Genomic DNA, 132,519 nt, shown 5'->3' with positions numbered 1-132,519 from the left:
GAATCATACAGATTACGGACATTATTAATAGCTGTAGGCTTATTTATTACTTTATGATTATACATATTTGTATATTATTATGTTATTAATAAAATATATTTATAATTTATTAAACCTAAACTTAATACATTGGGAAATCATTACCTGCTTACGGCAGTAGTAGGGATTAGTGGGTGAGTTCTGGCTCACTGAGCCAGGCCAACAGTCCCTCCCCCTTTTTTCCCTTGTTGAGGCCCTGCAACCTTGCCTTGAACCCAAACTAATGTCACTGTAGCTCTAATCTAACCTAATCTATTTTTATTGCTTTTAAAATATTTCAATTATCTACTTTTGCAAAGTTAAATGTTGTAATCTCTATTTCGCAAAATGGAATTTTAATGTGACTTTAATGTATGTGCAGTCTACTTAGTAATTGGGTTTAAAGATATAAAAACACACATTTTATTTCCTATCCTAAGTATCCTATCCTAAGTTTATTCAAATAATATTCTGAACATATATAGTAACATCATTACTTATTCTGTGTACAGTGGAGAAAACGAATGAAATCATGCAATTTGATTTTGCTATTTTTAAATAAAGAGTAACCAAACAGTATTTTCCACAGTTGTTGGTAATGATCTTTTCCTTTATTTGATCCATGTACGCTCTCCTTGGTCTTCCCCTCTTCCTGTTTGCTTCAACTTTCCCTTCTATGATATTTTTGATGAATTCGTCGTGTCGTATCAGGTGCCCAAGCATCCTTCCTCTTCTATTGTCTATAGTTCTTAACAAACTCCTCCTCTCTCCTACTATGCGTAAAACCTCTTCGTTAGTTTTCTTTTCAGTCCAACGTCGTGTCGTATCGGGCTGTCAAAGAGAAGGCGGAGGACCGCCAAACATGGAAATTGCTCCACCGACAAGAGTCATACTCTTAAATATATGATGATGATGATGTTGGTAATGATACCATCTCTTACAATTTCTCTTCATGAACATTTTATGATACCTAACCTTCTAGTTTTCGCCCGAATTAATCAAAAAATTCACCAACACCATTTACACCAACCAAATAGAAAACGGGTCCGTGTCCGAATTCGCGATCTCGAGTCCGGGTCCGCGTCCGGGTCCAGGTTCAGGTAGAAGTCGAATTCAAAATATTGCTTGTTTTGCCAGTGGGGTAACTTGCTTAACAATCAATTAGAAAAAGACAAGTCGTCGAGGAGTTCCGTTCTGATCACCATCAGCAATACCACTTTATCAAATGCCACTGTTCTTAATGTAAATCCTTGTTTGCCTGATGAAAATACAAAAGTCACTATACAATGCCATTCAGATTTGTAGAGTTCCCTCGATTCCTTATGTATCCCATCATTAGAACTTGAGCTTGACGAAAATGTGACTTAAAAACCTAACGTGCTTAACAAACATAACGAAGAGGACAAATCCCCAAACATGAGCTATGCGTCGTTGAAGAGTTCCATTCTGATCATCATCAGCAGTTTCACTTCATCAAATGTCACAATTTTGAATGTAAAAGCTTGGTTTGTTTATAAAAACACCAGTATCACTATATGTTAGGGTGGTTCAAAAAACATTTTTTTTCCTAAGGGGCACCCCCTTATTTAGTTACACTTATTATGTTGATAAAATACACCAAGTTTCGTAATTTATCTCAACTACAAGGGGGTGCTTCACCACGTTGAAATTTTGTATGTTGTTTGAAACCCAAAAAAAAGAGTATTATTCAGAATTTTATTTAAATATCTGGTTTCACACTATTTGCACATGTGATGTATAAGTTTTGAAGTAGAAAAACATTTTCTTTCAAAATAATATCTTTTAAGTCACACTTTCAAATAATGTGAAAACTACTACTTACATAAAAATCTAAAAAATAGTAACTTATTTTTTTTGGATTTCATTATTATTATTATGAGCCTATATTGTCCCACTGCTGGGCAAAGGCCTCCCTCTTATTTCTCCACGTATCCCTATCACCTGAAGTCTCCCACCAGTCTCTCTCATAGGTGTCAAGCTCGTCCCGCCATCTCCGACGAGGTCTGCCGTGACGCCTTACAGTCCGTGGGACCCAGCGGGTGGCTGTTTTCGCCCACAGATCATCCGGCATACGGCAGACGTGTCCCGCCCAGTCCCATTTAAGCTTGGCGGCAGTTTCAGCTACGTCAGTGATTCGCGTTTTGGAGCGTAGTATTGTATTTTTAATGCGATCGGTCAATTTCACGCTCAAAATACTACGCTCCATGGCCCGCTGACAAACCTTGAGTTTGGATTTTTGAACTTTTGTCAAAGACCAAGTCTGCGCTCCGTAGGTAAGGACGGGGAGAATGCACATGTCCATGAGTTTTCTTTTTAGCGGTATAGGAAGGTTTCCCTTCATGTACTCCTTCATAGACCAAAAGCTCTTCCAGGCATTCTCGGTCCGTCTTGCGACTTCTTTGTCTTGCCGTGCCTGGAAGGAGACTATTTGGCCAAGGTATATATACTCATGGACATATTCTATTTCTCTCCCATCTATTCCTATTCTTATTGGTGCACTATTGGTCATGAGCTTAGTCTTTGACATGTTCATCACTAATCCAACCTCAAGGCTTGCCCTGCTTAGGTCCTGTAGCATGTCGCAGAGGTCGGTAGCTGAAGATGAGAAGAGGACTATGTCGTCGGCGAAACGCAGATTGGTTAACTGCCTTCCGTCGACGCCAATGCCCCTCTGTTCCCATCCTGCTGCCAGCTTCCGGAATACTTGCTCAAGGGTACTGTTAAACAATTTGGGGGACGGAGGATCGCCTTGCTTGACGCCCTTGCTTATGTTAAAGGAGGGTCCGGGAGACTGCAGTTTGATACTGGCGGTGCTAGAGGCATAGATATTGCGGATAAGGTGAACATACGTGGATTCTATGCCTTGGTCTTGTAGTGCATCAAATATGGATGTGTGGGTTATACTGTCAAAAGCTTTCCTGTAATCTATAAAGGCTAAATAAAGAGGGAGGTCAAATTCGTGATACTTTTCAATAATCTGATTTAGGGTTTGTAGATGGTCTGTGGTAGAAAGTCCTGGTCGGAACCCGGCCTGTTCTGGAGGTTGGTTGCTGTCTAATTTACCAGCAATTCTACGTTCGATTACTTTAATAAAGGCTTTATAGAGGTGTGAAATAAGGTTAATGGGTCTATAATTATTGATGTCCGATTTATCGCCTTTCTTTGGATTTCATACAATTTGAAAAATTTCTAAGTGTTTGAGCACCCCCTTGTAGTTAAGATAAGATTACAAACTTGGTGTATTTTTTCAACATAATAAATGTAACAAAATAAGGGGGTGCCGCTTCTTCTAGCTAGAGTTTGAATTTTTCCCATACAAACGTGAACCACCCTACTACTATATGCAGCACAACATCCTGAGTGGCGCAGGCTGGTGCATGACAAAGTGCGAGATTTCGAGAAGCAACGTAAAGTTGACCTCGACACTAAACGCGATGATCTGAAAGCGCGCCAGCCTGCATTCACTACCACTATGTGGCTGGTGTTCTCACGTGCCCTCAATGTGCGCGGAGGTTCACCTCCAAGATCGGCTATGTCAGCCATATTCGGGCGCACGAGCGCCGAGCTAACTAGGAGTCGAAGTGGTCGCCATGGTCGAAATCGGCCGGAAGGATCATCATCATCATTTCATTCACCTAGAAGATTTGAAGAGTGCCCTCGATTCCTCATAAATCTCACCATCAGAACTGGGTTTTGACAAAGACGGAACCAATCTGTATGTATATACTTACAAGTTACAACTCAACTAAAAAAAGAATTTTCAAAATCGACCCCGAAATGACGGAGATATCTAACATTAAAAAAAACCGAATTAATACCTCCTTTTTAGGGTTCCGTAGCCAAATTGCAAAAAACGGAACTCTTATAGATTCGTCATGTCTGTCTGTGCGTCTGTCCGTCCGTATGTCACAGCCACTTTTTTCCGAAACTATAAGAACTGTTGAAACATGGTAAGTAGATGTATTCTGTGAAACGCATTAAGATTTTAACACAAAAATAGAAAAAAAACAATAAATTTTGGGGGTCCCCCATACTTTGAACTGAAACTTAAAATTTCTTTTTCATTAAACCCATACGTGTGGGGTATCTATGGATAGGTCTTCAAAACAAAAATGATATTGAGGTTTGTAATATAATTTTTTTCTATACTGAATAGTTTGCGCGAGAGACACTTCCAAAGTGGTATTGTGTGCACCCCCCCCCCCCCCTTGAACTTCTAAAGTAAGAGAATGACAAAACTAAAAAATATATATGGTGTACATTATCATGCAAACTTCCACCGAAAATTGGTTTGAACGAGATCTAGTAGGTAGTTTTTTTTTAATCGTCATAATCGTAAACCGCAATTTTGTTATGTTACTTGCTGCTACGGAACCCTTCATGGGCGAGTCCGACTCACACTTGGCCACTTTTTGGGTTTGCTTTATTATTGTTTTTGTATTATTGAAGTGAAAACTTCTTTAGCCGCGCTGAGCACTTTTTAAGGTAGGGAAAAAATGATAAACTCGAGACAGCGTAACGCGTAACACGCTGACGTCATGGGTGACGGACAATGTTCATCATCATTGAGATGATGATGATGAACATAGGCCTCCCCCTTGGACCTCCATTCGTACCGGTTGGAAGCGACCTGCATCCAGCGTCTTCCGGCGGCCTTAACAAGGTCGTCCGTCCATCTTGTGGGTGGACGCCCTACGCTGCGCTTGCTAGTCCGTGGTCTCCACTCGAGCACTTTTCGACCCCATCGGCCATCTTCTCTGCGCGCAATGTGGCCTGCCCATTGCCACTTCAGCTTGCTAATCCGGTGGGCTATGTCGGTAACTTTAGTTCGTCTACGGATCTCCTCATTTCTGATTCGATCACGCAGAGAAACTCCGAGCATAGCCCTCTCCATAGCTCGTTGAGCGACTTTGAATTTTGAGATGAGGCCGATAGTGAAAAACTACGTTTCGGAGCCGTAAGGCATCACTGATAACACACATTGATTAAAGACTTTCGTCTTGAGGCACTGAGGTATGTCGGACAAAAAGACATTACGTAGTTTCCCGAACGCTGCCCAACCGAGTTGGATTCGGCGGTTAACCTCCTCGAAGTTGGACCTACCTAATTGGACTACTTGTCCTAGGTAGATGTACGAGTCAACAACTTCGAGTACCGAGTTCCCAACAGATACTGGGATGGGCACAACATTGGCATTTGACATAAGTTTAGTTTAGTGGAACAAACATGTCCGGGGGGCTCACTTGAAGGCGAGGCTTTGTTTTCAGGAATGGTGTGCACACGGTAAACCTAAATCCGGCCGCTTATATGAGGAAATGTGCAGTTCCAGGAAAGAATTCAAAGCCAAACTGAAGTTTTGTCAAAACAACAAAGACCAAATTAGAATGGATATAATTGCCTCACACCATAAGTCAAAAAACTTCGTTCAGTTCTGGAAATCCACTAATAAAGTAAATCCTCGAGTGAGCCCACCGGCTAGTGTTGAGGGTATTAGTGGGCCCAGTGACGTTGCCAACCTTTTTATGAATCACTTCAAAGTGGAACCAATGTCAGCTGTCGGGGGTGGACAGGTGCTCGATGCTGAGAACCGCGGGCCTGGTGACAGCCTGATCAGAATTACGCCAGCAGAAGTGTCTAAGGTAATCCGACAGATGACGAGAGGTAAATCGCCCGGGCACGACGGCCTCAGTATCGAGCATCTGCAATATGCAGGCGTGCATCTCCCTAGAGTTCTGGCCATGTTTTATACATTCTGCTTACGCCACAACTACTTGCCGGATGACCTCATGAAGACTATAGTCGTACCTATCATAAAAAATAAGACAGGTGATGCCTCCGACAAGTCCAATTATAGGCCAATTTCTCTGGCTACTATCTTGGCGAAAGTACTGGACAGTGTGCTTAACACGTATATGAACAAGCATATTAACCTCCATGACGCCCAGTTCGGTTTCCGACCGGGACTATCCACTGAGTCAGCAGTTCTATGTCTCAAGCACACTGTTCGGTATTATACTGAGAGGAGCACGCCGGTATACGCATGCTTTTTGGACTTGTCGAAGGCATTTGACCTGGTGTCATACCAAGTGTTGTGGAACAAGTTAAGCGTGAGCTCGAGTTTACCAACTGAAATCATAAAAATTTTCAAATATTGGTATGACAACCAATCAAATATGGTTCGATGGGCGGGGGGATACTCTGATGTCTATAAAATGCAGTGCGGAGTCAGACAGGGAGGGTTAACTTCGCCCACTTTATTCAACATGTACATTAACAGCTTGATTGAGGAGCTCAGCAGCGCAGGTGTCGGATGTTCGGTGGATGATTGTTTTGTTAACAACATAAGCTACGCAGACGACATGGTGCTGCTGAGTCCCTCAGTCAACGGCCTTCGGATTCTGCTGGATATATGTGAAAGATATGCGGTGGCCCACGGTCTAAAATATAATGTGAAAAAGAGTGAGGTATTACTGTTTAAGTCTGGCACTAAAACATATCCCATTCCGCCAATAATGCTCAGTGGTTCTCCTCTTCAAACAGTAACTACATTCAAATACTTGGGTCACTGGGTTACTGATACTCTAAAAGACGATGTTGATATAGAAAGGGAGCGCAGAGCACTGTCGGTAAGGTGTAATATGCTGTCTCGCAGGTTTGCGCGTTGTTCGACAGAGGTAAAAATAACCTTGTTCAAAACGTATTGTCAAACCTTATACACGTGCAACCTGTGGAGTCACTACACCAAAAAAGCCTAAAGTGCTTTGCGCGTCCAATACAATAACGCCTTCAGGGGGTTGTTGGGGCTGCCCTGGCGCTGCAGCGCGTCAGGAATGTTCGCCGCGTGGAGAACCGATGGTTTCCAAGCCGTGCTGCGCAAGCGAGTGGCGTCCCTGGGCGAGCGCGTGCGGGGCAGCGCCAACACTCTCCTGAAGGTGATCGCCGAGAGGATGGACAGCCCTATCCTCGCTCACTGGATGTCCTTGCATGTTAATTGTAATTATAATTATACTTTTTACTAACACACCTACCTTAATTTTACTAACATAATATGGATGTATTTGTATCCGAAATAAATGCTTTCATTTCATTTCATTAGTCATGTCCATGTTCATTTTCAAGCCCACCCGTTGTGAAACTCGGTTGAGGTCATCGACCATCATGCTGAGTTCCTCCATCGACTTTGCTATGAAATGAAATGAAATGAAATGAAAATCTTTATTTCAGGCAACTAGTGGCCCATACATAAATACCTTAAAACTAGCATACATATTATAAAAATATATTTTAAAACTAAACACTACAAATCACATTATGGCTGCGATGCATTACGCAACCCCGCAGTGTCAGGGAGCCGGCCGCGGAATCGCCGAAACTTGACACCCTTCGGCCAAAACTCCTCCTTGGTGAAGGTCGCTAGATGATCAGTCGGAACGCTCACCACAAACGAATACGCACGCTACGCTATGACTACGATATCGTCGACAAACCAAAGGTGAGTGATGTATTCGCCGTTGATGTTGATGCCAAGTCCTTGCCATTCCAGGTGCTTGAAGGCGTCTTCCATTACGGCAGTATACAGTTTCGGAGAGATAACGTCTCCTTGCCTTACACCTCTTTGCAATAGAATCGCCTTCGCACTCTGCTCCTGACTCGGACCGACATGGTGGCGTAACTATACAAACACTTCAACACTTCGATGTACCGATAGTCAATATTGCATCGCTGAAGAGACTCAAGCAGTCTAGAGGCTAGTTTAGATCTCGTTCAAACCAATTTTCGGTGGAAGTTTGCATGATAATGTACATCATATATATTTTTTAGTTTTGTCATTCTCTTATTTTAGAAATTAAAGGAAGGGGGGGGTGCACACAATTTACCACTTTGGAAGTGTCTCTCGCGCAAACTATTCAGTTTAGAAAACAATTATATTAGAAACCTCAATATCATTTTTGAAGACCTATCCATAGATACCCCACACAAGTGGGTTTAATGAAGAAGAAATTTTAAGTTTCAGTTCTAAGTATGGGGGACCTCCAAAATTTATTGTATTTATTTTCTATTTTTGTGTTAAAATCTTAATGCGGTTCACAGAATACATCTACTTACCAAGTTTAAACAGTTCTTATAGTTTCGGAAAAAAGTGGCTGTGACATACGGACGGACAGACACACAGACAGACAGACAGACATGACGAATCTATAAGAGTTCCGTTTTTTACCATTTGACTACGAAACCCTAAAAAGGAGGTATTAATTCGGTTTTTTTTAATGTTTGATATCTCCGTCATTTCGGGATCGATTTTGAAAATTCTTTTTTTAGTTGAGTTGTAACTTGTAAGTATATACATACAGATTGGTTCAGTCTTTGTCAAAACCCAGTTCTGAGGGTGAGATTAAGGAGGAATCGAGGGCACTCTTCAAATCTTGTAGGTATACATACTCGTATAGTAGTAGGGTGGTTCACGTTTGTATGGGAAAAATTCAAACTCTAGCTAGAAGAAGCGGCACCCCCTTATTTTGTTACACTTATTATGTTGACAAAATACACCAAGTTTGTAATCTTATCTTAACTATAAGGGGGTGCTCAAACACTTATAAATTTTCAAATTGTATTTCACATTATTTGAAAGTGTGATTTAAAAGATATTATTTTGAAAGAAAATGTTTTTCTACTTCAAAACTTATACATCACATGTGCAAATAGTGTGAAACCAGATATTTAAATAAAATTCTGAATAATACTCTTTTTTTTGGGTTTCAAACAACATACAAAATTTCAACGTGGTGAAGCACCCCCTTGTAGTTGAGATAAATTACGAAACTTGGTGTATTTTATCAACATAATAAGTGTAACTAAATAAGGGGGTGCCCCTTAGGAAAAAAAATGTTTTTTGAACCACCCTAACATATAGTGATACTGGTGTTTTTATAAACAAACCAAGCTTTTACATTCAAAATTGTGACATTTGATGAAGTGAAACTGCTGATGATGATCAGAATGGAACTCTTCAACGACGCATAGCTCATGTTTGGGGATTTGTCCTCTTCGTTATGTTTGTTAAGCACGTTAGGTTTTTAAGTCACATTTTCGTCAAGCTCAAGTTCTAATGATGGGATACATAAGGAATCGAGGGAACTCTACAAATCTGAATGGCATTGTATAGTGACTTTTGTATTTTCATCAGGCAAACAAGGATTTACATTAAGAACAGTGGCATTTGATGAAGTGGTATTGCTGATGGTGATCAGGGGGCCGATTTTTGAAATTCGACCACTCGATTTCGTGTATTTCGTTAAATGATATCTCCACTACTAGGCATTTAAATTCTACTAATAGAATTGAAATCGAGTGGTCAATACCACTAGATTCCAAATTTCGATCGCTCGTATTTCTAAAATTAGCATTTCGTCGATTTCCACCGATTTTCGAGTGACGAAATCGAGTGATAGGAATTCAAAAATCGGCCCCCAGAACGGAACTCCTCGACGACTTGTCTTTTTCTAATTGATTGTTAAGCAAGTTACCCCACTGGCAAAACAAGCAATATTTTGAATTCGACTTCTACCTGAACCTGGACCCGGACGCGGACCCGGACTCGAGATCGCGAATTTGGACACGGACCCGTTTTCTATTTGGTTGGTGTAAATGATGTTGGTGAATTTTTTGATTAATTCGGGCGAAAACTGGAAGGTTAGGTATCATAAAATGTTCATGAAGAGAAATTGTAAGAGATGGTATCATTACCAACAACTGTGGAAAATACTGTTTGGTTACTCTTTATTTAAAAATAGCAAAATCAAATTGCATGATTTCATTCGTTTTCTCCACTGTACACAGAATAAGTAATGATGTTACTATATATGTTCAGAATATTATTTGAATAAACTTAGGATAGGATACTTAGGATAGGAAATAAAATGTGTGTTTTTATATCTTTAAACCCAATTACTAAGTAGACTGCACATACATTAAAGTCACATTAAAATTCCATTTTGCGAAATAGAGATTACAACATTTAACTTTGCAAAAGTAGATAATTGAAATATTTTAAAAGCAATAAAAATAGATTAGGTTAGATTCGAGCTACAATGACATTAGTTTGGGTTCAAGGCAAGGTTGCAGGGCCTCAACAAGGGAAAAAAGGGGGAGGGACTGTTGGCCTGGCTCAGTGAGCCAGAACTCACCCACTAATCCCTACTACTGCCGTAAGTAGGTAATGAATTCCCAATGTATTAAGTTTAGGTTTAATAAATTATAAATATATTTTATTATAATCATAAAGTAATAAATAAGCATACAGCTATTAATAATGTCCGTAATCTGTATAATTCCAAAATACGGATCCCTCGGATGCGGATGCTGCTTACATAATCTCATCTGTCAAGGTGTTTCGGCAGGAAAGGCCTTGACAGACTTATAAATTCCTGAAATGAGGGTTCATACCTACCGACTAGAATTGGTTTCATGGTGGTATCAGATGGGTTAGTGTACGGTAACCGATGGTCATCTTGCTTATAATCTCGTCTGCCAAGGTGTTTCGGCAGGAAAAACCTTGGCAGACTTATATATTTCTAAAATGGGGGTTCATACCTACCGACTGGAATTGGTTTCATGGTGGTATCAGATGGGTTAGTGTAGGGTAACCGATGCCGACCTTGCTTACATAATCTCGTCTGCCACGGTGTTACGGCAGGAAAAGCCTTGGCAGACTTATATATTCCTGATATGAGGGTTCATACCTACCGACTGGAATTGGTTTCATGGCGGTATCAGATGGGTTAGTGTACGGTAACCGATGGTCATCTTGCTTATAATCTCGTCTGCCAAGGTGTTTCGGCAGGAAAAACCTTGGCAGACTTATATATTCCTAAAATGGGGGTTCGTACCTACTGACTGGAATTGGTTTCATGGTGGTATCAGATGGGTTAGTGTAGGGTAACCGATGCCGACCTTGCTTACATAATCTCGTCTGCCAAGGTGTTTCGGCAGGAATAGCCTTGGCAGACTTATATATTCCTGACATGAGGGTTCATACCTACCGACTGGAATTGGTTTTATGGTGGTATCAGATGGGTTAAATTAGGGGTCCCGTTGGCCACCTTTGAGAGCGTCTGCCAAGCACTTCCGGCTAAAAAAATACTGGCAGACTTCGCTTTTATGTGTCTACATGTAAATTTCTAACTGCTGCCATAATTATTATTTCGGTATCAGATGGGTTAAATCAGCCCCCTTTTTTCGCACCGGAAGTGGCCTTCTTTTTCGTACTTTCGGCAAGTTCCGCCGTGGCAGACTATCGAATTCGGACTTAGCATCACTTTTATGGTTTCCCATTGTGTATTTCATCGTGGTATCAAGTCGGTTAGAAAATTTGCGGCCGGCTCTTCTACTATGCGGCGCTACGCGTAAGCGCCAGCCGCCATAAGGTACCTTTTACCATGGAACGTCACATATTATAAGTCGGAATCTCAGAATCATACGCAGGATTATGGGCGAAAGAAACTAAAGTAAATTATAAGAAAGGTACACACTAAGGGTGAATGGGAGAAGGCGCTATGTTTACAAGATCAGTTTCACTCATCCTCATCATGAGTAGTTTGAAATCATTATTATGACAAAGTATGCAAGACAAAGGTAGCTCGTCTTAGAATTTGATTTTGAGTTTCTCAAATTTTGGAGCAGTTTTATAAAGATCGCGAATTTTATATAAGTACCAATCTACCTTGCAGATCTAGATCAAAAATCGATATTAAAATAATAAATATATGTTTTATCATAGGTTTAAAAATTTTTATCATCATAATTACCTCGAATTTTAATTCACAAATAATTAAGTAAATATAAAACATTAAATTAGCTTACAAATAATAATACAAACTATCTCTAAACTAAATAAACTTAAAATAAAAAGCCTATAAATAAAAAACGTCCCCCAAGTCACTGCCGATGGGCAGTGTGCCCAGAAGGCTGGCCGCATTGCCACGTTGTATGGCAATACTTATGCGTTGAGCAAAATACTGGCCAGCCCTCTGGTCTCCTGCGGCATCTATAAGGCGCTCCGCTAAGGCCCTGTATATACGGCGCGCGCTTGGCCCCCAAGGCCCCAGCGTTTCGACCCCAAACGCCTCAAAAATATAACTACTGCCAAGGGGATATTTGCGGCGTTTGAGGTCTTCTGCCATGGACGCGGCATGACCAGCATCTCTGCTGGTGCCCGGAAGGTGGGACGGCGCGAGGGTGTCAACACATGTGGCATCCCAGACTAGAGGCCGTCCCATCTTCCAAGGCACCAACGTCATACCGTCGGGCCTCTTGCCATCGTCCCTAGCCAAACCGACGGGCTCGAGTATGGCCGGGACTTTGACGCTGACAAAGGCCCTTCGGATGACGTCGTTGATGCTGGCGTGTCTGGGTATGCGTCCGGCGCTTCTGCCGCAGGAAAGTCCATGATGTCCAAATTTGTCCACCATGGCACCACAACGGCAGTGATGGGGGACGTTTATCATATAATTGTAAACTTACGTCAATGTTGTATACAAATTTTCTAAATATGGCGGAGGCAGCCAGAGGTTATCGCGATGCCAGTGCCGTACCTACCACCCAAATGGCGCTTTGTCTCAGCACCACACAGTCCACACACTGCCAATGCACGGTTATATTATTGGTATCAGTAATCCAACTACTTCGTTGACTCAAAAATTCAAAATTTTACAGCTACATCACACCGCCTGGCCAAAATTAATCTACATTCAGCCTATTCGATCGTTAAGCATTGTCTTTTCGTTCCAAAATTCACGTATATTCTTCGCGGAACCCATCTTTGGAAACACCCCAATTTGGTCTCAAAATTAGATACATTGGTAGTTGAAACACTCACATCCATCTTTAACATCTCTTTTGACGAAAGGTCTTGGACCCAGGCTAGCCTACCCATTAGCTTTGGCGGCCTGGGCATCCGCAAAATTTCTTGTGTATCCTTACCTGCGTTCTTGTCCTCGGTGCATGGTGCTCAAAGCCTTATAGGGAAAATACTAGGTCCTTCTATTGGATCTATAGAGGCCGCACACTGCTCCGAGGCCAAGAACGTCTGGTCTATAACCTGTCCCAACACAGACCTGCCTGAAAATCCCTGCTCGCAGAGGCAGTGGGACGAGCCGCTCTGTCAACTAGTACGGAAAAACCTTTTAGATACGTCACCTAGTTCGACAGACCGAGCTCGTCTCCTTGCGACTGCAGAGTGGGAGTCAGGTCTGTGGCTGCAGGCGCTACCCTCTCCAAATATTGGGACTTTTCTAGACAATACTACCTTCCGCCTAGCAGCTAGCTTACGTTTAGGGGCATCTACCAATCAGCCACATCGCTGTCAATGTGGCACCACGGTGGACATTCTTGGCCACCATGGCCTCTCATGTGCTCGAAGCGCTGGCAGGATCCCCCGCCATGCCAGTATAAATGATGTCCTCCGTCGGGCTCTTGTTAGTGCCAAAGTACCTGCAGTCCTCGAGCCCAGCGGTCTGGCCAGGGATGACGGCAAGAGACCCGACGGAATGACACTGGTGCCTTGGAGCATGGGTCGGCCGCTAGTTTGGGACGCTACTTGCGTTGATACCCTGGCACCGTCCCATGTTCCAAGTACCAAAGATTCTGCTGGCGCTGCGGCTTCCTCAGCCGAAAGCCTCAAGCGCCGCAAATATGCCGCTCTGGGAAGCAGCTACATATTTGCGGCGTTTGGTGTCGAAACTTTGGGGCCGTGGGGGCCAAGTGCGCGTCGACTGTACAAAGACTTGTCGGCGCGCTTAATAGAGGCTTCTGGTGACCAGAGGGCTGGCCACTATTTCGCCCAGTGTATTAGCATCGCTATACAGCGGGGAAATACGGCCAGCCTTCTGGGCACCTTGCCCATTGACGGCGACCTAGGGCAAATTTTTTATCTTTAGTTTTGTAAGTTTTATTATGTTTGTTTATTCCTTTCTTTGTTTTTATCAATAAATAACTATGAGTTAGAATTATCAACATTGTAGCAGGATCTACACAGTCAGCGAGCGAAATGTGCGTAATCTTCTAAGCACAATTTTATTTTTAAGGGCACGAGCATTCGTGTCTAGATTTTCACTTCAGCCATCATACCCACTTGAAAACATAGCAATTTCTGTTACTGTACGTATATTAGATACAAGCATAAAATCGATTTTTATAAAATTAATGTCATCATTATATTTTCTGTATTGCTAGCGATCCCCCTTTTCGATGTCGTCGCATATAATATGCATTCTGAATAATAAAAATAGACACGTCTTCGTTTTCTTGCGTCTGATCTTTCAATTTTACATCTCGCAACAAATGAAACTCTTGAAACGTAAAAGAATCAAATAAAAGATTTTTGAATTTCCGTGTCAAAACGAGATGTACGTGTTACATGTGCATAAACAAATAAGATATGTTTTCCCTGCTCTTTAAATTATAATACTTTTGATCGTTGTTATTTTGTTTTCCAGTTTGATGTGTGATCAATATTTTTACAGTACATAAGGTGGCATTAACCCTTAAAACGTTTCTGTCACTTTTTTAGTACAGGTACTAAATGTGGCGCCAAGTTTAAACACTAAGTGCAGGCTAGAAAAGGAAGTACGTTAAAGAAAGTGCGAGAATTGTACTTTTTTTCCTAGTTTAAGAAAATATCAGACAAAATTCGGTTTATGCGCAGGCGGCAGTTGAAATTTGAAATTCGCTGAATTTGCGACGGTGTGTGTTCTTGAGGTCATAGAATATAAAGTTAATAGCCAAATTGTTTTCTTTGTGTTGATATTATTACTAGATGAGTTAAACATTGTTATTCTATATAAAGCTCATTAAATCATAGATTAATTCTAAGTCAAAAATTGCGAAATATATCTTGTCCCATTTTTGTGACATTGTCGATAGTACTGGTAACAAGGTACCATTTAGCACGTCCTAAAAAACGGACAGTGCCGACTTGTGCGGAGACAAGATTGTGACAGAAAACGGACATTGCTATACTTGGGGTATATGCTTTGTTTTCATTTATCGTTATTTTATAGGCTATTGTTGCATTGGGGTTATGTTATACATAAGTATATGCATACATTTATTTATATTTTAGTTTCAGGTGGTTCCACCATCTGACTCAGAAGAGTGAGATAGCAAAAAAAACGACGATGACGAAATTTTACTAGAGACAGATTGTACATCTGCCTTGCCCTAATCTGACTCTTTTTCAGCCAGGTCACTTTCTACGAGGATGTCAAATATGATGGACAAATATATGTTAATTTACGAACACGCGTGCTTTTATTCTTATTGTCATGCTATTAAAGTTTATTGCGCCTCATTGTGAATGGCACTATCTGTATTTAAATGTAATTTCGAAGTCTAACGTAGTCATTGTGAGAAAAAAGTTGTTCATAATATTCGACCTGATGACCTAAACACGCTCTGTCCTCTAGTACTCCATCCACAAAACTTAATTCCTCGCCATTAAACGCATAACTCGCTTCAGTATCCAAATTATTGGCACTTCTTGAAATGTCCTACGTTAGAACCTATTTCAAGTCGATGATGAAGATGCTACAATTCCTGAGGCCTGTAAAATGTAATCTCTACAAATTTCAGGAGAGTAAATAGCTAATTTCTCTAGTCTAGAATATAATCTAGTCTTTCATATGTCGGGCAGACGAAGAAAGCCATTTCTACTCGGGTACAAGAACATATGACATAGCTGATGTCAAGCACCGCCAACTAAAGTCTGCGGTCTGGGAGCATGACATGGATAAGACTCTGGTTCTCGCCAAGGAGGAGCCATATATTCCCAGAATGTTGCCAGAGGCCATTGAGACTGAAAAATATCTAAACTTTTACAGGAACTACAGCTATTCTTTACCACCAGCTTAGGTTCCAGATACTCCGGGTAATAAGAAAACAAGCAATACATAGAACTGTGAGACCATAGTGGTAAATGGTGTGGTCATTTAAGTAAAGTAATGTTACTTACAATAATTGTAATGTGTAACTATCTTTATGAGCCTATTTTGCCTGTATACGTAGCTTTATAATGTATATTTTTTGTTTATTATATCTGTACGTGGGTCGTTTTACATATAAACACTAGAAGTAAATATAGTATTATTATGTTTCTCATTACTTTTTTCTTCTTAATAATATAATTAAACATTTTTTCCAAACATTCCCTAGTGTGTTATTGAAATAATTATAAATTTTCTTGCCCTGTAATTCTTTAATATTTTTTATTTTGTGAAACTGTATAACGGCATTGTCCGTTTTTTAGGACAACCTTGAGAGCAATCAATCTATAAAGTTCGTGGCAATGTCCGTTTTAACGGACGTCCTGAAAACCCTACTTTCAGAATGCTTTTAATTTTTTTTTCTTAAATTTAGTACTTTTTTACTCATTACTATCCCCAAAAACATTCCATGAAATAGGTGGATACATTATTTCATGTCTTGCCATGACAATACGTGCCTGTGTATGTATAAGTAGGTACCTACATAAAATTTAAAGGGCCATATGTATTGTAAAACGTTGTACAATACACGTGCGAAAAGGTACTCCCTTTGGTCGTGTTTCAATTTATCGCCACTCGTTGGGAATTTCCTACTTTTCGCACTTGTATCGTTATAGTAGATTGGATACAGAAGATTCCTATTTTCATTTTATAACCTTAAGGCCAGAGGTCCAGTCAGCCACATTCATTAATAAAATTGCTTAACAAAAATATATACTTACATTTAGGGCAACATCAGCTACCGCTGATGCTAACTGTACATATATTATGATGAGGCTGTCACGCCCCACGACTACATTATACCCACGATCATCATTTAATCTCTGTCTATTAACTGTAAGAATGGGGTGGGGGGCTGTATTAAGCGGTAAAGTTACAATACTGGCGACAAAGCTATTTTTGTCCTGCGCGCGTCAGGCTGACGCGAGTCCTTGTGCGACTTTAGCAAAGTCTTAATTAAGCAATTACTGTAACACTGCGATCGCGGACAGTGGCGCTGTTTATTGTAGTTCCACACGAAGCTTTCGGAGTAAGGTTTCTGACCTCAGAAGTACCCGTAGAATATTAAAAAAATTCTTTTAATTTTAATCTTCAATTTACACCATTTGAAATCTAGGGCACTCTAGGGCAGCCTTTTACACTCTATACTTTATTACACTTTATCAATCTTTATAAAGGAAAGAAAATATAACGGCTTTCATATATTATTTAATTCGTCAAGATATACCTACCTAAACTTAGGTCCACTGCACAAGCACTACAAGCAGGCACTAGTAATCTGGTACCTACTTACTTAATACATAAATGCACAACCCAGTTTCTTTAAAATAAAATAAATGTATACATTAATTGATCTTTCCCCTATTTCCTGAATTTTTGAGGGAACTGCAAGTGTTATGCCCGCCTGTTCCACCTATTCCTACTTATCCTACTTAGGCACCTATGACAAGAGATCACTGCCTACGATAATGCAAATGTACCTATACTTACCTACATGTTTAGACGTCATATCATCATATCAAAAGTTCTGTATATCTGTAATTGGGTCCTTCTCCTTCTCCTATATTTGTGTCATTAAGTGACGCCGCTTTTATTTGCCGTGAATGACCGCTGTTGGCAAAGTCCCAACCTCGACCGTGAAACATTTCCAATAGACTTTTATCGCTTTCCTACACTTCCGCGTTTCATATCAAACAGCTTCACCCTTGTTTTTCTCCTGTTTTAGCTGGTTTTATTCGCTAACTTGTTTACAAGGCCAACTAAAACTAACTTTTCTTATTACAAACTTTTTTTTATTTTATTATGTAAATTCAGGACTTCCTATTATATAAAATAAGATGCATCTGACAGAAATTTCGTATTCAGTTAAGACCTTTCGAGTATTACTTGGAATTGTTTTTGTAAACAAATTTAATGCTGAATGTTAAATCTACTTAAATAATTGAAGTTTACAGATACTTATAGCGCATTACCATAAAAATGCAAAGTAGCTATGTAAAATTTTGACTCGTTGGAAAGTTTTTTTTGTTATTGTAGGTACTGATCTATTATCATAGGTGCCTAAGTAGGATAAGTAGGAATAGATGGAACAGGCGGGCATAACACTTGCAGTTCCCTCAAAAATTTAGGAAATAGGGGAAAGATCAATTGATCAATAGGCATACATAGCCACGATAAATATTTTCACAATAAGATAATAGACTCCGTAGTTTTCCGAAACTAAAACCTTTTGTGCGATATGGGGCCCATTATTTTAGAATTTTACAGTTCTATAAAACAAATGCAACGTATGTATCTCACTAATGCTAGCCAGATCCAACCAGGCGTGGTAGGTATCAATAAAGTCAAAGATTTACCTACAGTATTGCAAATATATTAAATTAGCTTTACGACTTTGTAATGAAAACCCTTTGCTTGCTCGTCACGCGCGGTTTCTGATTCACAACACCATTGCTGTCCAGTGTGCCGCCAGTTAGCCCGATCCGATCATGCAAATGTACCTATACCTACCTACATGTTTAGACGTCATATCATCATATCGAAAGTTCTGTATACTCGTAGATCTACTCGTATAGATCGTACTTCATACTCTACATAACTGGAACTTTACAAACTTCGGCGCCTACATGTTACAGAAATAATAAATTTGTAACTAATATATCCAGCACTTATTAGCAGATGTAGCTAAACGGAAGAAATTGAGTCGGGGTGCAGACAATGAGTAAATAAGAGATATGTAGTACTTACCACTTTTGTGAGCATAATATTATCCATATAAAAAAGTATTAAATAATAAAATAATAAATTAAAAATAATATAAAATTAAATCTCATACTTGTAATACCAAATTGTTGATGACATTCTCTGCTTTTAATTAATTTGTTTGTCAATTTGTGTTTTAATTAATTTGTTAAGACAAAGTTATTTATTAAATTAATTTGTTTGTCAATTCAATATTATGAAGGTCGACTTGATGCCATTTTAATAGAAGGTATTACTGCAATGTTCTGCCGCCAGAGTGCAGCACTAATTTTTGACTAGTTTTTACTATGACATTGATGCATCAAGGCGGTTTGTTTACAGGTGGCCTGCCGCGAAACGCGAATATCTAAATTTCGTTATGTGCCTCTCTAATATCGATCGAATAAGCAGGGTGATAGAGAGGCAGAAATCGAACTTTCGGTTTCTCGGTAGGCCATGTGATTGAGTTAGTGACGCCCTCTATGCAGAGTTTTGCGTAATATTCCTTGTGGTCTCACACTGATATTGCACTGGAAAGATGATGATCCAGTGTAATAACTGCTTTATATTTGACCTAATATGGTCTCGATTTCTTTCATACAACATGAACATTAAAGAATAACAAAGGAACGTTATGCCAAACTCTTCCCGAGCGGCGTAAATTGGAAAGAGCGCATTTTGTTTTTATTCCTCGTAAAGCATGAAGCTTTTGTTCTCGTATTGTAGCAAAATATTTGATACGCCCCCACTCGAGATTTAGAGTGATTGACTTGTCGTTTTGGTATTATGGTATACTATGTAGATATTATTTTTATACGTTTTTAAAGTACCTGTCATTTAAAAAAACGTTACATATCATGGTTATAGTTAGAACGATTTTTGATCTGGATTATATTTACAATCTACTAATCTCTATTCTAATTAAATATTAAAGATTTTAATTACATATTAAATAAGGAATTAACGTACTCTTACCTATGATTGAATAACAGTCTTCCTCATCTACACGAGTCATAATTTCTAGTTGTTTAGGGTCAAACACACTTTACGAAAAAAGTCACTTCTGTGGACAATACAATAAAAGCAAACGACACTAGTACTATTTCCCATTCTTCTTATTTGAGTCTCAAGTACTGAAAAAAAGTAACTCGCCTGTAAGTGTGCGACGTATATATGTATAAATTAGCTTTAAATAGATTCGTACCTTCGCGATGTCTAAGTACAGAAAAGACGCGAACGAGTTAACCATACTATAAAATGTGTTTGACACTTTACCTCCCAATAATCGAGATTTAACGTTATAATAATGAAAATATAAATAACAATGTCTATGAGGCAATTTTACAGTGTCAGAGAGTTTTGTATTAAGTTATGCGTAAGGCCTAACTTAGGTACCCAATTTGCTTATATATAACGTCCTTTACCTTAAGCGCTATCCTACTTTTACCCTTACAAAATTACCATTTACTCACCTATTCTTTGCTTACCTATCTAATTATTAACGCTAGGCCTAACAAGGGCTTACTTAGGTACCCTTTCAGTAAGTGTATATACCTATCTTATACAAAACGACTCATTATTTAGACTGCCACCTCTATCACAGATACTTTAGAACGCAAACTGTAGAGATATAGTATTTATACTTGGAAAATAATTCTGATGGCAGTTTTCGAGCGTTGTTTCATCCGCTAGTTACTATTGATGCCACAATTGATGCTAATTACAGTAATTATTCTAATAAGTACATCACTGTTATTTTAAACACATTTCCCGTCAAATGTCACATGCCGAATGTACTTTAATCGTCAAGAAGGCCGTCAATTGTCTCATACATAGACGATGTTGTTGATCCCGGGCGCGCAGAAAGCGCGTGCGCAGAATAAATGCATGCGCCGAGTATAAATACAATTTGTATGAATTTGTATTGTATGTTGCGTACCAATCATGTTTGCCGGCATCCGCTCCGTACATAATTAGACATGATTAATGTTATTACATTATCATAAGATTACGTGTTGGTGTGTAAAGCTAAACGGCTAATCAAAGTTTTCAATATCTTAATTGAATAATTTTTTTTTATTTAGTTATTTATTATACAAGAAGTTACAACTTTTTTGTTAAAGACGTACAAATGCTCCACAAAACTACATTTTGTTTGACTGTGGAGTCTCACTATACTATACTATACTTAATTAAATTTAAATATTATAATAAGGTAATGATTGGGTATGATATATAATATATAGGGTATAAATAGAGTATGACTGGCGATTGAAAGTACCTACCTACTGTCATTGGCCCCACTTTTATAGAAAAATCACAATTAGGTACTACTGCTTCCTTTGTGGTTGAAGGGTCACGGGTGGCTGTCAGCCAACATTAGTATATAGTTTATAAATGACCCCCTCTTCATCTATAACTATGTACATATAAGTATATGTGATATACATATAAATAAACCGAGCGAATATTGTACGTGCTCACAGGCTTCGGGTCGATCACATTCCATTAATATGTTTGCTCATCTGATGAGGAAAGTAGAGTTCGCCCAACTGCGATATCTGCGACAGCACTTCCTAATGGAATGTTCGGACTCGAGACAAGAGGGCACAACTATTTGAAGCTACGGGTTATGCAGTAGGTAAATAACTGATATTGGGAGTTTTCACTAACTGCGAAATTCGTATAAAGATTTTTTGATATCTAGGTAACACTTATTGAAACTCTGTAATGTAGAAGCCCAACGGAGCTGACATGTCTCAATGATAAAGGCTTCTTTTAAATATGTAGATTAAAAAAAAGTATGTAAATATGTAGATATATGAACATAAGAAAATTCTAAAATCTTAGACTTATTTTGTGTTCTCCTTCGTATCCTGCGGTGTTTCGAATTTCGATGAAACTATACATAATTATGAACTCCTTATCTTTACATGCCTACAGTTACCCTACTTTACGTCAGCTAAACGGTCGCTCTACTATTGATCTCGTTTTTTATAACAACATGTTAGTGATTCTGTGGGCTGTGGTCAACCTGGTTGCATGCGTAAGTGGTGCGCACACACATCTCGTTTGAATCGCAGATGCGCATCCCGTTGTGCAAGTAGCATATAGGTCAAACTAGCTGAACTAAAATATTGTTGTACCGAACTGCTACCAAACGGGCCTATTCGAACTTTAAGATACGTCAAGATACGATATGGATTAGATATGTCAATGTCAAAAGTGAAGTTTTTGTTTGAAGTAATCCATGTGAATCCATGTCGTATCTAGACGTAATATTTGACGTATCTTAAAGTTCGAATCGGGCCGATAGGCATTCATTCACAAGGCACTCTGATTCAAGATATAGGCCTGGCAGTCTATTTTATTTATCACTCTTTTAATTGTTTCATATATTTATAGGTATATACCTATATATATGGTGGTTACCTAACAGTGCAGTTGTTTCATTTAAATTTTTTAACTCTCAGTCCTACAGTACTCACACCTGCCGGCCTATTATGGATGGCTTTATCCATCTTTATCCACGTGATAAAATAAGTGTCACTTTTTAACACCGCCGGATAGAAAGTGATGGACACCGTTTTATCACACTGTCACGTAGACAAGAATGACCATCATATCCGGACTGGGGGCCGATTTTTGAATTTCGATCGCTCCATTTCGTCACTCGAAAATCGGTGGAAAACGGCGAAATGCTAATTTTTGACATACGAGCGGTCGAAATTTGGAATCTATTGGTATAGACAAGTCGATTTCAATTCTATTAGTAGAATTTAAATGCCTAGTAGTGGAGATATTATTTAATGAAATACACGAAATCGAGTGGTCGAAATTCAAAAATCGGCCGCTGCCTGTTTTCAACAAAGCAATTTCAATTATAGGATTTTAAGGGGTGCGTAATCTCAACTTTTACCTACTTATCAAGTCAGATTCTATAAATTCCAATAACCCCTTATCAAAACCCAGAGAATATTCGTTTAAAAAGTATCGGCTATACCTAATTACCTATTGTTTTTACTTATCTGAATAGTATACGCATACACTAATCAATAGGGTACTACATACTTACATATACATTTTTAAACGAGCTTCGTGTCTTGTCCTTCGAGCAGTGTCGGAAGCCTGTGTTGCTCGAAGGTCTTGTCACATCAAGGACTCGTCTTATTTTCGGATAGCAAAAAACGAATGATATATCAATGTCAAATACCCGTATCGAACATATGTTTGTATTGCGGTATGATGACGGTCATACTTTCCGCCCACGTTCAAGTTGCCCAATATCTCCGTGGCGACCCCTTTTTTATTGCCCAGCAAACTTCTTACAATCGTTATCTACTTGTGTGTAATATTGGGTGTGTTCCTAATGGCGTCTGGACACTTAGGTGTATTAACTTCATATCGCAATTATTGTTATAAGAGTAACCAAGAAACTATTGAAAATGAGTGTTACCTATAGGTATAGTGAAGTGACTTGTGAAATTCCAAAGTAACATTATATTTCTTTCAACAAACCTACGTAGAATAAACGATTTACTGAAACATCTAAGTATTTAGGTCATTCTAATATAACAAAGAAAATATGTTTAGCAACGAGGATATTATAATGAGTATTATTTATCGAGAGCTCACGTCGTTTCTACAACACTAACAACAACAACGTTAAATTATTGTTTATGTATTAAATCCCCTACTCCTTCCTCCTTGTTTCAGCAAGTGACATACTACGTGATCCGCACGGCTCTGCTCGCCGGGTGGTTCTGGGCGGCGGTGCTGACGTGCGCTCCGGTGCTGGGCCTCGGGCTGTACTACAACGAGAGCACCGGCTGCTGCATGCGCTACCGCATGGCTGTCGACACTACCGACGTCGTCTACGCCTGGATCTACGTCACGTTCGGTGAGTGGAGATGACATACTACGTGATCCGCACGGCTCTGCTCGCCGGGTGGTTCTGGGCGGCGGTGCTGACGTGCGCGCCGGTGCTGGGCCTCGGGCTGTACTACAACGAGAGCACCGGCTGCTGCGCGCTACTGCATGGCTGTCGACACTACCGACGTCGTCTACGCATGGATCTACGTCACGTTCGGTGAGTGGAGATGACATACTACGTGATCCGCACGGCTCTGCTCGCCGGGTGGTTCTGGGCGGCGGTGCTCACGTGCGCGCCGGTGCTGCGCCTCGGGCTGTACTACAACGAGAGCACCGGCTGCTGCATGCGCTACCGCATGGCTGTCGACACTACCGACGTCGTCTACGCATGGATCTACGTGGCGTTCGGTGAGAGGAAATGACATACTACGTGATCCGCACGGCTCTGCTCGCCGGATGGTTCTAGCCGGCGGTGCGGTGACGAGCGCCGGTACTGATTGCTAGTTTAGCGATGCAGGATTACCTATCATCGATCAGTATCAGATTTGAAAAATAACGAATTATGCTGCTTTCTAGTTGGCATCTTACGCAATAAAATCCTTATCAATCTAGGCGACCCATGTCCCTATTTTATTTACATAGGACGGTTGTGCTCAATACATACGGACCTAACTAATGCCAGTCGATTGTTAATTCCACTTTTTATTTATTTACTGATTTCAATAGTGATCCCAGACGTCGAATAAACCATGTGGCCCATTTACCTAAATGGGCCATTGTCCACTCGCGCTAAAAATACCGTTCTCCTTTGTGTAATTGGTACGAGATAGAATGACAGTAATTTGCTTGGTATGCAATACTTAATTGTATGATGGTACTTACACTCGTCCTAACCTTTTAAACGCCAGCAATTTTTGATCGAGCGTGCTCGTGTCGCCACCGACAGTAATTGTACCACGCAGAGTATATAAGGGTGGCATAGTTACGGGAGTTATAAATGTGCTGTAAAAACCAAATCAGATCTTTGTCTTATTTATCTTAATGTCTTATATATCAGACTCTGGTGGTTAAAGGGTTAAGATACTTATATGATCGATCACTTGGTTTCTAGGTGCCCTGCTGTGCGTAATTCTCGTATACTGCAACTTGGCGGTTATCCGCGCGCTATACGAGATAAGCGCGCCTCGCGGGGCTCCTGTGATGCGCCGAGTCTCCAAGAGCAGCTGTCGGCAGAGAGCCACCGTGCCCGCCTCTGAAGCCGGCCACCACAATCCCGCCACGGCCGAGGAAGTCGCCTTCAGCAGACTTATGGCGACGCTGTCTGTACTGTTTATGATCTGCTGGCTGCCACAAATGGTAAGTACGTGAACTTTTTCGATGTGTTATCGTACGAGTTGCTTTAATGACCTACTCACGACCGCAGAAATGTGACCTTGACTACCACCGTTGTTCTTTTACCTATACATATAATGAATGGCTGCTATTTAACTGATCACCAGATTTAATAAAATTTAATACCAAAAAAATCTACTTTACCACCCTAAAATAATGAATGATCACCAAAATTATAACACCATTTTAATGTGAAATGATTACCAATTTTATTACATTTTACTATCCTATTAAAGGAAATAACACCAAATTAATCATTATTAACCCAAAAATTGTAAATAATTACCAAATTTCAAACCCCAATTTAATGTCAATTGATAACCAAACTTTTACATCGTGCTATCCTATTAAATAAAATGACACCAAAATAATCATTGTAAACCCAAAAATAGTAACTGACCACCAAAATTAGAACTCGATTTTAATGTAAAATTATAACCAAATTTTTAAATCTTGCTATCCTATTAAAGCAAAGCAAAATTTTCTAGTAGCATTTCGTTTCTGTATGGGTTGCAGTTCAAACCTAACCTAACCCACTTTTCTAGTAACATTTCGTTTCTGTAAGGTTCGCAGTTCAAACCTAACCTAACCCACTTTTCTAGTAGCATTTCTTATCTGGAAGGGTCGCAGTTCAAACCTAACCTAACCCACTTTTCTAGTAGAATTTCGTTTCTGTGTGGGTCGGAGTTCAAACCTAACCTAACCCACTTTTCTAGTAGCATTTCGTTTCTGTAAGGGTCACAGTTCAAACCTAACCTAACCCACTTTTCTAGTAGCATTTCGTTTCTGTAAGGGTCGCAGTTCAAACCTAACCTAACCCACTTTTCTAGTAGCATTTCTTTTCTGTAAGGGTCGCAGTTCAAACCTAACCTAACCCACTTTTCTAGTAGCAATTCGTTTCTGTAAGGGTCGCAGTGTTAACCTAGCCCACTTAACTGATAGCAGTACAAACCTAACCTACTTTTCTAGTAGCATTTCAGTATGCCTACCTAAGTTATGCGGTGCGGGGTACGGGGGTTGAGCGGGAGGGGCTAGTAATGTTGGCATCATTTTACTTTATTTGGTAATATGTATAAATTTTTTGGTATCACAGTGGTTTATTTAGGTGAAAATATCGCATTTTTTTGGTCTTCAAGATTTGGTGATCATTAATGATTTTTGGTAATCATTCAGTATATTTGGTATTCGAATACAATTTGAAGTGCAGTCGTAATTAAAATGGTGGTACATTTGTAATTTTAGGCCTTATTTTTTTGGTGTTCAGTAATTTTTTTTGGTAAGCATGATTTTTTTATTTAGGGTACCAAAGTATTTTTTGGTGGTCATTATATTTGTAGCCATAATGAATAACATAATCATAAACCCTCTCTACGATGCGTTCAAAAACCGCAAATTACGAGCAGCATTAAACTGTTTTGTTACCTACTATTATACTTTTTTATTGCTTGATGAAATCGATTTTATGAACATCTCTGAAAAACAAAGCTATTTTATTTGTCATCAGTCGAGATGACTTTTTAAGTGTCAGCTGAAAACAATTCCATAAATCTCGCATTATTCTCGCATGTTACTTTGATATTGACCGATATAGCAGTTGGATACGACTCTAGTTTGTCTCTGAATTAAAAATAAACTAGATACGGTTCATACGGTTGCGACTTACGAGACATGCGTAAAAAATGTTTTCATTTGCCGACTTACCTTGTTTTGTTGTTTATAAACGAAATAATGTAATTATAGCCAAACATTTGTGTAAAATGAGCAATCAAGATATTTCGGAGACGCCATCTATCCGCAAGTTCCGCGACTGAGAGACAATGCTGCACTGGCGGTTGTAACAAGCGGTTCCTGAACTCATCATAGAGAGCTTATAATAGGTAGCCTAGGTAGGTGTGTAAATAAAATAATGTTTGTAGCTGTTTATAATTAGATATTAAAACACTCGTGTGATGTGTGATCCTTTCATAGCGCTCACTTAGTTCGATTCATAACCCTACAATCGTATTTTATTTAATAATGCCTGACATTATGTAGCAGACACATAAACTACCTAATATTACTGTGTTACAGTTAGATTGACTGTCCAACGCAGAAACTTACCTTGTAACCGTTATTTAGTTAGTATTTTCGCGTTTTCGGAACTTCCTAGTTCCGTATAGTTAAAACAGTGACATTGACAAAAAGTGGCCTTACTGAGCAAAAAACCGCATCGGATGTCAAAGGATTGTTGCATCTAGTTATATAGTGTGACCGTTAAATAAACAAGTGGGTTAAGGTCGGAATTGTCTTGTACAGTTTTTTCGTTCTAAAGGTCTCGGACTCTAGAGTAGAGGAGTATTGATTGATGGCGATGGTGAAGATATAAACAACATTTCTTAACTAAATAAATAGGAGGTTACAAAACCTACAAACATAATTTTCTTATAAATTGAAATAAATGTCATATACTAAGAAAAAGTGACCAAGGCCTCCAGTGCCCAGGAATCGAACCAGCGTCCTCTAGCTGCTATCGCGGCAGGTGCCTGTGCCATTCGGCCACCGGGCCACAGCGGCACAGGTCGAATTTTTCCAAGTATATGCACTTCTTACTGAAGGCTTATGGCACCCCCTGGTAATTTTCTTACCGTCAAAGGAAAATAAAGGAAGACATACTCAAATTTTCTCAACACCTGATCGAGAGAGGATCAAAGCGTTCAAATAATTACGCGCGAAAAATGTGCTAATCACCTTCAAATACCTATTCAGTTCAAATATTCTTTAATTTGCTTCTTACAGACATTTTAATGTGCCTTGATAATTTAATATGTGCTTAGTAGGTATAATATCAGTGATTATTATATTTCATCATGTTAACATTGTTTTAAATTTTAATCTGTAGTTATGGAAAAAAATACGTACACGTTAATTAGGTGCGTCTTGGTACATTCTTATAATTAAATATCGAATTAAAATAACTAACATATTGTTATACGCATACTCGCATAATATAAACGAATAGATTTAAGATTTATTTGGTAGAACTAAAAAAAGGGTACAAATTACAAATTTAATTACAATTAAATCTCAATATTATTCTTAATCATTAACGTAAACATGTGTACCGAGCAACAGCAAAAATTAATTCCCAGCCTTGTTCTGGTGTTATTCCAAGGTTGAAGAGCAAATACCCCCCAGGGAAACGTTTCAGCAGGTCACTCTTCCGGAGTTTCAGTGTACTTAACTCATTGTGGATTGTGGGCTTTCGGCAACTATTTATGTGGGGTACCTTACCTATTAATGTCGGGCGGTGACGGCGGAAAACTTTGGACGCCCTTATGGTCTTGAAGGCCAGTATTATGAGAGTGTGGAAAAAATACCTAATCACAGAAAAATCACACTAGAAAAATCATTTCTTTACGTTACGAGTAAAGAATGACCCACGTTAGACCGGGCCGGGTCCGGGCCGGAACTTCCGGCGCTACGTTTTCAGTCATAGAAAAGTAAACGCCCAGTGTAACGTGAGTCATCCTTAAACTGAAGCCTATTATCCACATATACAATATTAAATCTATAACGATGCATATGCTAGCATATATACTTTCAAGTGATCATCCCAGTAAAATAAACTCAAGAGCAATGAAAAGCAGTCACAATTCCTGTAGGTACAATGTAACCCGTATGCATTGCGCTTGAGTGTACGTTCTCGAATATACATACGACATATCTCATATAATAGTTATTGCGATGTAGTATTTAAATACATAACTGAATCTTTACTTCAAAACAACGTTCATCTGTTTCAAAATTCCTATCTCCAAGGAGACTGCAAGTGGGGTAATTGGATTTTACAATCCAAGAACCCTTTGTGCGACGATTTTGTAGAACTTATCTCAGTCAATAAAGTTTACAAATAGATACTTAACATATCTTTGATTAAACATTAACAGACAACACTGCCCTTACTTTGTTTCTTTTTATAGGTAAGTATGTACTTATACTGGAATCAGTTATGTAACGCTGCCATACATGACCCAAAAATTTTTTATTAAGCTATGAGCTTCATCACATCTGATACTTGAGTAATTCTAAGCATTTATAGCCTGGAGTGGGGGGGAGGGTGGGGTACAGAGACGGCCGCCACCCGTCATCTTTAAAAAATATCTATTCTGATCCTGGTGGGTACTAGGGCAAGTTTGGTATCATTTTCGTATAAACCAAAGACGTAGAATTCATTGCTGATATTTGTTTTTTTCAGTTTCATAGTAATTTTACAAGAAAAACGTAAAACGGTGAAAAATTTGGTTGGAGATTTTTGCTACGCGGAGCCGAAACTACAAAAGATTTGAAGTTGAAATTTGCACACTAGATTAAATTTATAAAGTGTACAAGAGATAAGAAGCGATTTTGAGAAATTCAACCCCTAAGGGGGTTAAAAAGGGGATGAAAGTTTGTATGGGGTTCAAGTTTTATTTTAAGTTAGGAATTTGAAACTTCGTAAAACGATATATTATTAAAATACAAGAAAACTATTTTCAGCGTTTTTGAAAATTCATCCCCTAAGGTGGTGAAAAGGGGGTTGAAAGTTTGTATGGATATCAAAAAATTTTTCGAACGCGGGACTTGAATCTTTGTATTTGGGGATATTATTAAAAGACAGGTAATTTCAGCGTTTTGTAAAATTCATCCCCTAACAGGGTTAAAAAGGGGTTGAAAGTTTGAATCCATTACAAATCCGAGTAGACACACATTTCTTATTGCCTCCCAGGCTTGAAATGCTTAGAATTACTCAAGGAACATATGTGATGAAGCTCATAGCTTAATAAAAATTTTTTGGGTCAACTTTATAACTGCTTCCGCTATTAGTGGTTACTATGTAGTAAAAAGTTTGGAGACCCCAGGACCCCTATTCGACAAGCGACGTTTGACGTATCGTGTTGATCTCCCGTTGATGTGGGAAAAATCATAAGTTCTCGAATACGTACAATGTCAAAATTTGACATTAACAATCCACAGTTAGGGTGACAAGCAAACCAAACCGAACCACGCTTAGTTTAGAATTGAGTTTTGGTTGTACCAAATGATATCATCCACCGTTGATGGAATCAACACTCAGTATGCAATAAAATCAACTATTGATTTAACGTGGATGCGAAATCTGACAGTTGTACATGTCGAATTTGGCCCCTGTAGTAGGTACTGCTTTTATACTTAGATAGGTATTGGGTAGAAGAGCAGAGGCACAGATTTTAAAATGGTAATAAGTACATATTGGGAATGTTAACATTGTTAACCCGCCTTAAAAATATTTCTCGCTACACAATCAGTCGACAGTAAAATTTATATTCTTTTCAGAAATATATTTTATACGATAGGTAAATATTACCTCAGTAAATTTATCAAGGTACTTTCAGGCGTTTGGGGACTATTATGCTTTCGAATTTTCGAATACTCTAGCTAATTCTTGGATTCCGACGAAGCTGTAAATACCCTTACCTTTTCTAGAAAACTAATTAACTAATTAGGGCAGGGAGCTGTCACCGTTTGCTAGACAACACAACCTTATCAACACTGGCGGCTATTGTCGCCTGTCTACTGGAAATATAAGAAGGTGGCTGTCACGCCGGGTCTATTTATGTATTAGTAACTACTGAGACTTAGGTTCAGTAAAACTTATTCTTTGAGCACTGATCTGACTGGCTGACTGATGACTGGCTTGAAGATTATTTGTTTTCGTATCATGTTTAATATTAAATGAGAGCTTGGTGACACACAGACTTCAAGCTAACCTAACCGAGAGGATGCGTCTATTATTCCTCCTATATTTTGTGTTTGAAATCATTAAAAGCTTTCAACGAACGTTTTCAATGCTTGGTGCAATTTTTAGAACCATGCGTGTACCTTTTCGATACTAATAAAAGAATATGAGTCGTAGTTACTTACATACTGGTAAATATCGTTGTTCTTAGAAACTGAAAAGCGAAAGAGGTAATCGGTTAGAAAACTCCGGCACTTTCTATTTGCCGCACCATCAGACATGTTCGCGTTCAATCAAACATTTCATCAAATCCGCATGATATTACAAGGTGCAGTATTTTTTATGTTATTGTTTTATCTGAAATTCACACATTCGAGTCAAAACCTATTTGATTCTGAGTTAACTTACTGTGTTTACTTTGTCCTTGTAGGCATGTCACTCGTGGTAGGTATCTTCTACTTAATCTGTGCTATTAAAATCGCTGCAGAGTAATCTTGGTCTAACTTTATTATATAAGCATATACGGTGTCCCACTGCTGGGCAAAGGCCTCCCCCCTTGATTTCCATTCGTCTCGATTTTGGGCAATCTCCGGCCAGTCGTTAAGATATGCGTCCAGGTCGTCCCGCCATCTCCGATTGGGCCTACCACATCCTCGCCCGTCTTGCGGCACCCATACCGTGGTTATTTTGGCCCACCTCTGTGGGTGCATGCGGCAGACATGGCCGGCCCAGTCCCATTTCAGCTTGGCGGTCTTAGTTCCAACATCGGTAATGCGCGTTTTTGAGCGCAGCGTAGAGTTACGGATTCGGTCAATCCGTTAATACTCCTAGTATGCTGCGCTCCATAGCTCTCTGGCAAACCTTCAATTAGGTCTTTTGCGCCTCGGTGAGTGACCACGTTTGAGCACCGTAGGTTAGGACAGGCAGAATGCACATGTCGACGAGTTTCCGTTTTAAGGTCAGAGGAAGGTCGCCCTTCATCAGCTCCTTCATAGACCAATAGCTCCTCCACGCGTTTTGGATCCGTCTAACTTATTCTAACTAACTAAACTTAATAACTTTATTAAAGTTTTATAGAGTTAGACCAAGAAAAGTCTGCAGCGATTTTGATAGCCCACGCAGTGCAAGTGTTATTTGTAGGTACGTCATAATTTCATAAAAGTTTGACGTTTAAAATAACACTTGCTCTGCGTCTGCGTGGACTATCAAAATCACTGCAAACTTTTCTTGGTCTAACTCTAACTTTCCTATTTTTATTTAAATTGTATGTTCGCGTAATGTAAGGATGCCTAATCTTAAATTAAAACGTTATATTTAGTTATATACCTATTTATAGTAATTATAAAATTTATCAGGTTGATTTGCCAAATACCTACTTACGTGGCTCTCACAGCTCTCACTTCCGCGATAGTCCGGGAGCCGGCTGCATGAAACAAACCTCATCAAAAAATAGAATATACCTACCCTGTAGAGGTACCTGACATTTAGTAGATTCCAACGCACTTGGTCGGCCTAGGCTTAACCTGGCAGATTTTGTACAAATGGCAAAAACGTTGGACAAAAATTCATCAAAAAAAACCTCATCGAAAAATAGAATGAAACTTGTATGGTAGGATACCTGACCTTGAGGACAGTAAAAAAAAAGTGGTCGGCCTCACCTTAGCCTGGCAGTTTTTGCAGTCCGACCAGATTTATTGGGTCACGTGAGAGCTACAATTTACCTCATCGAAAAATAGAATGAAACAAACGGATTATAATAGCTAAAATAAGCCTGTTGACGTATGTCTTGGTCGGCCTCACCTTAACCTGGCAGTTTTTGCAGTCCGACCAGATTTATAAAAAAATCATCAAAAAAATTTTATCGATAAATCGTATGAAACTTGTATGGTACGATAGCTGCCTTTGAGGACAGTAAAAAAAAATGGTCGGCCAAATCCTGTGTTTGCAGGTTCCTGTGTCCGACCAATTTTGTGGTACCACGTGAGAGCTACAATTTACCTCATCGAAAAATAGAATGAAACAAACGGATTATCGAACGAGCGAGCGAAGCGAAGCGAAGCGAAGCGAAGTTCTTACATTCGACTTGGATCACGCGGCTGGCTAGCGGCACGTCCCGGCATTTCGATGTTTTTAAGCTGAACTGTCAGAAGATAGTTTGATACTCAAGAACTTAAGTAAATTTGTTCTAATTTAAATTAAATTAGGTAAACGTGTAGTTGAGGGCATTATATTTTAGTCATTAAATTTTGAGCAGGCTCGAATAAGAGGTTATTGAGCTAGAATAGCTTAAAATGCCAAAAAGCCATTTGTGAGGGGTCTTGCAATTCTGGTCATTTTTATTGCAAGAAAGTATAGTCGAGTTTGATATCAAATGAAAGTGCTCGGTTTGTTACACATTTATAATATTGTCTTTTTAATTTTAGTTTTTTTCAAAAATGATGACTATTTTGGAATCCAAGATGGCGGCCATGCACTATGTCATAAAAGTCGTCATGGATGTCGTTTTATAGGCTTTAGGGGGCGCAGATTTCGAAAATGATGACCATTTTGGATTCCAAAATGGCGACCATGCACTATGTCATAAAAGTCGTCATGGATGTCGTATTTATAGGTTTTGGGGGCGCAGATTTCGAAAATGATGATTATTTTGAAATCCATGCACTATGTCATAAAAGTCGTCATGGATGTCGTTTTATAGGTTTTAGGGGGCCCCGATTTTTTAAAATGATGACCATTTTGGAATCCAAAATGGCGGCCATGCACTATGTCATAAAAGTCGACATGGGTGTCGTTTTATAGGTTTTCGGGGGCACAGATTTCGAAAATGATGACCATTTTGGAATCCAACATGGCGGCCATGCACTTTGTCATAAAAGTCGTCATGGATGTCGTTTTATAAATTTTGGGGAGCGCAGATTTCGAAAATGATGATTATTTTGAAATCCAACATGGCGGTCATGCACTATGTCATAAGAGTCGTCATGGGTGTCGTTTTATAGGTTTTAGGGGGCACAGATTTCGAAAATGATGACCATTTCGGATTTCAAAATGGCGGCCATGCACTATGTCATAAAATTCGTCATGGATGTCGTTTTATAGGTTTTGGGGGGCGCAGATTTCGGAAATGATGACCATTTTGCATTCCAAAATAGCTGCCATTCACTATGTCATAAAAGTCGTCATGGATGTCGTTTTATAGGTTTTAGGAGGCGCAGATTACGAAAATGATGACCATTTTGGATTGCAAAATGGCGGCCATGCACTATGTCATAAAAGTCATGGGTGCCGTTTTATAGGTTTTAGGGGCCACACCCACAGATTTCGAAAATGATGACCATTTTGCATTTCAAAAATGACGGCCACGCACTATGTCATAAAAGTCGTCATGGATGTCGTTTTATAGATTTTTGGGGGCGCAAATTTCGAAAATGATGATTATTCTGGAATCCAAGATGGCGGCCATGCACTATGTCATAAAAGTCGTCATGGATATCGTTTTATAGGTTTTAGGGGGCGCAGATTTCGAAAATGATGACTGTTTTGGAATCCAAGATGGCGGCCATGCACTATGTCATAAAAGTCGTCATGGATGTCGCTTTGTAGGTTTTAGGGGGCCCTGATTTCGAAAATGATGATCATTTTGGAATCCAAAATGGCGGCTATGCAGTGTGTCATAAAAGTCGTCATTGATGTCGTTTTATTGGTCATGATCATTATTTTCGAAATCTGCACACCTGTTTCAAATAAGGTATAGGTAGATGCATCCTAGTAAGCCAACAACATCTATATCTACTATTGAATTGTACTTTTGATAGTAGTAGTACAAAATGTAATCTGAAAGGAGTCAAGTAATATATTCCTGTAATGAGGAATCTACATTGATTCCAATTACTAGTAATTGTAGTATTCGAAAATTGATTCCTGATTCCTCAAATGGAATTGTACTTAGTAATTCGGTATAGTTGGATTACAAAGTAATCTGGGAATCGGTAATCAGATTACAAAGTAATTTCGAGTAATCGTGGAATCAGGAATCAATTACGAAATGCCCATCTCGGACTAAGTAGCACTGCATTCAATTGATCTTTTGGCGAACCGCGAGTTCACAGTTCGGGGCGAACTACTAGTAATAGCTTAAATAAGCCTGTTGACGTATGTCTTGGTCGGCCTCACCTTAACCTGGCAGATTTTGCAGTCCGGCCAAATTTATAAAAAAAACATCAAAAAATTTTTATCGAAAAATCGTGTGAAACTTGTATGGTACAATAGCTGCCTTTGAGGACAGTAATAAAAAAACTGGTCAAGTGCGAGTCGGACTCGCGTTTCAAGGGTTCCGTACATCACACAATTTTCAAAAAATTTTTTGTACGTGTAACGTGACGTAAGTGAAACGCCTTGAAAAACCCGAATGAGTCAATCAAGTTTTCAACACATGTAACATGAAGTTTTCTGGCGTGGTGACTTATATCTCTGCAAATATGCAAAGTAGCTTCTAGATAGGAAATTAAATGCCGAACAATAGTACAAGTGTCTAAATGCGAAGACTGAAGACCGAGCTCCGCGTAGGGCTGAAACTCGGAGCGTCCAATGGGTCGCGCTTCCTACAACTTCCGCAAGTGTTTTAAAAGCGAAGGCCGAAGAGAGATAATACCCACAGGGTGGCCAAAAAATAAGTACATTCCCGTAACCAGGGAGGTATTGGGATTATACCTACCTACTGAGCAACATTTACTATGGGACCCGAAATCGCGAAAAGAAATGTATCCTCCCATAGAAAACGGACCAGTCAAAACGTATGAAACAGCCAAATTTTTCTTTGCGATTTCGGGGTTGCACATCGACAACGGAAATACACTTAGTTTATTTTTTGGCCACCATGTATAGTGCTTTTTAAAACACGTGACAATACCTAGTAACCTAATCAATCAGTACTACAAGTAACATTGCGGCTGTGTGCCAGATACAGCTTAGTCGCATTTTTTATCTTAAGTCCGACTCACGCTTGAAGCTAAAGGCACGTCTCTTCGGGACGCTTCGGGTCTTCGGCCTTATGCGGATTTCGGCCTAGGGCCTTCGCAATAGCTGTCTAGAACTCTAATACATCACGTTTCACTTAAACCATTGCGGCTGTGTCCCTAAAAAACCTAAACCGCATTTTTGTTCTTAAATCCGACTCACGCTTGACTCTAGATTTCTAATAGGTTTTCCTGTCATCTTTAGGAAAAGGACTATTTTGTGTATTTTTTTCAGAGTTTTAGACTTAGTAGTTTCGGAGATAGAGGGGGGAATGGTCATTTTTTGTCTATTTTCTTGAATAACTTCTAGAATTTTTATCGTAAATTTATAAAAAAAATATATTTGAGATTCTCACAATGAGCTCTTTCGTTTGATATGTAACACGACATAGTTTGCAAAACTTTGATTTTTAATTTTATGGTTTACCCCCCAAAAGTAGCCCCTATGTTTAAAATTCATTTGTTGACGTTACATATCCGTCTTTGGGTCACGGACTTACATATGTGTACCAAATTTCAACTAAATTGGTCCAGTAGTTTCGGAGCAAATTGGCTGTGACAGACGGACGGACAGACAGACGCACGAGTGATCCTATAAGGGTTCCGTTTTTTCCTTTTGAGGTACGGAACCCTAAAAATGGTCGGCCAAATCCTGTGTTTGCAGGTTCCTGTGTCCGACCAATTTTGTGGGACCACGTGAGAGCTACAATTTACCTCATCGAAAAATAGAATGAAACAAACGGATTATAATAGCTAAAATAAGCCTGTTGACGTATGTCTTGGTCGGCCTTACCTTAACCTGGCAGTTTTTGCAGTCCGACCAAATTTATGAAAAAATCATCAAAAAATTTATATCGAAAAATCGTATGAAACTTGTATGGTACGATAGCTGCCTTTGAGGACAGTAAAAAAAAATGGTCGGCCAAATCCTGTGTTGGCAGGTTCCTGTCTCCGACCAATTTTGTGGTACCACGTGAGAGTTACAATTTACCACATCGAAAAATAGAATGAAACAAACGGATTATAATAGCTAAAATAACCCTGTTGACGTATGGCTTGTTACGGGCGGCTTTCATAAATTCAATGTGGCAGTGTGCGGCAGAATCAACTTGCATCAAATTTGATGCAACACATTGTGGCTGGACATTAAGAGATGAAATGTATAAGATCAAATGGTTTGAAGGACACATAACGCCTTTGCGAGTCGAATAAATAACAATAAGATAATCACTTAATATATGTGAGGTTATCTTGTGTATTTTTATTTATTTATATTTATTGAGAAGTTCAACAGCGTTTACATTAAATAAATAATATACAAAAAACATGAGAACTTATAGCATAGCCAATAACAGAACTTCCTGTAATTTATACATAATAAAAAATCATCTGTGGGTAGACTTGTAACTTGTGCTGTACAAGAATCGTAAATATAACTTAATTTGTAAGTCTTTAAGGTACAAGGAAAAAGAGAAAAAATTAATAATAACTGTAAACTGGAAAAAAAATCCTAAAATAGTAGGTAGAGCTCTAATTTTGCGTAAACAATAAATAAAAAATAGTAAAATAAAAATACATACAGTACCTACATAAACGAGCGAATCTATTAGTTTGTATGCATTTATTGGAATTTATGTGTTCGTGTGTGTGTGTGTGTGTGTGTGTGTGTGTGTGTGAGTGTGTGTGTGTGTGTGTGTGTGTGTGTGTGTGTGTGTGTGTGTGTGTGTGTGTGTGGGTGGGTGGGTGTATGTGTGTAAGTGGGTGTGATAGTGCGTGACTACCAGGAAAGTTGCTTTGCAATTTGTGATTTGAAAACATGTCTGGAGGAGAAGAAAGGGTCAATGTTTTGGAACGATTTATTATAGGTACGTGCGATTCTACTCAGAATTTAATAGAATAGAATTTTGGCCATAATTGGTACGATGACAGGGAATATGGAATAGTGTGGTGTGACGAGTTCGGCGCGTGGGAGCGCGGAGCCCTAACTGTGACAGCAATCCAACGCAGTCTAGATGCCCGTTGAGAACATCGTGGAGGAACATTTTACCATTTATTTAAATTTTGGAAGGATCACGTGCAGTTTTTCCTCTTATATTACAAGTGTTCGATTGAAAACTAAGCTTTGGTGTATACCTGGATCACCTGCACGTACAAGAAGGCGTTTCATATACGCCCGCCCATCAGATAGGTAGACAAAGTCATGATGCGTATGGAATACAGCATGTGTGGTCCTATTCTAGCTGTCACGTGGTATCACAAATTTGGTCGGACTGCAAAAACTGCCAGGCTACGGTGAGGCCGACCAAGCCATACGTCAACAGGCTTATTTTAGCTATTATAATCCGTTTGTTTCATTCTATTTTTCGATGAGGTAAATTGTAGCTCTCACGTGGTACCACAAAATTGGTCGGACAGAGGAACCTGCCAACACAGGATTTGGCCGACCACTTTTTTTTTACTGTCCTCAAAGGCAGCTATCGTACCATACAAGTTTCATACGATTTTTCGATAAAAAAATTTTGATGATTTTTTTATAAATTTGGTCGGACTGCAAAAACTGCCAGGTTAAGGTGAGGCCGACCAAGACCTACGTCAACAGGCTTATTTTAGCTATTATTATCCGTTTGTTTCATTCTAATTTTCGATGAGGTAAATTGTAGCTCTCACGTGGTACCACAAAATTGGTCGGACAGAGGAACCTGCCAACACAGGATTTGGCCGACCACTTTTTTTTTACTGTCCTCAAAGGCAGCTATCGTACCATACAAGTTTCATACGATTTTTCGATAAAAAAAATTTGATGATTTTTTTATAAATTTGGTCGGACTGCAAAAACTGCCAGGTTAAGGTGAGGCCGACCAAGACCTACGTCAACAGGCTTATTTTAGCTATTATTATCCGTTTGTTTCATTCTATTTTTCGTTGAGGTAAATTGTAGCTCTCACGTGGTACCACAAAATTGGTCGGACACAGGAATCTGCCAACAAAGGATTTGGCCGACCACTTTTTTTTTACTGTCCTCAAAGGCAGCTATCTTACCATACAAGTTTCATACGATTTTTCGATAAAAATTTTTTGATGTTTTTTTATAAATTTGGTCGGACTGCAAAAACTGCCAGGTTAAGGTGAGGCCGACCAAGACATACGTCAACAGGCTTATTTTAGCTATTATAATCCGTTTGTTTCATTCTATTTTTCGATGAGGTAAATTGTAGCTCTTACGTGGTACCACAAAATTGGTCGGACTGAGGAACCTGCCAACACAGGATTTGGCCGACCACTTTTTTTTTACTGTCCTCAAAGGCAGCTATCGTACCATACAAGTTTCATACGATTTTTCGATAAAAAAATTTTGATGATTTTTTTATAAATTTGGTCGGACTGCAAAAACTGCCAGGTTAAGGTGAGGCCGACCAAGACCTACGTCAACAGGCTTATTTTAGCTATTATTATCCGTTTGTTTCATTCTAATTTTCGATGAGGTAAATTGTAGCTCTCACGTGGTACCACAAAATTGGTCGGACAGAGGAACCTGCCAACACAGGATTTGGCCGACCACTTTTTTTTTACTGTCCTCAAAGGCAGCTATCGTACCATACAAGTTTCATACGATTTTTCGATAAAAAAAATTTGATGATTTTTTTATAAATTTGGTCGGACTGCAAAAACTGCCAGGTTAAGGTGAGGCCGACCAAGACCTACGTCAACAGGCTTATTTTAGCTATTATTATCCGTTTGTTTCATTCTATTTTTCGTTGAGGTAAATTGTAGCTCTCACGTGGTACCACAAAATTGGTCGGACACAGGAATCTGCCAACAAAGGATTTGGCCGACCACTTTTTTTTTACTGTCCTCAAAGGCAGCTATCTTACCATACAAGTTTCATACGATTTTTCGATAAAATTTTTTTGATGTTTTTTTATAAATTTGGTCGGACTGCAAAAACTGCCAGGTTAAGGTGAGGCCGACCAAGACATACGTCAACAGGCTTATTTTAGCTATTATAATCCGTTTGTTTCATTCTATTTTTCGATGAGGTAAATTGTAGCTCTTACGTGGTACCACAAAATTGGTCGGACTGAGGAACCTGCCAACACAGGATTTGGCCGACCACTTTTTTTTTACTGTCCTCAAAGGCAGCTATCGTACCATACAAGTTTCATACGATTTTTCGATAAAAAAATTTTGATGATTTTTTTATAAATTTGGTCGGACTGCAAAAACTGCCAGGTTAAGGTGAGGCCGACCAAGACCTACGTCAACAGGCTTATTTTAGCTATTATTATCCGTTTGTTTCATTCTAATTTTCGATGAGGTAAATTGTAGCTCTCACGTGGTACCACAAAATTGGTCGGACAGAGGAACCTGCCAACACAGGATTTGGCCGACCACTTTTTTTTTACTGTCCTCAAAGGCAGCTATCGTACCATACAAGTTTCATACGATTTTTCGATAAAAAAATTTTGATGATTTTTTTATAAATCTGGTCGGACTGCAAAAACTGCCAGGTTAAGGTGAGGCCGACCAAGACATACGTCGACAGGCTTATTTTAGCTATTATAATCCGTTTGTTTCATTCTATTTTTCGATGAGGTAAATTGTAGCTCTCACGTGACCCAATAAATCTGGTCGGACTGCAAAAACTGCCAGGCTAAGGTGAGGCCGACCACTTTTTTTTTTACTGTCCTCAATTTCAGGTATCCTACCATACAAGTTTCATTCTATTTTTCGATGAGGTTTTTTTTGATGAATTTTTGTCCAACGTTTTTGCCATTTGTACAAAATCTGCCAGGTTAAGCCTAGGCCGACCAAGTGCGTTGGAATCTACTAAATGTCAGGTACCTCTACAGGGTAGGTATATTCTATTTTTTGATGAGGTTTGTTTCATGCAGCCGGCTCCCGGACTACGAGTGCAGATCCTAAATATTTCTTACGTAAGCTACACCTCAATATAAATATCTTGATACTTACTTAGATATTGTGAGACAAGTTAGTAGGACAACGTGAAGTCTTTTCCTCATTCTGAATATTTTTACCTGATTTCACGGTTCATAAATATTTAAGTAGGCACGAGTAGGTACCAAAAGTCTCAATAAAATCTACCTAAAGTTTTTCTACTGACTTCTAACTTCACAACAAGTTACTAACTAAGTACCTACTACTAGATAGTAGCCACCAAATTGGTAGGTGTCTAAGCTACTTTGTATGCGCGCTGTGTAATGAGCGAAAATATTTCATTGTCTCAATAAATGGATACTAAGCCATGGATTGAAATTTTAAACTCGCCGATGTCAACCTCTAGAATTTAAACGAGCCATTACTTGCAGCTAATTCGGAATGGTGATTTTAATTAAGTTCAATAGCCTCCGTTAACACGAGAAAATACTAAAATGCTACGCCTTAGAAGTACTTCAGTTCAACAGGAGCTTTAAGTACTTTGTGAGCTGTAGATGGACCAGAATAAGTCTGACCTATGATTACGCGTATCTTTTAATTTAAAGTAAAGGGTTCAATTTATACTGGAACGCATATATACATTTAACAGATAGGAGGAAAGGAACACTTGGTGATTCTTTTTACCGCTAACCTAGCCCGGGTGAGTCGGTTATCAACTTTTGGTTGAACTACAACGATTGCGCTAGCATAAAACCAGTTTGTTAATTTTATTGATGACTAGCTGTTGCCCGCGACTTCGTCCGCGTGGAATCTTATCTTCAACATTTTACATCTTTAGTAGGTAGGTACCTATAATTTTCATATCCAAGCAATGTTGAAATTAAGTACTTTTCATTTTTAGCAAGTTGTATGAAGTTTTAAGTCAAGTGGATTTTGATGTTGGTTGCTGAAATTACTTTTCTTGTATTCTCATAATAGGTACCTATGCCCTTATACAAAGATTCAAGTTCCGCATTTCGCACTCACAAAATATCTGATCTCCATACATACTTTCAACCCCTTTCTCACCACCTTGGGGGATGATTTTGCTTGAATTAGTTTTCATGTTTTTTAATTTATTACCTTTTTTTCCAAAAAGTTAAAGTTCCTAGCTTAAAATTAAATTTACACCCCAAGACGAATTTTCATCCTCTTTTTAGTAGCCCCCTTAGGGATTGAATTTCCAAAAACGTTGTAATTACTTTTTTTTGTAATCGGCTATTATGTCTTTCTAAGAAGTTTCAAAGCATTTGTAATGGATTCAAACTTTGAACCCCATTTTAACCCTGTTAGGGGATGAATTTTACAAATCGCTGAAATCACTTTTATTGTCTTCTAATAATATCCCCAAACACAAAGATTCAAATCCCGCGCTCGAAAAAATGCATGATATCCATACAAACTTTCAACCCCGTTTTCACCACCATAGGAATGAATTTCCAAAAACGCTGAAATTAGTTTTCTTGTATTTTAATACAATACCTTTTTACAAAGTTTCAAGTTCCTAGCTTCAAATAAAATTTGCACCTGAAGACGAACTTTCATCCCCTTTTTAACCCCCTCAGGGGTTGAATTTACAAGAACGTAGTACTTTTTTTTGTAATCGGCTATTATGCCTTTCTAAGAATTTTAAAAGCATTTGTAATGGATTTAAACTTTGAAATCCATTTTAACCCTGTTGGGGATGAATTTCACAAAACGCTGAAATTATTTTTATTGTCTTCTAATAGTATCCCCAAATACAAAGATTCAAGTCCCGCGCTCGAAAAAATGTTTGATATCCATACAAACTTTCAACCCCTTTTTCACCACCTTAGGGGATGAATTTTCAAAAACGCTGAAATGAGTTTTCTTGTATTTTAATTTAAAACGTTTTTACAAAGTTTCAAGTTCCTTGCTTAAAATAAAATTAGCACCCGCAGACGAACTTCCATCCCCTTTTTAACCCCCTTAGGGGTTGAAATTCCAAAAACGTTGCAATCACTTTTTTTGTAATCGCTATTATGCCTTTCTAAGAAGTTTCAAAACCATTTGTAATGGATTCAAACTTTCAACCCCTTTTTAACCCTGTTAGGGGATGCATTTTACAAAACGCTGAATTTACTTTTCCTGTCTTCTAATAATATCCCTAAATACAAAGATTCAAGTCCACCACTTGAAACATTTTTTGATATCCATACAAACTTTCAACCCCTTTTTCACCACCTTAGGGGATGAATTTCAAAAACGCTGAAATTAGTTTTCTTGTATTTTAATAATACAGTAGAACCCGGTTAATACGATCACGTTTAAAACGATTTCCCGCATAATAAGCCATTTTACGCCGGTCCCTGCAACTTTAGGCCTGTTTTCATACATTTTTTCACGGTTAAGACGACTCGCGTCCCGCTTAATACGCCATCTAAAATTCCCGTTACGAACCATCTACACGTTTGTGTTATTGCCACAACCATCGTACGGTCGTATTGTTATGCAATACGCCGTTAGTCAACATTTTTTAATGTGTTTATTACCTACCTTAGGTTTTTTGTTTTGTCTAATATCTTTTGTCGGGTCCTTGTCGGCGTGAGAATCCTATGCCATCTGCATGACGGTTATGGACCACGGAGTGCAAGCTATCGCTCCCAGATTTTTATTTGTAGTTAGTTACTCCACAACTTTGTAGTTGAGCCTATTGTTAGTGTACCTAATCTAGATTATTTAACAGCGTGTGGAGTCCTACCGACACTAAAGATATCATTCGCTCATTATCACCGCTGCTGTGTTTGTACATGAAATAATACTAGTTTTTATTTCACGTTTAATACGATTTCCCGTTTAAGACGCGTATTTTGCTAGGTCCCCTCAGAATCGTCTTAAGCGGGTTCTACTGTATATCTTTTTACGAAGTTTCAAATTCCTAGCTTAAAAGAAAACTTTAACCCCATACAAACTTTCATCCCCTTTTTAACCCCCTTAGGGGTTGAATTTCTCAAAATCGCTTCTTATCTCTTGTACACTTTATAAATGCAATCTGGTGTGCAAATTTTAACTTTCTGGCTTTTGTAGTTTCGGCTCTGCGTTGATGAATCAGTCAGTCAGTCAGTCAGTCAGGACACTTGCATTTATTATTCAGCTCATCTCAATTTGATTTTGATACACGGTTTTCTCCCCTGACTTTATATTCCCTGATTGAGCTTTCGCCTCAGGCTCAATCGTATAGTATGGTTCGTCAACAGGCGAATACTCGGTAAACGACCGAAATACAGCTTGGTTTTCATATTGCCCTGAATGAGCTCACGGCGCTTCTTCATTACCATTAGGTACGTCGTATGTAGGTACGCGCCAGAACGCTTTACGATGGCGGTAAGAGTTACGCTCTTCTCAAGGATCAATTAAGGCGAATGGGTGTGTTATTATTATTATTGGCACCCTGCGTCTTCCTTAATGACGAACAAAACATCTATAAATGAAGTAAATAAAAGCCTCTGAATTTCGTATAGTTTATGTTTCCTAACATCAGCATCAGCACGTTTGTCGTATTAAGTATTTGAACATTTCAATTTATAATTTTTAAGAAAAAAAAACCGACTTCTATGGGGGCCGGTGAAAGATTATTGTAGATAGAGGTACACTATGTAGAAAAGGAGGTAAAACCACCCACTTTTCTACTGGCATTTCGCTTCTGTAAGGGTCGTAGTTCTAGCCTAACCTAACCCACTTCTCTGATAGCAGTTCGGTTCTGTGAGGATCGCAGTTCAAACCTAACCTAACCCACTTAACGGCGCATGCGGTGCGGTGTACGGGGGTTTAAGCGGGAGGGGCTAGTAAGATTGGCATCATCATACTTATATACTTACACATTTTATGGTAGGTAATCATAGTGGTTTATTTAGTTAAGGTATCATAGTGGTTTTCCGGGTCAAGGTCCGGGTCCGAGTCCGGGTCTGAGTCCGGGTCCGAGTCCGGGTCCGAGCCCGGGTTCGAGTCCAGGTCCGAGTCCGGGTCCGAACCGGATCCGGGTATGAGTCCGGTTCTGGGTCCGAGTCCGGGACCCAGTCCAAATCAAAATCGAAATTCGTAATCACCAAATGTGTACTATGCGTTGTTGAAGAGTTCTATTCTGGTCATCATCAGCAGTTCCATTTCATCAAATGCGACAGTTTTTAATGTAAATGCTTGATTTTATGATGAAAATACAAAAAAATCTATGCGTATTCCTTTAATATTTGAGGAGTTCCCTCGATTCCTTATGGATCCCATCATCAGAACTCGAGCTTGACAAAAATGTGGCTTAAAAACTTAACTTGCTTAACAAGCATAACGAAGAGGAAAAATCGCCAAACGTGAACTATGCGTCGTTGAAGAGTTCTGTTCTGATCATCATCAGCAGTTCCACTTCATCAAATGCGACAGTTTTTAATGAAAATGCTTAATTTTCTGAGGTAAATACAAAAATCTCTATACGCATGCCTTTAATATTTGAGGAGTTCCCTCGATTCCTTATGGATCCCATCATCAGAACTCGAGCTTGACAAAAATGTGCATTAAAAACTTAACTTGCTTAACAAACATAACGAAGAGGAAAAATCTCGAAACGTGAACTATGCGTCGTTGAAGAGTTCTGTTCTGATCATCATCAGCAGTTCCACTTCATCAAATGTGACAGTTTTTAATGAAAATGCTTAATTTTCTGATGTAAATACAAAAATCTCTATACGCATGCCTTTAAGATTTGAGGAGTTCTCTCGATTCCTCATGGATCCCATCATCAGAACTCGAGCTTGACAAAAATGTGCATTAAAACTGAACTTGCTTAACAAACATAACGAAGAGGACAAATCGCCAACCGTGAACTATGCGTCGTTGAGGAGTTCCGTTCTGATCATCATCAGCACACTTCATCAAATGTCACTCTTTTGGATGTATATGCTTGATTTGATGATAAAAACCCAAAAATCACTATATGTATGCCTTTAAGATTTGAGGAGTTCCCTCGATTCCTCATGGAACCCATCATCAGAACTGGGTTTTGACAGAAACGGGACCAATCTGTATGCATATACATTCAATCAAAAAAATAATTTTCAAAATCGGTCCAGTAATGACGGAGATATGGAGTAACAAACATAAAAAATAAAAAAAATAAAAAAAATAAATAATTTTTAAGAAAAAAAAACCGACTTCTATGGGCCCGGTGAAAGATTATGGTAGATGGTGCACTATGTAGAAAAGGAGGTAAAACCAGTACTTTCTAGTAGCATTTCGTTTCCGTAAGGGTCGTAGTTCTAGCCTAACCTAACCCACACTTCTCTGATAGCAGTTCGGTTCTGTGAGGATCGCAGTTCGAACCTAATCAAACCCACTTTTCTAGTAGCATTTCGTTTCTGTAAGACTCGCAGTTCAAACCAAACCTAACCCACTTTTGTTCGGTTCTGTGAGGATCGCAGTTCAAACCTAACCTAACCCACTTAACGGCGCATGCGGTTCGGTGTACGGGAGTTTGAGCGGGAGGGGTTTGGCATCATCATACCCACATTTTATGGTAGGTAATCATAGTGGTTTATTTAGTTTAGGTATTATAGTGGTTTTCTGGGTCAAGGTCCGGGTCTCTGAGTGAGAGTCCGGGTCCGAGTCCGGGTCCGAGTCCGGGTCCGAGTCCGGGTCCGAATCCGAGTCCGAGTCCGAGTCCGGGTCCGAGTCCGGGTCCGAATCCGAGTCCGAGTCCGGGTCCGAACCGGATCCGGGTATGAGTCCGGGTCCCAGTCCAAGTCAAAATCGAAATTCGAAATCACCAAACATGTACTATGCGTCGTTGAAGAGTTCTGTTCTGATCATCATCAGCAGTTCCACTTCATCAAATGCAACAGTTTTTAATGTAAATACTTGATTTTATGATGAAAATACAAAAAATTCTATACGTATGCCTTTAAGATTTGAGGAGTTCCCTCGATTCCTTATGGATCCCATCATCAGAACTCGAGCTTGACAGAAATGTGGCTTAAAAACTAAACTTGCTTAACAAACATAACGAAGAGGACAAATCGCCAAACGTGAACTATGCGTCGTTGAAGAGTTCCGTTCTGATCATCATCAGCAGTTCCACTTCATCAAATGCGACAGTTTTTAATGAAAATGCTTGATTTTCTGATGAAAATACAAAAATCTCTATACGCATGCCTTTAAAATTTGAGGAGTTCCCTCGATTTCTCATGGATCCCATCATCAGAACTCAAGCTTGACAAAATTGTGGCTTAAAAACTTAACTTGCTTAACAAACATAACGAAGAGGACAAATCGCCAAAGGTGAACTATGCGTCGTTGAAGAGTTCCGTTCTGATCATCATCAGCAGTTCCACTTCATCAAATGTCACGTTTTTGAATGTATATGCTTGATTTGTTGATAAAAACACAAAAATCACCATATGTATGCCTTTAAGATTTGAGGAGTTCCGTCGATTCCTCATAGATCCCATCATCAGAACTGGATTTTGACAAAAACGGGACCAATCTGTATGCATATACATACAATCAAAAAAATAATTTTCAAAATCGGTCCAGTAATGACGGAGATATGGAGTAACAAACATAAAAAATAAAATAAAAAATAAAAAAAATAAAAAACATACAACCGAATTGATAACCTCCTCCTTTGGGATTTGGAAGTCGGTTAAAAAAATAAAAAACATACAACCGAATTGATAACCTCCTCCTTTGGGATTTGGAAGTCGGTTAAAAACAGGCTTAATTTGCACACCAAAGTCTTTTGATCGACAGACGAATATTCGCGTTAAAAAATAAAGTTTTTTTCAATATTTGTTTTTTTATAGTTTTTTTTCATATGTTATGTTATGGGGCACGTCAATATATTAGTACCCCATAAATTATACATGGTATTTTATGTTACTTGCAGATATCGTCGTCCCTATATTTGTCCCTGAACTCGCGGTACTGGCCGCGTCTGGCGCCACTGGGGGCCATCTCAGACCTGCTCATGCTGCTCAACTACGTGCTCGACCCCGTGCTCTACGTGCTGATGCGCCGCTCGCGCCCTCGCTGCCTGCGAGCGCTGAGCCACGCTCTTGCGCATTGTTTTAAGCGGGTCAGTGTATTTACACAATTTCATCTCTGTACTTACAGCGTACACACGCCCCTAGTGCCACTGCGGGGAATTTAGCCCTGCTCATTTAGGTAATGTCTGCTAAATTAGGTACGTTGCTCTTCGTGCTGCCAATTTGGCCCGCGAAGAGTGCGAAATTCCATATAAACTTGTCCGAAAATAACTTGGAGACCCCTGATGCAGATGTAGTTAGGCACTATCCCATAGTTTATCTCTAACCCAGCAACTTACAGTCAATTACTTATTTATGTTAACAGAACCACAAGACATCGACGGAGTCAATGAAGACATCGTGTTGCCCGCAGGAGACACTGCTGGTGAGCGATAGCTCGGGCGCCGAGATGAAGCCGCTGCGCGCTTTGCCGGCGCCCACTCCCTCGCACTTGCTGGACTGACCGTGGAGGGACCGCTCTCTCTAGACTCTTGTCTAGTCGGGGAGCTCGCTCGAAGTCTACGAAGTTCACTAGACTGTGAAGACAGAGCTTCCCCCTGGAGACACCTGGCAGCTCGGGCACCGAGTTTAAAAAAGCTACATTGGCTTGCGGCGGCGTGCGGTGTTCAAGCTCGAATGACCAGTGAGCGAGCGCCCTCTCCAGACGCGATCTGGAGGGCTCAGTGTTTCTAAAACTACGTGAGATGTGATTGTGGTTAAACTTGCTCGAATGTGAAATTTACATTTAATACGACGACGTGCGTATGTGTATGCTTGGAAAAAGTAATTTTAAGGAAAGTTAGTTGTTTGTCTCTCCTAAAGAGAAAGGGAACATTTTAAGTCATGAAGTAAAGTATGAGACTATAAGCTAAATAGATGATTATGATGTAAGAACCTATGCTTTATATAACATAACGATGTATGTAAATGTAAAACTTATTAGGAAATAGGTAACCATAAGACAGAAAACATACCAAATGCACCTTTTAACGAGTCGGTTAAAGAAAAACCAAGACTTCGTTCTTGTACTTAGCCAAAAATATATAGGATGAACCTGAGGACTATCACATGTACCTACCTATCTACATATTAATTAGATTTTGATTGTGAAGAACTAGTCTCAAATTTTACATTTTATAAATATTACACATACCTATTTAGTGTTTATATTTAGGTACTTATTTATTAGTTCTTTTAAATGGATAGGAATTCTTACGTGCATGGAAGTGTACTTACCTAACTGTTAATATCCACACAGGGCAAAAGTTTACCGTAAGATTGGCATTGTAGGTACCTACATAGAACAAATACGTACTTAGATATATAGGTATATTACTTTTATGCGAGGAACTAACGTTCTATGAGTAATATACATTTTTAAGCAAATAAATGTATACCTACCTAGAATGCTATGCTTGAAGTTTAACAATTGAATACCTAATTAAATATGCGCATTGGTGTAATTAATAATGACTTGTGTAACTTTAATTATGTGTTAAGTAGGTATAGCGATATAAATAAATGCTTCCTAAAGAAAAAAGTTACCAGAACTTTTCATAATAATTACAGGTATTCTATTCTATATAACGTACCTATTACCCTTAAGTAAGTAACAAATCATACCTAGTTTTATATGTACCTATAGATTTGATTTAAGAGTAGGTAATAGTCAATTAGTATAAAAAACAATCCCTACTAATATTGTAAATGACGAAAGTAAGTTTGTCTGTCTGTATATGTAACCTCTTCACGCTTTAAAACCGCTGAACCGATTGAGATGAAATTTGGGGTACTAGCACAGAATAAATAATAGTACTAGGTACAGAAGACTCACTCTCTAACAAAACGCGTCTGTTACGATCAGCACAGATATGGCCGCTAGGTGGCGACAGCGCCACGCGCGGCTTATGGCTTTCCCCAAAATTGGGGTGCGAACGGATGTACTTTTAGCTACCTGTAGCAAAGCGACGAAATCGCGGAGTGAGCCACGCCTGGTCAGTCAATTAGTATAAAAAACAATTCCTACTAATATTGTAAATGAGAATGTAAGTTTGTCTGTCTGTATGTTACCTCTTCACGCTTAAACCGCTGAACCAATTGAGATGAAATTTGGGGTACTAGCACAGAATAAATAATAGTACTAGGTACAGAAGACTCACTCTCTAACAAAACGCGTCTGTTACGATCAGCACAGATATGGCCGCTAGGTGGCGACAGCGCCACGCGCGGCTTATGGCTTTCCCCAAAATTGGTGTGGAACGGATTTACCTACTTTTAGTTACCTGTAGCAAAGCGACGATATCGCGGAGTGAGCCACGCCTGGTACTAGTAGTAGTTTGGGGTAGTACCTATTGGTAACAGTATCAGGTAGTGTGATTGGCACCAATTGTATTGATGACACCACCAAGGCCCTACCGCACGAAAGAAAAATAAATTTCAATGTTCATTTTTCAGGTAGGACCTCATGCTTTTGTCCGGCTTACATTGCCCGGATTTATTTACCTACTTGAAGTTGCAAAAAAGTTTCACGGAGTACCTAAAGGATGACTCACGTTTAGACCGGGCCGAGTCTGGGCCGGAGCTTCCGGGGCTTAATTTTCTGTGTCTGAGGTGACTGGTGATTCTTTCCATAGAAAACGCAGTGCCGGAAGCTCCGGCCCGGACACGGCCCGGTCTAACGTGACTCATCCTTAACGCAATAACAAACCACGAAACGAGGTTTTGGGTTATTTGTATTTGACTACTTTAGATACCTTTATTACCTGCTATTACTGTGTCCATTTTTGGTAGATATAACGTAATTAATATAGTCTTCACGAAGAATCTCAATAAGTACACCGAAATTCTTATCATTATTATTTTGTATAAATATGCCTATTTTTATAAAATAGGATTAGTCTGTTACATATAAGTATCCTAGGATTAAATTAAAGCACATATCATAAAACAATGTTTTATTTATTATTTTTCCCTCCGTAAGTACCTACCTACCTTTCACTGCATTCTTTCCGTAGCCCACTTATCACTTCTATACCAGTTACGGCATCACGAAGGTCCCCTTAGAGCGTTGATGCTCATGCAAATTGCAGGTTGCATTTAAGTCCATCTACCAATAACAGACGTAGGCGTGTCCAAACTTTTAAATTCAGGCTCAAACTCTCCCATTTTCTTTTATGGGGCCTGATCGTATGGATATTGACTTTCTTGCTTTGTAACAGGCCAAAATTAAAATGCATAATTATGTAGGTACAGCCACCTGCAATAATATGTTACTCTTCGATGTCCACAAAAATATGTGACACGCTCAATACCATACGGCTCGGCTATTACATTTTGATTAAATGATGACCTTAACTATAGACGGTCAAACAAGTTTGTCATTAGAAATAAGGTGCGAAATTCAAGTTTTCTATGGGACTCTTCGCACCTACTTTTTTTTTAATTTGCCGCTCTTTTCTACTGACGGAAATGGCTTGACAGAGTATATTTTGCGTGTGCTCCAATTTGGTTTATCAGCAAATCATAGAATATTATTTCTTGAAGGAGACGCACGTTACGCATCTATATGGTAAGCAAGGCCTATTGACTTCCTTGGAATGACGTGACCCTTCATAATTGTACATGTGTGCTCCGTTTCTAGAGCTGTATTGCCAGTAATTACCATAAAAATATTTTACTACAGCAACATTGCTAGAACTGGCTGAAAAAGCTCAAGATGCTGTTGGAATTTTCTGTGATCTGTCAAAGGCATTTGATTGCGTTGATCACGAAAATTTAAAGAGAAAATTAAGCCGCTATGGGATAAAAGCTAGTGCCCTTGACCTGGTCTCATCGTACCTTTCGGATAGAACTCAGCGAGTAGTTATTAATGGAACTCAATCGGCGGGGTCCCCGGTAGCCCTCGGAGTGCCTCAAGGTTCAATTCTTGGTCCCTTCCTGTTCTTGGTATACATTAATGACTTACCAAAAGTTGTGCAAGATAGACATGATATAGTGTTATTTGCAGATGACACTTCCCTTATATTTAAAGTGGACAGAAAGGAAAATAGCTTCGAGAGCATTAATGACGCGCTATCTACCATTGTAAACTGGTTTACGGCAAACAATTTGCTTTTGAACGCCAAGAAAACCAAATGCATCAAGTTTACGCTACCTAACGTCAAGCAGGTAAATAACAGCAAGATTAAAATAAAAGGTGATACGCTGGAATTTGAGGACCGAACTGTTTTCCTGGGAGTCACTCTAGACTCCAAACTGCAATGGCATGCACATATAGGCACTCTAGCCGGAAAACTTAGTTCAGCAGCCTATGCAGTGAGGAGAATCAAACAGCTGACAAACGTAGAGACGGCCAGGCTGGTATACTTTAGTTACTTCCATAGTGTTATGTCTTATGGAATTCTGTTGTGGGGAAAAGCGGCAGATATTCAGACAATATTTGTGCTGCAAAAACGAGCTGTACGTTCCATCTATGGACTGGGCGCTCGAGTATCCCTAAGAGAGAAATTCAAAGAAGTTAACATTCTTACCGTTGCATCTCAATACATACTAGAGAATATTATGTATGTTCGGAAAAACATCCACGAATTCAAGGTTAACAGTGATATCCATAACTATAACACTAGAAACAAACATAAACTTGCTGTGCCCGCCCACCGCCTCCGTAAGGTTAGTACGTCTTTCGTCGGGAACTGTACACGTTTTTATAACAAAGTCCCCACTGATGTAGTGAATTTACCACTTCATAAATTTAAGTCGCACATTAAGCACTCCTTGTTACGTAAGGCGTACTACACTGTAAATGATTTTATAAACGATAGAGATGCTTTTAAGCCGGTAGCTTGATTTCATTAGTATAATAAGAATTAAATAAATATTGTTTTTTTTTACATTGTGAATTAAATATGCTAGTGTCCAGTAGAATTGACACATGAGACAATGATGTTCTCGCTTGATTATATTGTTTAATTTAATTTTAGTTTTGGACACTTGGAGACCTTATACATCTCTAAGTACATATTTATTTATTTGATTTTTATTTTTGATTGTACATACTTACCTATATTTTTAATGTTTCTGACACTTAGAGACCTTTACATCTCTAAGTCAACTTAGGCTAGTAATTATGTGAAGCTATATTACTGTCTTTTTATGTAACATATGAGCACAAAATGCCGTGTCTTACAGCTACATGTTATTACTATTTTAATATTAATATAGGCCGGTAGCTTGAACATGTCATGCTCGCTTAAAAGTCTTTGCTTACGGTGGCGTTGTTGATCGGGTCGCCACTTTCCCGAATGAAGGTTGAGGGAGGCGATGGCTGAGATACGCGTCATACTCGTGAACGGGTGCTGTTTGTGGAGACTGGTCTGTTAAGCTAACACGAGCTATTATACTTAGTAACTTTTATTAATTAATTACAGTGAGACGCCTCATTCTGTTCTCGTATGTTTCTTTTCTTTTAATGAATGTATTAATTATACAGGATATTGACTCTTGGAGACCTTATACATCTCTAAGGATAACTTGATAAACTATATAATCTTATAGTTCTGACACCTAGAGACATTTACACCTCTAAATATTATAGATTTTTTTTGTGTGTTTTTTTATCTGTATTTTGTATGTAATTCGACATTAAGAGACCATATACATCTCTTAGTAATTGTAATACGTTAGATTGAATTGTTAGTTTTATTTTATAAAATTGTTGATGTTATTATTTTTGCTTTTATGTAAATTCAATGTTGACGTGTAAAAGTGCCCTTGTGGCCTATTTGCTGAATAAATGTTGATGTTTGATGTTTGGCTTTGTCTATACGATTTCTAGGAACAAATCCAATTATTTTATCAAATATATTTTGATTTGTATTTTATGAAGTAGTCAAAGTCATATGTAAATTATTATTTATTTTTTGAAATATGTAAATTATTATCTATTTCAGTTTGTCTTTGTCTATGTTCATAAAATCTATGAAGGGTAGACGTGCCTCTACCCTCCTTGATAAAATTTTAAAAAAAATCTTTGTCAATAGGCCTCTTTGATAGGCCTTGATTTGAGTCTGGCCGGTAAGAACATAGACAAGACAAAAGTCTGTAATGTCAATGCTGTCATTTAAGTCATTTAACGCCAAAAATAAAAAATTTCATATAAAACGATTTATTCACTTGAAATATATTTATTTACCTATTAATTTAAAAATAAAAACTATTCATATGTACGAGCAACATATCTAAATGCGTCTTCGCACAGACTTAGTTAAATTTAAACCGTTCTCGCTCTTCCTTCCTTGCTGTATTATGTATCCGGCAATGGCGACTTCATCAACAATTCTTATCCGGATTATGAAAAGCCCTAATGTGTGTGTGGAAACCGTTGTAGTAAACCAGAAACAGCGATAATTTCAAGGTAAGAAATATATCAATCTTTAAATAAAAATGAGCGTACTAATTACCAAATTCAAATATAATAATTTAATCTTACTATCCCCGTAAGTCCCGCGGACGCTATATCGCGTCCGAAATTATAATCTAAATTCATCATAGATGTAAAACCTCTCATTGTTTACGAGTAAGCTGATAAATTTAGACCTTAGGAATTAGCGACGTTAGTAATTAGGAAGTTAGATTATATTGTTTAATTTGTGACTATTTTGTTTTAGAAAGTGAATCATGGCTTGAGCGTGAGATAATAATATAATCCTGGCCCGTCATATGATTTCTTGGAAAAAGCTCAAAGGGCACGTATCTGCTGCATATACAGACTAGTTTTCCGGTGACCAAGAACGCTGCGTGGAGCTGTGGAGCAGAAATGTCCGGCGATAACCGGATAGATGTAATAACAACTTGTAACCATTTGCCATATCAATGTATGTATTCATATGTATTGCTCCTAACATATATACACTAATCCTAATAGGAATGATAATCTTAATAATACGTAACTTTTTGTAACCTTTTATATTTGACGAATTTTCAAATATAGTACCTAATCATTATCTTATAACGTATTTCTTTATTTATTTGTGATATGCTAATTTAAGAGCCCAACAACGTGCACACTAGCACCCCTGCTAAAATAAATAATCGTGATTATTTAAGTTAAATTTAAATTTTACAGGTATTTAAAAAAGTGGCCGCTACTGACTGTATTGTGTATTTAAGTACCTTTTGAATACATCTAACTAGTTTTTATGTTGCTGGATTCGTCAATCTATGAGCTCAAAACAAAAACGGCCGTTTTAGTTTTGAACGGGTAGGTTGACGAATCCAGTAACATAAAAATTAGTTTAATGTATTCAGCAGTGGCGCTAGTGTGCACGTTGATGGGCTCTTAAAAACCTGACCCCAACAAAAAATAAAATAATACAAAAAGAAATTCCCTCTCCGGGATTCGAACCCAGGACCATTAGCTAATCCTGAACTGGATCACTGCCAATACCCGCTAGGGGCGCTAGGCTAAACGGGTTGTCAATTCTAATTACAATGGTATCCTACCGAGCGCTAGTAATATAAACGAACTTTTGAAGGGGACATTTTTTTGTATGGAGTTATCGTTCTTCTTCTAGTGAGTATTATATTCTTTGATGGTAAGCAAGCTTTTGTAGGGTTAATACTTCAAAAAAACTCCTTAAGCTGCTGTCAAACGTTTGGCTTAAAAGACTCGCAGCCGGGCCATAACAATAATTATTAAAAAAAAGTTGTCAATAACTGTCAATTTTTTGTAAGCTCTCGGAGTATAGTATTTCTTGTATTGTAACTAATGTATTTCAGTAAAAATGGTGATATTTGTAAAACTCTGAAGCAGCTTTCATATTTTTTAAGTGATACTTGTCCTTCTTAACAGATCTCATACTAACATTGGCCAAGATGTCGAAGTGGTGAGTCACATTATTCATTTAAACTTAACACTGTTGCATACTTACAAACAATATGGTTGTAATCTAAGATCGTTTAGTATAATTGGGAAACGTACTCGATTCTATTAGCTGCATTAGAGACTACGTCATCTTGTTTATTTAGCAGTGAATTTGTTCTAATTAGTTGCGTGTCTTCGCAAGGTCTCAGTTCTATAACTCAATGCATATACGTTATCACTAACAGTAACCGGCAAAAGCTTCCTGATAGACTCTCTTCTCTCTATGAAATTGCTCTGTGATCTCAAATTCCTCTCCGGGTATTTTATTATAATATAACATAGGTACAATAAGATTTGCACATAACATAGCAGGGAGGTTGATTGTGTTTAAAAATTAATTATTTCACACCATACAAAAATAAACTACCAGAAAATTACTTTGAGTTATCACTCAAATAGGCGCAATAATAGACATCGAGTTGCGGAAAACAAGCCCGCGATAACCTATACTAGAAAAACATAGACTGCAGTTATTTATTGACATAATTTCTATTTAATAAATCGGAAAAAGCTATCAAGCGTAGGTGGTAAGTTGAATGTGACATCACTTGTTCAGAGTTTCACATAGATTTCATGGTAGCTAATTTTCTAGTTTAAAATTTGTTCGAAATAAGAAACTAACTTCAATAGTAGTCAATCAAATACCCTATTATAATAAATCATTGTCATTATGGATAATCGAAGACCTATATCCAGTAGCGGATGTATATCAGCTGATATGATGACCATTACAACATTATAAGTCTTGGCCGCACTAAACTTCAGGCCCTGTAGTAAGTACCAGACACTCCTTTCTCAGCACCCATCATATAGACTGCCTACGCGTCATACTCGTGAACGGGTGCTGTTTGTGGAGACTGGTCTGTTAAGCTAACACAAGCTATTATACTTAGTAACTTTTATTAATTAATTACAGTGAGACGCCTCATTCTGTTCTCGTATGTTTCTTTTCTTTTAATGAATGTATTAATTATACAGGATATTGACTCTTGGAGACCTTATACATCTCTAAGGATAACTTGATAAACTATATAATCTTATAGTTCTGACACCTAGAGACATTTACACCTCTAAATATTATAGATTTTTTTTGTGTGTGTTTTTTTTTATCTGTATTTTGTATGTAATTCGACATTAAGAGACCATATACATATCTTAGTAATTGTAATACGTTAGATTGAATTGTTAGTTTTATTTTATAAAATTGTTGATGTTATTATTTTTGCTTTTATGTAAATTCAATGTTGACGTGTAAAAGTGCCCTTGTGGCCTATTTGCTGAATAAATGTTGATGTTTGATGTTTGATGTTTGATGCCTCTATATCTCTACATCAATAGGCCTACTATTTGTTGAACACCTATTTTCGAGTGCCAGACTAAGCAAAATATGTACCTATAAGTATAAATATTATGTAACATTAAATTGATATTCATAACAAATTAAGTTAACCAAGTAAGTAGCAAATTAAAATGGACATTGCAATAGATTTTAAGTACCTAGTATTAAGATATATTATGACATGTAAAAATATTTTTTATCAAAAAATGATCGTATCGTATCGTACAGGCATGGGCCTACTTGACCTTAGGGCATTCCTGAATTGCATTATCCCTAGAATTATCCAGTCTATTTTTGCATACCAACAGTCTGTCCAACTTGGACAAGATGTACAAGTTCATTCTTTTGAAATCAGGTGGCATTAACATTGACCACCTGATTTCAAAAGAATGAACTTGTACATGTAAAATTATGCATTAAATCATTTATTTACATACAATATATATACAGTGGTACAACTAAACGAAATTAATAACTAGCTTAAATCTAAAATAGGCCCCTGAGGCATTGTGCCGCTGTATTGCAATACTGATACGTTGTGCGAGGTAGCCGCCAGCTCTTTGGTCACCAGTTACGTCAAACAGACGCTTCGCGATTTCTGCGAACAACTTATGCGCGCTGGGACCCCATGGACCTAGAGTTTCAACTCCAAATGGTACAAAATGGTACTCTCTACCGAGGCTCTTAAAATTATTAGTTGTATTGTTAAACTTATTTCCAGGCAATCGGAGCGCAGTATTCATGAGATGCTGAAGGACACTCCACCGCTGCGGGAATCTAGTGACTCCATCACATCTGGCACGGAGCCCAACTTCCCTGCTTCACGATCTATGACATTCCCACCAGCCTACGGTATTAATTCGCAGCCGTAATTTTCCTTCCTATCAAACTTGTTCCTTTACCTATATTATTTGAGTAAAGTAAACAATGAGCCCTTATATGGTATTCCAGTACAATTTTACCACCATAACGGATTTGGCGCCCAACTTTCAAACCGGAGGTTTCAGGCCCAAAGCATAGCTGTGTACCACTTTTTTGGAACTAATGTACTGTCATATCATTTGATATTTGTCACAAGCTTTTCCTGCTGGATAACATCATGACGAAATTTGCTTACATCCTCAAAGAAATTCAAACAGTGTTTGTGAAGTCCCTAAAGTTTTATTTATTTTTATATTTACAAGATACGTTTATTTTTCCGCAGCTCCACCAGATGTTTCGGCAGGCGCGGGCGCGGGCTCGTTGCTCCGTGCGGGAGGCTCGCGTCTTGACTCACTGCGCTCTTGGTCGCTCTCCACATACAAGTGCACCAAGCAGCTGCTCTATGAGAAACTCGGGAAAACTTCGCGCACTGTAGATACTGGTTAGTACTATTAGGATAAAACATCAGTTATTTAATTATCTAATTTTGTTCACGGAGGGAGGGCAAAAGGTGCTTTTAGCAAAAACTAGAAAAGTGCTAGAAAATTTTGTAGCTTAAGCAAAATCCAATTCGACTGCTGATGTCAAGTGTTCAATGGCTCGGTACGGCTCCGTACCTTACACGGTAACTCCCATTGCTAAAAGTTGAAGTTTGAAAATCCAGTGATTACAAAACATGGTTCAGTACAGCACCAACCATTTCAGTTGTCAAATTAGAGAACACGACTTTTTCTTAGTCTACATCTCATCTACACTTGTTAGTCTTCTGCCTCTATTGGATGAACATGAATGAAGAATCATTTATTTTTGTTATAGAGTTGGAGGCGCAGATCGAAGCGCTTCGAGAAACCCAGCGCAAATACGCGGGAGTACTGCGGTTGAGTTGCGCGTTGACTGCACAGTTGGCTGCCGCAGCGGCTACGCAGCGGCAGCTTGGCGACGCCTTTGCAGAGCTCGCGCAGCGCTCGCCCGAGCTGCAGACACAGTCAGTACAATATGTTACCATTATTATGCAATGAAGGTTCTAAACGGACAGACGGAAGATTGTCGTAGGAACTCTGAAATAAAACAACGAAACCTTAGGTGCTTTAGAATAATCTCGATTATCTAGATATTCTAGATTCTAAACTGTGGTAAAGATATGAATAGATAAGTAAAGATAAAAGATAAAGATAAAATTTATTTCATTGAAAAATATCCATAGTTAAAAAGTAATAACAATATGAATTTATTTGCCTTACATTTGGCTACAATTTGAATCAGGCAGCTGCACTTTCCGCCCGCCTTAGCGACGCCCAAACTTAGGCCTCGGCCACAAAACGCACGCTGTACGCTAACACCGACTGACATACATTTGCCACCGTGTGTTCCATGGCCCTCAGGTTGGAGCACGTACAACTTGCTCCGCAAAACGGGCCACAACTTCTATTTTAGTGATCAACCGCGGGGTATGGACGCGTCACTGTGGTTGCAACCGCAAGTACCTACATTGCTTTATGTCTTACGCTAGTTTTCTTTTCTAGGTTCCTATACAACGCGGACACACAGCGCGCGTTGACGCGACACGGCGACACGTTGCTCGCGGCGCTGCACTTCTTCAACAACTCGCTAAACACGCTCACCAACAAAACTATGGAGGACACGCTGCTCACCATACGACAATACGAGGCGGCCAGGTGAATTCTAATTTCAATTTCAGCGGTGCAAGTGATTAGAAACAAAGTGCTCATCAATATACGGCTAGATATCGATACGATAAAAATATGTATGTACATGTACCTAAATTATTTTCATGATATTTAATGAAATGTATATTTATGCAGGGTGGAATATGACGCGTATCGTAGTGAATTGGAAGCGCGCGGCGGGAACCCGCCATCTTTACTGTTGGCCAGTATCGAGCGACAGCGGCGGGCTTACGAGCGGCTGCGAGACGACTCCGCCGTCAAACTGGCGTTGCTACACGAAAACAGGGTACGACAAAAGGAGTATTTTGTAAAAATTATATACAATTCAAATTTTTAGGTGCTATCCCTGGCATAGTTATTTGAATCGTGGCATAATAAAATGGGTTCTCATTGGGACTTATGCAAATTAACCAAATAAAGGGTAAACAATATGCAGATAGTTAGAAGGAAAACATCGTGAGGAAACCTGCATACATCCGCGAAGAAATTCAAAGGTGTATGTGAAGTCCCCAACCCGCATTAGGCCAGCTTGGGGACTATAACCCAAACCCTCTCATGCTTGAGAGGAGGCCTGTGCCCAGCAGTGGGGTGTATATATTATAGAGCACTCGCGGCAACTAAGTAAAGCACTAACATTGATCAGTTAGCTGTGCGGGTTTTACCTACTTTAGTTGTTATAGTATTTTCTTGTATTTACAGGTGAAAGTGATGAACAAGCAGCTTCTCCTGTTCCATAACGCCGTATCGGCGTACTTCAGCGGCAACGGCGCGGCGCTGGAGGCCGCCGTGAAGCACTTCAGCATCCACGCGCCGGCGCCGCCCGCGCCGCTCCCCCCGCTGCCGCCCCTGCCCTCGCTCCCCTCGCTCGCCGGCGCCGCGCCCGCCGCGCCCGCCGCGCCCGCGCCGCCTGCCGCGCCGACATCGCCGAGGTCCACGTAAAAAGGACTTAAATCGAGCGGCATAAGGTTCTTAACTCTGCAGCAGAAGTTCCTAAGCGGGCAAGGTGTGATCTTGACGCGACTTTATTGTTAAGAAAATAAGAGCGTGTCAAGGTAATTTAGAACATGTATCAACTTCTGCTTCTGACTGTACATTCATATGTTGAGAATAGCGACGACATGTAAATGATTCTGATATTTGACATAAGGTGTAATTTGGTTTTGCCTGTGTCTTAACCTGATTTGGTTAAACCTACACTTTGTTATGCTACAGATTACTTTGTGTGTAAACTCTTCAAATGCCCAACATTAGCAGTTAGCTTTAACATTGTGAAAGATAAGATTCAGTAAAATATTCAGTTCAATTATATAGTGTGTAACATATTGTGCAAGGTGTGAGCCATGTTTAAAAAAAAATCTCTTATAAAACTAGAATTTGTTACAGCGTCGCTATTACATCTATTACTAGGAATTATATGATCAACTTTAACTGCAACTAATTGACTTTAAACAATCTTTGGAGCATATTATTACCAAACTCTTGCTGTTTTGCTACAAGTCACGACGTAAAGTTTCAAGAGGTAAAAATTATTAGTAACAATACATAATTGAAACCCCAGCACTGCAATAAAATGTCTTTGCACTGTAATATTGTAATAGCTGTAATTGTAAGTCTTGCCAGGGGTACGTTTGCGTGAGTGCTTGAGGAGGGGTTGTCAGCGTAAAAAAAAATGAGTTTAATATTTGTTAATATGAAAAATACGATAAAATTGTAATGATACTGAATTAAACTTAGGAAAGTACTGCATTTTCAGAACACCCAATAGTCTTTACTGTTTGCTGCTGTTAAACATTGTTGTGCTGACACCCCCCATTTACTACTTTTAATAAAAAAAACAATCGCCGATAATTCATTTAGATCTGATTACTTAGCTTATGACTTTTAGTGTTCATTCAGGCACTTGTTGCTTTTACGCTTGCCTAGAGTACATTTTTGTACATATATTAAAAGATTTGTTTAATTACATTTCCAATATTTTTATATAATAGTGTTAAAAAATATTATAGTGTTAACTGACAATGGTAATTGTTTAGCTCAAGCTTGTCCTTCCTTCACGTTTTTTAAGATGAGCTTTTCAGTCCAATAGAGGGTTTACAAACTCATATGTGTGTTTAAAATTATTATCAAGATTGTCATATCCAAAGATAAAATTGTGTAATCTAGCATCTCTATATCCGTGATATTGTATTCTTAATAAGTTAGTTGAGAGTTGTTAGCTGGAGCAGGCCTTATTATAATAGTGTTAATGTCCTTTGCCAACAACCATACTATAACCATACTCATCTCATTGGGTGAAGTGGATTATTGGCAATGGAGGTATAATACACATACATGATATTGTGATCTGTGAGCAGAACTGACAATACAAGTGAGTGTAGCTTGAATACCTAAGTATGAAAGTATTTTGAATAGCTAGTCAACCTTTTTTTTATTACTTGTATGTAAATTTACTTATTTATTACCAATTATTTTAGGGAAATTTTCTTAATATTTAAGTTAAATGCATTTATTATTTATGGAGTGTAAAATAGATCTATTGAATAACAAATACTTATTTTTATTCTTTTACAAACCTACAAATCCTCCATGCACAATGGACAGATCAATTGTTACTTGGCAGAGCCTTTATCTGACAAAGCAATCAGTGTATACCACTTTGTTGATCTCTCCCGTGAGTAGGGAACTATGAAAGCACCCATGAGGCTGACATGTTCACCTAGCTAGAGTGTCCAAAGCCTCAGTAATAAAAATGAGATAAAAAAGAAACCTACAAATCCGAAAACCACTACAATTTTTGCATATATTTCTATGGTATCAAAGGTGTTTTCCAATATAATTCACCACATTACCAATCACTATCTGTTTGATGCTGACTGTATTGTTACTTTGTTTTAGATAGTCATCATCCATTCATTATGGGGATTCCACTGAGCCCAAACTTAATGCATTGTTTAAAGCAAATTTATTCACAATATTATTTTATTAAGAGTATCACAAAACATCACTGAACCACTGTCCATCAAGAAGTGTTTCTTGAAGCCCCAATCAAGGGCTAGCAGTGTAGAATTTCATTCTCAACACAGTATGACTTTCAGTCAGGTTATGCCTTCACTGCTTCCTTGTCTCCATCGGCCTTGTGTAGTTCCTCTTCCTCTGCTTTGAATTTCTCCTACGGACAAATGTGTAACATTATTAAATATAAATTACAGTTGAAAGTGTGGCTACTAGGAAGTATTACTGCAATGTTCTGCCACCAGAGTGCAGCACTAGTGCGCATAGTAAACCACAGAGTAGCTTATAGGTACATACTAAGCCTTAAACACTACTTTTTTGTGACTGCTAGTGACAGTGACGCCTTCTACACAAGAGTTTTGCATAATATTCCCTATTGGTCTTTAAAGCAGTCTCAGTCATCACATGGTTAGGTTCGTCTTTCAGATGTTAATGATGTTAACAGATAGTGGATAAGCACTACTTCTACCATAGTAGTGTCTGCAATTGCCAGTCCGAATACTTAAAGGATGTTTTACATACATCTTTTTTACTTTAATCATCAATAAAATTTTTACTTACCAAATCGTATATAACTTTGACAACAAGAGAACAACTTGGACATGTTGCTACTTCTTCTCCCGCCATTAATTCCTCCTGGAAAACAAAACCACTGAGTTTTACATCATTACCCAATACGAATGTATACTTTATAAATAAACAGGATATATTCAGCTTAGTTTAGAAGATATGCATTTATTCCAATTAGAATTATTAGATTCCAATTCTAACCTTACTGATTTGGAATCTATCTCCACATGGACAAGGATAATAATACATATCATCGTCCTCATCATACTCAAAGTCTTCTATTTCTATTTCGTCGTGAAATATCGTCATGGTTTATCTAATAATTGTCGAAAGAAACTTAAATTGTTAATATCACAACAACACCACACATTGCCTTCGCTATGCCTTCGCCTATGGAGTGCAGCCCATCCATAGACTTATAATATATAAAGACGTAGTCTCAGCGAGCTGTCACTGTTGCCACTTTTGTTTAGTGTACGATTAACAATGCGGCCCACGTTGCTGTAGCCATGTCGATAAAGTCATATCGATAAACTATCGACATTTCTTGCAATTTTAATTTAACTTCAAAGGCTTAACGATACCTAAAATGACCAAAAACGCTTTTATTCTTTATTGTGGTTGTCAGATCACAATTTTATAGTCACGCCCCAGCAGGGAACCAAGGGAAAGTTCAGATATTTAATTAAAATACATAAATACCTCCTAAAATAGGTGTTCCGCAATAATTGAATTATATTATTATATTATAATATATTCATTATCCATTAGCATTTCAATTATGTTTATGTTTAACGAAGATATTGAAGCTTCAATTAATCGCTATTTCGTTCCGCTGTGTAGCGTTTATCGATATATAACATGATTAAAATCGACTTTTCACATCCCTAAAAGAGCACACATATACGCTTTTACGCACACATACACAGCCTGGGCGCATCAAGAAAGGCAACACTTGATTTGAAGTCCACCTTGTCAACTGTTATGGTTGTTCTTTTTTGACAAACGGCATTTTTAAAAGAGCGAGGAGAGAGAAATGATACTAGTTGCTGCGCCTTGAAAGAGAACAGAAAAGGTTGGGCCCTTGAGCCCATCGACACCCCATACTTTGATAAATTATGAAAGCCCTTGTTACCAACATTGAGGCATAGAATAGTACATTTCGATGCTAGTGCGGAAGGTATGTCATTACTTCACGAGTACCGAGATATCTTGCCACGAGCCGCAGGCGAGTGGCAAGACTCGGGACGAGTGAAGAATGACATTTCCGCACGTGTATCGAACGACGTTTTTTAATACAGTTGCGAAAAAATAAGAAAAACATTGTTAATCGTACACTAAACAAAAGTGGTAACAGTGACAGCTCGGTTAGACGTCGTCTTTAAGTATATTATATCTATGGGCGTTTGGCAGCTATTCCGTTCCATTCAGTCAACTTATTAAGAACGGAATTTTCAATATTGAATATTAAAAAATAAACGCGTTATAATGATGAAGAGGTAAGTAATTAAATATGAAATATGTAATATTTTTCGTATTCTTACATTAACGGTAGGTTTTTATGCTGATTACGACGTTTAAAGGAAACTAATATTAACACTCATCAATAAGTAGTCGTGAATTGGAACAAGTATAAATTTAAAAAAATTGGAAAAGTAAAAAGCACTAGTTCGAGATAACCAACTTTCCGCACGCTAAACAGCTACGTAAAGTAGCACTTTTTGAGCAACTGTATTAAAAATAATCTTATCGAATTAAAATGACTGCTGTTGCATTTTGGTGGCACATACCATACTTGTTTTTAACATAGACGTATTATACTTACTTTTCTTTAGGTTGGTATGATTGGTAGTAAAACGTCAAACGTCATTTGAATTGTCGTGAACGTGGAAATACGTGGTTATTTTTTATTGTAATTGGTAAAATAACTTTAGCTGTTATTTAAATGGGGGCCAAATCTTTAAGGAAATGTGAAGTTTGTAGTGGGTGTGTAAGAAGACTAACTACTGACGCATTTTTGGCCAAATTTCCAACTTGATCCGAACAGGTCGGTAAACTGATGTTTGTATGCAATATTTTCATTTTTTACTTTGAGTCGTTAACAGTTACTAATTTAATTAGTTTTAGTCGTGTACAATCCATGATTAAAACGAAAATATTTTGTGAATAAAGTATTTTTAAGTAAAAAACTAAGTAACCTATGACACGAATAGTGTACGACCAATTTTATCGATAATCTCTTTATTTCAGATGTCGATTATGGGCAAAGCTGAGGAAAAGGAAATGAGGATTTGGCGTATTTATTTACCTATTCAAAAGCTGAATGGAAACAAGTTCATTTGTGGAAATCATTCTCCATCCAGTGCCTTCAATAAAAAGGGACCAGATTAAAAAAGAATGCGCGCGAATTCAGCATATTGTAATATGCCTACTTGAATAATAAACTATGTTATTTTTATCATGTAAAATAAAATTGTTTATATATATATATAATGTTCTTTTATTTTATTAATAGGTAGTACAGTAGGTAAATACAGCATCACGTATCGCACATTTATCGATATCGATAAACAGTAGGTACTGGAAGTGTCGAGCCCTAGCGTTGTTTTTTTTTGTGTTGGTAGTATTGTGTGGTTTTTCTTTTTTTAACAATTATGGCCTGGATGCGAGATCTTTAAGCCTGTATTTGGTGTGTTGGGATATGTACGTTCATAATTCGGTTCGAGGATTGTTCGAGAGTGCCGACTCTTAAAACGTAGTGATTATATGCTCTTTATACCTTCGCCTTTTTCCAGCTGTCACTGTCACCGTCGTCGATGTAGGATTTGAAGTTCGTATTGTTCGAGTGTTGGTTAAAACTGCTTTACTTGTATCCACATAATTAGAAAAGTTACTGGCAATTACCACGACATGGCAACATCGATGAAGTCAAGTCACGTCACACACGTCATTTGCTCGTTTCATTTTATTCATTTTCGTGCAAGAGGATGATCGTGGTGGTCTCGTTGGAGTAGCGCCGTAAAATAGTGCTGTGAGTGAATTGTGTTTAAGTGTTTCACCTCAGCTGAACTGAAAGTGCCACCATGTTTAGCTGGTTAAAGAAGGAGGGTGAAAAAACGGAGAGCATCGACACTGTCGTCGAGGGACTCAAAAAAATCTACAAACAGAAGTTGTTGCCACTCGAGCAGCATTATCAGTTCCATGACTTTCACTCGCCACAACTGGAGGAGCCGGACTTCGATGCAAAGCCCATGATCCTGCTCGTGGGTCAATATTCCACCGGCAAGACGACATTCATAAAGTACCTTCTGGAGCGAGAATTCCCTGGCATTCGCATTGGACCCGAGCCCACCACAGACCGCTTCATTGCCGTCATGTACGATGAGAAGGAAGGCGTTATTCCCGGAAACGCGCTCGTCGTCGACCCGAAGAAACAGTTCCGACCCCTCAGCAAGTTCGGAAACGCCTTCCTTAACCGCTTCCAGTGTTCGACAGTAGCGTCACCGGTGTTGCGCGGCATTTCCATCGTGGATACTCCTGGTATTCTGTCAGGCGAGAAACAGCGTGTGGACAGAGGATACGACTTCACTGGCGTGTTGGAGTGGTTTGCAGAACGTGTAGATCGCATCATCCTCTTGTTCGACGCGCATAAGCTTGATATCTCTGACGAGTTCCGGCGCAGCATAGAAGCGCTGCGCGGCCACGACGATAAGATTCGCATCGTGTTGAACAAAGCTGACATGATAGACCACCAGCAGTTAATGCGTGTGTACGGCGCGCTTATGTGGTCTCTCGGGAAGGTGCTACAGACGCCAGAGGTGGCGCGAGTCTACATCGGCTCCTTCTGGGACCAGCCTCTGCGCTATGACGTAAACCGCCGCCTCTTTGAGGACGAGGAACAGGACCTCTTTAGAGACATGCAATCCCTCCCCAGAAATGCAGCACTACGAAAACTTAATGATTTAATCAAAAGGGCGCGCCTCGCGAAAGTACACGCATACATAGTCAGTGAGCTAAGGAAAGAAATGCCATCAATGTTTGGTAAAGATGGCAAAAAAAAGGAACTCATCAAAAACTTGGGACAAGTGTATGACAGGATCCAGCGTGAACAGCAGATTTCTCCCGGAGACTTCCCAGATATTAAGAAAATGCAGGAAACTCTAGCCAATCACGACTTCACAAAGTTCCACCCTCTCAAGCCCAAGCTTCTTGAAGTGGTTGATCATATGCTCGCCACAGACATTGCCCGCCTTATGGATATGATTCCACAAGAAGACACTAATAATGTTGTCTCCGAGCCATTCATCAAAGGTCAGTATTTTTATATTATGAAATTTTTTTTACATCGAGAATGACATATCTAAATAATATTGGTTTGTTCTGGCACTGCGGTGCCCCCACCAAGACGAGCAAAGCGAAGTGCAGGGCACCTTTTCTCGAAGCGCTTCGTTTTTTGATCCCTCATAACTTGGGTTGGGATTATAACAGATAAACAAAATTCTCGGGATTAAATTGTTGACAGGTTATGACTCTATTTAGCCATCTGTTGTATTTCATTGTCAGCATACATTTCCGTTTTGATATTTAGCTAATCCATGTAATGCTTTTTAGCTTTTTCTACTGAACGCACCATGTTGTATGGCAGGGTGTATTGTCATTCTCAAGTTAATCATCAGTAACATAACAGTAACTTGTTTTCAACTGCATAGTTAACCCCATCAGCAACTCTTGGGACCATACCAGCTAACTATAATTTTTCATATTTGAACCATCAGCGTTTAATTACTTAACGCCATTGAGCAATTCATATTTCAAACAATAGATAATGTACCTATGTAATTTCTGATGTTTCCATGCAAGGAGTGGCACTTATCGTCACGTTTTCAAGGCTACGTGCGCGAGTGTACATATCTATATCATTCTTACACACGGCTATACTAATAACTACGGTGAAGTGATGGCGTAAGCACTCCTGTTATCTCAGATAGTGACCTGAATTTGCTATTCTGATAAGGATATTAAGTATTAGTTTAAGAATAACTGTTAGTGTTATGTTCTTTGCCTAAGCATATACTAATTCCCGTAAATGCCATCAATTTGCCGTCAATTTTCGTAAATCGTACAATCGGAAGCGATAATGTTCTTTAAGCGTTGTAAATGTACCGGCCTGATTCACAGCCGGTTAACTACCGATAGAGCGGCCCAATAATTAAAGTATTGCCGCTTACCGATGTTGTGACACTACTTGCACGCGATGCATTCTACTTAGCCACTCGACTTGTTACAAGTCGATCGTGTCGTGTCCTTGCAAAGCGGGCCAGTGTACCCGTGAGAGAATTTAGTACCTACTGTACCTACTTTTATAATTTCAACTAGTGGCTCTGTGAGCTGTAAACCTCGCGGGGTTAGCTTTAAACTGAATAAAAGTTAGGCTACGCCATTTTGAAAAAAAAGAAAACGGAATCGCCAAAAAAATACATAACTATCTTGTGATCATTGAACCTGCTCAGCTCAGAACCTGTAGAGGACTGAAAACATCCGGAAATACGAAATCATTTTTGTCCAAGCTAAAAAGTTAGGTAGTTATTTTATTGCTGACCAATTAAACTTGGTCAACAACTAAGAAAAAAGTTGTTACACCCAGCTGCAAAAGGCCATATAGGCTTAGGCATAGGCATATATAGTGGGTTACACCTTTGCAGCTTAGGGCCCCCCCACATCTGGCGTCTTTCGAGCGTCGGCGTCTGTCGGCGTCGGTCCAGCGCTATGGAAAATGACGTCGCTGCGCAGTTGCGTTGACGCCGCGTCGACGTTGCGTCGACGTCGGCCATAGAATTGTAGACGCCGACGCTCGAAAGACGCCAGATGTGGGGGGGCCCTTATAGTACATACACGTCGTTCGCCAACCGCCATAATTCTTCGTTATGTGCAGTTTGTACCTACCGAGTACCTACATACTTCATGAAAGTAACGTGCACAAATTGTTCCACAATACGAGTAAGTACTTACAAGTATGTAGGTACCATTCTTAACCGCCAACTCGTTGAATAATAAACAGGCTTATCGACAAACTGTAGGCACCTACATATGTCAGTCAGCTTTTGGTCGTAATTTTAATGCGTCCTCTGTAGGCGTGTGTTGTGTATGTAATTCATTGATATCAAACCTAACCTTGTTTACTTTTCCTTGTATTTGTCTCTATTCTATCCAACTAGTTAAATTATAAATACAAATTTCCTATTAAGTAGTATTAATTCCAACACGTCAGAATCTCGTGCCAGAATTGACTCATAGTAAAATAGACACTTAATCTCGTAAGTTTCGTGCTTCGGACAATCTAATTTTCTCGTTAGCTTTCTAAGATGGTAATCAGCTGTATAGTATATGTTCCATGCTTTGGGGATCATGTGCTCGCCTAAATTTTACAGATCGTTATAGATGTGATACGTGCTTGGTCCTTCTTAAAAAACCCGATATCATTTTTAAAGACTAACTGAATTTTAATTACTATTGATTCGTAACACGTAAGTGTAGCTGTAGACACTAAGTGTAGACAGTTAAAATTTTCATTGCCACAAATCCGTATGTGTTAAAGTAGATATAGAAATTACTTTGACATCGATTCACGATCGCATTATAACGAAGGTAACAGAGAAACTTAAAAAATAACACACTCAACAATAAAACATTGCACAATATATAACAGTGCTACCGAGTTAGTCATCATAAGAATCATAAATGGATTTGAAAGGCACTAAGTGTTTCAGCAGTTGATTTCCTAATTGGGCGGAACTTTCTACCGCTGGTCATTCATTAGCAGGCAAACTGTGTTCTCGCGTGTCGCTTTCCTCAAAAACTCGCCTGCCTGAGCCTGACCATCCTGGCTGCTTTCCGGGGCCATTGCTGCATACCTATTCCCTTTCTAGACACACAATGTAAATTGAAAATTGCCATTAGGGCCTTATAATTAACATATGAGAATTAAATCACCGCTCATAAACAAATTAGGAAACAAAAAATGACAGCGACAACAATAAAGACTATTAGTTAAGAGTTTCCCATATATGTTTTCTGTACCTATAATTATAACAACAAATTTCATTTACAGTAATTAGCTTATTCTCGCTCATTGGTTTCATCAACACTTAATTGTTTGTTCCCACCTAATGATTTCGTTTACCTGTTGCATTATATCCCCGCCTTAACTGTCGCGCCGTCCTTTTCGTGCCAAAAGCATCGCCTCATAATTTCGTACAAATTAACGGCATTTTGTCTCGCTAAATGTGTTTGTCGCGTGGTGCATGTCAAAATTCGACCTCCTTTTGTTCTCAGTGCCCCCTCAACTGGCTTGGCTCTCGTTGCGTCACGTAATTAACGTTTCCAACTATTCTAGTCAGATGACAAAAAGTAAAGATTTCGAAATTGAGGAGTTCTGAAAAGGTTCATTGACTTGAAAAGGTTCTTGGCCTTTCGTCTCGGCAAATGTGCTGGCGCCCTGTAACTGGACATGTTAGCTGGCCTTACTTCCACATTCCAAAAGAAATACAGTATGGACATAATTAACATTTTTAGCAAAGCTGTGGCATAGTCACCCGCGAATCTGATTGCCTGTTCAATATAAAGATAGCAGTGGCCTAATGCTCTGATGCACTAATTACACTAATACGTATGTTAATGTGGCCGTTACATTTGTTTATTCAATGACCTAATGAATTATTTTCGCGACATTACGAATTAATGAATCTTACGTAAAGCATAATCGGCAGATTACGTAAGTTATACCTACGTACTGTAGTAAAAGCAAAGTATCACATCGATGTATCATAATCTCCGGGTGTATGTACCATAACGTGTCGCAGGATTACCGCTATCTCAGTCTTAGTCATACCTATACTCGATACCGACTTCGTTTCTTCTAGCAAAACGTTTCTGATCGTTTCAAATGCAGAAATATATTATTAGCACTAACAGACACGGAACACGGAACCAAATCAAGCGATCACTGCGCTATGCAGATCCTTCACATCAAGTGTAGGCTAGTGATAATTATAGCCTGTTAAGGCATCACCTATTTAACATTTTGCGTCACCGTTTCACGTGAACGATGAATTTGTAGGTAGGTAATACATGATAATAATAAAGGAGTTTTAAACACCGTGTTTGTGTAAATTACTCGAATAATGTCGAGCCGGAGTGTCATTCTGTGAGTCACAATCAAACCAGCATTAAGTGCCACCTTTGATGACGCATAGTTGTATGGGTTTTAAAGTCACGCTACGCGGGTTCACCCGAGACCTCGGCTCGCTTACTCTCGCACCACCATTAACTACAGGATCCGGTGCGATACCGACGCCGGCGTACCTATTCGCTGTCGCGCGACCTTGCCCATTGTGCGCTGAACGGTGATTCTCCATTATATCACAACGCAACACAACCTTCGGATTACAGATCCGACAATTGTTTATCGATGTCTGGTTTTACGAACACCAAACACTGTTTTTTGTCGGAAGCATCACGGTCAAGGCCATCAACTTTATTCACCTTATTGATTGTCGATCCACTGTAGGTAAGCATATTCCTTCCTAGTGTAACTTGTTCCTGAGATTGCTATAAGCTTAGCGGAATTGGAGACCAGACTTATACTGTACTGTACAGCCTAGTATATTATATTCTACATCATTATACATCATACATCGCAGTAACTATACAGTCAACTAACGTATTAATCATAACTATCATAAGTGTTGTGGCTATCAGCTATGTTATCTATCTCTAGCCACTGTAATTGTTCTAATTCTCTTTGAACGTGCTATCTATAAACGTTCAAGTTGTCTTTCCATGTTCCACGGTGTTGGCACTTCTATGTTTTTCTTGGTATCTACCTATAATATTTACCTATTAGTCATTATTGGACATGTCATCATTCGTCATCTCTGCGCTGAATTAGCGACGGATTCCAATCGGATCTTTTATTGTATTCATATCGTTTAGCTTATCATATGGAGAAATTTGGCTTTCTGGTGCTGTCGTAAATATTCGCTTTTCGCTGAAACAGTTGTCGGAATGGCTACCGCATCGTTTTTATCGCCGTCAATATAATTCGCTTGTTGGTATTATTATAAAATAAGTAGTGTGGCAACGAGGTGAATGTATTCAATTGATAGCGGTTTCTCCCAGCGTATAATAGGTGCTGTATCCGTCATTGCGTATTATTTTTATGCCTTTAGATACTAGTACTATAATATTAATGTTATTTAACTCAGAGTTCTTGCGGCCGTTAAGTGTCATTTAATACTCATAATGATGGAAATTGGCTATATCAATAATTTCAGGGAAAGTTGACTAAGATAGGAATTAAAAATGTGTTACACCATTTACAACTCAATGCAATATATATAGCACCTCAAATAGAAACGGGCGGATTACGAATGTTAGGATATAAGAAACAACATTCCCATACGTTCACACCGAATCTAATTTCATCTGTAACTTACCTAATTTTCTAATCAAAACTATAAAATGTCATGCAATCTCAAGTTGCCAAAAATTGTAAACGTGCACCACATAAGACCTTTTTGGATCTACTTGCCAATTACGGACCTGCAAATGCTTTACCAAATAGATAGCTATTAGGCGCACGCGCCAGTTAATCCGGAAGCGCAATTCGGGCCACTGGCGACTCGTTAGCTTGGACATGACTCTTGCTAATCCAACCTCTTAATAGACCATTTACGCGTGTCACACCACAGCACAAATATAAATACGAGTAGTAGAATATAGTTTACGAACGTTAAACAACACTTAACTCGAGAAGATTTCAAATTGTTCAATCCTATGTTCACAAATTCTTAGCTCTAATTGTTCCCTTTCGCATTAAATTTAATTCTAAGTCAGAAGAATAAATAAGTTTTTGGCAAAAATATAATTTTTGGTACAAGCTTTTATCGCCGACTGTACTTTTCTTACGACAGACAACTAATACTCATCGAGATAATTCTAAAAACCCCAAACACAATTAGGTTGCGTTGTTTTATCATAGAGTTCCTATGGCGACCTCCTGTCTCCATCATCAGATCAGCTCAATGACACCATAATATTGCATTGTCACCCAACTTAGGCACTGGTCCCACCGCGAGCTAGTAAGCTATGAGCTATCGGCTATAAACACGAACAAAAGATAAGCACTCCCGTGTAAATAAAAGAGACACGGCGATATTTATAGTTACTCGCCCAGCGGTGAGCTATAAATATCGCCGTGTCTCTTTTATTTACACGGGAGTGCTTATCTTTTGTTCGTGTTTATAGCCGATAGCTCATAGCTTACTAGCTCGCGGTGGGACCAGTGCCTAACGTATGTATGCAAAACTTCAGCTCAATCGGAAACCGGGAAGCGGATCAAATTTAACTTGCAAGATTTGATTACAGACAGACAGACAACGGTCAGGTGAAACTAAATAAAAGCTTGTAAAAACGATCAAAGTCTAGTAACAATTAATCTTAACGATTTTTAAAAGTCAAGGCTGACATTCGTCTGTTAAACTCTATGTACAGGTTATGTACGGGTTGACCTAAAAGTATCCGTTGTTTAAAATACCTAAGAACACAAATACCTCACTATCCACAGTAATGTAGTGATTAATTCAACCAAAGCGATTAATGAAAATCATTATTAACTTCATCGAGTTCATGCAATTACTTGCAATGCAATAAACACTCGATCGATAGCGCAGTCCTCTGCGTGACCCGATAACACCTGCATCGTTACTCAGTGTATCACTCACTGTTGACGAGTCCAAAATATATTACAGCGTTCTTAGCCTTGATTTATTCTGCGGCCTTGAATGGTGCATATACGGGGAATTTGGTCAACTTTTTATTTTGCAAGTGTTATGACTGTTATGAGTAATACTAAACAACTTTTACTATGGGGCTAGCCCAGAAATCGCGAAAATAATTTTGGATATCCTATAGAAAACGTCGACATCTTTACAGCCAAAATGTATGATGTTCACCTTTCAGAATGTGCCCAAGGGTGTATAAAACACCCTGTAATCAAAATCAACTCGTCCCAGATAAAGTTATAAGTTGTTACTGGAACGAATAGTTTTTAACTACTGTACCTACTGTAGTAAATACCTGTTGGCTCTAGTAAAAAGTGGTTTAAGGTGCAAGTCTCGCGCAGCTCAGGTGAAAGAGGGTGCAAGTCCCATATAACACCTATACCCAACCCAATACCCTTTTTCACCTGAGCTGCGCAATACTTTTACCCCTATTGACTAGGGCTACAGCATAAATACCTACTTAAATAATTACATCCTACGTTATACCCAAATAATGTAGGTACGTTCCAGTACAACGTAGGATGTAGGTACTTACATATTATCGTTTATCCTTAACTGTGCCGTGTTTTCCCCTTGGGTGTAGGTACAACACAAGCAACAAAAACTTTGAAAACTACTTTTTTAAGGCGTATATGACGGTATCACGGTATGTCCATGATAGCCGCATATTACATCTAATTTTTTTTGCTGTACTTAAGCAAAAGCACTAACATCTATTAGATAAATTTTATAAATTGATTGTTTCCTAGCAATGTTCAAATCATAATTGTATTTATTATATGAGCTCTCTATTTTTGGATTTTCCAGATAATAATTAGAGAGCTCTGACTCATATCACAATCCAATAATGTGATTCAAGTGAACGTGTAAAAGTCCCACAATCAATTGTGTTAATCATATCAATTCGCCTCATCCGTTTCGTCGAGTGCCTTGGGCCTGCTCTTTGAAAATTGTAAATGTGTTATCGATCGGATGGTGTCTTATCTGAGCTGTGTTGTGTTGTTCAACTTGTTCGCGACGCGAGACGTCGAACTCGCTGTAAGTGTCAAGGCAAATTAAGCCAAAATGCTTTCATTTGCTACTTATACACTAAGACAAATATCTGCGTGATCATACGGATATGTTGTTCTTGTGTTGTCTCGATTCCCGTTAAGCTGGGAGTCTAGATGTCGTTTTATATCCTTCCTATTATGCTAATACAATGAAACAGTTATCTATATTGGAAACTATTTCGCGTAACGTGAATGTCAAGGCTCCATGCAGGGTGCTACTGGTTCCGCCCTGCTAATGGGAGCGCGACGGGCACTTTCGCCGCACTGTGCGCGCACGCCGATGCGTCTGATAGTCCATTGTACAAGTGTATTAACTCTCCGGAACAACAGCTTTTGTTACTATTGAATGGGATAATTCTGTACGGTACCGAGAATTGGATGTGTCATCAAACAGAATTTGATTGTCATGTCAGTCAGCCTAGTCAAATGTCGTTCCTATAGTGCTTAAATCTCGGTCTGAATTTGTAAGCCATTTGTTTCGTCTATTAAGCTATTTATATAAGTATTGTCTGCTTTCAATGGCGCAATTCTATAGCTATCCTTTTGTTCTTATTCCGACTCTTTAGCATTTTCAATTCGTTCGTCGTACTATTCGATAATAAAACTTGCTCCGTGGCTTGGCTGGGGCGATAATTATCACATGTTTAATGCATACGGCTTAGTGGGCAGAGAAGGGTGACTAATGCCTGTAGAGGCCTGGGACTGCTCTTAATGTCACCAGTGTATCAATCCACTAGCTGGGTAATATAATATTTACCTGTAATTGTATGTAGCGTGAAAAAAGGTCTTTGACCGCCTTGCATGCACGGCACATATTTTACGATGTAGGTACCTACAGCGTGTAGGTTCATGTACAACTCAGTGTGACAGTATAGCAGTTAAAATTGTACACAGTTTTCTCTCTCAACAACAAAGAACAAAATCTTTTAAGTGTAATATCGTGACAAGTTACTTTAACACAAGATATTTTGAAAATAAATGGATAAAGTTACCTACAAGTTACGTTATTTGTTAAAAATCGTATCCACGAGTGAAACTCGTTACGCCACGCGATGAAATAACAATGAAATCTATTCTAGATCGTCTGATACAAAAATTATTCTGGTATCGCATCGATCGGTGCAGTGTCGCAAACCATTGCAGCGCAGCGCTTCATGCGCCGTCGCCCGTGACGGCGGTCGGCCGCGGCCTCATCACGCCATCGCCAACAACGCCACTCTGACAGTGTATTTTCACTGTCTCCTACTACTAAAAGCTCTGTTAATCCAGTATAACTGTGACTTAGAAAACTTAGACAGTTATGAGTTAGCCGAGAGCGCGCTAATAGTGGTTTAGCTGACTTGCATCCGTTCACCGAATTCTGAGTTCCCGAGGTGCATAGTGCATACCGACAATTTGTAAAACAGTTGCGGCGTTTAGCAAATACCAGGTCAAGTGACACATGAGTTGTTATGACAGGATATCAAACAAAAAACGTACATTCCTAAAATAGATTATTTGAAAGGATAGTTATTGCTTTTGAGCCATTACTTTTATTAAGCGAGATGGCCCATATTACTAATTTGTTGCTGCTGTACGCGTGTGTAATTAATTATGTACGCTGAAAGTCTTCGCTCTCAACGTTTGCATTACTCTGCTACTGCTACCTATCAAAAAACACAAGAAAGTCAAATTGGCGATTGGATTGGCTTTACTGATTGGCGTTTCTCGCCGGTGGTTAGTCGACGATTCCTAAGACGCCCACTAATGAGGAACTATTACCACTGCGATCAATAGACGCTCCAATTCCACTGCTGCATGTAATCGCTCGATTTCGGTCGATAGACGGGAACACAGTTAATTGTGGCGGCATTGTTCCCGCGTCCGCTGTGACATCATGCGCGTGCGCTGCTATTGTGCTGTTGTGGCTACCCTCGGATCTCGATTGTTCTTTCCCTTTGTCGCGAGAAGAAGTTGATGCTATTGAGTCGCAATTGGCTCGGTAACCTAGATGTTCACACAATCGATCGGCGTCTCTTTAGGTTTATATTGGAGAAACGCAAATTGTTATTGAATGTTAGTTCGCTATTTCGTGTACTCTTGTTTGTACTTAAAATTGGATTCAATACAGTGTTTTTTTGAGTTCAGTAGACCAACCTTCAATTTTTTTAGTAACATTACATCAAGTTCCGACTAATATTTCAGTAATTCATTGTCACTGTGTCAAGCATGATTGGTACTGAGATTGAGAGCCAATGAGTTTGATGGTGCAAGTCACATGATTTACACACGTAATGATGAGATTGATGAGCATGGCTGCTGTTGAACCATCTCTGATAGTGCGGCGCATATTATCTGTTTAGAATGGACGTGCTCGCATGGTGGTTCTGGGGCTTAAAATACAAATAATTAAAGACATGTATAGATTACCTATGCTCAATAAAAAAAAAAACTATGGCTTTAACTTTAAAGTTTTCGGATTTTTTTCAGTTTAAAAAAAATCTTAAAATACAAAATTCTACTCTCTTTGGCTATGAGTAGGTATACATTAGCATATTTGGGTTTGTTGATGTTCGAATTTCGTTGATGACTTTAAATGCGAGGGACTGTAACGATCAGGCCTTTTTAAGGAACAGGACGTTATCACTTTCTAAGTTTCTAATATTCCTTATCATTGCGATAGGTACTTATATAAAATTTTCTTTTCGCCGTAAAATGAAATAGCTAAACGTTATCTCTATGTTAGCACTAGTTATCAGCGATATTCAATGTCTACTTGTATTAGTATGCTCACATGATGTCATCCCCAATGCTTTGGCAAACAATATACTCGTGGGTTCGTTCGGAATGGTCCTGTCCTCCGCATAACATAACGGTGCCATTGTATCGATGGTGTATGATAATGCGCGCGACGTGCGCCCGCGCGCGTGATTGTATGCAAGTCGACACCGCTCCCATTTATTTTCACCTTTCTGCAAACAAACAATCAATCGCTGTACTCGTAGTTTATTGGCAAACAAAGCATTTGTAGTACAACATTTATATATGTAGGCGTCTGGTTAATCCTATAGTTTTACAAGTACATATCTTTTCTTTTTCGCATTAATAATGATTAATGATATTAATTTTACCTTGAGTTGACCTTTTTCACCAATCATAATAAAGCATTGAACGGCCTAACTTCGTTCAATTATTTAATATTGGCCTTTAAGCGCGCCCTACTGACTGTTAATTTCTGAATCGACTAGAAAACAATCATTTTATTTAGTTATCTTTTGAAACTGCCAGCGTGTTGACGGCTGGCAAAAGATAACTTATCACGGCGGCGTATTGTTGACTCTGTATTGGTCAGGAGTTTGTTTTTGGAAGTTTGCATAACACATTCCAAAAAGCTAACCATATTCATATTAAAAAGTATAAAAATACTAACGGTGGGTGAAATAATAATTTAAGTGGAAGGAAGGTGCGATGTCGTTATGAATGCATTCAATTCTCAGAGTATGAGGAAGCGGTCAGCAGGCGCGGCTACTACGGGGCGCCGATGCATGGCCGGTGGGCGGCGGACGCGCATCCTCCTTACGCCGAGGATACAGGTATCCTGTCCGTCGCCTGACCTTCCCTGTGTCGTCCGACGACGCTAACTGCTCTGTCTGCGTCAGCTATCTATGTTCTTCATACTACCCTTGCGGGGCAGGCTTCCCACAGCTCGCTCGATCTCTCCATTGTTGGTCGACAAACTACGTATTGTTGATTCAGCTTCGCGTGCCGTGCTGTCGTGTGCGAGTATGTAATCATAAATCGATTTGTCCGCCATCCGTCATTAAATGTTCTGCTTCCTTCACTTTCTCCGGGCTCCATCGTGTAACTAGATTACTTGATTATTATGTCATCGCTTGGGTTTTCAAACTGTTTGGCGCTTCTGTCTTTGTATTGACAATAATCCCGATAACGAGCTAGTTATGTTTCACACAGTGATTGCGGCTTTTTAAATTGTAATCGTTCAGTATTGACCTATCTAGTCGTGATTCTATGTTGACTTTGATCAATGATTTGTTTACTCTGCGCTATCATGTGATAGTCATCTGCTTCGTAAAACTATGTCAGTGAGTACTAATTAACCGTTATCGGGGTATAAACTATTTACATGACATCATTTGGCTAACCTAGATCCCAGTTTACGCAACCCTTAGTCTAGACTAGACATTATTATTTCACTGATTCCGTTACCGCTTGTGTAACGATAGGAAGTTTTTGTCTCGTTTTGAGTAGAAATGAAACATTGATTAGAGTAGGTATATATTGCAACTTTACGTTGCGGCGGCATTGGCTCCAGTCAGCAATCGGATTTTGATGTAAAAAATGTTAGTGCAGCTCCATACTGGGCCGGTAGGAGCTACATGGGTACCACATTGCCCAGGCTTAGTTAACGTCACTAACAATGGCAAGTGAACAACCGATGTTGTACAAACAAAGTACATTAATTTACTCATTATGATGGAATCCCTGACGCAAACGGTTTGTATTGCGACACGTAACGTGTATATTTTTTTCTGCGAAACTTAAATAATCGCAGTGTCCGCGCATAGGTATATTAGCAAATCAAATGAGAGGCTTGTGTATGACTATAATCTTGATACTTGGGTAGACCACGTGTCAGCCCGTTTATTTGTGTACTTATCTGTGGTGGGTGCCTGTGTGCCCCCGTGTGTGTTTGTTTGTCGTCTGTGCATGGGTGATGCGATGCACAACAACACCAATTTGCTCACTTCTCCGTCCACATGATTTATTACACCAGTACGAAGGTTGACTATTAAACAGTGATATTTATTGAGTGAACGTCACAGACTATTTGATGCACTTGGTCTGGATGCAAGCTTCAATTGGCCTTTTTAATCGCAGTTGAAGTTTTGCCCTACATCATAATATCCTTGACTTAGTTTTGATTATGCGTAAGAAAATAGATTATATAAACTATTAGTCATAGAACAATACTTGCAATCATTAAATAAAAAGTGCCGATAAAAAGATATCGTATCCGTCTGGGGAGGGAGGGGAGGGGTCGTGAATGGGCGGCCTTGCGCTCGAGCCGAGATAATGCCCAATGCGATTGCTCCGACTCAGCTGCCCAGGGTTGCTGCTCTCGATTCTTACAATTGAAAGTCGTGACCGTAACATTAGCTGATTCCTTATTAACTGTGCATTTTTTTAAAGATATATTAGTTGCATTGAAAGCATTTTTTTGTTTTTAGGCACGTATTAATTAAAGACAAAATATAACCAATAGAACAGATATCGAAGAGCGACAACCCTTTCAGTTAGTGCAAGTACTAGCTGCACCCGGTTCCGTGGCTATTAGAGGCTATGAATGGCTTTGGTATCTATCTACTGTAGGTACTATATGTAGTCTGTTTAACTTTGTCAATGGAGCCTCCATTGACAGAGCTTCTTTGTGTGTTATTGATTATTGAACATAACTCACAATATTAATAGCCTAATAGACATTTATCTGTAGGTGCTTCCTTTACACCACTTAGGGCGTCGAAGTGAGTTTGATGGTCCACAAATTAATGCCAGTGATTTTATGACTCCCGCATATTGTTCATTGTTACTCATAGGTAACCGTTGAATTGGGCTTTAGTCTCATTTCACTGCCTGACTCACTGAATGGCTTTGGTATCTATCTACTGTAGGTACTATATCTGTGTCCCTAGTGAAAAAAGGTATAAGTCTCGGGCAGCGCAGTTGTAAATGGGTATAAGTTCCAAGTAACACCTATGCCCTTTTACTCCTAAGCTGCGTGAGACTTGTACCCTTTTTCACTAGGGCCACAGATATTAGGCCAAGAAATAAGAAGTTATAGAGGGAAATGCTAGGAACACAATTTTTGACTCCGTAACTTTGTTTGGACTAGTTAGGAGGTGAACATATCAAAAGTCCCCGGCCGTAGCCCCGGTGCTGGGGGGGAGAGGGGGGAAAGAAGGTCTCATTTTTCGGTTTTTCACTAATATCTTGGAAACTTTGCGTCTTAGCGACATGACTACTGAGACAAACCAAAAGCTGATAAAATTTGTTACAAGTTTTATTCAGTCAAAATTTTCGATATCTTGAATAGTTTTTGAGATATCCGCTCTTGAAAGTTTATTTAGGGCTTTCAATTTTATCTTGATATCTACATTAGTGAAGCTGCTAGGCCGTGTTTGGTATCATTTTCGCATAAATCGGGGGTGCTGAATTCATTTTTGGTATCACATTGACACCATTCCTAAGAAAAAACATATAAACTTTAAACATATAACTTTTTTTTTATATTCATCTTCATGCTTAAACCGCTCAACCGATTTAATTGTAATTTGGTATACAGATATTTCGAGTCCCAAGACAGGACATAATATACTTTTTATCTCAATAATCATCCTTTAAAGTTGTGTAATGGAGTATGGGGGGAATTCAACTTCGTCAACGAAACTGAATTCCTGAGGTTAATACTGCTTAAGGTAAGGTTTGAAGTCATGTTAGGTATCATTTTCATCTAAATCACAGATGTATACCATCCTAAATTTCACCTAAACCTGTTCAGCGATTATTGACTCCTCATACAAACTTCCACCCCACTTTTCACATCCTCAAAAGATGCTTTTGGTTATAAAAACCATCCTATGTCCTGTGTCGAGACTGAAACTATTTCTATACCAAATTTCAACGAAATTGGTTCAGCGGTTTAAGCGTGAAGTAGGATTTTAACAAAATATATTTTTTTTAATTTTGGTTTTACTTCAGAATAGTGTCAATGTGATACCATAAATGAATTCAGCACCCCCGATTTATACGAAAATGATACCAAACATGGCCTAACAGCGTCACTGATGTAGATATCAAGATAAAATTAAAATCCCTAAATAAACTTTCAAGAGCGAGTATCTCAAAAACTATTCAAGATATCGAAAAACTTGACTAGATAAAACTTGTAACTAATTTTATGAGCTTTCGGTTTGTCTTAGTAGTCATGTCGCTAAGATGCAAAGTTTCCAAGATATCAATGAAAAACCGAAAAATTCGACCTTCTTACCCCCCTCTGCCCCGCAGCACCGAGGCTACAGCCGGGGACTTTTGATATGTTCACCTCCTAACTAGTCTAAACAAAGTTACGGAGTCAAAAATTGTGTTCCTAGCATTTCCCTCTACAACGTTTTTTGAGCATTCATTTCCTGACCTATATGTAGTCTGTTTAACTTTGTCAATGGAGTCTCCATTGACAGAGCTTCTTTGTGTGTTATTGAACATAACTCACAATATTAATAGCCTAATAGACATTTATCTGTAGGTGCTTCCTTAACACCACTTAGGGCGTCGAAGTGAGTTTGATGGTCCACAAATTAATGCCAGTGATTTTATGACTCCCGCATATTGTTCATTGTTACTCATAGGTAACCGTTGAATTAGGCTTTAGTCTCATTTCACTGCCTGACTCACTGCCGGCCACACGTCTGCCGATCACTTCGTAAATCCCAATTTATATGCTAAGTATATATGATATGATATTAGGTACTTAGAACCTGATGCATGTGGTACTAGTGGCTAGTTAGCGCCGATGCAATAATTTTCGCACGACGATGCGATCACGTTGTTTATGGGTTAGCTGACGCTTCCGTTGTATTATTTGCAGCTTGTTATAATAACAATATGTGTTGACTGTTGATCTGGCATTGGTGCTGAAACGTGCCTGAAGGTGCACGAGGAAGTAACGCGGACTTTGTTAAGTTTCATGGTCTTCCACTTGTTTTATTAACAACCGGTTCTTGTGAAAACATTCTGAAGTATCTGTTTAAGTTTAACTGTAATAAAAATGAATTAGGTAACTACGAATTCATAAATAAATTGAAGTTTACGAATATCAACTATGTTACTCACATTATAATTCCTTATCAAAATGTCGATGCGTCTTTAATTTTTTTTAAAAGTTTAATTTAACATTTGTTTTTTAAGGCATACACACTAAATTTAATGTCTGAACTTAAAATCTAAACACATTACTAATACACTATCTTACTTACACTACGAGTATAAGCCCCATTCCGACCCCCACCCAGCCCAAAAGTGCCAAAGATACTAGCGGCATTACCGCGCTGGATGTAGGGTTGCCAGATCGAAAAGCGCTATTATCGGGAAACAATATCAATTTTTCGGGATTTTGGGACTTAAGTCGGGAAAAAAATATACATTCAAATTAAAGTAATTGTATTGAAAACAACGATATTTTACATTATTGGCACTACAACAGCTCGCTCGCTCGACAACAGTTCGGAACTTGAAATTGTTGTTTTATAACGTGAAGCTGTTTTTCGGGACAGTTTACACTTTGTCGGGAATCGGGAACACATGCTAAAAATCGGGAGAATCCCGCTAAATCCCGACCATCTGGCAACCCTAGCTGGATGGCAAGCGATATCTGTTGGACTAGATAGGAGCCTGAACGGGAATCGCCTCCTCTGTCACGTAGACGCCGCCCCAAGTCTCTAACCAACCTCTTGGCCTCCGAACACCACGGCCCCGCAGTTTCCACCGCGACCGGAACAAAATCGTACGCTGGTTGCGTCTTTAATGTATCATGTCTAACAATATACTTTTCACGCCACTGTTCGGAAATGTAGCAATAGATGGTCTAAAACCAAGCTGGAAAGTAGGCAATAGCCGTAGCACCTGAACCACCACTACTACAATGTTTCATTGTTGTCATCATCTGTCATTGGTGACAGTTCGCTACAGCAATAAGTATCATTTAAAACATAAAAAAACAATAAAAGGTCTTTTTTTGCGCAACTTTTTCCTTCAAAAATAAAATTAGGTTATTTATAGAACCAATTTCTTGTTTAAAAAAAAAAGAAATGACAAAACCATTCACTTCATTTTTTTTAACAATTATCCATTCAGTTCACGCTTAAGGCGTTTTTGACTTTTGTTGCTGTTTGTGGTTTTTTTAGCAAATAAGAAGCGGTTTGAAGCAAATAACAGAAAAACGCCTCTTAAAAGTGGTAAAAAAGTAAAAAAGGCGGGATCTGAAAATACTTACTGAATTGGATAGTGTATATTGTGTTTGACTAAAAAATATAAGAAACGCGTATCTACGCTCGCTATAAAAATGAGTTCTTCTAGTGAAGAAAATAATATTCTTAAGCTGACGCCTATCGAAATTCAAGAGACAGTACAGGCAGTGGCTAGTAATTTGCTACCAGAGAAATCGCGGGCTAGTACTTATAGTTATGTAAATGTTTTCTTATTTCCTCGCAATAGTCGTGAAAAGCACTATGTAATGCCTCGGCCGGAAACGCTAAAGATGGACTCGTATTATTCGAGGGCCTCCACTAACGTGTCGGCCCTCGAACTCACTCGTCCATCTTTTAGCGGTTTTCCGTCCTCTCCTACAATGTACTATAGTCTTATAAAAGGCATACCTACTGTTATAGAATACTGTATAAAATTTTCATTGTCACATTTCAGGCGGCGCATTTGAAGGCGTAGAAGACCAGGTGTCACCGTTCGGCTACGGGCGCGGCGAGGGTGTCGACGCGGGCCACGGCGACCCCGAATGGATCTGCAGCCGCGAGAAGCCACGCTACGATGAAATGTTCCGAGGACTCAACCCCATCGACGGCAAGGTCACAGGCGCTGGTACGTCTCTCACGCTCACAGGGGTTAGAGCACACGATGCCTTACAGGTGTTGCTCTCCTCCACGCACAATTGCTCTCTGCTCACAGAACTCTGCATGACGCTTTCCAATAACAATAACCAACACTCCGATCAGGAGTTCCATAGATTAGCAGGCGCCTTAACTGTGGCCACGCACAACTGTAACTTAATCGCGCATTTCTTAGTAAACGATCAGTCTAGTAGCGATAGGCTATCTTCAGCCGTCTCCATCCACAGTTTACCGTCCGACCGAGTTAGTGTAGATAGGACTTCAACGTATATCCCCAGTAGACCAGAGTCCCCAGTCACAGATAAAATAACACCTAGCGATAGCTCCGAAGATGACTCGGGTGTAGAAGAAACTCCGCTTTATAATCTAGATTTACCAGAAGAAAAATCTAATTTCTTTCGACCAGTTCTTCATACAGTCAGGTTTATATTTTTGTTGCTTTTGAATATAGTAACAATAACGATAACAGCGGAGGTTGTTTTTTTGTCCGTGGCTTACGTGCTAACTGGGGAGCCATATTTAGAGTTTGTGGTGGAGAGAACGCCCGAGTCGTGGCTGGAAAAGTCGAAGGCACTGGCGTTCGGGCCCGGGGAGGAGGTGGTGCGGATAACTTCACTGCACCAGCTGTTCACTCGCTCCAATTTAGTTAAAGTTCTGAAGCGACTTTCGAACTGTGTTGACGCCTCTCAGTAAATTAAAGCCCTCAGTTTACATGCCAAACAATTCCCACTAGTTTATTTTGTTTATTTATTGGCATTTATTAGTAAATTTTTAAGTTGTTTTGTTGTTTTTAATTATGGTTGTTAGGTTTGTAATGTCTATTATACTCTTAAATTATCTATTTCATACGTGGATAACAATAATATGGCTGACTAAGGCTGACGTCAATAAAATTAAATAATCCATTGTTTTACAAACCTAAACCAAACCAAATACATATGTTGGAATGGCGTTAGTGAAAACGGGCATGGAATTCAACCACTTTATCCGTTATTTGATTTCTATAATTTTTAGGGTTCCGTACCCAAAGGGTAAAACGGGACCCTATTACTAAGACTTCGCTGTCCGTCCGTCCGTCCGTCCGTCCGTCTGTCACCAGGCTGTATCTCACGAACCGTGATAGCTAGACAGTTGAAATTTTCACAGATGATGTATTTCTGTTGCCGCTATAACAACAAATACTAAAAACAGAATAAAATAAAGATTTAAATGGGGCTCCCATACAACAAACGTGATTTTTGACCAAAGTTAAGCAACGTCGGGAGGGGTCAGTACTTGGATGGGTGACCGTTTTTTTTGCTTTTTTTTGTTTTTTTTTTTATTATGGTACGGAACCCTTCGTGCGCGAGTCCGACTCGCACTTGCCCGGTTTTCTTTTTTAATATTTGTTATGATTGATAGGTATTTAATGTACATATATGTAATAGTAATAATTATGTGTATAAATTAAGTAGAAAAGACCGAGGTGAGTTGTGACAGAGGAGCGTTGGAACATCGTCGATTTTTTGGAATCTATTAATTAGAAACTAGGTCGCAACAGTGTGCGTTTGTTAGCTCGTAACTTGAACTAACAAACGCGCGTTATTGCGACCTAGTTTCTAGTTAATAGATTCCAAAAATCGACGATGTTCCAACTCTCCTCTGTCACAACTCACCTCGGTCTCCCCTAAGTAATTATATGAATGCTTAAAATGCAAGTTATACGGTTCTTTTCATATTATCGAAGGTGGAAAAAATATTTTACAAATGCGTGGCCTATTTAACTTCCAAATCTAAAGCATGTATTTCACCGAATTTATATTATTTGCTGTAATATTGTGGATTTATTGATGATTTTAAAATTTTAAAATAATAATTCATTTGGTTTATTCTGATTAAACCATTTTGAATTGTTTTAAATTCGTATGAATCCTCAATGAAACTGACGTTATTGCAGCAAACATCAATTTTAATTGCAGGTCGATTCATAAGAGCTAGCATGATTTGTATTAATTTATCAAAATTTTCATAATGTGTACTTCAACTGCAGCTTTTCTGACTCAATCTGTACTTATCTAAACATAGCCATTTTATAAATAAAGCTCTATAGTGTAAGTAAGATTATAGCAAGTTGCTAAGGTGTCTGGCGGTTTGTCTCCAGCGGCCAAGACGGAGATGGTGAAATCGAAGCTGCCCAACTCGGTGCTGGGCAAGATATGGAAGCTGGCCGACATCGACAAAGACGGGTTCCTCGACGACGAGGAGTTCGCGCTCGCCATGCACCTCATCCAGGTGAAGATCGACGGGCACGACCTGCCCGCGGACCTGCCGCCGCATCTAGTACCACCCTCCAAGCGGAACTGAGACGTACAAGGATTGGTAAGGTTACGCTCCATCGGCAGCGACGAAGGCAAATATATCTACCCATTTATCCTGTAGAAATACTCCCTAACAGATATTCAACAGTCCTATGACAGTTCTAGAGAATATTTAGCTAGTACCGTCCTGTGAAAGTTGACGAGTTTGTAATATTTTACTGATTGCCTTCGTCTTTGTCGTTTGGAATCTTGTGATTGATCGAATTCGGTGATGCAATCTAAACCGACCGTTGGCGGAAAGAGGCTACATGTATCCTAAAGTAATTTAAGATTTCAGTAAAGGAATGCTCATTATGTAAGCTTTACAATTTTATATTCTTCCGCTAACGGGTGCTCCGATTAAATGCGTCAATTGGTCCGTTCGATTTTCAAGCAGCGGTTTTCATGCATAATAATAAAACCTATACACCGCGAATGATTGTTAAGCCGTGAATTGTTGTAAAAACAAATTATATTTTTTGTGCGTTGAAAATACGTATGATAAAATATAGTATGTTTAGTTATTGATGTGACGAGCTAATGCTCGTGTGTGATCGAATGCTGTGAGGGACTCGTTTGTATCGCCGCGGCCGCGCACAGACTGCGTCACGCACCCACACCCCCCTGTGTCCTCCCACTCGCTTGTGTGACTGTCTGCAGCTTTCCTTACTCTTGTTCTGTGGCAGAGAGCGGCGTGGCTCTACCACCTGTGTGTGTACACTAATACAACAACTGCATTAAGCATATCGTATGTGTCTATTGAGATGAATGATTTTTAAATTATATCAGGACGTGGCAATTATTTAGTGGCAATATCTACATTATTTATCGAAATTTTTAATAAGAATTTGTTTTTATGAGAGAGTATTTCATATTTTATATCTTAAACGTTGCTCCCAATATTTAGCTTAACTACTTAATTTATTTGGCAAGGTGAAGTTGGTGCTCCAAGAGGTTACGTTTAGTTACATCCTCATCTGTATTAGTTCATAACATTATAATAATATTCATCATTCACCTGTTTTCTATTGTTTTATTTGTCCTCATTACATTAGGTATATATACTTTATTAATTGAAACAGTTACAGTACTAAGGTGGTTCCTATTAGGTGATTCTGGACCAGGACAGAAACAAAAGAAGTAATTAATATTATTTCAATAACATTCATTATGTACCTTCCTTCATTAAACATTCTAAGGTAACTACAGTTAATACATGTCGATTGTCTAAAGCTGGCGTGAACTGACAAATAAGAGAGAGAAAGTATATCTGTGTAGGTCTTAGGATGACACATCTACAACTACATATTTAATTCACCTCGGCTTAGTTCAATCGATCGGTATTTTGCATATACTTTGTATAACAGTAGCTCGACCTAAAAATATTGCATTTATTATGAAACCTTCAGATTGTTCAGTGCCTTTGCTACAAATAAGTAGAGAGCGGTCTACGGGACCGCTCGCTCGCCCGGTCTCGGCAGTAGCTTCTATAATTATTACTACTCTGTTCTAAAAGATAAAGCCCGCCGCGCGGGAACTCTGTGTAAATAGGTACAGATTTTTATATGCGTTAGATATTTGGAATCCATTTTGTGCGTCGTTCCGTGTGAACACACGGTTTCGAGATTTATTTCGATAAAAGTTTGCTAACACTGGACGGGGCACGCAATGAACGTTTTTACATTTGCTATTGTGTGTACATAATTATATGTAAATTTATTAAAAATATCGTAAATTATACATAGAGTGTAATAAATAGATAAGAATTCAATGGTTAATACTTATTTTATTTTCCTACCCCCATCATTCCCTCAATTTTAGGTATAGGTTAGTAGATTGATTGTACACGAATGGTACAGTCAGGGCCGGATTAAGCATGTCGGGGCCCCTAGGCAGTGCGAAGCTCAGGGCCCCCTACAGTCAATTCTGCACACAGCACATTCAGTACAGGGAAATAAAAGTTTGCGTTTTTAATTTCAATCTTCAGGCGTCGGCCAAGCCGATCCAAATCGAACGATGTCTTTTTCGCTCTTATTGCGTGGACATAAAGCTTTATTCTATCAGTTTTTGCCGATTCCGCGTCGCGTCAAGTGTGGGGAGAGCCCTTTAGGCTTAAGGCCAATTCCCAGTGGAATACCAAAGATGAGAGCTTCAGCACCACTTTCTTATCTACCTCTAATGGCCAATTTTAAGCGAGGCTAAAAGCTAAGCTCACTAGTAGTAAGTTGATTTTCTCAATAGTCAATATTTTGAGAGGCTGAACAGCCATTGCCCGACCATAAGACCAAACGCCGAGCCACATGATTAGAATCAACCTAATAATAAAGAATTTCCTTCAGTGAACGGTTTAATAGCGAAGAGTCTCGACCAACATTTCGAGAGACTCTCGCTACGTGGTTGGATCAAGGGACAGATGCAGAAGGCGGTGATCTTGGACACGGCGCGGATAGTACGTCGGTTCCTCTCTCTGCAGCCCTGACCACCGGTAGCTTGGGCCTTGCCCCGCTCTGCCCTGCTTATTGTATGTGCAGTACTTGCATGAAAATCATCGTTTAAATAAAGAACTTATTCAAAGAGAACAAGGTAGACAATTGAATGACTTTTCAACTGCGATTACTGCATATGTTGTTAGCACGGCAGCGCTGCTGGCGGCACCCTAGGTTAGGTTTTTTTATAATGTGTTTATATGTATTTTTATTGTTTTGTAAGTGTTTTTATATTTTACTTTTATATTCATATTATAAAAATACCTAACCTAAGACGAAAAATAAATAAAAAATAAAGATTTTCCTTATATTAAAATACCTTAAAATTACTATGAAGACAATTTTAAACGTCAAAACTTCTACGAAATTATGACGTATAATTAACACTTTCTTGGTCTAGGTACCTCTATTAATTCACCAGTCAAGCTAACATGTAGATACAGGGTCAATTTAAAGAACTATAAATAAACGCGAGCGCAGCGAGCGCGAAATTTTTTGACAATATCGCAAATTGTGAAACCGTGTTAAAAGGCCGGGTATCGATCTTCATCGGGCCTAATAATAAAAAAATTACACATGAATTTTGAGCCTATGGAACAAAATTTGATTTGGTGCGCGCTGAGTCGCCGGGGCCCCCTAGCCGAGGCGGGGCCCCCAAGCCGAGGCGGGGCCCCTAGGCAGTTGCCTACTTTGACTTAGGGTTAATCCGGCCCTGGGTACAGTCAACGTCAAATATATTGTAGCAGCCAAGTTGTTCGTCACACCATACTAAATAATTATATGGTGTAACGAACTATTTGACTAGTTTTGCAGCTATAATATATTTGATGCTGACTGTACCTACTCGACATGAACGTTGCAGAGACAGGTAAATATTAGTCTGTCCAAGACTATATGCCAGCGACCCGCTCGCCGGGTTCTCTCTCTCTCTCTGTTCGTAGGCTAATTATTCTAATTACTCCACTTACTGAACTTATATATCGAGTCAATGAGCCTATTGTTGTAATTGTGTTCTAATATGATCAAGAAAACTAGGACTTTTTCAAATAAATTTATTAACAAAACCAATTTCATATCTTAGCTAGAAATAGTCGCGTGGAGGCGCCCGCGGCGCTGTAACATTGTGCATATGTATAGTCGGCGTCCAAAATATTTATGCAAACAAGATGATGACCGGAATTAAAGCAATATCGCTTTATAATGTCCGATTCTTTAGGAAAATTTACCTTAGCGTGAGGTGCATGAAAGTCCTTTTATTACAGAATCATCACATGCAACGACACTACGAACGAAATAGGTTCTTACTGTAACAAATGAAACTGCAGTATTTTTTGCACAGAATTACACAGACTATACATATCTTTGTCCACATTTAATACAATACATATCTGTATTTTATTTACACATTTGCCAGCATCATACAGGCAGGGCTGCACAGCATACATTTTGAAATCTTATCACTAATAATGTAGTTGAATGCATAAAAGATGTGTCTATTACTAATATGATGATGTTGATGATGACATGTTTTCAACAGTACAAATAGCACCATGCAATAGTGATGTGAATCATATTTAGGAAAGTAATTAAGTATAATGTAACAAACAAAATGCAAATTTGACAGTTACTGATGTAAGGATATCTGGCCGCGTAGCCAAGATGCCAATCGCTTACGCTCCGTAGCGATCGAAACGCAACTGTCACTGTCACACTAATATGGAAGAGTGATAGAGAGACATAATGCTTTTCGTTGTCGAAGCGATAGCGATTGTAACCTTGGCTAGGCCGGCTGGAACCCTTAGGACTATTTGGAATTAGTTAACTATGTAGTATATTATGTCACCCGCATAAGATTGTGCACCCGTTAGTTTATAATCTAACGTAGCTTAGGTTAGTTTGTAATCTAACTGCCGCTGCCGTCAGTTGATTATTTAACAAGCTAGATTATAATCTGACAAGTGTTTACAATTTTATGGTGACATATATAAGCTTCAAGACAAAATATTCATTGCCATTGTGCTAAGTTGTCATTGGAGCAATTTATTTTAAATATGACAATATCATAAAATGACTAACTTGAAACTTATAATCAAGTACCAATATCTCCACGACTTGCAAATAACCGAACAGTATCTAAATTTCAGACATATTGTGAATAACATCCGTAATTTGTTTATAAATAAATGCATATATCAAGTAGGTTAACCAAATAAATAATTCAATTAAATGAAAATCTACATCCCATAAAGAAAACTAACTGTAAGAATAACTTAATTCTATAACCAAACAGGATACTGAGTGGATGAATAATGATTGATTTGTTCCAATAAATCTATACAAATGGTTGTTGATCCTTTAATATTCAGTCAATGGTAAAAGTACATTTGCCAAAAATTAAGAAAACTACTCCATAAAATTTTAACCTTTCCTAGGCATTCATTTATAAGATTAAAATTATAGCATGTATGTGCAATGACTTTAATCTATGTAAAATAAATCTGCTAATTTGAAAAATGGCATATTTACTATTCATGTATTTACACTGAATTATAATTTATCATAATTATCAATTTAAAAAAGGCAGTGCTGCCAAGAGAATTTCCTTTTATGTAGATTTATTTGGAATGGAGAGTAGAATGATTATATAGCTAGCAACATTCCGTCCATGAGAGACAAAACACAGGTTGGCTCAGAGTCCCAAAGTGTAGGCTTGTAATGTTGCTCACTGTGGTGGTGTGGGCCCAGGAGGGCGCACCTGGCGCCTCAGCTGCTCCACCAGCTCGGGGTTGGCCGCCTGCATGTGCTGAGCCAGTGCCTGCCCTGCCTCCAATAATGCGCTCATGCCACCAGCACCCGCAGCACCTGTTCCTCCTCCTTGCGCTTGTGTGCCACTCATAAGTCCAGAGATAAGATTCTGCATGTTGGGATCCGCCAGCATTTCTGTGGCCATATTGAGCAAAGCAGGGTTTTGTAGTAGCCCTCCTAGGTCCACAGGCCCACGCTCGCCACGCGCAGCGAGCCGATCGTCAGCGAGACGCAAGTTTTGGCGGTACGACTCGTTGTCTGGCTCAAGTTGCGCAGCGCGCGCGTATGCCTGACGCGCTTCGCGATGTCGCTCGAGTGCGGTCAACGCAAGTCCGAGACGGCCGTGCGCTTTGCTGTAGTCAGGTTGCAGTGCGAGTGCCGCGGTGCAGTCGGCAACTGCCGCCTCGTGCTCACCCAGCTTGAAGTGAGCGGCAGCGCGATTGCAGAAATACACAGCATTTCGGGGGTCTAGCTCCACGGCGCGCGTGTAGCGTTCCAGCGCCTCGCGGTGCTTCTCCGCCTTCATCAGCTCGTTACCCTCGTTCTTAAGCTGCTCAGCTACAGCGCTGGTAGCTGCACTGACAGGCCCCGGTGCGGTGCCGCCGGCGCTGTTCGTGTTACGCACGAGCGCCAGCAGGTCGACAGCACGCGCCGAATCGGCTGCCCCAAGCTCGAACGAAGTCTCTATGCATTGTACGGCGACTTCGACGCTCTCGCGGCTGTCAGCGCTCAGTTCCGAACCTTCGAGTTGTTGCTTTAAGAAGCTGACGATCGACGCCGCGACGATCTTTACGTCCGACATCCTGTTCTTAAAAGTTAAATGTTCTTGAAATTTAATAAAATGCGGTGTTGGAAGAATTTTATTATTTTTAGATTGACAATTGAATGAGAATGACAAGCTCACGTTGTCTAGTTTTTTTTTAACTTTTTTAAGCCGTTTGAGATCATGCAATACACGTCGTATTTTGATAATCATTATTTATGGCAATGCGCTTCTGGTATTAAAGGCGTGTCCAGACGAGTCAATTTTTCGCCATCTGATTAAATTGTCCGATGGAACAAGCCGTGCGGACGCAAACGCCAATTTGACTCGCCGATTATGACCGATATTGCCGAAAGAATGGGGCGCGAGCTCAATAATACCAATTTGTGACACCAGTATTTTCGTTTGGGGGCATTTTTTTCAATTTAGAGAGCTCTAATATCACCATAAATCTAAAATTGGTGATTAAATTGGAAATTGACGCCAATTTCATTTCTATCAAGTCGGTCGATTTGATCAACCCGTCTGGACTCCACTTAAAGGCCCTAACAAACTATCTGTTTCCCTCTCACTTATGTGTGCGATGCACCAAGGTCGCGGTGTGGTGTAATAGTGTGTTACCACTTCAAGGCTTCGTCGACAAACCAAATGATTTACGCGACTTGTTGCAAGGTCTGTGGAGCTCTAAATTGTACAACTTCTTTGTTAATCATGCTCATTAAATTTTATTCATTGTTTATACAAGCAGGGGAGCGGAACTCCTGACTGCGGCCAAACTCGGCTCCGCCTCCACTCCATCTCCGCTCAGCATTAGTTATTCTGTGGCTGGGCTCAACATTGCTCCGAGTAATTACGACCACAGATTTATGTGTAGATAAACTACTATTATGTTTCTCTGTATAATAATAAAACAGTTGACGTGTTAAACAATGTATTCTTTTATTCCATAAATAGATACACATAAATTAAACATGTGCATTAGGTAGGACTGGTTAAGCACGAATAATTTCGTACATTGACCCGCCATTTCTTATCTCTATCGCACGCAGTACGCGTAAATGCAGAACTTGCATGAGAAAATCCGTTCAAGAACTTATTAAAAGAGAACAAGATAAATAATTGCATGAGTTTTCAAATGTGATTATTGCATTTATTGTTAGTAGACAGTCAGACAAGACATTGTGTTATTTGATACAACATGATTTTAGTGTGAGCGCACGGCACGTTAGATCTGGTGATGTTCCCTGGCGGGATGGTGCGGCGGCGTGTTGTCGAGCAGACACACCCAGTCGCGCAGGCGGCGCTCGCGCAGGAAGGCCTCGCGCGGCGCCGCGCGCGCCGCCTCGCCCGCGCCCGCGCCGGCGCCGGCGCCCGCCAGCAGCAGCGCGCCGCCCAGCCACGACACGCAGTTCCAGTGCGCGGGCGCGGTGTGGAACTTCAGTGACGTCAGGTGAAGCCGTTCGCTGGAAAATGTTTTAGGGGTTAGAGATCCATCCCACTCCGATCCATTGATAGCTATCTATCGACCGATCTGAGATAATGGAACCGGGCGTGACCATAGGCACAACTGGCGACTGTGACGATACCTGTAGACGGGCTCGGTGAGCGCGTGCTGCAGCTCGGCCTTGAGCCGCGCGCGCAGGCCGGGCAGCGCGGCGCCGCCGCCGCACACCAGAATGTTGTCCGCTAGGGCGCGCCGCACGTCGATGGGGCACTGGAAATAGGGTAACGGTAACGAATCAACGAATCAAATAGTTTATTACATACTAGCAGTACTGAGAAAACAGAGGGCTTACCGCGAACCACGTTCGACGTATTGCCTCTCTCTCGCGCTGGTAAATTCATACGTAAGTGTGACAGGGAGGCAACACGTCGAACGTGGTTCGCGGTAGGCTTTCAGAAAAAACCGAATACAGGATGGAGAGATGAGCTACGAAATTTCGATAGACTGGTGGAGAACAGCACAGAATGGGAAGGAATGGAAAAACTGGGGGAGGCCTTTTCCGCACACGCGGCATGCAAATGCAAATAAATTGAAAAACAATAAAAGTTAAAAGCTATGGCTTATGAGAGGGAGAAATGGAAAATACTCCACCGACAAGAGGATACCTCTTAAATTGAAGAAGAAGAGAAAAGTTAAAAAAAAAGTAATAAATAAATGTAATAACAATGAAAGTGTAAAAATAACAAAAACGCATGAAATAAAGGCTACTACTAGCAGTACCGAAAAATTGAAATCTTTTATTGTGAAGTCTATCGAAACCGAGCAGGTAGTTGGTGTACCACTGTAAAGCTAGGCTTGTACCTGCATGATGGACTGCAGCAGGAAGTCGGGCAGCGAGCTGTACTCGTTGTCACGCAGGAGCAGCGGCTCGGCGCTGAGCTCGCGCGTGCGGCCGGACACGGTGATGGCGCCGCCGGCGGGGAGCGGGTAGTTGCTGTAGCACCACTGTAAGGCTAGGCTTGTACCTGCATGATGCACTGCAGAAGGAGGTCGGGCAGCGAGCTGTACTCGTTGTCGCGCAGGAACAGCGGCTCGGCGCTGAGCTCGCGCGCGCGGCCGGACACGGTGATGGCGCCGCCGGCGGGGAGCGGGTAGCGCACGCTCTTGGCTGGGGTTGGTGGGGAACCGGAGGCCCACTGTACAGCTCGATCGCGCGTCGTGACTAGGCAGGTTTTCACTGCAAGCATGAGAAATTTGACTGTCAAATGTTTAGTTAGAACTAAAGTCAAGCGTTTTCTTAACTTTTTTTAAACAAAAATTAGCCTATAACTATTTATCTACTACTGATGGGCGATGTCAGGCAAATGTACTATATTTATTTATTAATACAGAGTTTCTATGGCCAGATTCGGTTTCTAATATCAGTTTGATTGTAACTACCATAACATAACATTGATTTGATTGTTTTTACGTAGATTTAAACTTCATAGCTCAACAATCTGGGAAGTGGCTTTGTAATATATGCTAACCTGCAATATCTTCGAGCACAGTGGGGTCCAGGTTCAATTCTGTTTTGTTATCCTCGTCGAGGATGCACGCAAGCTCGGCCCGCACCGCTAAAGCACCCAACGGGGCTGCCTGCAGTGCTTTTAGCACCACTGACCCATGGACCACTAAAAAACAAATATAAATGAGCTTACAAATTAGTTTAACAGTACATGTTAAGTGTTAACTGTGTAGAATTTCTAAAGTACTAACCTGCACAGACCTCGGCCTCGCGCGCGCCTATCTCGACGACGAGCACGATGGGTGCACCCAGGGTTAAAGCGCACAGGCGCGGACTGTCGGCCCATGCGACGCCAGACACCTGCAGCGCAAAACATTTTACATTGGTATGTACCCATGTCTATATAGTATAGGTAAGGTAATCTAGTAAAATAGTATGCTCTCTCTAAAATAACCTAGAGGGGTTAGTAACATTAAATAACATTGACAAAAGTGAAACATAAGGCTAGATTATTCTTAACTATGTTTTGTAACAATTTTAAGTAATTTTATAATTATTCTTAATATTCTTGTTGTTGATTGTTGTCTCCAAATATTTGTTGATATTGATATTTTAGGTACAGAAGCTGTTTAAGTAAAAATGTGTTAGGGTAGGTACTTATATTGGTTTGTGTTTGTAAACAAAATATCCCGAATCCTGTAAAAATGTTATACTTAATGAAAATTATAGTTAGTATGACAAATCTAAAAACTAATGATATCTCTTTATCTACTAGTTCTACTATAAATAAAAGAAGTTACTATAAAATTTGAAAAGCTATATGAAATGAAGTTTACCTCATAGTGTGTGAAGAGCACCTTGGCAAGTGTTTCACGGAAAGCTGTGGGAGTCAGCAGTGACTCGGCCACAACCACACGCCTCTCTTTAGGGTTCACCAACACATGCCTGTTGATGGATATTCATAATAATTATGTATAAGTCACCTGTAGTTTTATTTTCTAATCTAAATCAATGTTCTTTCTAATTTTAGCTAATTTCATACAGAAATGTTAGTGCAAAATGGACTGTAACCAATAAATATATTTTAGATTTTGAGACGGATTGTGTTGTCTTTCTGTAAATCTTTTGATATTTATTCACACACTAATCTGCAATTCACCCATGACTCATATTGTGAAAAAAAAACAGCTTTAAAGGCAGGGAATAAGGTTTACTCGGGTAATTCCGAATGTCGAAAACTGTCGGATAATTCCGAAAAGACTTTTGTTATGATGGAATTTAGGGTGATTTTCATCTGATTTTCAGAATTATCCGACATTCGGTATTACCCGAATACACCTTACAGACAACAAGTTGGGAGGGGTGATCTGATGTCTAAGAGATGAACACATATCTGCACCATAAAATAAATCTGTAACTGAATGTGTAGGATATATAATATCCTAGGGTTGATATAATATTATAATGTGAACTTTCTTCTGCTTTCATACATTTGGCTAATGTTCATTTGTTTAATATTGTGGAAATTTTAATTAAAGGCCACTCTGGACCACAAAAAATGGAAATCCCTTCTGAGAGCTCTGAGTCCCTGATGAGGGATAGCAGGATTTACCATCATCATCATTGTGGAAATTGTAATTTTTTTTGATGTAATATCAAACCTGCTTTCCTATATAAATAGATCTTTTTGCTAAGTAACTAATTCCTTACCTGAAGTAGAGTAGATGCAGCATGTGCACCAGGTTGTCATACAGCTCATCTTCATTGGCATAGTCATATACTCTTTTGAACCGGCGCAGCTCGGGACTCCAGAACTGTGAGCGTATGATGCAGCGAGGTGCTGCCTCGCCCGTGAAACCAAACCTATGCAGATGGGAATGTATAATTTCAACTTATAGAATTTTTATTATATACGTTTTTATTTGTGGGTCAAAATTCCAATTATCATTTTACGAGTTTTCTGTGTCCACATTAGTGCCTACAGACAGTATCACTAGCAGAAAACTCTCCTAATAACAAACTGTTGATGTATTTTTCTTGTTTAAGGGGTACTTACTTCGTATACTCTGAACCGAGATCGAGCACCACTGCTTGCTTTTCCTGGATGAGTGCGATTCCCTCGTACAATGCCATTTTATCTCTTGGTTTATTGCCGTTGTGGCCTTATACTATAAACATGAATACATTATTTAGGTTTATTAAATAGAAAATAAACTTTCGTCAAGCTTGACCAACCAACAATAAAACTATTGTTATTGTCAAACATAAAACGTCAATTTTTTTTTTTCACATAAAACGTCAAAATGTGACATTATTGATGACATCATGATATTGCAATCATAGACTTACAATATATAGAGACGGGGTCTCAGCGAGCTGTCACTGTTGCCACTTTTGTTTAGTGTACGATTAACAATTTAACACCACCTTGCTGTAGCCATGTCGATAAAGTCATATCGATAAACTATCGACATTTCTTACAATTTTAATTTTACTTCAATGGTTTGACGATATCTAAAATGAACAAAAACGCTTTTATTCTTTATTGTGGTTATCAGATCACAATTTTATCGTCACGCCCCAGCAGGGAACCAAGGGAAAGTTCAGATATTCAATTAAAATACATAAACACCTACTAAGATATGTGTTCCGCAATAATTGAAATATTTTATTGTATTCTAATACATTTATTATTCATTAGCATTTCAATTATGTATATGTTTAACAAAGATATTGAAGCTTCAATTAATTGCTATTTCGTTCCACTGTGTAGCATGTATCGATATATAACATGATTAAAATCGACTTTTCACATCCCTAAAAGAGCACACATACACGTTTTTACGCACACATACACAGCCTGGATGCATCAAAAAAGGCAACACTTGATTTGAAGTTCACCTTGTCAACAGTATGGTTGTCCTTTTTTGACAAATGGCATTTTAAAAGAGCGAGGAGAGAGAAATGATACTAGTTGCTGCGCCGTCAAAGAGAACAGAAAAGGTAGGGGCCTTGATTGCAATGTTGGTGGCTTTGAACTTCGTAAAACGAATGTCGATTATTTGTCTCTGTCGCTCTTGGGCATTTTAGGCTTAAAGAAGGAGAGATTAAACTGCTTTTCGATTTTCGTGGGTAATATCCCTGTGTTGCTACTTGTAATAATATTTCAAACTGTTCGGTTAACAGGTTTAAACGCAGAAACAGTAAATATAGATGGTCAAGCAAATCTTGTCAGTTAAAAAAGGCGCGAAATTCAATTTTTATATGGGACAGTAACCTAACCCTTCGCACCTACATTTTTGAAATTTGCCGCCTTTTTCTACTCATGAGATTTGCTTGACCAACTTTATATTATGTATTTTATTTTCTATATTCTTTGCTGATTCTTTGGCGTTGGACTGCCCTGCCCGCTCGTTAGCACCTCGTTAGTAATAAAAAAAAATTAAGTAAAGATAGGATATGTATTCTCTTTGGTAATGATGACATGAAATAATAGTTTTGGATCACAACCAAATCACAACACACTTTTTATTTATTTTATTTTTCATAGTACGTTTTGAAAAATTTCAAGATAATTTTGTAACAAATGTTTTTGACCGAAGCGCTAAATCTTTCAAGAGTTTTTTGGTAATTTTTTTGTAATTTGCTTACTTTTAACTTTACAAGTTAAAAAATGCAGTGAATATGGACCAAACAACATACGAAGAGAAACCAATATAGAGTTGAAAACATGCGAATAATTTACTATAGAACATTTTGAATAAAAAAACCTGGCTGACGCCAGCTGCTTTTGAATAGGTAAGAAATTACATATAGTAGCGAAAAGCACTGTTGTTTCTCGCCGGCGGTTTTATTTCGAAAGTGTTTCGAAACAATTCTAGGCTCTTAAGTGTTTTATAAGTGCGTTCTCAATGTTCTCATGCTTTTGGCATTGTAGAATACTGCCCATAAAGTGTTGTGCTTTCTATGGCTTTAGAATAAGATCAGTAAGTATATTATAATGATCATTGATTTATCAACAGTGTCCTGTCGTCGCACATGATACGAGTATCCCGGCCGCGACTGCTGGCCGCGCGGCCGCTGTTGGGCCGGTATCCGGCGCCGGTAACCGTACTGTCTCCGCGTACACAGCGCCCATCGTGGCTAAAAGCACGGCCGGTGCTGCGAGCGAATGACGCCGCCGGGCGCCGCCGCTGCTGCATTGGCTGTGTCGCTAAACTAGTCGACTCCTTCCTTAATCATTACTCATAAGCATACGTCGGACTCCAGCGGGCATTTTCGTGGCATGTCAGAATGATAGGTAAGGTTCGCAAATCAATCAATTCACTTTCGAGTATTTGTACTTAGTATTTGGTACCTAGTATTTATAATGTAACAAATAAAGCAAATTTTTCTATTGATTAGACGGCACTCTACCAACGAATATAAGTATGAACAACAGTCATAATGACGCATGCCATGTCAGCTATTTATTTGTTTTTTAAGTGGCCACTTCAGTGGGCTATCACTATCAGTCATCACTTCAAAGAGTATTTACACATTAAAGATGAATAAATGATAACGGGTAACTAATTTAATTAACTATGTTACAAATACTAGGTACATTATAATACTCATAAGTTAAGATTTTTTTGTAAACCTTACCTTGCCCTCAAACTGCCCGCTATAGTCCGACGTTTGCTCATAAGTATGTATAATGATATTAATGATCATGTTAATTCCGATTGAATTGTTCATGCAAACGTTTAGAATTATTTTTATCGTGTTTACATCTACTTTGATTATGTATTATGGTTTTTCCATTATACAGTCGCCATCAGATGTATCGGAGCAGCCGAGGTGCTCAAAAATATCTGAACACGACTCTAAAGCCTTAACAAGAGGCGTGTTCAGATATTTGTGAGCGCCTTGGCCGTTCCGATATAAACGATGGCGACTGTACCTAAACTTTCGCTAAGTAACCCTGTAACTCTTCAACCGCCAAAAACGTCCACAGGGACGCACAGTTACATTCATTCATTCCAATAAGGCAATCAGATGAATGAAGGAATAAACGCCATGTGACTCCCCTGCATCCATGCAGCTGCAAGCGTCATCAGGCGGCCTTTATTATGCTTGTTTGTCACCGAGTTGGTATAAAAAAGTAGGTTATCTCGATAACTTCTATATAACATTCTAACATTTCTAACACGATTAAAAATTTTGCGTACCTAGATAACGTACACATTAAATAAATTGTAAATGTAAGAAATAATTTCATACGTTTTGTAAATACGATAAAAATCTTCTAAATGTTGCTTTACTCATTATACAGAGACAACGTACGAATAATGGTCAATATTCCTATATTTAGGTAGTGATTTATTTTACATACGTAATAAATAGTTCAGTCCGAATGACATGAGTATTAAATTGCTTATTTCACTCAACGATTTCAAAAGTATTTTCGACCGAATATTCTCGTTTTACTTCTATCTACTCTAGCCATAAATTCTGATACAAAAATTTAACTAAGACACTAGGTACGATTTTAAAATTATTTACATAAATTACGAGAATCATAAGTAATACATAGGCAAAGAGTTAGGTTAAGACATATATAGGTAGGGTAGAAAAGGGGTTTCAGTCGATGTGTGGAAGGGCGGCACCGTCGTCGAACCCAAGCCACCTGGCGGTGGACTTAAACCGGTGGCGTGTGCCTCGGATGCACATGCTGGTGGCAACTATTTTAAAATTATTTCATTATATACACCTAATAAAGGGGTTACTTACAAACGAATAAAAAAATGCCTAGAGGTAGAGATTACTCCACGTTGTCTTCCCTTGTCTAGATCTGAGGGTTTGGGAAAATTTCTATAATGAAAATAACACAACTCACTTTTGTAACTAACTAAATTTATTTTACACAAATTCCGCTATAATACATATTTACAAACATAAAAACGAATCGGACATTGTCACTTTAGGTAAAAAAAGCTTGAGCAGATCAGCGGCCCCGGGGGCCGGCGCACCGCGTCTATCTACTACACTTACAGTTAAGAGCCAGGGAACCAGCGCTCGCGCATACGCGGTGCTTAGCGTGCAGCGGAGTAATAAATATGAAGAGCGCCAACTTCCAGGACGGGTGTCCTTACGTTGGTGGCGCCAGTGGTCGCGGAAAACTATTAGGAACTTTTTCTTCAGAATTATGTACCTACTACACTAAAATGTTCTTCTCTCTACTACTGAAGTAAATAACAATTTCATACAACATCAACAACGTCAGCTATCTCGACAAGTTGTTACTTCACTTTTAATATTTTCAATCACAGCTTTTTCGAAATATGTAATAGATAATCGAAATAAAGCATAACATTAATTTAGGTATAGCTACATATTTACACTGCTATTACATGTCTCGAAAAATTAAAAGCTGCTTAATATATTATCTACATATTATTGGGATTTGAGAAACATCGTCTCGAGGTTCGGTGGTTTCTTATTCTAGAGGGATCAGGGGTCGGGAAAGGCGCCGGCGCCGGAGTAAAGAGAGAGCGTGGCGCCGGCGCTACACGGGCGCGGCGCTCGTTCCCTGGCGCGTCAGTCCCTGGCTCCCTGCGCGGCGTTCGCGCACTACACTAGTACACTAGCATTGTTCTACGCATGAGGCGGTTAGATGATGGAGGTGATCAGTCGCGCCTTGAAGTTGACTATCCGCTCTGAGGTCTGTGCCAGTCTCAGGATGAGGTCCTGGATCAGGTTGGCGATGCCGCGGTTGGCGATGATGAACAACCGCGTGATGGGGCCGGGGACGCCCTCGGTGAGGTTGTCACCCTTAGCGGCAGTATCGTCTCCTTCAGTGTCGGAGCCTCCCCCGATAGCTTCGCCACCGCCCGATGAGCCACCCGAGGACCCGGCTACCAGCTGTAAAATATAAAACTCAGGTTAAGAATGGGCACGAACCGTATACTTGCGACACGCCGCTCGCCGTTCGCGCAATACGCCCTCGATATATTTGCCAACTGCGGCATATATAATTAGCCGATGGCAGAAACAATGTTATTGGCTATTCAAATTTTTAACGAGCAACGTGTTGCAAAGTTATGAAATGTTAGTCGTCCGAGCGGCGCTTCGGAAGCAGCGCGCTCGAGCGAGTAGGTATTAGCGGCCGTTGCGCAAGCGACACGTAATATCGATTGCGCTGGACTGTTAGAGAATGTGCATCGATTTCATACAAAGTGCGTTAGGATATATTTTCGATGACACCAGAAACACGGAAGAGAAGATGAAGAACAGGTGAAAAGGAAAGGCGGAAGGCATGCATAGGGTATACACATGTAATGTGTTAATTAGTTGTTAATGAGTTATATCAACAGAACTACGTCAAGCAATCCATGCGACTACACTACAGGCAACTGCGACATTCACGATAACAAGATCAACGATGACAATCTACGACCAGCAACTCTAACTACTCTGCTAGATAGAACTAGCTGACTACGAAATACGAAGTGCTTTCTACTCTAGTATTACAGTTTGCTCAGACATGAGCAAGCTATCTCAGTGCATTTTGTGTTTTTTGTCTGTGTACTTGTGAAGGGTCCAGCGTGGCGGAGTGGGAGGCGGTGACTCCGAGGTTGAGTGAATCGGTGCCAGCGAACAGGCGAAAAGCTGATCCCGCCGCGCGCGCCATCGCCTCCGCTGGTCGCTGCAACAACCCTCAGCCCTCAACCTTCCGACTAACAGCTCTCCCGTGCCCGACTTACGCCGTCCTTGTGGATCACCATTGCGTACAAACGACTACATAGGCTATCTGTATTCCTTCCCTAATTTGAGTTGCACTGAGTTTGTGACGAGTGTGTAAATGTAGAAACAGATATGGGTAGGTATATGTGTAACTAATGATTTAGAGTCAGTGGCAGTTACAGGGTTTGAAATAGTTAAGATAGAAATAGATAGGTATAGTAATGATAATATTCCAAAGAAGTTGGCAGTTTTACGAATTATGTATCTGAAAGTTAAATAAGTTGAGAACGGAGTTTATGAAAGTTAGGTAAGATTTCAGATGACAGAGAAGAAATTATAAATGATTGATTGTGATGGTGTTTGTGCAGGACTCACCCTGACGATATCGAAGAGGAAGTTTCCAGAGCCGCCGCCGGCGCTGTTCTGGCCGCCCGATGAGCCACCGAAGCTCAGGAATCTAAAAAGTTACACAGGTTATGTCAATGTCAAGTGTATATATGATAGAACAGGACGCGACTGCATCACCCGCCAGGTTGCGCGAGAAATCGGACCGTGCGAAATGAAAATCACAGCAAGAAACGTAATGCTTTGCTCTCATATATGGTGCCTTTGTTACGGCTCCGCGTGAGCACAGTGCTAATCGCAAATTTATAGTATGAAAGGCTATGACAGAAATGTTTAGTACCTATACCTATAGATATATGATTGGTTTTTGTCCGTGTGTTGCATTTTTTTAATGAGTCAACTTGATTTTTACGCCACACTTTGTAACAATACTTAAAGGTAATTGCTTTCGTATGGTAAAGAAAATGGTACCTCTTATTTCTGTTTTCTTCGCTGTTATCGGCATCATCGAGCGTAATTTCATCAATGGCAGCGTTGTTGGTCTGAGCGGCAGTTTGTTGGTCTTCGTCAGAGCGTTGCTCCAGCGCCTGCTGCTGTTGTTCACCGAATGCAACCCGGACCTCCGCTTGCTGGGACTCGGCGCCCGACAGTAAGTTCTGCTGCTGCTCCGGCAGCTCCTGCAATGGATGCGATATTACATGCATGATCGTGATAGGGGATGATGTGGGGATGCAATGGGTGACGATGACGATGACGATGAAGGCGCGCGGTCTGCGCGCGCCCGCACTGCCGTCCTGGGCAGGCTGGGGTTAGTGCGCGTGCTATGGAGATGCCTTGGGACCACGCCGCGCCCGATTAATACGACTTCATTCCCCACCCACTCACATTAGAGCTATTAGTATTTTTAAGGGCGGGTGAATGTTCCGAAACTAATCGGTCGCGGTTACATGCCGTGGCCCTGCCCTCATACCGGGCGGTAGACTAGCGCCCAGCGCCGACGACGGCGCTCAGGCGCGTCAGGAGCAGCGGTAGTGGTTGTTGTTGTAGTCGTAGCTTCGTCGTCATCGTCATCATCGTCGAGCTCGATGGAGCCTCCGCCGCCGCCCTCCATGCCGCCGCCACCGCCGCCGTTACGATTGCCCAGGAAGGCGCGTAAAACCACAGGCCCGAACGTTTGCAGTACCACGCTAGTGATCTGCTGCACCTTCTGTTCGATAATCTAGAACACAACCCACTACGGTACTATGCATAGTATCGCGAGAAGCGGGGCGCAATCTAGGTACGCCTGGAACATTAAGCTAGGAAGGTAAACATACCTAGGTAAATACATAGCAAAAAGTTTTTATTTCTTAGGGGATTCAGGGTAAATCAACTCGATTTTTAGAGCACCGTACAAAACCTTGTTCATTTTGATATAAATTATCAGTTTGAACTGTGTCATTTTTTCTTCGGGAATAAGTTATTTTTATACCTGCGTTAGCGTAGGGAAGAGCTGCCGCAGGATACCGATGGTGCGCTTGTTACGTTCGCTGAGCTCTGCGCCTGGCGCGCCGAGGTTTAGCGTCGACAGCGTCTCCTGGAATACGACCAATTAAACGTTATTAACCAATTTAACTTTGTTACGACAATAACAAAGGACTGTGGTAAAATTCCAAAAAGAAGTGAGATAAAACAACAATGACATTATAAGAACCAGGGACGGCGAAACAAAATGTGTTGCTGAGTGGTGCTCGGAAGGAAGTGCGGTTAATTGCCGGTGTAATGAGCGCGTGAGGTGGCGTCATTAAACTCACCGTGGAAGATGAATGTGACAGCTATTAAACAAACACGCGACGCGTAGCTACAAAGACAGTCTTAAGATATGACTTATGAGAGATATTTAGTAGGTAATATTGGTACATAAATAACCGATTTATGTACCAATATTACCTGCTTAACTATTTTGTCTTTCAGACTACAACTTATATCAATAAGTTTTAAAGTCGGACCAAGAAAAATCTGCAGCGGATTTGATAGCCCACGCAGTGTAAATGTTATTTATACGTCATAATTTCATAGAAGTTTGACGTTTAAAATAACACGTGCACTGCGTCGGCTATCAAATTCGCTGCAGACTTTTCTTGGTCTGACTCTAGCATCAGTACTTAGGTACTCTAAAACTCAATCTTTGTAAATAGATACCTGTGGATGATGATCACTTGATGATCATGCTTCTTATGATACAATTATTAATATAGATTATCATCCGGATTAAATACTCATCTTATTGTACCAAGATGGGATCTCAAAATTTCGTCATTGTATCCGGTTCGTCGTTATAAGCGCAGCCGTTATGCAAGTGGTCTTACTGATACGCCAAATGCACTGTTTGAAAATCAAGTTCATAAGCAGAGGGTTAATTGGATTTGCAATATAATATTTTAAACTTTCGCGTTTTTAACACATATTAACTCACATTATAGACGGGTCTAACGCGAATTATATTCAATCACCTTGATTTTATTGATTTTTTTTCGCGTTAGACCCGTCTATAATGTGAGTTAATATGTGTAATTGGATTTGATTTATGACCAAGCATGCAAGCTGCAACGCTGGCTCGATTGATCACAAATATTATAATGTTTTTTTTGTAAATAAAAATACTCTTCTCACGGTGGTCGCTCATTACGAGTACCTATTAATCGGCATTCGTCGTCGCGGGCGGTTGCGCAGCGAGGACTCGGAGATCTATTCAAACTTACATTTTCATATCTAAATAATGTAATTGTGTTATCGCCCGTGCTACTCGCTCGTGCTTAAAAATGAACTAAATGCACACTTACAATGATCTTCTTCCTGGCGTTATCCCGGCATTTTGCCACGGCTCATGGGAGCCTGGGGTCCGCTTGACAACAAATCCCATGATTTGACGTAGGCACTAGTTTTTACGAAAGCGACTGCCATCTGACCTTCCAACCCAGAGGGGAAACAAGGCCTTATTGGGATTAGTCCGGTTTCCTCACGATGTTTTCCTTCACCGAAAAGCGACTGGCAAATATCAAATGATATTTCGTACATAAGTTCCGAAAAACTCATTGGTACGAGCCGGGGTTTGAACCCGCGACCTCTGGATTGAAAGTCGCACGCTCTTACCGCTAGGCCACCAGCGCTTCCGCTAGGCCACCAGCGCTTCCGCTAGGCCACCAGCGCTTCCGCTAGGCCACCAGCGCTTCCGCTAGGCCACCAGCGCTTCCGCTAGGCCACCAGCGCTTCCAATGCACACTTACAATGATAAAATCATTTCGATATCACAATGTACGTTCGAATTGGCGACTGGGTCCTAGGGCAGCGTCTTCGTGTGTTTCTACTAAGTAGCGAGGATGTGGAAATGACCAGGTTTCTTTACTATTTTTAGGCAATTAGTGGAAAGAAGTACTAACCTGTGCACTAGCAGCGGGAGCAATAATCTCGATGATTTCGGGCGTGTTGTCGTTGATGGCAGCTGCGGCGGCCGCTGGATCGGGCCCTGGCGCCGGCGCGGGTTCGGGGGCAGGGGCGGGGGCGGCGCTGATCGACAGCAGCAGGGCGCAAGCGCCCGCCAGGAATAGGGACGCTCTCATGGTCGTGTGTGTGTGTGTTTGTGTGCTTATATCGTCACTCGTTGCGGTGCTTTGCTGATAAATTTTCCAGGTCCTTCAAAATCTGCAAATATAGACAATTATATTAATATTGCGAAGACGTACGTTTCGTCCGTGTGTCTCTCGATAAGTGTACTTTTGGGGCAACTTGTATAATATGACATAACATAAGCAATAAAAGTTACTTTCTCCTTGACCGACAAACACGGTTTAGTTCGAGAGAACTTGACTCACGACGCGTAATGTGCCAGCGAAGGAATTTGAACAAAAACAATCGAAAAGGGTTACTAAAAATTTTAAGCTCTTTTAAGACACGATGAGAAAAAAAATGATTCACCAGCTCGGTAACGCACATGTGTGTGTAAGGTGTACCTAAGTGAGTAATGCGCCGTGTACAGGCAAGGCACGCATTAATGCTATAAAACTCTAGGTCTCAGTTTTGACATCGCGCCCATCGATTTAATCAGCTAATAAAACACGCACTGACCCGCATTTAGGTAATTGGTCTATACTATACTAATGAAATTATTCACTACAAACTGTCGTTTCGAAACGTTGGGTAGGTATAGGTAGAAGGATTCAAACAAAATGATTTGAATAAAAGTAGGTCTCAACTTAATGCGCATGAATTACCCATAAATGTCTGAAATTGCTCTGCGACCACGTTCGCAAGCTGCGATCATATCATATAGTTGCGACACACGACAAAGATCATGCGTGGAGCGAGTCCGCACCGGCGGACCGCTTGCGCGGCCTCGCGACTCCCTCGGGGTGGTGGTTGGTTACGAGCTGACCTTACACCGTCTACTATATTAAATGCAACTGTCAAATGAGCAAGGTGAACGGACTCGCACTACGTGTCGTATTGGCTTAAACGTGTGCCGCACAATCTTGGTCACTGAACACGACAAATAATCGAAGGCCTTTTCAAGAACTAATAATATAAATTTGAAACCTGCACAGTTCATATGGACTTTAACAGTGCATTGTTATTTAACAATAACACCTTTAGCACCGAATCACTGATGCTGAAGGCTTATTAAGCAATTCTTTAATAAGTTATGATTATGACTATGGAGTTAAGTTAAAACACCATTTGTTGAATGCAGGTCGAGGTTCGCTTTGAGATAGGATCACCGACTGCGTGCTAAATGCTAATAGATTATGAATATTCATCTCTAACAATAGTTTAGGGTGCAACTGAGTACTAAAAGCCACAGACCGCGGGCGCAAAATGCACGCGATTCGTAGGATTGAATAATGCTTCTTACAAACTTCTTACATAATGCAATTCTTCGTTTGTAAATGATATGCATGTCCAGTTAAATGTGCTTTTAAGTCATTATTTAGCTGCGTGTTTAAAAACATGTAATTGTTTTAATTTTTCCTATTCAACACAAGGGCGTAGATCATAGTGAGATAATCATATGGTTAAGGATTGGTGCATAGCCATCTCCATAGTAGGTTTCCGTACATGTCCTTTGTAGGTATACTATAGGTATCTAGTACATCACTCTCCTAACAACATTATTCACGTCAGCGTAACATGACTAGCATTTTATAGTATTTATATGACGACCTTTAATCCTCAATTTAACCTAAGTACCTCCTTATACTTTGAGAATCTAATAATAGGTAAGTAAAATATAGGAGACTGATGGTAGGAGACCCACAGCAAAACTCACGCACATAAACGTACCTACCAAATGATGACTTTAAAGCGTAATCTGGCAGTTATTAGTATCCACTCAATGTACTCGTATAAAAAACATGAGTTTTCTACAAAATAAGTAATGGCTGCGTTCGCATAAATACCTACCTATAATTGAGAGAGAGCACGATATGAATTTTAAAAGTTGTCATTAACCAGACCAGTCAGCATTACTAACTATTGCTCCACGATTATTTTGCAATTGACCAAAAATTTCCCTAATGTGATTTTTAAAGATTTTGCAATAGTTTTGGGTAAACGGGTGGTTAGTCCAGTTGATTAATGGAGATATTAATTGGCCTCGTAACCCGCACGGACCTGGGCCCGTCTATAGCCGGTCCTGGTTATTTCGACATGATAACACGACATAACCGCTGTCGAGACATGGAAATAAGCTAGCGCGGATCTGTCGCATACATGCAGAAACTCGGGTGATGAATGCACACGTTAGAGTTATTGGGAAATAAGAGGAAAGCTCGCATTACCTACGCATGCTCTGTATAAACATCATTGTTGGATGAGAATTAGCTGTTTGGAAACAACGAGTTGCGGATCTTACGCCAGATTAGGTAACGCTTGATCTAGGAAGAGATTTGCAACGTGTTCTACTCTCGATGCTAAATTGCCCTGGATATAATCTTTAAGTGGTGTTGCGTTAATTTGTCCCTGTTAAATTATTGCCATTGATTGTTTATTATGGCAAATTACAGTGCGATATTAATTCGTGATTGATTCGTTCATCTTCTTAGTCGGTCACACTTGTTAAAGTGCTCGTGATTATAGGTAATTTGTTACATCTGAGAATTACTTTTAGTCGGGACTGTGATTGTATATTTAACTTTTCCATCGATGATTTATGCCTTGCAATAACGGTCTATAACCTATGATTATTATGGCACAATAATGTGTCGAATTAATGTGATCGATAAGTTCTAATTGTATCGCTGCTTTGATTCCTTTTACTTATCACAAGAGGAGTTTTAACGTGAAGTTCATAGGTTTTAACATGAGGTACAAAAGTAATCTGTCACGTCTTATCGTTTTGCCATTAGGGTTTGGAGGGCAAAGGCAGCAGTGCCAGCAGGCTCGCGCGCCGGTCGGTGCTGCGGGCAGGCTCGTCGCGTTGCGCAAGCGACCTCTGCCGGGCTCAGAACGTTACATGCTGCAACGCGGGCACTTGTAAACAGGTAAAATTTTAGAAGGTCAAGTATTAAATAAATGTACCTAGCATATCATTAAGCTAGTGCTAAAAATTATACTTTCGTATGTTTATGTCAAAATGTCTGTTGATGACCTTTATGTAGGTATTAATTTTTGCATATATTTCATAAACAGTGTGACATAGCCACAAAGTGAATGCTCATTGTTTTATAAACTTGTAACGAGGAATCATTTTACTGTTTACCTACTTTTCATGAATTTGTGTTATGGTCATCGTATATAAGCCACGTTATTGGCGAATCCAATAGGTTCTTGTGCTATTACGATAGCTTTATACTTAGTGGCAACGCAAGTATACATAGTTATAATCATAACTGGGGAATTTAGTACTTGTAGGCAATTAACTTTTGCGTGCTGCTAATGAGTCGCCTTTTCTAGCCATACTAGTGCCGTACCGCGACCGCACTCGTTTCGACACCGCTAAGCACTTGGCACTTACGCTTCAACAATGTTTATGTTTTAACTTTAACACAAAAGAGTCGACGGATGTGCCATTCGGCGCACGCGCGTTGGCCAACCATCTAAGTGTATCGCGGTGGCGTCATACCACATCAGTATCCATTATTCAACAATTTACCTCTACACAACAGTTGAATTATTAGGATCCATCGGTTAATACTTTAACATCACGAATTACTTAGTATAAAACAGAGCCATTGTTCAAAATATGTAATTACATTATTTATTATAGAATTTACTACAACATTAAGATTTCAAAACATGATATATTCGTTTCCGTCGAACCGCTGAAGCGTGACACGTTAGTTGGTAAAGATGTAGATAACATCACGGTTAATATGTTAGCGCGAGAAGTAATAGATTTGCTAATATAAAACATAAATGCTTCTTTAAAAAACACTTGATTTTCTGCCTGTATATTTTGACCAACTAACACATTACTCTCAGAGTTATTTCAACTCAGAGTTATTTCAAATACGCCTGTAAATTGTAAAAAATAACAATAACACAATAATAATTTACATGCTGCCTCTTAATCAGGTCAACATAGACACTAAAGTAGGTAGGTACCCGTATACATATTGCACGACCTCTTATCTTCAGACGTGGTCGGACATATATGTATTGTCATGTACCATGTATCTATTTATTTATTAAATGATTTAGTGAATAAATAGAATCGGATTACTTTTTCAACTTCGTCAATCATTATGAGCATAATTATAAAATGAAACGCTAAAGTTATTCAAAGTGAATAATGATAAACTTGCCTATTAAATTGAATTACATTCTTTAATAGGTACTCTTTTGTTATTGTTGTTGTCGAAGTCTCGTGAGTGATTAACGTATTAACCCTGCACGTGGCAATGTTCGATTATAAATAGCGTCCACAATTGCTAATCATCTATCAATAAGCCTCAATTAGCCCTAGTTAGTGGGCTGACTAGTGACTACTCTCCGCTAATCGTATGTCACAAAAACTAGTTTTTTCTGAAACAATTGAGATGATTGATCCATTGTGCTGTCGTAAAAACGTTAACGCGGTTATTAAGCAGATGTAGCACTAACACTTTTTTGTGAGGAATGAAAGTGTCTGTTTCAACACAAGTTAGATAACTTTAAAAAGAATCCAAAAAACATCGTCACCTTATCTGCACATATAATAATCGGATATAAAAACAACAAAAACGTGCTAAGTTTGTTCAATTGTATGACCACTTGACCAGACGCATATTCTAATTATTATAAGTTGATACCGATTGTACATAATTATAGTTTTTATAATGCGTAAATAACTTAGTTAAGGTACCAATCCAGGTCAGAAGGATATGCGCAGAGGGGCGTGGGCAGGCTCATATTTTGCTTTGCCGATATAATCTCTGTGCCCGAACGTTCGTAATAGATTACTAAATTTAATTTTCTAATTTGTTGCTGTAGTATCAAGGTAAAACGAATGGAAATTACTTCAAAGTTTCCTTTATTGATAAGCAACGTCTGAAAGTTTATTGACTTGAGCAATAGAGCAATACCCTTTTAAAATCGGATGAGTCAGACGAGTAAGTGGACAACAGCAACCTCGTTTGCTTAAATGGAAATTATAAGGTTATTAATATACTTATTGGTCTGGGTTGGAAAGGCATCACCTTGAGCTGCGCCTGCACCGGTGGCGAAATAAGAAATTAGCTCCGATAGCGTGTAGATTGTAGCACTAACTATATTTGGAAACGGAAAACCTAGCGAAATGTCATAAGCAAACGGTTAGAAAACGAATGTGAATGTGGACTTGTGGTTTAAAATTCTGTGGTTGGGCAATTATTACGAAACAAAACGCGAATTAAACATGTTGTACACGCGACAGCCGCATTCACCCCTATTGTTGTTCGGATTGCGATCTGTGGCACTGGGTTCTTCCTCGCGGTATCGTACGTTTCCTCTACCGCTATACCTACCTACAAGTGTAATTAACTCGTAATTTGACCATTATAGACTCACAATCATGCAGGATCTATGCTTATTACAAAAATAAGTAAATAAGCCTTTACCCCGATTAGAACCCGGGACCCGGGTACCGACTAAGCCAGATCGGTTTTCAAAGTTGCAATCATAATTGAAATTAGCTTAAAAGATTAGTTCTCAAAAAGTTAATTATGAACTCATTAAGTGCCATACAAATTCACTTAAACTTTAGGTATGCATCTTGTAGTGAGCGTAAGCTGTAATTACTACAATCAGCTAACTACACGTTGGTAAGTGTCTAAACAAATGCCACTATTAATTTAACTGCATATGTCGCCGTTAAGTGCCAGGCGGGTTGTAATGGCCGGGTACTGCACAGTTGCACACCACCCATCTATTAGGTAGACGTACGCCACAGACAAGACATCCACCAGACTGAGCATAGTCGCGCTACCTCTGCCACGCATACGGTAATTTTACTCCATGTTCGAGTCGAAAGTGTCTTTCTGTGACGTCCGTGTATTTGAACGGAGCAATCACGGCACGGGACTTCGCTCCCCTCGTCCCGCGCACCCCCGTATTTTCGGCATCATGGGTTGCATGAAATAATTGCTCTAAACTCGGTCTAGAGGATTCCTAGTCTATGACGTACGCCCACACCGAGCCACCTCATGGAAGATACGGAGTAACAACGTATGGAGTTTATACCCAGTTAATGCCTTTTGAATTTTTCTGTATGCACTTCCTCTAACACCTGCTGTTTCCTATGTAAACGTAAACAAATCTGTATACTCTATGATTTGTGGTTTATGACCATAACAACACACTATTGTCTAATAGGCTTCCCTGTAGGGCATATCCACTGATTATATAATACTTATAATGCCAGTGTCGATAAATCTAAAGGATCTATTGTAGGCAATAAACTTCCTTGTAAGTCACATTTAATGATTATGTAACTCGTTTCATTTCGCCATCGCTATAATACCGAGTTTGAGTTTAGTACGGAGATAGTTACTAGTTCACTAAACTAAATAAAACAATTGCTTAATATAAATATACATTTTAAAAGATAGTTAAATGTTATCTATTGTTCAGAATTTAGTTTTTGTGACCTGCATTTCACTGCTCTGCCTATTATTGTTTGTCTTAATGCAATAATAAGGCGTTATTTAAAATTGTCTGTGAAAACTTTTTTAACTTAATTGCTATGAAAATTCTGTCAATTTACGTTTATAAGAAAAATATAAAACTGTTAACATTGAGAAAGGCAATAAACTAAGTATATATTAGGGACTAATTCGTTAATAAACTTATAAATATTTCAATTATAAAGTAATGAGAATAGTCCTTGCGTAACGTCTGCTACGATCGCTTCGTTGCTACGACGTAGCGCCGCTACGATCGGCGCTGGCGCAATACCATTTGAAACGAGTAACTGCCGTATTTGAACTTCAAGATATTCACAAGAGACGACACGTACTAGATCCATTCCAGATACGTTATAGTTTAGATATCAACTAGTTCTCTTTTCCAGCGCAATTCGGGCAACCAATGTCACTTTTACGTTAGATAGCGTAAAATATCTATTAGATGTGAATTGGATCTCTAAGTCATATCCTGAGGAAATCGTTCAAGAGTATCTCCAGAATCGCGCAAATGTCAAATTTGACAGGTTAGATCTTAAACATATCGTTATCGTATCTTGGTGATGTCTAAAACATATCTAATAGATGTCTAGTTCAAAATCCGAATCGGGCCCTAAAAATAGTCATTTATAATTCAGTTACTCTCATTAGCTGATTGGATAGGCAGCCTGATTCGAACTTTAAGATACGTCAAAAATTTGGTAAAGGTACGACCTAAATTGTTAAAAGTAACGTTTCTTCAAACAAAGACGTGGGTTGACGCATCGTATCGCAATAATATAAAATTAAAGCATTAGAAACGTATTTATTTTATCTCATCCTTTACGATACGAGTACCTACCTGAATTTCTCAGACAGATATTTTACCTTTATTTACATCAAAACAATGGCTCGATACTCACATTTTGCGATCTTTTGAACCGTCTCTAGGAGTGTCTACGGTAATTATATGCGGTAGAGATCCCGTCAGCGCGCGGACTGTCCGCGTGCGAATCGAGCGCTCTTATATATAACAAGTGCAATGCACGTGGTGTGTCGTCCCCTCTGGTGCAAGTTTTATGTAGAAGCCATCTTTGAAGATGCACTGGTTCGTGTTTGTCCATTTCAGTCACTTGGTTTCTTAGATATCTAATTATTAATAATAACTTGAGTCGTCAAGTCGGTTGTCGGCTTACAGCTGCATTGTAAAAATATCTAAGCACACACAAATCTAAATATGCACAGAAATCTAATTATTACAGAAACATATTTAAGTTATTTTTTATCAAAATTCGAGAAAGATAATTAAATATTTTAACATTTTGTTCCGACATTTTGAAGGTGCCGTAACGTTGTCTGTGAAATAACGTCCGTAACGTTGTGAATCTACTAATAGTTGTAAAATGATTATAAGCAATATGACTGGATTTACAACAGGGTAAATAGGATAATTATCACGATAAATAAATATATAGTATTAAGTTGCTAAATTATAATGTGTTTTTTGTAAGTGAAAATTTATTAGCTTGAACAATGTTTGCCATATTTCACGCCTGAAACACAGGGAATCCTAGTTCAGGCACATGTAAACTATCACTTTTTTTAAGTTTTGTTTTATATGAATGTAACCATGAAATACGTGTTTTTGGAATAAATTATGTTTATGTTTATGTTGTTGGTTGCGGGATGGTTGGGAAAAAAAGGATTTCAATATTTACCTAAGTTGGTTTCTTGAAATGAAATGAAATACCAAAGCAAGCATTGTTTTGTAAGATATCTATGTTACAAAACAATGCTTGCATATGTGTTTATGCAGTATGCTCGCTATTGATTGTAGCTAACATAACATAACAAACGATTACATTCTGTGAACTAGGAAAGCCGCGTGCGGACATTTATTTATATGCATGGTGTCCATAGATCACAGGTCGTGTAACCAGCCACCGGGAAGCGTTCTGTAATCTGTAGTGCGCGACCTAAATACGTTGTACATTACGTATCATTGCATAACGTGATCTTATTAAACCCAGAGCCGTTTCGTAAATATTAGCGAATATATCAGGTTAGTTTTATTGTTTTGTATCAATAAATAAATAATATTACAGGACATTATCACACAAATTGACTAGTTCCCACAGTAAGCTCAATAAGGCTTATGTTGTGGTACTTAAACAACGGTATGTATGCTATAATGATATTTATAAATATTGAAACACATAGAAAACACTCTTGACTTAGGAACAAGTATTTGTGCTCATCCCACAAATAAATGCCCTTTTCATATGAACATTGAAAAGGGAATCATTTATCGTTTTTCAGTACTTTGAAAAGCATAACATTTTCTGAAGCCTTTAATCACAGAACAGATAAAATAGCACGCTTGCGCAGTCTTTCCTGTGCATTGCGCTAAGTCGAGCATCCTCTTGGACTTCAAACGAATGCTTGTGTTATCATGCAAGCACATTACGTACATTTGTTACGATTACCCGCACTATACATAATTTTCTCTTTAAAAAGAGTTAGGAATATTAATTTCTGTACATTTCATCTTGTAATATCACTAATGGTCGTCCTGTACTGTTATTTACTTAACTTAATTTATGTTCATTGAGTCTATAAAATACATAGTATGAGATTTAGAGAGGCATGTAATAAAACAATTTTAATGTCATATAATCGCAGTGTAGTTTCGTAAGAATAATGATTATAAAAAACGTACCTAACTTATAACGATAAATAAATACTTAAAGAAAATAATATTGATTTATGTTTAAGATATAAGTTTATTAGTAAACTTAATTTATGAGTATTCAATCATAAGTTATTATAATCTCTTGACAAAAATATATTTACAATCATTGGTCTGATTGAATAGTATATTGTATACTCAAACACATATACATTGGTAACTGTTAGCTATAAGTTTAAATGTGTCATGAATTCTCGAGAAATTTACGTTTAAGTCGCATTTATACCGACTGTATCAAGATGCACTAACGGAATTTCACACTTGACACTTTTAAAGCAATGTGCAATTGAGTGATTGATTATCGCGGTAGACTGCAGAATTGCAGTGTTGAGCAACAGACTAAACGTAGGTAATTCAGGCAGTACAGTACAGTGCTGGTAGCCAAAAATTTGCATTAATTATTTATGTAACAAGTATACTTATTAATACGAATAGCGGATACTCTTAACGGGATTTTTAATCATAACGGAAACAATAAAACATATTTTTTAACAAAAGAACGTCTATATACTCGTATTTAGCATTGAATTAAACTATGTAGACTTGTTTTTCGACAAGAAACGACTTTATATAGTGTGTAGCGATTTGCACATTCAACGGTCTTAATGAAGTTTAAACAAAACGATTCGCCGAACTTGAGACCTTAATTGCGCAAAAGGGACCTTCGACAGGTAATTAGTCACATAAACCATAGAGCTGTGACGAGACAAGTCGGGAGTGGGGACAGGGCGGGACAGTGTCGCAAGGTGTCCTTTCACTGGACTGAGTCAGAGGAAAATACCCGGCAACTGAAGGCTTTAATGACCGGGTCCAATATCCGCGAACCGCGGTGATCGGTGCATTATGTCATACGTGCCACACTCTTATTCGCGTTTCATAATTATGGAGATATATGCAATATCGAACGGAGATGATAAAATGATTACAGAATCTTTAGCAAGGTGGATATCGACCAATCATGATGTTAATATTAATGAATGCTTTAATTGAGTCATTATATTTACACGTTTTAAGTAGGTACTTACTTTATATTTGACAAAACGACAAAACAAAAGACAGCTAACATGTCATCTGCGTTATTAAATAGTTGTTTGGTCATTTTAGCGAGTCGTAACGCGCCTGTCTTCGCCTGCGCGGCCCATTGTCCTCGCTATAATTATCCATCAACTCTTTAAGTACTTAAACACTCTCGCAATTACATTCCGCGGAAGCCTCAGAGAATGCATTGCGAAATAAAATTATGATATAGCCGTGTCGTGATTTAAAACTGACCTTATTTTAATCTTTAAATAATTTAAGTACAGAAGCAATACGTGCATGTTTCATGTTGTTGATGTAGGTATAAGGGTAAGGGTCAAAGAAGGGAATTTAGGGTAAAGTGAAGTAGAACGTATGGCTGTCAGGAAGCGCGGTTAGAAAGGCGCATCGTACACGTAACAGTAGTGTGGCCCCCGGACGCGTTGCGCAATTAGCTGAGCCTTGCGAGTGCAGCCTTCGGCGAAAGCGCAGGTCAGAGGTAAATGTTACAGGGACTGGTTCAGGCAAGGGCCTATAATGTTTGTCTTCTCTAGGTAATGTAGGGTGTGTAGGGTTATCTATTAAGCGTGTGCTTAATTTGTGAAGCAAGTAAATAGGTTGATCTCTTGGTAAATATCCAGTTAAACTAGTAGAATCGACTGTTTATACCGACGGTCCTATCCACCTAGGATAATCCAAGTAGTGTCGCAAGCATATTTTCTGCATAGTTAACAGACAAGTGTATAAGATAGGAGCGGCTATAAGTCTAACGAAATATGGTTATTAAGTAATATGAATTTTAATATTATTTATATAATATGAATAATTTAAATACGTAAGTATGTATACGTAAATTGCGAAAAACTTCGATCCTTTCGAGTTCTTTATGTTAATGGAATTTTTCGCTACGCCACGTGTGTCAAAGGTTTCTTAATTGTTACTGTAATATCTCGCTTACCTATTAGGTCAAATACCTACTCTGTATCAAAAAGTTGCCCCGCCGTAGTTTGAGTAGGTGTGCGCAAGGACACAGCCCGGTAAAAGTAGTTTGACTTTGGCTGTGAGTTTACATTACACACTTTAAATTACTTTAAAAAAAATGATTTCAAAAGAAACTTTGTACCGACAAAATCGTGGATGTAATAAAAATAAATAATACGGGTACATTTCCGTGATAAGTCTTGAAATGACTTAAAGTTCAATTAATGTGTCAAATTAATAATAAAACTTTAACTTCCGTGGTTTTGTTGTCGTATACAAAATCGACGAGGTCAGTCATATTAGTGATTAAATATTCATCGATGCTTTAAAATATAATATATACACGCATTTTTACAAAAAAGAAAATACCTAAAGATGAAATTACGAAGAGTAGTCCTAACTATATGCATATATGCTAGATTAAAACTAGCTTAAATGTTACTGCGTAGGTACATATTTATTAGAATATTGCAAGATTATCATGATCATCTCTTTGAAAAATTACATAACTGGATGCTGATACGCAATAATGTGTCAACCCACATCCATTTTGCATATGATGTCAACTCAAAAAAATTACGCTTAAAGATATTTTATTGAAAAAATTATGTGTTGACACATTTTTGCTAAACAGCATCTGTAAACTTGTCAAATCACTTGGGTCATTTTTGGACCGTTAGCCATATTGTGCGAGGTGATTAAGTATCCCGAAATCCCAAAAAAATTTTGGCCTTCCCATAGAAAACGTCGACATCCACTCGACCAAAATGTATGAAATGGCCAAAAATTTTTTTGTAATTTCGGTGTTGGTCCCATAGAAAAAGTTGTTCAGTATGTCCTACCTAATCACCTCGCACAATATGGCTAACGGTCCAAAAATGACCCTGTATATCTACTGATCTCAAACTGGCCTATCAATCAGCCAGATGTAAGGCAGACTTAGACTATACAAAACCAAATAAGTTCAAGTTTAAGTAAGGTAGGTCATTCGAAGTCGCAGAAGCATTAGTCTGAGGTCGCGTTGGTCTAGTGCGCTAATTGCTGCGATTACGCGCTCCATTTCACTCTCACGACGAAGGTCGAGGGCAGGAGCCCGAATTATTTTAACAACGTTCTTTAATGTACTATTTATGGTTAATTACACTCCCATAATCGAAGAGAAGGTCGCGCACGACCAATAAAAATTGCGAGAGTTTTTATGCAAACTTTGTAACTTTTATAAGACTGCTTTTTTAAAAACACGAAATATATCTTTTGGCAAACTCTATAAACAATAACAGTTTTGAATGATTCATGGTTAATTTCATTAGACATATCGACGAAAAAGTAATCACGGTTCATTTCCCGGTCGATATAAGTTTAACGAAACTCTATAAAATCTTGTACTTCATAGAATGTTGTCAGAAGGACGAAGAGTGGAAAATGCTTAATTGGGGTTACAGACACAACTCGTCAGTTTTACTTAAACATCCAATTAATAGCCAAATGAAAATGATCGCGATCACAGGGAAAAAAGTGTAACATGTCAATACAATAGAGATAGTGGAACATTACTCATAGCAGTGTTGAACCACGCTGTGCTCACACGCGCAATCGTTGTGGCAATCGCATTGTTGGCGGAAAAGGCAAAAACTGCACCAATTCCGACCATTCTAATTACTGCCTGTGATTTGAATTTTAAGCACATGTGATACACTAAACTGAAATGCATAAGTCAAATGCTAACCTTGCTATTCTTGCATGCACAGTGCACACCTACTTAATGAAAACAAAGTTTACTTTATAAAATCATACGAAATTTTAATGATTCGACATGAATTGAAACACGCGTTGATGTTACTTGTATCGACTTGAAAAAACGCGTAGCGATCTCGTAGCGCGTGCGTAGCTTGCGGCTACGACGTCTAATAACTCTTCTCTTGTTATAATATTCTAACAAATAAATATACAGATTTAGTGCATAATTATTTTCCATCTTGTTTTCACGGAAACTTGCGAACGAGTCTTGCTATTACAGTCAGTCTCGGTACAAAAAGTACTGACATTTACTGAATTTGCATGACAAATATGAACGTTTCCGAGAAAATACGATGAAAACAATTATATTTTCATTTTATGCAACTTGAATTTTAACCCATCACCACAACTAAATTCGATGTAGTTTACAGAATAGCTCGATCACGATTCGAGGATAAAATAAATTGCGCTATGCTCGTATGAAATATCTCGTCCGTTCGTTTTATATTTAACTACTACAATTACATGTTACTTACATAACAAACTACTAAATACTGTTCGATGCAAGGTTAGAGACTGGAAGCGTATAAGGCATTCAATAATGTGATATGGATTTGATAGTGATCTAACTGCATCTCGTTCGTACTCATATATTGGCGCGAGAGAGATGTCTAAAGATTAAAAAAAAATAAAAAATCTTAACACTGTCTGGTTACTGCATAAAAACAGCTGAACCAATGTAGGTCAATGTCAATTACTTATTAAGAACACATTAATGTATAATATGACGAGTGAGGTCACTTACTTTTTTACAATATTTTATCAAATTTAATTACATAGAAATTAATAATCTTCTAATTGTAGCGTAAGTAATTTTCTATTATTCATTATATGTGAGTTATTTAGTAAGTTAGGAATAAGAAAACAGTTACGGAGGTTATATTTTCAACTAAAGGTGTTTTTTTATGCTGTTATAGTTCGTTTTTTTAGCATTAGAGAAAAAGGTAAACAATCTTGAAGTGTCTTTTTATGTGAAACATTTTTTGAAAATAAGTCACGGGCAATATGTAATAATTATGAATCATATACGATTTTAACATTATTTTGCTTTCATAAGTAATAGTTACTGATAAAAAAAAAGATTTTCAATTAAACACAAGACACGTCAAGATCGCGTAATCTTTTCTATTAGTTATTCTGTGATCTTTATGTAATGCTAAAAAAACGAACTATAGTTAGAATAAACATACTCACTACCTACAACTACAGCAAGAGTCGCTATGAAATCCGATATGAATATGACTGACATTTAACTAGCTGAACGAAACCACGTCGTAAAACTTCTCAATGAGGCTGTACCTACCTATTTTATGGCTTTGACTTATCTACAAAAGTTATTAAAGTAATTTTTAACCTATTGTCTAATATTTAAATATACCCCGATAGCCCACGAGTTTTATTGCTCTTGCGCATAATTGAGTAACAATCGCGTGACTGGCTTGTTGTTTGCAGTTGGGTATTAGTTAATTTACTTACTTTATATAAAACATGATAGAATGATAGAAGCTGTTTACAAGCTTTTATTTAATTTGCCCTGTTAGTATGTACCTGTTTATGTTATTTTGTTAGAGTGAGTCGAATCTTGGAAGTAAAATTTGACCCACTTTGACAAAAAAAAAAACATTATTTAGGTAAGTAGGTAGATTAATCAGTCTCCAAAAAGCCTTAATTTAATTTCAAATAAATCACATTGAACCTCCTTAGAGGTTTGTAATTAAGTAACGATTGAGTTTGAGCGGCGAAGGCTGCGCACGATCCGAAGTCTTTTACATGTTTTTGAAAGTAGCTTGTCTAAGCCGGTAATAACCTCTTACTATTTAAAACGGGTCGGATATGAGTCGTAAACATTGTTTATTTACGAGTGTATTCAAACTTGTATTAATTATGCAACGCATGTATATAGTTTTCCGAAGCTCTTAGGGCCTTATTTTCGATTGTACGTCTGACGTGTTAAAATTATTTCGACAACGTATTGATTGTGCAGTCCGCACGCTCGCGCTCTCTGAAGAAATTAAGGGCCCGATTCGGATTTTGAAATAGACATCTATTAGATATCTTTTAGACATCACCAAGATACGATAACGATATGTTTAAGATCTAACCTGTCAAATTTGACATTTGCGCGGTTCTGGAGATACTCTTTAACGATTTCCCCAGGATATGACTTAGAGATCCAATTCACATCTAATAGATATCTTTACTCTATCTAACGTAAAAGTGATATTGGTTGCCCGAATTGCGCTGCAAAAGAGAACTAGTTGATATCTTAACTATAACGTATCTAGAAAGGATCTTGTACGTGTCGTCTCTTGTGAATATCTTGAAGTTCGAATACGGAAGTTAGTAAATAATTTAGCTGTAGCTACGAGTATAAGTAGTCAATGATGAGAAATAATCCAAGAATATTCGGAATTTATTGCGATGTACGACTTTCTTACGTTGGTTCTTTTATAATGAAGGTGGTGGTACTGGTGCTCGACGCGCTCCCAGTACCTACCTTGAGTACCTACATGTATCTAATCTTGAAACTTAAGTCATAGTCAATAGAATAGAGGTGACAGCAGGGTGTCATCCATTGGGCATTAGCATGTCTAGCACTCACTACCTTACGTACGTTTATTTTTTTTATTGGAAATATTTTTGTTATTAATGATATATTTGGCATAAGACGCGATTTAATAGTTCAGTTCTGATAATTAATTGCAGCAGTAAATTATGAAATAAGGAAATATAATTCGGTTTTAAATATTTTGCCTCGAAGTCAATTTGGCTTCAGCCAGCGACAGCTGATTTAATTCAATCAAATTACTGAGAACATTGCGTGGTACTCTGACATTTGTTATTTAACATTATATAATTCTCTTCCGATATGGCAAACTTTGTAACATGTATAAGCCCGTTTATGTCAGTGCCTATTAATAAGTTTACGTTATAAAACGTTGGTAGGTGACATTTAAAGCTAAGCTTGTAAAGTTCCCATAGACTGACCAATGCGCTGACCCACAAACACGGATGCAAACAAATCAAAAACAAAGATTACGTGACGCTATGTATGCCGCGTTGCGTCATTGGTGCGTCCTGCTCTTGCGCGCCTCATTAGACATAGCGGCGTTTCGCTCCAGCGCGGCGAAAGTGCGCAGCTGATCGCGCGGCAAGTGATAACGTTATCTCACCGCTAGCAGATCAATGCCTCTAGATTATAGTTCTGACTTTACGAACTGTCTAATGGTTGTCTGGGGACTCAATTTTAAATGTACGTTCGGCGAGGCGTATCGATGGACTTTATGATACGCTTGATGGTGTCGAAAATGATTTATTTGTGCACGTTCTATCTATACCAGAATCTGCTTTCTGCACGAATAACTGCATTTTTAACATGATATCTACTACCTACCTAATATATAAAAAATAACTAGTTTTTAAAATAATTTTTACACTTAAATCGTGATTTTTTTTTTCAGATTGCATAATATGTATATTATTTCGGTTAATAACTTATTGCAATTTTAGTTGTAGGTTAAATATATTAAATATTTATATTAAATATTTAATATCTTCCTTCCCTTCCTAAATGTCAAAATGGTAGACCAGGAGAAATGGAAAATAGTATCGATGATTGCTAATGAGTAAAGACAGTAAAGCCAATTAACGTCGTTGAATTGCTGTCCCCCGACCGCCGCCGCGGTGCCCTTGACTCTGCTCTTGCGCCACACCGTGGGTCGCCATTCGACACAGATTTGCATTTATTGCGCTTTTTGTATCGAAATTTAATTAATGCGTGTCATGATATTTGGAGGCAAAGTTCGTGGTTTTGCGAGATTTCTTTAACTTATCGTGTTGTAAAGAACAAGTTGCGGCGAAACTGGCTATGGAAATGAAGGAACAATATTTTGATGGCCCTTTAACTTTATTAGATGGTATATTAATATCTATCCTGGTAACTTAACGTGCATGACAGCCTTTCATTTTTGATGTACTAAAAGCGTTTCCATTGAACGACCACACAGATGATTTAGTGTTGGTTCTTAAAAAAATATGTTAAACATTTTAACCACAATTGCTCTCATTACATGATTTTCTAATTTATATGCATTGCTCGCGTTACTGCAAGAACTGCATTTTCATAATGACACTGATGGACCCTGTTACTTTTCAATGACGTTTTGCAAGATGTAATTATGGAGAATAAAACCGCATGCGGAGATATGACGCCACCTCACCTGGAGGCGGGGGCGACGACCGCTGACATATAAGTTGCATTTTATGTATGTATATACCGTATGCAGAAATTAATTTACAGGAAATTCGGAACACAGGAAGCGTAAAGAGCAAGGCAGGGTTGAGGGCCTTTTGGCGCGACGTGTGATTTATTTACGCCTTACTTAAAGCACATAATAAGGTTAATTGTACGATATGAAGATATCGATTTCAACAACTTTCATAGCCAGCCTCAGATCTCACAAAAGTTTCATTCGAAACGCTTATATATTCAGATGTGAACTTTTAGCTGTTTTGAAATAGAGGTTAGATAACAAAAGGTGTCAGTATTCAATTACATATGTATTCTCAAATAATTCTTTGCGATTGACGGCAGTGTATAAATTAATGCGCCGCAGTGAAGCAATGACATCGTGGAAAGCGATGAGTACGTGACGCAATGCATGGAACTGACGCAATGTGACCGCGGAGGGTCCAGGGTTCAAGCCCGCAGCCAGCGCCTCCATATTTGGCCGCGTTTCCTGTGCCGCTAAACCTTCGCAAACCAACACGGCCGGCAACCTTCACGGAAACCTTTTCCAACAATCGCGATCGTGATCAATTTGTGCAACCATTTTTACAATTTAATTAAACTTCCGTGACTGTTTCAGATATCAATACTTTGATGTGTCAATGTTTAATCGTAAGACGTACCTATTCATTTCAATGTTTATGTTGGTTCCTGTCAATAAAAAATCAATAAATGATGAAATTTTTAGAACAATAAAGAACGCTATTTTTTTGACTCAGCTAGAGAAACGTGAGCGAGTGTCATGTACCTATCTCGGAACAGTTTGCACAGGCTTACGTAACACCATTTAGCACTCACTGCTCGACAACATCAGCCATGCACACTTGGATTGAGCTGTTTGATTTTATAGTCGCTACACAAGCTGTCCGCGTGACAGTGATTACAAAATGTTAAAGTGTACAGTGTAGCTGGTTTTTATTTCGCTATGCAGTTTTAATAATTAGGTAGGTACCTACTCACAACTGCAATTGTTAACTAGACTAAACATTTTAGATTCTATTTTTTATTGATATTATGATCCAAGTGATAGGTCAGCGATGTCAGGGTCGAAACGATAAGTTTTTATATCTTATAGGTATTAAAGCAGAGTATTAATAGGTACTACGTGACTAAATTAGATACAAAGTACTACATTTGGTTAATATTGAATACATGACGCGCCACCGCACAATTTTATAGATGACGAGCTCCGCTCGCTTTATGATATAAGTAGGTATGACAATCAGATGCATACACTTCACAATCACTGAAGAAATGATACAGTTTCAGACTGAAAATTGGGTTGTGGGACTCGTGAGGAATAAACTTGAAAGGTTCCGTTCACGTGTCTATATAACTTATCTGCAGCCGGCGTATTATGGATGGTTTTATCCATCTTAATCCACGTGATAAAACAACTGTCACATAAAACACCGTGGGTTAAAAAGTGACGGACACCGTTTTATCACGCTGTCACGTAGACAAGAATGACCATCATATCCATACAGTGTATTTCATGATCCTGAACTAAAATAGTTAAATATGTAGATAGTAGGAGACATAACTAGAAACGTGATTTTTGTCAGTAGGTGCCTTTGGTGGAGGTACCAATGCAAAAAAAGAAGGCATTTAAAGAAGTTTTTTTTAATTGTAGTTCAGTCATTCACAAAAGAGAACAGGAATGTATGTAAAAAAATGTGACAGTGTGTATTATATGACTGTCACAAATATGCATACTTGGTGAAATCAAATCGTATATATAAAATCATGCTTTCAGTACTTGGTCTAGGAGAAACATGAAATTGGAACCAGTGAAAAGAAAAAGTTGATTGACCTAATTGAGCATCTATCTGTCATACTTAATGACGTTTCGTACCGACCTGCGCGGTGGAACGCAACGATGTGAGATGCGCCGCTACAAGATCAAGGCCACGACGCTCGTGCGCGTGTGTTATGACCACACGGGCTCGGACCCACACCGGTGCACGCCACGTGGCGGCGCTAGTAAAGATTGTATGGTATCTCGCTGGAGGCTCGCGGCACTCGTCACATCTCATTATCATTACATTAGGGCGGGCGTCACCACTTTTATTCATCATCACAAAGAAGGCTGTCGGCTGCATAAATAATTTCATTCATTCTCATATGCTTGCATAGGAGTTCTTTGTAATAAAACATCTAATACCCTCTCATTTTTGTTAAGCGTTAATACTTAATTATGTAAGTGTGGTCATTAGGTGCGTATGACCCTTCACATATTAGGCTTCATGGCGGTAATGAGTCTTCTCAGTTGCGCTGGTGGTTAGTTTAAGTATTATGTTGTAAATTGTAAATTACGCGTGGACAAATTACTGGCTTTACAATGTATATGGAAGATGAGTATCATGTAATCATTGGTGACCCGGGGTCGTGGCCGCAAACTCAACTGACAATACTGACATACTGACATGTGACATCGCCTCGCGGTTAGCTCACGAAGCTTCTTTATAGGAAGCTTATTTGGCAATAGTTCTAGAGTCTGTGCGGAAAGAGAAGAGTCGAGAAATGTATTGTAATTTGCACCCCATACATATTGATTATATTAATCTGTAACTTCTCTTCAAGTTGATTCATTTACCTTTAAATTATCTAGTGTCATTTCCTAAAGGGCTCCACTGATTACCAGTCCGCCGGACGATATCGGCCTGTCAGTTAAACGCAAAACCGAACATCTGACTGGCTGATATCGTCCGGCGAATTAGTAATCTATGGGCCCCTTAAAAGCAATTTCTAAACGTGATTTATGTTTCCTCTTAAATTATATTGACATAGGTGACGAAAATTAAGTAAGGGTCAGAAACAGACAGAATTAAAAGATTTATGGCAATTTTATTGACATTAGAATTCAGTCACTGTGGCAAGTTTATTATTAGCATTAGCACTATTAGTATAATCCGCGACTTTATATTCGGCACACCAGTATCAAACCGCACGTTGTCCAAGGATTCCTCAGTTCGTCCACTACGTTGTAAGGAAATGTGAATATTTAAAGCAAATATTAATCCACATGATATTAAGGTTGACGAAATATACATAAAGTGAGCCGAACTCGAACAAGTTTGAATAAGGTCGGCTCACTTTATATTTTGTCAACTTTAACATTTGCTGTTATTATAGTTATTATATTATGTAGAGAAAAAAATAAACAATACTCTCACGAACAACGAACGAACTTAACGCTATTATATGTTACTGGGACGCATAAAAAGCTGGTTTCGAAATTCTTTATCGATTAAGGTATCTACCTATTAAAGACTGTTGTCAGTAAATCAAATTTATTATTAGTTTGTCCAAATCAATACAATGACTGGTGCTCACACCTCGTGCAATAAGTTACGTAACATTCGAGTCCGATTCAGACGGGCGAGTCAGCTGGGGTTTACCTGTTTATTGGGTATTGTGTGGAATTGGTGTTGATATTGGCGATAAATTTGCAAGTGTTGGGTTGTGTCGGTCTCGTTAGTGTGTGGAATTGGAGCGCGGAACTAACAAACCGCTGCACGCGTGTCGGCCGTCTGCCTGGGGCGCACGTTACGACCGAGTCGAATTTGTTTGTTGTGCCGTTTGTTTATGATCAACGGTATCTTCACATCTTAATTTGATTTTTTAAACACACGTATTCCATTAATCCTTTAGACATACTCATAGTTTAACCTTTGGATACCCTAGATGTCATATTAATATGCACCTGCATTATGGAAATAAACCGTAAAAAAGCAAACCCATAGTAGGTACTAGATAGATCTACTGAGACGTCCTTGCATTTGATCCCACACGTGGCTGCGCAATTGGTCAAGTATTTACTATCCTCTAGTTTACTTTAATAGGCTAAGTGTTCGTGACGAGGCTGCTTGACCTTTTTGCACTTTGTTGATACTGTTTTGAAATAGGTACGTTGATGCTAATTTTTATGTGACACTTCTAGGGAGTTAAAAACCATAGCTTATGTATTTAAGTCACTCCGTTTTTGTGCATAACCCCCAAGCAATCTGTCGTCGTGTGTAGGGTACACGCATAATATTTACGTATCTACCTAGCAAATTGTTAGGTATATCATAGTGACGTTATATTGTCATAGCTCCCAAGATACGCGTTAATCTAGTTAAACAGACGAAGACGTGCTAATGACGCAAACAGGTGCTGAATGTATACTTATCCTATGCTAATTGCCGGGTAAACAGACCATGACAAATCATATTTATCAACACACGCTAATCGAAAACTAGAAATTTTTCGGGGTGTTAGGAAAAGTCACGTCATCGTTTCCATACTTACATACCTACCTACTTCTACTCTAAACTCATAAGCTAATTTTTAAAATTTTCCTGCATTTCCAATGAAAGTGTTTACAATGAGTATAGTGAATTACTTAGTGTATCGACATCGACACTATCGACAACTCAGTACCTAGTAGCGAAAAAATAAAATAAAGATATAACAAAGTGTTAATAAACAAATAGTCTGTGGTGTCACTATATTTCGCTAAAATATTCCACACGACTTTGTGTCTTGTGTCTTATCATTTCTTCGCAATAAAACGTCAGGTCACAGGGCGTATGGTGCAACTTATTAGTATTCATGGAGTCGACGCTTAGGAAATGGCTTTTTTAAACCCACGAAGGCCGCCCTAACTCTTACAGAAATGTCATAAGTATCAAGTATCCGTAGAGTGGTCTACGGATACTTGGTTCTCAAGTTATAGGCGGGGTAAATACGGCGAAGTTTTCCATTTAAAAATAAGTCTACACTCAAGGCTTCTTTGTAAATGGATTTCGAAAATATAGTGTTAAAAACTTAGTCTTATTTTTACCCGGGTCTTATGTTTGCTAGATGGTGTGCTCAAATTACGGCACCTATGCAATTAAAACTGCACGAGGCCATGCGCATGGCGGGGAATAGAACCCTATGGAGGAACCTGGTCTTCAACAGAAGGATATGATGTCACGATCCTCAGTATTGAGGGACCGACTGAAGAAGAAGATGTTTACCCCACGTGACCCTATAAAAAGTGTAATTTTTTTCCCCGCTGACGTTATTGTTAAAGCTTATTCAATTTTAACTTGGAAATTGCATTAGAACACTGGGTGTGAGTTAAAAGGGCAGAAATCAAACAAGTGTCTCTTGTCTGTCCTATGGCACTGATTAATGAAGGAACGGAAACGAGTCGGAAGGAGGGCGCTTGCGCCATAAGCGGCGCGGAATGCGCGCGCGCCGGGTCATCGGGACTCACGTTGTGCAAGGTATCAGCTGTTAGCCGCTATTGTTTACTTTGACTTTTGACATGTGCTTTCTACAACTGTACGATTTAAAGGATTAAAATGAGATATTGTTCCAAAAGGGAAACTTATGTAGGTATACAGGTTATTTTACGGATATTGCGGATTAGATGACGGGAGGAGATGAAGTGGGCCCGCCTGCGGCGAGTAATTGTCGGGGACAGCACACGCGCGGTATGAATGGGGCAGGAGTCGATGTTAGGTAACTAGCTGCGCGGGCGCACGTCGATCCCAACTAGCTTTCTAATTCATTGAGTGTCACTCAGATTTCGTGCGAAATAATTAAAATTTTCCGGTCGCAAGCCAATTACTTGTAATGAGCCGTGTCACCTCTGTGAGGTCAAGGGTCGGGGGTGGGTCGCTGAGGTAAGAAGGGGTCACGGCCGTAACCCGGTGCGAAGTCACGTGGACATCTCAGAGAAACAAATGAAAATTATATGTCGTGTACTTTTCCTTGATGTTCCAGCTATGGGCTATCAGTAAATGATGATAAAGATTGCTAATTGTTTGGGTTCTTAATTGGGTAATTTGTTTGGGTTGAGAGAAAAGTTGCGTAACTCCACGTGCTCGAGGCTCAGGAGACGCGGAGTGCCGGCATCGGACTGAGATAGTTTCCAGTTCCACTAAAGATTATTGAGTCAAGTCAGTGAGTAGGTACAGTGTTTTTTATGGAACAAGCATGACATGAATTTTGTTTGCAATATTTTAAAAAAATGGTAAAATAACGCTAGAAGAAAATGCATATTTATAATGTTAAGTTCGTTATAGTTATTGTTTTGCCGGATAAATCTTTGATTTTACAGATTTTATGGTTATACATTGGAAATGTCAGCCTTGATAGATATCTCACTAAGTACGAAATTTGCGGAAACGTTTCAAGTAGGGTTCCGAGTGGGGGAAATTTCTGGGGGTTGAAGCTCAGGGGTGCTATGTCTATGATTGGGGCAGTGCGGCGCACTCAATGCTATCGAAAGTGATTTCTAGCGCGAGTGTCGAAACTGGCTCGGTGTCCGAGGTTGCGCGGTGAGGCAACGTCACAATTGCATTCCATTTATTTCGTTTAATTATAAGTGGCGGGCGGGTCCGCGCGGTGGCGCTAGCTTCACTTTCGATCTCGTTTCATAACGGGCGGCGACGCGGAAGCGTCCTTATGCAACCGCGCGGCTGTGTGGTGAGTGTGTGTGCGGTACGTTACCGAGCGGTGGCGGGAGCGGGAGCGGAGGCGGAGCGGGGACACTCACGTGGGGTTGCGGCTTAAGTGCTGGAGCCGACGAAGCGCGGACACGTGCGTGCTGGACGAGAGCGCGCGAACGAGTGAACGACGACGGCGCCGGCGCACCGAGTAGCTGCGGCGCCTCCCCCCGCGCGCGCCGCGTCGTGTCAGCCTGCGCTTTCAGTGCCTGAAGCCGTGTCCTGCTGACTCTGATGACTCTTCTCGCCGTCGCGACCCTGCACCGCTTTGTCTAAAGCTAATCTATAGATGACTCAAGATACTCGTAACATCCGCGCTCGACTCTGTAGCAGATATCAAGTTGTAATAACATTGGTTCTTGGATGTCATAGGTTACTCACCTACCGACCGTAGTTAAAAATATCAACGTGACAGTGAGTTAATCATAACTTTTCATTAGCAATCTACTTAAAACTTAGTGCCAAAATAATTTGACAGGACATATGGTGCTACTTTACCGCCCTAGGGCAGGATTAAGGACAATACGTGCCTATGTCAAAAATTTTAAAGGGCCATATGTACTATAAAACGTTTTACGTTACACGTGCGAAAAGGTAATTCGCAACTCGTGTCGATTTAGTTAAAACACTCCCTTCGGTCATGTTTCAATTATCGCCACTCGTTGCGAATTTCCTACTTTTCGTTTGTATCGTAATGTATTACCTACTAATAAACTAGCAATCGAAAGTTGCGGTAAAATACTTCAATAGAAATATTTTCCATGTAAAATGTACATAGAAATTGTATGTATTTAGGTACTTATTCGTACAAAAAGTATAATTATTCACAGGGTGTTTTAGCCAATAGTCTATGATTAAGAGCAATAAAGAATTACCTATTAGTTG

The 132,519-nt window shown here is 39.1% G+C and overlaps 6 protein-coding genes across 8 annotated transcripts; 2 read left to right on the top strand and 4 right to left on the bottom strand.

The window, feature by feature from the left end:
- Positions 1–55,522: 55,522 nt before the first annotated feature.
- On the top strand, positions 55,523–62,214 carry LOC134665286 (arfaptin-2). The gene is made up of 7 exons (XM_063522189.1): positions 55,523–55,680; positions 57,779–57,909; positions 58,262–58,420; positions 58,795–58,963; positions 59,502–59,654; positions 59,802–59,952; positions 60,366–62,214. Exons 1-7 carry the CDS (start codon positions 55,670–55,672, stop codon positions 60,603–60,605), a joined length of 1,014 nt encoding a protein of 337 aa, XP_063378259.1. The 5' UTR covers positions 55,523–55,669; the 3' UTR covers positions 60,606–62,214.
- Positions 62,215–62,611: 397 nt separating this feature from the next.
- Positions 62,612–63,634, bottom strand: LOC134665296 (diphthamide biosynthesis protein 3). Its single transcript, XM_063522201.1, has 3 exons — positions 63,450–63,634; positions 63,240–63,314; positions 62,612–62,835 (listed from the first exon to the last, which is right to left on the bottom strand). Exons 1-3 carry the CDS (start codon positions 63,555–63,557, stop codon positions 62,767–62,769), a joined length of 252 nt encoding a protein of 83 aa, XP_063378271.1. The 5' UTR covers positions 63,558–63,634; the 3' UTR covers positions 62,612–62,766.
- Positions 63,635–66,214: 2,580 nt separating this feature from the next.
- LOC134665815 (EH domain-containing protein 1) lies at positions 66,215–88,929 on the top strand. The gene is made up of 3 exons (XM_063522805.1): positions 66,215–67,559; positions 84,616–84,786; positions 86,956–88,929. The coding sequence occupies exons 1-3, from the start codon at positions 66,332–66,334 to the stop codon at positions 87,156–87,158; spliced, it is 1,602 nt and encodes a 533-aa protein (XP_063378875.1). The 5' UTR covers positions 66,215–66,331; the 3' UTR covers positions 87,159–88,929.
- A 1,746-nt stretch (positions 88,930–90,675) lies between these two features.
- On the bottom strand, positions 90,676–93,340 carry LOC134665277 (small glutamine-rich tetratricopeptide repeat-containing protein alpha-like). The gene has a single exon (XM_063522180.1). It carries the CDS (start codon positions 93,242–93,244, stop codon positions 92,360–92,362), a length of 885 nt encoding a protein of 294 aa, XP_063378250.1. The 5' UTR covers positions 93,245–93,340; the 3' UTR covers positions 90,676–92,359.
- Positions 93,341–94,119: 779 nt separating this feature from the next.
- LOC134670997 (actin-related protein 10) lies at positions 94,120–98,415 on the bottom strand. Its single transcript, XM_063528821.1, has 8 exons — positions 98,213–98,415; positions 97,867–98,019; positions 96,993–97,101; positions 96,408–96,516; positions 96,179–96,322; positions 95,675–95,886; positions 94,792–94,919; positions 94,120–94,668 (listed from the first exon to the last, which is right to left on the bottom strand). Exons 1-8 carry the CDS (start codon positions 98,287–98,289, stop codon positions 94,431–94,433), a joined length of 1,170 nt encoding a protein of 389 aa, XP_063384891.1. The 5' UTR covers positions 98,290–98,415; the 3' UTR covers positions 94,120–94,430.
- A 3,619-nt stretch (positions 98,416–102,034) lies between these two features.
- LOC134665258 (synaptonemal complex protein 4) lies at positions 102,035–131,814 on the bottom strand. 3 transcript variants are annotated; one of them, XM_063522153.1, is made up of 7 exons: positions 131,685–131,814; positions 107,646–107,907; positions 105,698–105,802; positions 105,197–105,445; positions 104,698–104,903; positions 104,257–104,338; positions 102,035–103,059 (listed from the first exon to the last, which is right to left on the bottom strand). In XM_063522153.1, exons 2-7 carry the CDS (start codon positions 107,823–107,825, stop codon positions 102,808–102,810), a joined length of 1,074 nt encoding a protein of 357 aa, XP_063378223.1. In that variant the 5' UTR covers positions 107,826–107,907; positions 131,685–131,814; the 3' UTR covers positions 102,035–102,807. The 3 variants fall into 3 exon arrangements, with proteins under 3 accessions (XP_063378223.1, XP_063378232.1, XP_063378240.1); XM_063522162.1 differs by having other exon boundaries at positions 131,639–131,775; XM_063522170.1 differs by lacking the exon at positions 105,197–105,445.
- Between the last annotated feature and the right edge of the window lie 705 nt (positions 131,815–132,519).

Source organism: Cydia fagiglandana, chromosome 1 (genome assembly GCF_963556715.1).
Source record: "Cydia fagiglandana chromosome 1, ilCydFagi1.1, whole genome shotgun sequence".
In the NCBI taxonomy this organism is placed as follows: domain Eukaryota; kingdom Metazoa; phylum Arthropoda; class Insecta; order Lepidoptera; family Tortricidae; genus Cydia; species Cydia fagiglandana.
Note: the sequence above shows the minus strand (reverse complement) of the source record. Positions and strands in the feature narration are given on the sequence as shown.

Excerpts from the sequence above, each read along its gene's own strand:
- LOC134665286 (XM_063522189.1), top strand. Across the intron at positions 58,421-58,794 it reads TTCGCGCACTGTAGATACTG|AGTTGGAGGCGCAGATCGAA; the intron begins GTTAGTACTATT and ends TTTTTGTTATAG. Across the intron at positions 59,655-59,801 it reads CGACAATACGAGGCGGCCAG|GGTGGAATATGACGCGTATC; the intron begins GTGAATTCTAAT and ends ATATTTATGCAG.
- LOC134665277 (XM_063522180.1), bottom strand. The coding sequence starts at position 93,244 with ATGTCGGACGTAAAGATCGTCGCGGCGTCGATCGTCAGCTTCTTAAAG.
- LOC134665296 (XM_063522201.1), bottom strand. The coding sequence starts at position 63,557 with ATGACGATATTTCACGACGAAATAGAAATAGAAGACTTTGAGTATGAT. Across the intron at positions 63,315-63,449 it reads ATAGATTCCAAATCAGTAAG|GAGGAATTAATGGCGGGAGA; the intron begins GTTAGAATTGGA and ends TTTGTTTTCCAG. Across the intron at positions 62,836-63,239 it reads TCAAAGTTATATACGATTTG|GAGAAATTCAAAGCAGAGGA; the intron begins GTAAGTAAAAAT and ends ATTTGTCCGTAG.
- LOC134665815 (XM_063522805.1), top strand. The coding sequence starts at position 66,332 with ATGTTTAGCTGGTTAAAGAAGGAGGGTGAAAAAACGGAGAGCATCGAC. Across the intron at positions 67,560-84,615 it reads CTCCGAGCCATTCATCAAAG|GCGGCGCATTTGAAGGCGTA; the intron begins GTCAGTATTTTT and ends GTCACATTTCAG. Across the intron at positions 84,787-86,955 it reads CGGCAAGGTCACAGGCGCTG|CGGCCAAGACGGAGATGGTG; the intron begins GTACGTCTCTCA and ends GTTTGTCTCCAG.
- LOC134665258 (XM_063522153.1), bottom strand. The coding sequence starts at position 107,825 with ATGAGAGCGTCCCTATTCCTGGCGGGCGCTTGCGCCCTGCTGCTGTCG. Across the intron at positions 104,339-104,697 it reads GAAGAAAACAGAAATAAGAG|ATTCCTGAGCTTCGGTGGCT; the intron begins GTACCATTTTCT and ends GTAACTTTTTAG. Across the intron at positions 103,060-104,256 it reads TCCTCTTCGATATCGTCAGG|CTGGTAGCCGGGTCCTCGGG; the intron begins GTGAGTCCTGCA and ends TATATTTTACAG.
- LOC134670997 (XM_063528821.1), bottom strand. The coding sequence starts at position 98,289 with ATGGCATTGTACGAGGGAATCGCACTCATCCAGGAAAAGCAAGCAGTG. Across the intron at positions 97,102-97,866 it reads CTGCATCTACTCTACTTCAG|GCATGTGTTGGTGAACCCTA; the intron begins GTAAGGAATTAG and ends ATCCATCAACAG. Across the intron at positions 95,887-96,178 it reads TGTGCTCGAAGATATTGCAG|TGAAAACCTGCCTAGTCACG; the intron begins GTTAGCATATAT and ends TCATGCTTGCAG.